The sequence below is a fragment of the Vombatus ursinus genome, unplaced genomic scaffold (genome assembly GCF_900497805.2).
Source record: "Vombatus ursinus unplaced genomic scaffold, bare-nosed wombat genome assembly UNPS02009205.1, whole genome shotgun sequence".
Classification (NCBI taxonomy): Eukaryota; Metazoa; Chordata; class Mammalia; order Diprotodontia; family Vombatidae; genus Vombatus; species Vombatus ursinus.
The window spans coordinates 35641851-35786029 of NW_020948983.1; the positions used below are offsets into that span (position 1 = coordinate 35641851).

The following is a 144179-nucleotide window of genomic DNA, read 5'->3' on the forward strand; positions in this document are numbered from 1 at the left end:
CGAGAAGACAAGACAGACACATGTAAAAGAGTGGAATTACAAAACAGAAATGGGAGAGGCAGCTCCATATAGTGGCATTAGCACTAACTTCCAAGTCAGAAGACTTGGGTTCAAATCCAGACCCTGCTGACTCATTACCTGCTCTCTGAACCTCAGTTTCCTCCTCTTTAAAATGAGGGCATTGGAGATGTTTCCCAAAGTCCCTTCTATTCTTCTAAAACCTAGATCTTCCTAAAGTACATATCTGAGTATGTCACACACACACACACACACACACACACCATTCAATTACCTCCAGTGGCTCCCTATCTCTAGAGAAATCCCTGTCTCCTTAGAAGTGATCTCTAGGATCAAATATAAAATGCTCTTTTTGCTGTTTAAAGCCCTTCATAACTTGATCCCTTCTTACCTTTCCAGTGTTTTAACGTTCTAGCTGTTCCTCTCACAAGAAACTCCATCCCCCATCTCCATGCATTCTCACTGGTTGTCTCCCATTCCTGGAATGTTCTCCTTCTCTGCCTCCTGACTTCTCTGGCTTCTTTCTGTTCTCAGCTGAAGTTCCCCCTTCTTCAAGAAGCTTTTCCTGATCCCCTTTGCTGCCAACGCCACTACTCTAAAATTAACTCCAACTTATCCTGGTCATATCTTGCTCGAACATAGCTATTTGCATCAGCCCTCATTAAACTGTGAGTTCCTTGAAAGCAGGGACTTTTAACTTGTTTGGTTGGGGTTTTGCCATTCTTTGCATGCCCAGCACTTATCATAAGTGCCTGGAACATAGAGGATATTTAATAAACATTTCCTGACTTGATTGTAATAATAACTGATATTTACATAGGGTTTTACAAACATGTTCTCAATTGTACCTCATGAAAGCTCTGGAAAATAGACACTACAGGTCTCCATTTTACAAATGAGGAAACTGAGGCTAAGAAAGGTTAAGGGATCTGCCTACTGTTACACAACTATAAAGAAGGTTTCAAAAGGTAAGAGTTGGATCCAGATCTTGTTAACTCCAAGTCTAGCCCCCCAAGTCTAGGCCCCAGAGTCGAGTGACTATGCCAAGCTGCTTGGACTAAGTACATGCTACAAATGTGTGCAATAGCAACGTAGAAAAAGGATTAGTCAACGTGGGTGTGTCACAGATAAGTTCAGCAATCTTTGTTCCCTTAGTTTGGCACAAGACTTAGAATCTGAGGAATATCATTGATTTTGACTCCTTACAAAGCTGGAAGATACAAGGTCTTTGAAAGTGATTATTTAATTAAACTACCAGATGGGGTAAGGAGACTAAGATTGTAAGGAGATATCTTACTAACCTTAATTCCAGCCCTGTTCCGCTTGTCAGTATAAGACTTTCTCTCTTGGTTCAAAGTTGTCTTTAATAAGAATTCAAACAATTAGAAAACCCATAGCAAATAATTCACATAAAAACCTCTTCCCCCTCTCCTGTTGTATTCATTCTTTAGGCTCATTTCATCTTTCATACTTTGCTGCATTATAAATCTCCCTAGATCTCTTACTGTTATTCCAAGAAACCTTTAGAGAAATTACCTGAGTCGTTTTTTTTCTTTTAGGCCAGTATACAATTTTGCTATTTACAAAGGTTCCAAATGGAATGCAGATCTGCTGGTTTACTTTTGCTTATCACCCTATCCTCATACCCATGATTCTGCTTTTAAAAAGTTGCATCTGTGAGCATATTCAATTTTAGTGTAAATTTCAAAAGAGAAGACTTCTCTGAATTACCCCAGGCAAAGACAAATAATAGACTATTAATCTATTCAGAATATGATATTCTACCTTTTTACATTTCCTCTCACAACTGTCTGTCTTTTATTAAGTGGAGGGGGGAAAACACCCAAGGCCTTTAAAATGTAGAAGGTATTTAACAGTCTAATGATTTGTATATTCACCAAGCTAGATACCATAGAGAATAGCATGCCTCCAATGAAGGAATAAGAATAATCATAGAGATACTCAGAAGTTCACAAAGGTACAAAATTAAAGCAAGAAAAAATAGTATAGTATAACATCAAATGTCTATAGATAAATGATGGAAATTAAAAAAAAAAACAAGCAAGATAAACTACAGGTCCTAACATAAAGAAACAAATATGGCCTTACATGTATCACTAAGATTAGTGGAATGAAATCCATGATTGGAGTATGATATTAGATGAATAAACCATATTTAAAAGGAACAGGATAGATGAAATATTTTCTTTTACTAAGAACATATACTCATGTAAGAATTTTCAAGAACCAGAGAGGTAAAGTATGATGGAGGCCACTTGGGTGAAAGTCAATGGAGGGAGAAAGAGAAGCAGTTTTGTCATTGTGGTTAACCTTAGACTGCCTGGACAGAAAAAGGAAATAGATAAGGTAATGACAATTTGATAATTTGCTTATCAAATTTATAGGGGACACAACATTGTGATGGATAGCTAACATACTGGAGGATAGAATCCACTCCAGAAGGCTCTTCACAGATTAGCCACTAGAGCATTGAACAGGATCTCATAAAATGAAATTCAGTAGGGATAAATGTCAGGTCTTAAAAATGGTTCAAAAATCAGCTTCATAAGTAGAATATGGGGAAGGAATGGCTAGATAGTGTTTTGTCTGAAAATAATCTAAGGGTTTTAGTGTGCTGCAAGCTCAATATAAGTCAACAGTATAATGGAGAAACATATACATATATATATATATGATTAAGAGATAAATAACTTCCAAGAATTTAAGAAATTGTATTTCCATTGTACTTTACCCAGATCATATCACATCTGGATTATTGTGTTCAATTCTGGGTATCCAAAATTTAACAAAGATATTGATAAACTGGAGAACATTCAGAGAAGGACAAGTAGGCTGTTCAAAGGCCTTGAGCCCATGTCATCTGCGTATCAACTGAAGGAATTAGGGATGTTTAGCCTGAAAAAGGAAAACCTCGGGGGGGGCATGATAGCTGTGTTCAAGCATTTTAAATAACTGTCATGTGGAAGACAGATTATACTTGCTCTCTTTAGCCCCAGTGGGCAAAACCAGAAACAATGCTTGGAAATTGTGGAGAGATTAATTTGGTCTTAATTTCAGGGGATCAAAAAAACAAACTTCTTAATAATTGAGCTACACAAAAGTAGAATGGGCTGCCTCAGGAGAAAATCCTCATTTAAGGTCTCCAAGCTAAGGCTGGATGACCAGATCTTGTTGATTTCCTTTAGGAGTATGAGTTGGAGTAGATGGCTGCTAAGGGCCCTTCCAACTTGAATATTCTATGATTAGATAGGTAATATGGGGGGGGGGGAAGGGAGGGGAGGGGGGAGTAGAGAAACAGACAGACAGAGACAGAGACAGAAACAGACAGACAGAGAGATAGATGAAAGAGAGACAGAGACAGAGAGACAAAGAGAGAGAGAGATGGATAGATAGATGAGAGATAGAGAGATAAATAGATAAATAGATAGATACAGACAGACAGACAGACCTATTAGGGGAGACAACTTGTACATAGATCAGTATATACAAAATAAATACATGGGAAATTGAGGGAGGAGGCATTAATGGCTGGGGGTCAGGGTGTGCTTCATGCTGAGAGTGTCCCTTGAGCAAAGCTTTGAAGGAAACAAGGCATTCTAAGAGGCAGTGATGAGGGAAAAAATACATTCAAGACATTAGGAACAGTGACAAGAGATAGTCTCAAGCATGAGGAATGACAAGAAGACCAGTTTGAGTGAACTATAAAGTTCAGGAAGAAGAGTAAAGCTGAAAAAGGTAGATTGGGGCCAGCTCATGAAGAACATTAAAAGATAAACAAAACTAAATAATTGATCAAAGAGGCAATAGGGAGTCACTGGAGTTTATTGAGGAGAGGAGTGAAGGGGTCAGTCTAGCACTTTAGAAAAATCTCCTTGGTAGCCCTATGGAAGATGGGCAGGAGAGGGAAGAGACCTAAGGCAGGAAGACCGATTAGAATACTCCTAATAGGGCAGGTGAGAGATGCAGAGGACTGGAAATAAGGTTGTGGTAAATAGAAAGAAAGATACAGACTCTGAAAAGATTTGGCAATTAGACAAGCAATTGGCTTATCTAAAATGGTCTAAATTTTGAGTGAGAAGATCTAGTTGAAAGCCTGAGTCTGCCTCTTACTCCCTGTGTCTCTGGGCAAATTACTTACCCTCTCTAGGCTCCTCCTATGTGAGTGAGGGAGTGTGTGAATGATTCAATAGCATTTTTATGAGAAAGAGGGAAGATTTTAGAAAACAAGAAGTTTTCCACTCCTTTCTCCCTTAGAGGAAGAACCAGGAAGTTAAAAAAAAAAAAACAAAACAGAGGATTCTAGTCCTGGCTCTGTCTCTAGCTAGCCATGAGACTTTGGAAAAGTCATTTCATTTATGTGACTAGTTTCCTTATTTTTAAGATAAGAGATTTGGAATAGGTAATTGCCAAGACCCCTCCAAACCCTAAAACCTTGTCGTTTGTTTCTGCATAAAATCTTAATTTCCAGTGTCCTATTCAATAAGCTCTCAGCTAGGCAAGGATGAATAGAAAGCTAATCTGATTAAAAAAATAATTTGACCTAACATACTAATGGATAATAGTAATTTTAATGTGCTGTATCTCTCAGATGTTTGTTGATGTTATGATTGTTTAATTTTAGCAAGATAATCATTGCCTTAACTCAAAGCAGCAGCCCCTTTGGATCATAGATTGGTGCAGCCAGGTAGAAGATGGTGAGAGGGAGAGAAGCTTTCAATTTGTCTCATTCCATTTATGAATCTGAGGTAGTACAAGCTTTTGTCCAGGATGACTACTATACCTAGAATTGAACCTATTGGAAATGGGTTTTACCAATCCTTCTACATTCTTTCTTCTCAGTCTCCCACTGTGGTGCAGTGGAAAGTGTGCTAGATTTTGAGTGAGAGCATATAGGTTCAAAGCTTCTGCCACTAATTACTTGTGTGACCTTGGGCAAGTCACTTAACCTCTCTAGGATTCTGTTTCCTCATCTGTAAACCGAGGGGTTGGACTAGATGGCCTTCTAGTCCTAAATCAAGAATCCACTTCTCCCAGGAATTAGAGGTGCAATCTGTGAATGTGGGACATAGTAATAATAACAATAATAATGAAAAGCACTTCTCATATATCATCTTCTTTCATTCTCCTAAAAAACCTGCTAAGGTAGATAGTCTTGTTATGCCCATTTTACAGATTTGGAAATTAAACCTCAAGAGTGGCTAAGTGACTTATTCAGGGTCACACAGCTTATAAAAATCAGAGACAGGATTTAAACCAAGAACTCTCCCAACTCTGAGTCCAGCACTCATTGAACTATACCATGCTGCTTTGTTGTGACAGTAACTGGCTCACAGGGCAGTAAAACCCACAAATTTAAATATATGAGACAAATGCAGCTTCTCACAAGCTCTCTCATCAAATAGAAGTTAAAACCACATTATAACCTTCTGGATTTTTTTCACACCAGATGGAGCATTGTAGCAGTGTTTTGTTGGTCTGAATACAATTTAGTTTCTATGAAGCAATGACATGAATCTTCACTAATGGCCAGACAGCTATAATGGTTACTTACCATCAACTACAGGGTAACACTCAAATCATGCAAAGCTCCCTCCGCTGGTCCCTGCCTCTGTGCTTTCCTGGGTGCTGCCTAGATTCAGTTCCTGATAGCGCATCCTCAAAGCTCCACGTGCTGGACTCAAGCTACATCTGAGGCACTCGCCCCATGGGCCACAGGGAGGGGTCGCCCCTTCTCCCTCCCTTCCCTTACTCTCTAATACAGTGGTTGCCAAAGTTTATTGAACACAAAACTCTCAATAAAAAAACTTTGAGCATGAACTCCTACTCTATGTATGTTTTCTTATTAATAAATTACATTGGGTATTTTCTATATTGTATATATACACATCTATGGGGTTGCTTTATTCTATATATTATGAGGAACCATGGCCCCAGGGGCTCTTGCTCTGGTGTCTGTGACATTTGATGATGTGATCATGTATTTCATGGAGCAAGTATGGAGGACTCTGGAGGAATGGCAGAAGGAACTTTACAAGGATAAAATGAATATCAATTACAAGACTTTGGTCTCACTGGGCTGTGCCATTCCCAAGCCAGACTTGAATATTCAGATTGAACAGGGGAAAGAGCCATTTTTCAGAGATCAGGGACACTTGGAGATAACAGACCTGGCCATCTGTTCCAGTGCTGATGAACACCTTGACTTGAAGAGCCCACTGGGGCAGCTGTTTTCTAGGAATTCCAGATCTTTAGGTTCTAGAGAGCAGGAAAACCATTTATTTCAAAACTAAAACTCATCTTGGCTCTTACCATTCTGCTGCAGTGAGTATAACAAGGGCTGCACCAGTCTCAAATAGCCAATGAAATCAAGGTGCACAGAGAGAAGAAACCCTTCTTCTGCACTGAGTGCAATGAGAACTATGGCCAGAATGACCAACTGCTCAGGCACCAGCACCTGCAAGTGGGGGAGATGCCCTTCCAGTGCCCCTAGTGTGACAAGATCTTCTGAGTGAAAGCCAGCTTGGAAGTCCATCAGCTTCTGCCCAGTGGGCAAAGGCCATTCTCCTGCAGTGAATGTGGCAAGGGCTTCACCAAACATTTTCATCTCACTGAGTACATCAGATTGTACAACAGGGAAGAGGCCCTTCCAGTGTCCAGAGCGTGACAAGACCTTTGGCCTAAAAGCAGACATGAAGGGTCACCTACAAATACACAGCAAAGCCAGGTCATTCCCCTGCAGCAAGTACAATAAGGCATTCCCCTAGCAGCCTAAGTTCACAGCCTACATTAAGGTGCACACAAAGAAACAGCACTACAAGGCCCTACTGTTCGTACTGATGGACCTTGATTGGAGTTGAGACAAAACCTATAGCACACAAGGGGTGATTATCAACACTCAGAGTCAGAGAGTTTCAATGAGAAGGGACTTCAGACGTTATCTAGTCCAAATTTTCTACATTCTTGACAAGTGGTCTTTCAATCTCTGCTGGAACCTAAATAACAGGAAATTTGCCACTTCATGAGGCAGGCTATATTCCATTCTGGAAAAGCTCTGATTGTTGGGAAGTTCTTACTTAGATTGCACTAGAATCAGACTCCCCATAACTTCCCCCCTTTTTTCACAGTTCTTTCTGGAGCCAGGGAGAAGTTTAGTACCTTTTCTCAAAGAGAGCCCTTTAACTATTCAGTGAAATCTGGCCAACAGAATTGGTGATTGGTGAGAGGGAGGAGGAGGAGGGAGAGACAGAGAGAAACAGAGACAGAGAGACAGAGACAGAGAAAGGAGGGAGAGAGGGGGAGAGAGAGAGAGAGAGAGAAAGCAACTTCTCCTCCTTAAATGGGCCTCCACCTTTCTCCTAAGAATTAACATAATCCTCTCCACTTAGAATACTACCCAATGTGTAAGGCCTCCAGTTGGGAAGAGCTTGAATTTTCTAGAAGTTCAAAAGCCTCTTCCTCTGTCTAGCAAATCAACTCTCTTCAGAAACTGTAATAATAATAAAAATAATAATATAGCAGTTATATGTTAATTTAAGGTTTGCAACACATATTTTATGTCATTTGATCCTCACAACAACCCTATGAGGTAGGTGCAATTATTAGACTCATTTTACAGATGAGGAAACTGAGGCTCAGAGAGATTAAGTAACTTCAGTCATTGCACTACCTAGTTATACAGCTGACGAAATAGCATTGTTCTAGATGGGGCTCCTGGTAGGGGCAAGATCTAAATATAGACCTTCATACCAAGATTTATGGCTCTTTACTAACTGGCTATCCCCTCTTTCAATTGCTGCCCCATTGCTCCACTGCTCCAGATCCTTGTCTCATGAGCCTTTCTCCTCCATTAGTGCCATGGTGCTCTGCTGTCTCTACCACGCATTCCCAAAAGATGCAGTTATCTTTCTCAGTATTGTCTTCAGTTTGGTCTTATTGCTCCATTTCAAGCTTGGTCTATTCACTCTTATTTACATTTTTGATATTTAAAATAATTAGATTAGCCTCCAAATCCTCAAAATATTTGTATATTCAAAGAGCTATTGAGATGCAACATGTAGCCTTGTAAGGTGAGTGTTCTTACATCTAAGCTAATGGTCTCTTGCTCAGTCCTCAGCTAAGATTTCTGTGCAACCTCCCTACACTCACAGGCTCAAAGAATTGGAGTCATCTAATCCAGTGGTGTCAAACAAACAGAAATGAATCCCTTCAGGTGCATATTGACTTAGAAAATGACAAATTAACTTTATCTATGTTGAATTATATTTTTCTTTATTTTGTTAAACATTTCCCAATTTCTTTTAATCTGATTCAGGCCTTACTCAGGGGTTTTGACAAGCACATTTGGGGCTCTGAATTTGACACCTCTGGCCTCTAATCCAACCTCTTTCTTTTAATTAAAAAGGAAACTTAGGTTCAAAGTGGTTTAGTGACTTTTCCAAGGTCATAAGGGTAGTAAGCAGCAGAGATGGGATATGAACTCAGGTCCTGTGATACTAAGTCCAGCACTCTTTCCAGTACTCTACACTGTCTCTCTAGTTTGCCTCTCTTCTCGAGAGGCAGAATTAGCTTTGAATTGGTTGGTTCTCATAACCATACATCACACAGGCTGATGACCTCTGGCTGAATACATTTGTTGGGCCATTCTAGAGCTAGGTTCTTCCCAGTGGCTCTGACATCATCGAGTTTGTCTTTTGAAACATTGAGTTTTACTCATTGCCTGACACACGGCTCATGTCATACTCGTGGAAGATTTTAACTGAGGCAATTCTGGCCAATCAGTAAAAACTCCAGTACTAAGCTGGGTTAATTTAAGTGGGGACATGCCTGGCTGGGACTCCCCCACTGGCCAAATTGAATATTTATGTGTTACAAACATAGCAACTACACAACATACTTCATAAGCAAGTTTATCTACTCAATACGTTCCACCCCTCGCTTATCATAAGCATCAAACATTATACATGATCAAGGACATTATAAAGCAAAATAATCAGACATTACATTATAAATTCAGAACTGCTAATCAATCTTAGATATTACCCACAACATAAACTTAACATTCTAACAGCACTTAATGATTGTGGGCACAGATAGCCTCCATATCCTCTCTTTTCTTTTCCACTGCTATATTTAGACATCTGAGGTGTCTGCAACGAGGCGTGGATGGTCTTCCTCTTCTTTTGCCTCTTCTTTTGTGTACTGTGTACACAATAGTGTACATAGTACATCACAATTATTTATAAAATACAACATCACCAACATCCCATAAATCTGTTGCATAGTCTAGGTATCCCAAACTCTAAGGTCTGCTTCTAATCCCTTTCTGTGCAAGAATGGGTAGCCAGGCATGTCAGAGGCATGAGTTAAGGAAATCAAGAAATTCTGAAGAATTCCTCAGTCTTTAATGATTCTGTTAGTTCTAGTTATTTGCTTTCTCTTCTCCACACCTTGATTCTCAGACCCATGTGACCCAAGGAAAGGAGAGACTAAGTCGTATAATGACTGCTGATTAAGGGCATAAACTATCACCTGCAAAATGCTTCCCTAGTCTTATAGGTCTTGGCCTCCTAAAAACCATTTTATTTCAGATTTTAACAGCCCATTCCAGCATTCTATAATGCCAGCTGCTTGAGGGTGATATGGTATGCATAAAGTCCAGTTTATTCCATGTACCTACTCTTGGACTTTGTTAGTGATAAATTGGAATCCTTGATGGGAGCCATAAAGTATGGGATCCTAGAGCAGTATATCAATCACTCTGTTAGCTCCCAGTGGTTGTTTCTGCCCAAATTCAGCATCTTGGGAATGCAAATCCAAATCCCAAGTGCCAAAAGTCAAAACAAATCTCTCCTCCCTCCATGACAAAAGAAACCTCACATAGTTAATCTGCCACCATAATATGTGGTATATTCTTTTCATCAGGAAATCTGCCACATCTGAACTTTAAAGCAAGGCATATTTGCCAGCAGCTGAAGCATTTGGCTGCCCCGCTGGCAAGATCAGACTTGGTTAACAGCATCTCGTGATTTCTAGCCAAAGCATACATTCTTTCCCTTCCTCGTACCCATTCCACTCTGGGGACCATCTTGTACAGTTCATGAAGTCCAGGAAGCATCTTATATTAACTTTTGTTATAGGTTGGGTGAGTCTGTCAACCTTATTACTGTGTTCTTCTCCAGTGGTGGAGCATTTCGAGTGGACATATACATTGGATATGTAAGTGTTTAAATAGGAACCCCATTCGATGAAATCCTCCCAAATAGTACCACCCTATACCTCATTCTAGTCTTCCAACCCTGTGCATGTCATGCCCCAGATCATTTGGATAAGCCTTCAGCTCTTAAACCAGTATATGTGCTATATACAGATGTGTACCACTTCCTAGGTCTTAACTTCCTCATGTCTTAGCAGAGTTCAAACCGCTCTGAGCTCAGATCACTGGGATGATCTACCTTCCCCTTCATCCTGCATCACCAAACAAGTACTTGGCTAGAAGGCGGCAGCTACTCATTTCCAAATAACTGTAGTGTTTTTAGTTATTGTTTTGTTTGGTTTTTTACTTTCTTTGGGAGGTGATATTGCTTTTTACTTACAATTTTTGAGGGTGATTGAAGCTCTTTTGGCTTCTACTTTGCCCAGCTAATCAAGGCCTAAGAGCCAATATGGGAGTTGTGCCAATTATTCAAAATATCTATTTCTTAAATAAATTCAGGAGCAGATGAATCTAGAATCCATTGACTCTATGGTGAAATAGACCCTTTCCCTCCCATAATTACTTCCTTAGGTACCTATGGTCCATCAGCTTACAATACAACAAGAGAGCCCTTGTAGCCAGAATCAGTGTTCCTTCCTAGCTAAGTTCTCGAAGCTCCTTAACCAAGCGATTATTTTATTTGCCCCAGTGCAGAGTAAAGCACCTAAGTGACCCATCCTGGGATGGTTCTTGCATCTCATTGCAGATGTAATTTGTCCCACCCTACTTTTGCCCTTGCTAGCCACTGGTCAGGATTCTGTGTTTGGACTTGGGTGATGAGACAGGTGGTCAATAGCAATTGATCATTAGAGTGTGAGTTGAAGGGCACAGGGGACTCATCTGGTCCCTCAAAATCCTCCTGGATGTTCCCATTACACATCTCAAGGTCCCCATCCTTCTCAATTTGGGCCTGTACTTTAATCATAGATATCTGACTTGGCTATGAGTTAAGTTTTATTTGCAGCGTTGCTACCCTTTGAGGCTGTTTTTCTGCTGCCTCAGTTTTCTCTGGCAGGTCTCCTTGGATTCTTATCAAGTTAACTTATGTGCATTTAGTTTTTACCACTTGGCATAGTACTGCTTCTATTCCCTCTAAGAGTGGTAAGCAATAGTCCCCTGACCTGGTAATTCCTGGCCTTTCACTTTCTGATTCCATTCAAGATGATGGGGGAAGGGAAGGGAGGGAAGCAGTCAATCAAGGAGAAAAAAAATGCCTCGATAGGATTTGTTTATTGGCTAGATTGAATATTTGAATGTTACAAACACAACAGCAGACTGTGTGCAGTAAGTGCTATGTTACCAATAATATTCCCTCTCCAATAAAAATTCCTCCTTGTGCTGTGAGAGGTTTTATTTGGAGTCAAAGGGCCTGCATTCCAATCCTAGTGCTGCTGTTTGTGTGACTTTGGAGAAATCAAAACATCTCAGAGTCTAAATATCTTCATCTGTATATAGGGAGACAAGGAAGTTTTAACCTGGTCAGAGCAAAACACAAAAGCCAGGAGGTTTTTTTGTGTTTTGGTTTGGTTTGGTTTAGCTGCTGACAAATATACATGATACAAAAAAGAATGTGGATTAGAAGGGTAGAGGATAATAACCTTTCTTCCTTCATTTAGCCTTTTTTTTTTTTTTGACTCACAAAATCAGAGGATCTGTGAATAAAGTGGGCTTTAATAGTCAGACTCCACACAGGCTTTCTTTGGTAGAATACACAAAAATGGATTTTGGGGACATGATCCCTTTAAGAAACTGAGCAGAAGTTACAAGAAATTTTTACTCCAATTGTCTGGCACAGTTGACTTCAATTCAGCACGAGATAGTTAAAAGACATCATCTCAGTGAGGGGCTATTCCACCTACCTTTTTTTCAACTACCCTTTAGCTGGTGTTATATAACTATATAACCTTTGTTATAACCATCAACCTGTCCTTATCAGGGGGAGGCTTGTTGGTCACTGTATCCTGGCAGACAGGAGTTGACATGGCCAGCAGATGACCCTACAGTTAGGTGATATAGTCAATGGAGAGAGCACTAGGCCTGGAGTCAGTGACTAAGGAGCATATTCATAGAAAACACATACATGGCCAGGAAAGATGTGTAATTCATGGGAGAGGATACCCACGTGGCCAGGATATGCACATAAGGGTAATATTTATAGGAGACATGAGTAGACAGGGCAGCTCATATCTGAAAATTTGAACTCAGGTTCAAATCCAGCTTCAGACATTTACTAGCTATATGGGTGAGTCACTTAACTTCTGTCTGAGTTTCCTCAAGTGAAAAATAGGGATAATAAGAACACCTTCTTCCCAAGGTTGCTATGATGATCAAATGATTGTAAAGCACTTACCAGAATGCCTGGCACATAGTAAGTCCTTAATAAATGCTTGTGTGCTTCCTTCCTTCCTTCCTTGACTTCAATTCAGCACGAGATAGTTAAAAGACATCATCTCAGTGAGGGGCTATTCCACCTACCTTTTTTTCAACTACCCTTTAGCTGGTGTTATATAACTATATAACCTTTGTTATAACTATCAACCTGTCCTTATCAGGGGGATGCTTGTTGATCACTGTATCCTGTGGTCCTGTATGTGCCTGGCACATAGTAAGTGCTTAATAAATGCTTGTGTGCTTCCTTCCTTCCTTGTTATCTTGAAAAGATGATGCTCAGAAGTGGATAGCAGCACAAGACCAGTAGAGTAGACCTCAGCAGAGACAATGCTCCCAGATGAGAGCAGTATTGAAATAAGAACTTTACCATTAGCAACCATGAATTGTCAGAGGTGTGAGAGGCCCAGTCCATTCATGCCTCTTATGTATATAGTCCTTACATGTGTACCCTGGCCACATATTCTGTCTCAGAGGCCATGCATCTTTCCTGACCATGTATGTGCTTTTTTATGCAGGTTCCCCAACCACACATCTGTGTGTGTATGCCTTCCACCACTGGTAATGTGAGTGCACACTGTGGGAAAATATGGAAAACATTTTCTTGGCATTTTATTGCTATGATGTTTTATTAAATGTCTTTTGTGTGGATTAATATGTCCTCTGGTATATCCTCCAATAAGACCTCTTGAACTATTTGAGTTTTGAGTGTCTTGAACCTGGATACCCTTTTAGGGGGCAGAATATGTGAGAGGGAATGCCCCAGAAGTTACATGTAAAATTAGAAATTTGGACTAGATAACTTCAAAGGCTCTATCTTTAAATCTATGATTCTATGATCCTCTTTCTCAGGAGATGGTACTAGCTATTTCAGAGGAATATCCAGACCCAGAATGCCTGGAGGCTAGTTAAAATGTTTGGTCTTTCATTCTGCTCAACAAAAGGTCTTTAGCCAAGTTAGGGAGAATTTGGTCCCATTCATTTCTTCCTTTTCCCTGCAGCCAGGTAGCACATTGCCCACTGAATCAATATCTCCCACTGAGGCTTTTTGGATCTTGGAAAGGCATTAACTCATGCCCCCTTTTCATTTCTCATCCTCAGCCTCAGGGGCTGATACAAGGCTGTGCAAATCCCACCCTCACCCCAGGATTTCTTTCAGCATTAGGAAATATGGAAGGGAGAGGTGGAGAACCAGTTACTCCCTGTGCAATCACCTATATAATACACAAGTGAAAGGAGGTGATCCTAATGTTACAGGTATGGTTCTAAAACCACCACTCTCTGCATTCAAGTTCAGTGTTGGGATATGACAAAGCACTCGCCAGGCAATGAAAGTTTAACAAAGGAGGAGATTTACTTTGCCCACACAGCAAGGATATGCAACAAGGATTCAGCAGCCCCCCTCATCTCCATCTGGAAATTTGTCTGGTCAGTTATCAGAGTAGTTTCTGGTTGGCCAGTCATCAGGATATAGCAAGTCGGACTTGAGTCGATTCAGGAACTTGCCAATTTGGAAAGGCCTGGAACCCTCACAGCTTGGGTTTTTACTGGCCCTAGGCCAGGAAGCTGTGTCAAAGAATTTGGGAGCAATAAGGTTTCATAAGGCCAGCAAGCTTTTTCAGGGAAGCTGGGGCTAAAGGAAGTCGTGTGGGTAGGGGTTGTGTGGAGCGAGAAAGCTGAGTCAGGGTTAGGAGAGCTGTATCAGGAAACTACTGTCCTACGACACCTAGCATGTTATTGAAGATTCCTGTCACACCATACTTACAAAGAACAATCCTGCACCAAAACAAGTTCTCAGGTAACTGTCCATGTAAAAATTATTTTCTATAATCAATCTACAAGGATTTATTAAGCACAAGATAGCACACTAGATGATAGATATAGGAACAAAAATGAAACAGACAATCTCTGCCCTCAAAGAGACTACATGCTACTATGGAGAAGTGAGCAACATATATAAACGTAAGCAGAGCAAGATGTGATGGGGGAAAGGGAAGGAGAAGGGAGGGAAAAGGAAGAAGCATTTATTGTGCTAAACACTTTTACAAACATCATTTTCATTTGATGAGGGCAGAGGAGAGGTCACAGAAAATGTTCTAGGGAAATTTGAGGAAATACCTTCAAGAAAGGTAAGGAATCTGAAAGATGGGAATAAACATTTATTAAGAGCCTACTATGCACCAAGCACCTGTGCTGAGCTCTGGAGATATGAAGACAGGCAAAGGACAGTCTTTTACTTCAATAAACTCACAATCCAATGAGGGAGATAACAAGCTGTATATAATGTGAAAATATGTTTAATAGGAATGTATGTGTATAGCCCATATCAGATTGTGAACCATCTTGGGGAGGGAGGTGGGAAGGGAAGGGGAGAAAAATTGGAAACTCAAAAACTTATGGAAGTGATTGTTGATAAATTAAAATAAATTAATTTAAAAAAGAAAAAAACAAGCTATACACAGGATAAATAAGAAATACCCAATTTAAAGAAGGATCTAGAATTAAAAGGGACTGGGAAAGGCTTCCTACAGAAGGTAGAATTTTAACTGGGACTTGAATAAAGCATTTATAAAGGGCTTATTATGTGCCAGGCACTGTGCTAAGCTGTATACAGAGAGAGACACTAAGTCAAATTTTGAAACAGCTAGTGGTACAGGTTGGTTGAAACATAGAATCTGTGGGAGGAATAATATAAAGAAAGAGTTGGAAGGGAAGCTAGAAGCAGTGTGTTGAGGAAAGAGAGCTAAGTTCTTAACAGTCTTTAAGAGGTGATCACCTCTCTTCTAACACCCAAATTCCCAAAGCAATCATCCAAATGTACTCAACATACAAAAAGAAACATTTTTCAGGAAGAGAAATGGGGTGGCAGTGATAGTGTGCCTGGTCTCTCATTTCCTTATTTAGTTCAGAGCACCTCTTCACTTGCTAATTCATTACTGGAAGGTTCTCTTTTATTTCTAGTTCCAGAAAACTGGGAATAAATTTTCATCAATGAGTTGTCATAAACAAATTCTACCGTAACAAAAAAAATGGGGTTCCTCCTGGAATTCCTTATAATGGGATTTCAATGATAATGTCTTGCCAAAAAAAATTGTAAAAAAAAAAAAGGAAAAAGAAAAGAAAAGAAAACCACCACACTCAAAAATTCCCCCCAACACTAATACACAGTACTCCCCTAACTCAGCCACTAACTTCCATGCATGCAGCATTATTGACATAGTTTCCCCAAGACAGGACTCAAGATTATGAGAATTCCTTATAACAAAAGAAAGCAGTTTCTTCTTAATTGGGTTTCCTAACCCTCCTCCCACACCTAACCAACATCTTTTTCATAACTACTCCACTAGCCCTGGAAACTATCTCTTCTATTATATAAGGTAGATTAGCACCTAGAAAATTTAAGTGTTTGGGAATATGATTTAGTGGGAAAACAAAGTACCTGGTCTTCTCCATTCTAACTACTTAAAGGTACCCTCCCTAAAAACTTAACCTCTTTCAGTGGATGTTCCAATAATATATGGATCACAAGAATACCATGTAGGTAACCCAGAAATCAGAGCAGTCCCACTACCCTTGAATTTTCCTGTTCAGGACTGGTTGACCTCAAAGGTCCCATTAAGCTCTAAATCTATGATCCTAAGATCTGGTTACTATTTCCAAAATAAGATTATGATTTTAAAATTACTATCCATATAGTTCCTTTCTCCCCATGATCAAACTTCAATAATCTTCACATAAATTGCATTATAATTGCTGTAAAGGTACTTTTTCTGGTTCTGATGAATTGTGCAATTAGCTCAGAAAATTTTTAAGCAATTTTCTAATTCCACTAAAACTTAATGGAGCCCTTCCAGCCCTAGGCGAATGGTTGGTGCAAAATTTAATTTGAGCTAATCTGTATAAGACTGGGGAAGCATAAAATATACAGCATGGGGGGTATTTACCCCTTGTGGGCACCCTTCTTTTCTACCATGCCTTTCCATCAAGATGAGACTAGGGGTAGGTATTGATTTTGCAATAAGTGGGGATGTGATACTAGAATTAAGTGTTCTGTCTTCAACATCACACACACACACACACACACACACACACACACACACACACCCCTTCAATGAATTATGGTGGTAAAAGAATATTGGCCAAGTAGTCAAGAGACGTAGGTTCTAGTCTTAGTTCTGCCAATGACTTGTTCTGTGACCTTAGGCGAACCTCTCAGATCCTCAGTTTCTTCACCAGTCAAGTAGGAACTTCCCACTCTAAAATCCCACATTCCTAGAGTATGACTACATCCTTGAAGTCGCTGACAGACACCTGCCCCACCGGCAGGTGTCAGTATCTCGGATGCAGGCGGACGGTTGCAAATATTTTCTCCTCCACCTTCCCACCAAATTAGGCAAATTAGGCTTGAACCTTTGTCAGCGTGGATCCGCCTTCTCCCAGGCTGGCGGCGGTCCCCAGGTGTGGGTCTTTGTGTCAGGAAAACTTTGAGAGAGCGAGAGCGAGGGAGCTGGACAAAGAGGGGGAAGCGACGGCGCTTCTCGGGGTCGGGGTTTGCCCGTGGCCCCCCTCCCTGTCTGGGTCAGGAAGGGCGGGAGAAGAGCTCGACGTCCCAGGGAGAGGAGCGACGGGGATGTGCCTGGCAAATTCCTAAGAGGCGATACCACCGAGGGGAGGGGAGGGGAGGAAAGGGGAGGGGGAGACAGAAGAGAACGGGCATCGACTGGAGCGAAGCTGTCAAACTGAGCGCGGAGAGGAGCCCGCGGCTGGGAGGGACGACGGGGCTGGGCTGGGCTGCACTGGGGGGACAATCGCAGAGCCTGTGCAACTCCCCGCCCGCTGCTGCTGCCGCCGCGGCGGCGGCCGCTTGTGCCCAAGCGGGGCTCCCCGGGGCTGGGGGGCGGCAGGCAGGTGGGAGAGGCGCTTTTTCTCGCTCTGCTCCTCGCCGGCTCCGTCGCCCGCTGGCCGGTCCGGTGGGAGGCAGGCGCCCGAGCCATGCAGCTGCAGTTCAAGAGCTGGATGTTGGCTCTGCTCACCCTGCTTGTCGTCTTTCTCATCTTCGCAGATATTTCGGAGGTCGAAGAAGAAATCGGGTAAATAAACCCTGCCCTCCCCCTCCCCCACCCCCGGGACCCCCAACCCTCTAACCTCCTCCACGCTCCCGCTTCCCTCTCCACTCCCCCTTTGCTCCTTCCCCGGGCTTTGTATGCGCCTCGTCCTTCCCCCTTGCTGTGGCTGCTCCTCCCCGAAGCTGGGGAGAGCGACTGGGGGGCGGGCTGGCGGGGGCCGGGACCAGGTCGGGGCTATGGCTAGAAGAAGGGGGGGGGGCCGGGGGGTTGGGGGGGGGGGGGGGGGGGAATGAGTCGCGGGGCAAGAGGGTCGGGACGGTTTGGGGGGCAGTGAGAGTTGGAAAGGGTAAGGAGACGCCACTGAATTGGGGCGTCGTTAACTAGGTATTGGCTAGTGTGCCAGCGGGCGACAGAGTGAGGGGGGAGATCGAAGGCACGGGAGTGTCTTTTATAGCGGATTTCCCAATCATCCCTACCCCTTTATCAATCGAGGTCCTAAGGAAGGGGGCTGGTGAGACAGCGGGGAGGGCGAGACGGCCAGACGGACGGGCTGCGGGAGGAGGGGAGTGTCTGGGGGCGGAGGGGGTACTGGAGAGGAAGGCAGGAGAGTTTCTTTGTCTTGGGCTCCACGGGTTTCTCGCCTTTACAAAGTGGGAAGGGAGCGCGCCTGCATCTCAGTGGAGAGGAAAGGCAGCCTCGGGGCTGGTGCCCAGCCCGGCTGAGTGGAGAGGGGTGGGCCGAGCCGAGTACCAGGGGCCCCGGCGCGGGGCCGTCCCGGGAGGGGCAGCTGCGCTCCTGCTCTTCCCCATGCGCCCCGCGCCGCGCCGCCCTCCCACCCACTGCTCCGGGCTGAGAAGCGGACGCTCCGCTCCGGAGGGGCTCTCCGGCACTGGGCGTCCCTCTCCATCCTCCGCCAGTCAACCTGGGGGGGACTTCGGTCTCCCTTTGTCCCTTCTTCTCCTGCTCCGGGTGCTGAAGGCGGGCGGGGGGAGAAGAGGGACGGCGGGAATGAGTCAATTTCTAGGAATACTTTATTCCTGCTGTCCTCGCTCCTGAGCTTCCAGGAATAGCTTTAGCGTTCGTTACTATTTATTGCTTTCATTCTTCCGATTGTTACTAGGAGGTGTGCAGGTTCATTTATCTGGCTACACATGCCCCCGCCCTGCGGCGAGTGGTATCTCCCCCCAACCTCAGATCTGGGTGGCTCTGGTCCCTTACTTTCAGGGGCGGAGGCGGGAGGGGCAGGAGCTGGGGTCGGGGAGGTTCCAGGGCTAGACAAAACTCGTGGGACCCGCTCGACCTGGGATCAGTCTGGTCCCGGTACAATAACCCAGCAGTGACTTCCCATCTTCACTGTTTCCACCCCGCCCCAAACCCTGACTATCCAGGTGAAATTAAAGGCAACAAAGAGGAGCTTGTGGGGGAAGAAGACTGAATTGGCTCTGGATGGGGGTCGGGGGAGCGCATACCAAGGGAAATATCCAGCAATTAGGGACAGTGAAGGGGAGGAGGGAGAGAATTTCTTGGAATTGAAAAAGGAATATCAGGTGACCCTGGAAGAGGTCAAAGGACCAGAGAGGGGGAGACAAGGAAATAGGATGGAATGCCAGTGCCTAGACTCAGGGCAGAAGATAACCACGGGGGGATCAGCTGGTACCACCCTCCTAGGACCTCAACCTGATACTGTCACTACATTGATACCAGGTTTCTGCAATGGCCAATGCTTTAAGCATTTCTAACCCAAGTCCTCATTCCCAGGTCAAGGTACTGGGAACTAAAGAAACCAAGTCATCAGATATTTTACTTCCTAACAGTATTTTTCCTTTCTCTTTCTTTTCACCAACTATCATTTCTGCCCTCTCTCTTCCTCTTGTTCTTTTCTCTGGCTTTCTCCTTTCCATACTCTCTACCTCCGGAATTTCTTTTCCACCTTCTGCCTCTGTCTCGGGAGTAAATGTTCATTTTCTCCAAGCCTCTCAGAAAACTTTGTAAAAGGAAAAACATACGGTATTCTATCTTTACACACCTCTACCAAGTTTCTGAGCCCACATGTTTTGGTTCAGAAACATTGGTAGGAGCCACAACTTCTTTATAAAGTTCTAGTCTGTCCAGTGACCCCAAAAAAAAAAAAAAAAAGCTGTTGTCAAAGGAGAGTTCCTCTATCTAATACAACTCTTTCATTAGGAAAGAGGAAACAAATCCAGATGTAAAGAGATTTGCCCAAGGTAGCAAGTATTAGATTCAAGATTTGAAACTGGATCCCTTCCTACAAAACCTAGGGCTTTTTCTACTGTATAATACACTGCTTTTGCTTTTGGATCCTAATTGGGTTTTCACAGATGTCAGTTCTGGCAGAGTGGAGATGTCAATTGCAGTTAAACTTTGCAGTTTAAGGCCCTAATCTATTTGTTATTATTTCTTTTTTATTATTATTATTACCCACAATACTGGCCAACATGGTGGACAATAAAAAAAAACTTCCATTTATTTCAGCTTTTAAAGTTACAGATCACTTTATGTACATTGTCATTTGCTTCTCACAATAACCCCATGCAGGTCAGTAATCATTTATTGAATGCCTGTTACATACCCAGCATAAGAAATAAGGAAGATATCATTGGCCCATTTGTTACAAAGGAGGAAACTGACATACAGAGAAGTTAAATGACCTAAGGTCACATAGCTAATATATAGTGGATCTCAAACCCAGTCCAGTGGCTTTTATACCTCTCAAACTAATAAGCTAGGAAAAAAGCAGAAAGGTCAAAGGTAGTCCCTGTCCACAAATACATTACAATCTCCTTGGCAATGTTTATCTCAGAATTGAAAGAGATCTCTGAGGTCATGGAATTCAACCTAAACTTAAGTGAGATTTCTGTCTACAACATAACTACCAAGTGGTCATCCAACCTTTGTCTGACAGCCTCTACTGAAGGCAAACCCAATACCTCCTGATGCAGCCTATTCCACTTTTGGACGCCTCTTTGTTTTAGGAAATTTTCCCCGAGAGCCATTCTAAATTTGTCCTCTTTGCAACTTCGACCCTTTATTCCTCACTGCCTTCTGTGGCCTATCAGAAGGATGCTAGTTTTTCCTCCAACAGCTGCCCTTCAAATACCTGAAGACATTTGGTCTACTCCAGCCTAAGCATCCCATTACCTCTCAACCCACCACCCTAGTACAGGCCTTCATCACCTCTGCCTGGAGTATTGTAATAACTTTCTAACTGGTCTCTGTTCCCAAGTCTTCTCCGCATCCCAACTTGTCTAAGCTGCCAAAGTGATTTTCTAGGATACAGGTGTTACTGTGTGTGTCATCCCCCTGCTCAGCAGAGGCTCTCAATTGTCTCCATGATCAAACAGAAAATCCTTTTGGATATTTAAAGCCCTTCACAACCCCGTCCCTGCCTACCTTCCCTCCATATACTCTACCACATGGCTACAATGATTCCTGACACTGTGTCTTTTGCACTGGCTGTCCTCCAGGGCTGGGATTCTTTCCTTCCTCACTTCTACCTCCTAATTTCCATGACTCTCTTTAGATTCTCGCTCTTACCCTCTGCAGAGAGTCTGGCTCCTCTTTCCTTCTCCCTACAAGTGTCTTCCCCATTCGATTAGACCGAATATAGCTTGTTTGTATGGTATTATTTGAATGTTGTCCACCACAGTAAAGCTCTTTGAGAGCAGGAACCGGTTTTTTGAGGACAGAGCCTTCCTGCCACATAGAAAGCAATTAATAAATACTTGGTGACTGACTGAACCAATCCTTATGTGATATTGACTCCATGTGCTTCTAACCATTTTTTGTTTACTCTTTGTTCTCCCACTAATTGATGTCTTTCCTAAAATGTGGGACCCAAACTGAATCTGATACCCCAAATGTGGTCTATTACTTCTCTAGTGATGAACACTATACTTCATATTTCCATGATCATATTCAATGTTTTGGGATTGCCATGTCACAGTGTTGACTTAAAGGAATTTTATGGTCCACTAAAACCCCAAGATCATCTTTTTTTTTTCAGATGAACTGCTATCTAGGTATACCTCCCCCACCTTGTATTTGTAAAGTTGATATATTAAACTTGAGTGTAAGATCATTTCTAGCCTGTTAAACTCATCTTTTTAGATTCATCCCAATGATCTTTCCTGTCAGAATTGTAGTACCATAGATTTAGAGCTGGCAGAAATCTTAGAAATCCAATCCTCTTTTTTAACAGATGAGAAAACTGTGGCCCAGAGAACTGAAGATGTTTTGCCTAAGGTAACACAGGTGGTACATAGCAGAACTGGGGATCTAAACACAGGTCCTCTGACTTCAAATATAGCATACTGATTCCTACAAAGATTTTTGGATCTACCGTCCAATATGTTAGCTATCTTCTCTCTCAGATTTATGTCACTTACAAATTTGATAAGATGCCACCTGTGCCATTATCCAAGGCACTGATAAAAATGTTAAACAGCACAGGACCAGTGACAGATACCTAGGGCACTCCGCTAGAGACCTTCTTCCAAGTTTAGCCGGAATCATTATGACTACACTAGGTGGCAATGAACCTTTGATTAGCCTTCTGTATAAGCTGAAATAAAAACAAACTTAATGCTCTTTTTTAAAAACACTATTTTTTCTTCAAGTGTTCTATTTTCAGGAGCAAATGACAAATAATAACTGACATTTACATAACATTTTAAGGCTTACAAAGCACTTCCCATAAATTATCTTATTTGATTATCACAGCAACCCAGTAAAGTAGTCTTCAGGGTCAGAAACAGAGACATTTGCCCATGGTCAAGTGAAAGAAATGAGACTGAAACTCTTTTCATTACTCTGTGACACTTCAATGAGGCCACTCTGTCCTAAGATTCTCTGAAAAGCACCAAAATGAAACTCTAAAAGTAAACAATAGAATTATTAACTTTTAAAATCCAGGGTTGTGTGAGGTTTGAAGTTTTTTTTTATTATTTAAAATAGTTTATATGATCACCTGAGTGATAGTCTCAAGTTTTATTATTTTAAACTCAAATGCTCATTAATAGCCTCCTGTACTTTAGTTGTGTCTAGATGGTAAGTTTCTTGAAGATAAGGACCACAACTTTTTTCACAGAGAGGTATTGTGACATGGTAATGTTCAAGACATGGAGTCAGCAAGACCTGAGTTCAAATGTTGCCTCTGATACTTCATACCATTATGATCTTGGGCAAGTCATTTCAGGTCTATGAGCCTCCAGTAACTCTAAGACTTGTCCTACAAGTTGTAGACTGGCAAAATCTATTCTGCCCGACAAAAATAGTTCTCACATCAGTGCAATGACATATCCTTAGTTATCTAATAGTTATCCAATATGCCTTATAGTACTGGTCACATAGTGTATAATAAATAAATACCTAGAATCACAACATTTAGGAGCCAGAAGGGACTTTAGAGATCATTGGATAGTAGCTTTAGAACTGGAAGAGACCTTAAAAGTCATCTTGTTGAGCCCTTTCATTCTATGGATGAGGAAATTGAGACCTAGAGAGATGAATAGATTTGTGAAAAGTCATATAGTGTAGTTAGTAGCAGAGCCAGAACTAGAACCCAAGCCTCCTGCTACCATCTACCATGCCCTTCTATCATTGCTGATTTATAGACTGATTTAGGCCCTTGATTTAAACTGAGCTCCAACTTGAAGTAGTCTTGGGTCTCTGAGAAAACCAAACAGCCAAAGGTCATGGTAGGGAGGACTTACTAGATTCCGTGTCAAAAGACCTGGTTTTAGATCCTGCTCTCATGCACTAATTAGCTGTGTGACCTTTGAGCAAGTCACTGTACCAACTCTGAGTCAGTCTCCTCTTCTGTGAAATAGGGATAATACTTTTTCTCCCTCACCGGGTTGTTTTGAAAATCAAAAGAAATAACATGGATAAAAGCCCTTTGTATAAACTGCATAGTAGTACTAGTAGGTCACAAGTTCAGAAGTGAGGTTTGGAAAAGAATCCTTTGTCTCAGAATTTTTATTTATTTCTACTACTAATTCTGGAACAATAGGAAAGGGAGAGTATAAGGTGCAGTTGGGTGGTGAAGTGGATAGAGTGCCAGGCCTGGAGTCAGGAAGAATTATCTTCCAGAATTCAAATCCAGCCTCCGACACTTACTAGCTGTTATGACCCTGGGCAAGTCACTTAGCCCTGTTTGCCTCAGTTCCTCATCTATACAATGAGCTAGAGAAGGAAATGGCAAGCCATTCCAGTATCTTTGCCAAGAAAACCCCAAATAGGGTCCCGAAGAGTGGGACATGACTGAAATAACTGAACGACAGCAATCCATTATATATTAACGTAAATAACGTATTATAAAAAAGCCACATTTTCATATATAGGTATGTATGATTGGCATTGTTTTTCTATATTTTTGCAAATCTCTTTAATGTCTGACTCAGTAGAAGACAGCTGGATTTTCATATCTGCTACTGTATTCATTCTAATTTAATTTGGTGTTTTAGTTGAAGTATATGAAGAAAATCCAAACTCATCCAGATATATAGTTACTGGCATATTTTAGTAGGCAAATGACATCTTTGTATTTTACTTACAACAGTTTTGGCCTCAGAAACCCCCTGAAACGGTCACTCTGGCTCCCCACCCACTTACCCAAGAGTCCATGAATCACACATTGAAAACTGCTTTTCTAAAACACAATCCTAATTCACACTTTAAAGTTGACAAAATGCATTCTTCACTTAAGAAATTACCATTCTTATTGTCCCCATTTTACAGATAGGGACAATAGGGCTTGAATGGTTAAGTGATTTTCTCAAGGGGCAATGCTAGATCTCACACCTAGATCCTTTGACTTCAAATCCAGTGCTTTCAGATCATTATATGAACCTCCTTGAGAAGATTCTGTATATTAAGATGATGCTTTGTGCATATTTGCTCCTTTGTTTCCAAAGCGTCTTCCAAGGAGTAGTCCAAATTTCTCCTCTGATCTACAGCTCTTTTAAGGCTGCCTTAGACTTTAGTGCTTTATTCCATGCTGATACAAGAAAAGGGGTCAAAGAAGAAATTGTTTTAGTTAGTCCTTTACCAGTTCAGCAGACTAGATCTTCTTGACCTTGTTGGTCAACGGCAGAGTTTTGTCTAGGTGAAAGATGAGTTTGGCCCTTGAAGGACCGTTTCTTGTTGCATCGCTCTATGCTATCCCTGGGTGTTTGGCATCCTTGTAACTCACAGGCCTCATTTTGAGGCTTCTGCTTATGGAGAGAAAAATAAAAAGAAGAAACTGCAAATCATTGCCTGATATAAATTAAGTGGGCTTCCTGGGCATCCCAAGCCTTCAACTATGATTTGAATTGGGCACCTCAGGGTCTGGAGATATGATTTCTGAGTAGGGAGCAACTATTATCATCAGATTTAAGCAGATCTAGAAGTAGGGGGCAGCTATTATCATCAGATCCAGGCTCCATTAAATACTAGGAAACTACACCCATTAAAAGGATACATCTATGTGAAAGGAAAAGGGAAAAAAGCACCTGGAGAGGACTTGGGGCAATGACTCAAAGGTATGTATGCATATGCTTGCCAAAGTTGCCTCAAATTGTCTGTGAAAAATGCCTTTCTATATGTGTTAGTATCATGGAATCCCAGAGTAGGACAAGACCTCAGAGGTCAATATGGTCCAATCCATTCCTGTGGGAATTCTCTTTATGCTATCTTTGATGAGTAGGTTCATCTAGCTTCCCCTTGCAAACCTCCAATTTAAGAAAATGCACTACCTCCAGAGGTAGCTCACTCTATTTTTTGCTCAAGTCTGGTTGTCAGGAAGTCTTTGCATATACTGGGTGAAAATTTGTCTCCCTCCACCTTCCACCACTGCTCACTGGCATACAATCTGGGGCGAAGTAGATTAAGTGTAATCCCGCTTTTACTCATCAGTCAATCAATGAGCATTTATCAAGCACCTATTATGTGCCAGGAACTATATTAAGCATTGGGGATAAAAGCACAAAGAATGAAATCATCTGTAATCTCAAGGAGCTTCCATTCTAATACATGGGGAAAGTACATATATAACATACATAAATAAATACATACAGCACAAATATAAGCATAAACATAATATATACAAATAGTTAAATATAAGGTAGTTAGGATACTAACAATTGGAGGATCAGATAAGGCTTCATTAAGAAAATGGTGAGAAATAAAGGGAGAAAGGAGCTCAGAGGCAGAGGTAAAGAGGAAGAGCATTTTAGGCTTGAGGGGCAGCCAGTTCAAATACTTGAAAACAATTATCATGCCCCTCCTAAATCTTTTCCTTACTTCCTTCAACAAATCCTAGGGTGGCATGGAAAAATCAGCTTCTCCCTAGTTTAGCTGCTAAGCCTCCATGGCATATATCTGATAGAAAAGGAGGAGGAATAAATGAACAGGAAGGAGGAACCATATTTAATTCACTTGTCCCTGGTAACTATTATCAGCTGCTCCGTGCACCTAACCCATAAGTGGATATTCATCTTGGGAACCCTTTCAGAGACATCTTTCTCACTTTCAAGGTTGGATTGTTAAATGCCAGAATTACTTAAGAATACTGTAACTTTCCTATTATCAATGTTTCTCAGAAGCAGTGAGCTCCTATAGACCTTAGGTCTAGGACACTGCAAGGGATGAACATTAATTCTTTCTAGTCTCAAGGGAACTATTTTAACGCTAATTGACTAAAGGGTACCCCTAGAGGCTCACAAACTTATGAACTGGCAGAATCTGGCCAACTCATTTATCTTCTCAATATGCCAATGTGATACGTAGTGGGAAAACAAAAGCCCCCTCTCATTTTCAAGAAAAGTAGAAACCTGAGGTCTATTTGTGTCCACTTAGTTCAGACAAGAACCAAAGGGACACATTTCTTGGGCCAGTGGATTATTCACTGGATGACTCTGTCTCCACCAAAGTCAGTGCTCTTATTGTATTTGTTTTCATGGGATTCTCCACCTGACTGGAGAGGAAGCTTCCCGGCAATCGTTCCAATATAGCCTTGTTAAGGGCTTCCACACTCTGTAGTGTTAAGAGCAAATGGGGAATTCACAGCAAGCTGTTTTACTCCAAGAGGTAGTAAACATAAAGACCAGAAGTTATTAGTTTAGAGCATTTGATGGAAATCTTATAAGTAAGCAATGAATCTAGTGCACTCCAGATGCATTTTAAGGTCAAGCATGTCTGTGCGTCAATTCAATTTTAAAACATATGTGTTATTGCTTTCATTTTTTTCCAAAATACTGTAAAATGAGGATGGTGATAATGGATATGGAAAGTCCATGCTGCTGTTGGCTAACGGAGTGATTCAGAAACCTTATATCCATCAGTTGCTTTCCATCAATAAATTAAAGAGAGGCAAGGCTAATCCAAAGAAAGAGGGAGCTTGCAAATTCAAAGGAAGGAGAAAGATACAGTGAAAAATGACCAGGTGGATGAGATCAACCCAGAAATCAACAAGTGAAGTAAATTACTAGAGTTTTGTTTTTTTTTTTCCTGTTGGCAGATCCTGACAGGTTCATTGCCCCACCTGACAGATAGGGAACGTCTAGAGGACAGTGTGTTTAAGGATTCCTTCTTCTAGCCACAGTTCTTGTAGTTTGCCTTTAAGGTTTCCAACTATCCACTCTCCTTCCTAGGTGGCAGATCAGATGATTTTAAACCCTCCACTGCAATACTCTGCTGCAATTCATCATTTAACTATGAAGTTGATTGGTAACCTGACAAGACCCGTTCTTTGCCTCACTATTTTCTCAGGTTGCAGTTGTCTCAGGTTTAGGTGCAAAATGATGGAAAATGGTCAGACTTGGAGAAATGAAGTTTCCATGACCCTTGTGTGTATGAAATAACACCAAGTGAGTTTTTCCATTTCCTTCAGCACTTCCATACATTTTCAGTAGTTCAGATTGCCAGAAGGCCTAGTCTTGTGTTCTTAAGCAAAGGATCAGAATTCAGTCTTCCTCTATTATATAGGTTTATGTTTGAGTCCTGAAAAATACACAGCTAAAACAAAGCTCTCTGTGTTGTCTAGCAGTACTCAAGTACTGAAGTCTTTTTTTCTTCCAGGAATATAATGACACCCACCTAAAATTCATGAGTCCTTTTTTTTTAATTGTCAGACCAGAAGTTTCTTCCTCTTCTGCCTCACAGCATCTTGAGGTTGAGATAAACTCTAGGTAGATTGAAGGGTCACTTTGATAAATTTCTCTTTTCCTCACATTGCTTCCTTCATGCCAAGGGTGTCACCAAGAGGAAACAAATTAAAATAAAAGGGGTCCTAAAAGTAAGGTGAGAAGATGAGGTTCAATTTGAAAAACATGCAAACTAATACCTCTGAAGGAATAAAAACTTGCAACAGAGTCAGTGGAAGGGAGAAACTTAGAAAACGGTGATACTGAAAGAGACCTTAGGGGACAGCAAATTAGATCCAAATTTGTAATGGAAAATGGCAGTTAAAAAAAAGGTAAATACAATTTGGAGTTGCTAATAGTAAAGTCGTGTCACAGATCAAAGAAAGGATAGCCCCAACATTTCTCATTCGAATGGCCTTGAAATACTGTATTTGTTTTGGGCACCTCATTACTATAGAGACAGAGAATAACTGGAAGAAGAGAAAAACAACACAAATGATTAAGGCCTGAAGGGATTTTCTTATGAGAAAAGATTAGACGAACTGAATATAGACAGCTTGGCCAAGCAAAGACTAAAGAAGGGGTGGGAGTCAGTTGCGGGGTGGGGGAGAGGAGAGCTGAGAGATACTATAGTGGAAAGGAATATCTAAAAATACAGAAAAGCTGTAAGCACCAAGGGAGGAAGGAGGCTTACATAGAAGTGGAATAAAATTAAGTGGGAGAGAGAGGACTGTAGGATGTCAAGGGATTCACTACTTCTTCCTAATGCAAAATACTAATTTAGGTGAGTTTCCCAAGAAAAAATGGTGGCTGTTGCTATCCTTTGAAAGTTTTCCAAATAAAGCCAGGTGAAGAAGCAAATGTGGCTAGAATCTGTCAAGGACATGAACACGTGTTCAGTTTTCTTAACTCTAATTTCAAAAAAAAGAGAATGTCCACTACACTCAGCAGCAATGATATCCAGGATTAATTAACACCTTCTTTCCCAGTAAATGTCACTGTAAGACTAAATAATTAGGAAAGAGTAAGATGTCCAGAGGAAAAAACATAATTTTGTAGGTAAATTGGTTAAAGTTACCTCTGTTCTACATACTCCAGCTTCAAGTATCTTATCAATCAGGCATACAGTTCTAAGGTTCTGATACTTCCAAGATGTGGGAAACTATCTAGTGAATATCATGGATAGTGTCTGTGTATCATTAAACTCATTAGACCCTTTACCTGCTTCCTAATTAATATGTCAGGGCAGCTAGGTGGCACAGTGGATAGAATGCCAGCCCAGGAGTCAGGAAGACCTGAATTCAAATCCAGCCTCAGACACTTACTAGTTAGGCAAGTCAGTGAACCCTGTTTGCCTCAGTTTCTCATCTGTAAAAATGAGCTTGAGAAGGAAATGGCAATCCATTCCAGTATCTTTGCAAGAAAACCCCAAATGGGGTCACAAAGATTCAGACACGACTGAATGACAACAAAGTGATATGTCCAAGCACCAGAAAAAAAAATTAAGAAGTAAACCAAAGAAAAATGTTCCAAAGTCCTCATTGTGTGTCTGTCCATACTGTCTGGTTTTCCTAGATGGGGTCCTGCCAGTCAAGCTGCCCATACACAGTAACAGTGAACTGGTATAGTCATTTCCTGGGCAATTTGGAGAGGTGCCAGCCAGAGTTTCTAATGACCCCTTCCTGGGACCTACAGTCATATCTTGAGGCTCCAATTCTATACCACTATGGTAGGCAAACTCATTCTGATGAGCAATACTCATCTTTGAGAAAAAATCCATAGGTGGGGGAGGGAAAGGAAGGGAATAAGTATTTATATAGCATCTACCGTGTGCCAGGCACTATGCTAAGTACTTTACAAATACCTCATTTGATCTCACAATATCCATTTTAGAGTTGAAATTGAGGCAGAAGTTGGGAGATTTGTCAAGGGTCATACAGCTATAAGTATGTAAGGACAAATTTGAACTCGGGTCTTCCTGACTCCAGGCCTAGAGCTCTATTCCCTACACCACCTAGCTTTCCCATTGCACTCTCTATGTCCAGCCCTTCAGGGGAAGCCTTTATCTAACAAAATGCCATTCCCTGAGAAAGGCTAAGCCCTTATTCATGTTTTTAGCACTTTGGCCATATCCTCTGGTGTTGGAGCACCCCAAGATATTTCGAGTATGCAATGAAATTCTCAACAAAATAAAACTAATGTGGGGGTGTCAAGAGGTGGAGGTGGGAAGAGAGAACATTCTACTCATGGAGATAGGAGATGTACTATCATGTAAGAAATGGCAAGTAGATCAAAATTGTTATATTGAAGAGTGAATAAAGGAGAATGGTGTGTAAGACAACCAGAAAAATAGAAAGCTGACAGATCGTGAAGAGTTTTAAATACCAAACAGAAGAGTTTAGATCCCAAACATGATAGGGAGTCATTGGGGTTTCATGAATCAGGAGAGCAGTAGGACAGGGAATGATGACAAAGAGGTCTTCGACTTACTGACTTCAGTTGTCTGACTTTGTCAGATGATTGAAATAGATTGGATTGGGAGAAATCTGAGGTGGGACAACCAACTACAAGGGTACAGGCATACTCTAAGCTGTGAAACATAGCAGAGATATAGAACCATAGCTTGACAAAATGGAAGAGCCAAGTAAAGGTTTATTCAGGATTCTGGGAGATCTTGGATGTCTGTTGGAGGTAGAAAAGGAGCCAGCACATAAAAAGGAATTGAAAATGAGAGGATAATAAGGAATGACCAAAGAGCAAACATCTAGAGAAGACAAAAGGAGATGGATTTACACACACACACATACACACACACAACACACACCTTGTGTGTCTTGGTCAGACATTTATTTGCATTAGACTGTGAGCTCCCTGAGAACAGAGACTCTATTTTGCTTTTTTTTTTTGTATCCCCAGTGCTTAGCCTAATGCAGAGGGACTCATACACAGTAGGCATTTAATAAGCGTTAATTGGGGCAGCTAGGTGGTACAGTGGATAGAGCACTGGCCCTGGAGTCAGGAGGACCTGACTTCAAATCCGGCCTCAGACTCATAACACTCTCTAGCTGTGTGACTCTGGGCAAGTCACTTAACCCCAATTGCCTCACATAAAAAAAAAAAGTGTTAATTGACTGACAAAAAACACAAGTGAAAAGATTAGCCTTGGCAAAAAGAAGGCTTACTGCTTTATTAGACACTGGAGAAAAGGAAGTAAAAATGGAGGATGATGAAGAGAGCTTTTGAGAAGTGGAATGTGGAAGAAGATGGAACTCAGCACAGAGGCCTCTATTTTCTGAGGAAAGTAGGAGGTGAAGTCCTCTACTGAGAGGACCAGGGTGGGTGGTGAAGGAGATCTGAGGAGAGTAAAAGGTTCTAAATAGCTGGTAAGGCAAGTATGATAGAAGGTCCATCAGTGAAGAATAAGAGTATTGCCATGCAGTAGTGAAAGCCCAGTTGAGATTATTTGTAGTAAATCCAGTAGCATGGTTGAATGACTTTCCAAGAGCATCCATGAGCATGTGAGAAGCACTTGGTAGGGGTAATCCAGGTTTTAGGTTTTGCAAGGCATGACTGATTGTAAATAAGGGGACAAAGGGTTTAAGGGCAGTTGATAATATTTCCTTGACATGATCAACCATAGGGTCCAAACATATTTTTATACACCAAGTTGCACATGCACATGTGCACACACATGTACACAGACACACACACACATGATTACTTAAACATGAACTCATTGAGGGCAGTGGCTGTTTTTCATTATTATACCCTAAGATTCCTACACATCAAGTATTGATTGTCAGAAAGCAGGATTATCTGCAAAATCATATCATCTGGTTACCCTTATCACACATCCTGAGTTAATCTTCATGAAGTAAACCTTATCCCAGAAGTATTTTTTTTCCTTTTGTACAGTAAATTCTCTCATGATTAGAGAAAATGAGTCCAGTTGTTGCTAACGAACAGCTTGTCTAATTTAGAATATTCTTTTGAGGCTCTTATGAAAGACTTAAAATGATCTGACATGACATCCATCTGAGAAAGAACAGTCCTGCTAGGAGGCAAGGGAATGGACTATATTATCATAGAGAATATTCCCATATCTAGCATTTTACGGTCAAGAATTAGATGTACACCCATGCAAATTGGAACCATTTCACATACCACTACAAGTAGATTTTCTCCAAATAATTATTAGAGCTAAAATACTATGAGGGTAAGATGCCTGTTTCATATATGATGCCCTCTTTCCATCTACCCAATTCCAGAAAAGAGGAAAGGGGGGGAGGAAGAAGGAAGGAAGGGGAGAAAGGGATGGAGGGAAAAGGGAACTTATGAGTGTTGCTAAATGTGTAAAGGGCAGCTAGGTGGCACAGTGGATACAGTGCCAGGCTTGGAGTCAGGAAGAGCTGAAATTAAATCTGGCCTCAGACATTTACTAACTGTGAGACCCTGGGCAAGTCACTTAACCCTGTTTGTCTCAGTTTCCTCATCTATAAAATGATCTGGAGAAAGAAATGGTGAACCACTCCAATATCTTTGCCAAGAAAATCCCAAATGGGGTCACAGAGAGTCAGACATGACTGAAACAACTGAACAACAACAAATATCTAAAGTCAAGTGTCATACTGACTACTTGACCAATAGAAAAACACTTAAACAAGAGTTAGTGGAATAAAATGGTATGGATGAAATTGGAAAGCAGGTGAGTTTCCTGAGATCAAACTGATAAAAACAAGATTAATAAGGGTCTACAACCTAACCAGTCATGTAGCCTTAAGGAGGGTTTTAAAATCGCTGCTTGTCTGACTGGCTTAATAGTACCTAATCTTGCCTTTTGAAGTTTGAAGACTTGGTGGTCTCAATCAATCAACTGAAATAAAATGAAATAAAATATGTTGACTTTTTTGATTATTATTCTTAATTAGTGACCATATATCTCCTTGCTAATTCGGGAAGAGAAGCAGCCCAAGAGGACTGGCCTGCCTATATGGTTTGTTGTTACTGTCACTCAGCTGCAAAAATCAGTCATCTTTAGTGCATGAGAAGTAGCAGATTCACAGGGACTTTGTCCATTAAAAAAAAGTGTCAACTCATCTGTCCTTGGAAAGAAAACAGTTGTCAATGTGGCATTTAGGTTGTGTAGCACTCTACCCTGCAGATAAAAAGAATGCAGAAGGGGAAATACAGTGAAGGGAGGAATCATGAATCTAAGTTCCTTTTTTTGTCCGGATGTGAAATTTCATTCATATAGGGAGTTCTACAGTTCATTGGCTCAGAGAGTTAGAACTGGAAGGGATTCTCAGAAGTCCAACACCCTGATTTTGCAGATGAGGAAACTGAGAGCTAGAGAGATGAAGTCACTTGGCCAAGGTCAAAGAGTGGCAGAGGAATTTAAATTCAGATCTTCTGATGCCAAATCCAGCTCTCTTACATCATGCTTTCAAATACACATTATGATACATTGTATTGTTGTGGGGGACACTAAGTATAAAGCATGAGCTCTACCCTTGAAGAAGAGAGTGATGAAAGTTGATCTTTAGATCCTCTTTATAAACCTTTTATTTCACAAGCTCCTATAAATGATCCCCACCTTCAAGGAGCTCTCCAGGTAAACAGAGTCAATTCTGTTGGAAAATAGCTAGGCATTTTAATTTCTTAAATGTCTTGTCCTTACATTTCAGAATGAAACAATGAGTAGTGGTAAAATGATGTTGGTGTGGTGGCTAAGGACGAAATGCATCTCCCAAAGACTAGGAAGAATATGCATTTAAAGGTGAAAATGGGGATAGGATAGAGAAAAATGCCTAAGTTAAATTAAACATGAAGAGCATCAGATTAGAAAGAAGGTTAACAGTCAAAGTGATCCCCAGTAATTCAAAGAACAATAACTAAGAGAGTTGGCAATGATACTTAATAGTCTCAGATATCTATGTAAAGACCAGAAACAAAGGGAACTTGGGATTTTAATAAAAATAAATACAGACTCACAGATAGTACCAAGCTTCATGATAGACTCATGATTCACAGATGGCGAAGGAATATATTTTGTTCAAAAGAAACCAATCTGATAGATGAGGAAATGAATTAGCACTGTAGGTCCAAAAGCTAGATATCTGTGTAGAAATCCATGAACCCAAGAGAGGAAGAAAGAGTACATAATATTTGTATATGGCTAAAAAGTAAACAGCAGTGATTATAAGAGTATATCACAGACCACACCGTCAAATGGAGGAAATAGATGATGAGTTATTGGTACAGATAACAAAAAGTGGTGCAGAAGCAAAATATGTAGGTCCATAAGATGATGTTTGTCTGCTTCAAAAGCTCAAGTGCTTTTTGGGGAAATTTGTGAATCTTGGGGGTTTTCTGACTTTGTATAAATTCTCTTTAAGCTAACCTAGTTGTCCTAATGTATGGTGACTTCAGGCATCCATTTGGAATGTTTTATGTGTTGCAGGGATTCACTTGAGAAATTTCAGATTTCTTCTTGCTACTGAGACCCATTGGAGAAATTTTTGTCTGGACTTCTGTTTAGAGTGCCCAGGGGTTTTGGAGGCATATGTTGGAGAGATTTATGAGTGGTCTATGGGTTGAAGAGACACATTAGGCAAATTTTCACCCAGGACAGTTTGTTTTCTAACCTGAAGGTGACAGGGTAACTTCTAGTAACTCTAGTTCCTCATATATTGTAAAGCTCATACAGAAATCAGATTTTTCTTTTGAAAGAAGAGCCTGTTTTATTTTTTCTTTTCTTTTCTCTCTTTTTCTTTTTGCTATTTTAATTTTTTGGGGTTTTTTTCCTAATTTCAAAACAAAAATAGCCTATGAGAATTTTGCAAAACATTGTTTTGGAATCTGAGTGACCATGAATTAGAAGTGAGTATAATATCCAGGCCCAATAACTATAATAGGTCTGGACTTTTCAAAAAACTGATAATTTGCAGATTTTCTAACAACTGTGCTAGACAGAATTGCTAAGACTCTTCTGTACAAAGAACCAACAAGGCACATGAAAGGACAAGGTATGAGCTTCCCGAAGTCACCAAAAACCAATCCAGAATAAGGGATACAGACAAATGTTCTAGGAGTACCCCATCTTATCTGGGGAGGACAGAAAGGATTTAACTGTATGAGAGGAGAATAAGAGAAAAGGATGGTAGAGGATAGATAGATCAGGGGAAGCTTCTGAGTAAATTGGGTAGCTTTCCTAAACAACCTAATAAGAATATTTTTTTTTTGGTGAGGCAATCAGGGCTAAGTGACTTACCCAGGGTCACACAGCTAGTAAGTGTCAAGTGTCTGGTCTGAGACAGGATTTGAACTCGGGTCCTCCTGACTTTGAGGACTCTATCCACTGTACCACCTAGCTATCCCATGAAATTTTCTAAAAAAAATAGCTATCGTAATGAAGCGTAGACTAATGGTAGTTGATAATCAAATCGAAGGTGATAGGATTCTATGAGGTTGATCATTGGATGAAAGCAACTGATGGGGCACAGGGAAATATTAACAATTGGCTAAGAGGATCAGCCACACCTGTTGAGGTCTAGAATAAAGAGCAAGCTAGCCTTGACTTAGCAGAATGTACTAGGTAGGGTAGGGGAAACAGATTTCTCTTCTCTTCTACCTTTCCCTTTGGCAATGGAGACATACAGCAGCCTGAGGAGGGCATTCATTCAAGGGCATTGCTTCCTGAATTCAAGTCTCTTATAGAAGATTCAAGAGAGGGTGCTTGCTGCCAGAAGCAGGCATTCATCTCCTCCAAAGACGGCAGACCTCACAGCTGCAACTGCAAGTGAGCAGACGTGGGGAGGCTTCCTACTGCTCCTGGGATAAGAGCTGTGGTTCTTTCTGAAACAACCTAGTGGTGCCCTTGGCAAAGAATTCAGTCTGGCTGGAAGCTGGAAGCAGCTGAGCCCACTGGCAACCTGCAGCTTAGTATGCCTAAAAGAGAACAACCCTAGCACACCAAGACCAACCAAAGCATCTTGCTCAAAGGCCCTGCGGCACTGAAGCTGTGGACTGCCCATCCACACCTGTTCCCCACATATGAACCCCTCTGGTGTGATCTCTCTACTGCTCACCCTACTGTAGACTACTGTCTAGGGTCACTTCAAGACTATCCCCACCTAAGGACAAGTTCATCTCCCTTTGTTGTTGTTGTCATTGTTGTTCAGTCTTGCCCAACTCTTTGTGGCCCCATTTGGCATTTTCTTGGCAAAGATACTGGAGTGGTTTGTCATTCTCCAGCTTATTTTTACAGATGAGGAAACTGAGGCAAACAGGGTTAAGTGACTTGCCTAGGGTCACACAGCTAGTAAGTGTCTGAAGCTGTATTTGGACTCAGGACTTCTTGACTCCAGTCCTACTACTCTATCCACTGTACCACCTGGCTACCCATTTTCTCCAGCAATTCTCAACTTTCCTGACCTTTCATGTGCACTGTCTCATGCCCCTTATATCCTGCAAATCCAGGTGCTTAGAGTCTGAAAGGGACTTTGCCCTACCTCCTTATATTGAAAAAAATGATGCATTTAGAGAGAATATACCTTTACAAGGAGCTCTCTGTGAGCTAAAATTATACAAGGCACATACAAAAGATAGCATACCGCCAAAGAAGAATCCTAAAGAATGGCACACACTGATAAGAATAGTGTCAGAAGACTGATGTCCAGAATGAGCTAGGGCTTGTAAAAAGAAAAATAAAGCAATAAACAAATAAACTTGCTAAAGACAAGGAAAAGGAAATTTTTAAAGCGTTGCCTGGAAAAGGGAAAGAATAAAGAAATCAGCTCCATGTTTTGGCCAAGTAGAATTATGTAAACAGATAAAAAGGGAGCAGAACTAAACTATTTTGCAGACATCTTCTGAATAACTGTTGCACTACCTACCTTCAAGGGTTTTTGTGACAAAACCACTTAAAGCACCATGTGAATGTGACCCATTATCATTGTGGTTTTGAAGAATGATTTTCTCATTGAAAGAGAGAGGCAGTGTGATATAGGGCAGTGGTGTCAAACTCACAGAGAAATGGTGGCTTACATAAGGCTCCTTGCTGGCCACAAATTGACTTAGAAAACCACATATTAGCCTTACCTATGTTTTAGTATTTTTTTTATTTTAAAAACTATTTCCAATTACATTTTGTTTTACACTTTTGGTTTAGAGAATAGGCCATCTGGGATCAAATCCTGCCTCAAACACCTATTAACTAGGTGACCTTTGGCAAGTCACTTAACTTCCCAAGAATTTTGTAAAATGAGGGATTGGACTCAATGATAGCTTCTTTAGGGTCCCTAAAGGAATAATACTTATTCCCTTCCCTTTCCCTCCTCTAGTCCTTCCAACTCTATGTCTGTGAACCAGTGATTCCTATGAGAGGAAAATGGTTTAAAGAGATTTTAAGTCCAAGATAGATGAGGAGATGGTAAGAGAAAACTGAAGAGCCTTAAATGAGTTCAGGTCTCCTGGCCAGGTCCAAATTTGCACATGGGGTATAGAACCAAAGTTGTAAATGTGATTGATCTCCGAATTGCTGTCAGCTGGTACTCTTCCTCCCACTTCTGGCCAGGTTGCAGCAATGGAGGCAGATCCAGAGATGTGAGACTACCAGAAATCTTTCTATATGACATCTTAGGGGCACAATGCTATGGGGTTAGAGTAGGAAAGGAAGGTCTGAAGCAAGAAAGACAATCAGAATTCCTGAAAGCCAGATGAGATCAAAAACCAGATGATCAAACACAGAATCTGGGGAATCTGGGAAGATTAGCAATGAAGAGATGTGCCTAAATAGCATAAAAAAGCACCTAGCAACCAAGAGTCAAGGGGATCTGAGAGAGCACGGAAAATCATTAGCCCAAGGCCAAAATGGCCATCCACTCAGGAAAAGGATCTGAGTGCAGACAGAGTTTTCACAATTTGTTTTGTTCAGTGAACAGGTTGTACCTGCAACTTTATTTCATAGTATATGAGACTAGCCTCCCCCATTTTTTTCAGATGAACCACAACTATGAACACCTTTCACTCACCTCCTCTGCCTTCTGAGTTGAAGACAGGCAATGTAAATAATTTTTGAGAAATTGTGAAGAGCAGAAGAGGTATTGAAAGACAGACAAATGATGCTATCCTGATTTTTAATGCCCTGAAACTATAGATAAGTGACCTTGATCTAGTGTGATTTCCCCATCAGAATTCTACAGCCTATTATTAAAGTGATGGCTTATGAACAATTGGAAATGAAAAGCAGTGATCACTAGGGACAAGCATGGGTTTGGTAAGGACAAGTCATGTGAGACTAACTTCATTTCCTTTATTGGCATAATTATTATGTTGGCAGATCAGGGGTTTAGTGAAGATAGATGGCAGCTAGATTCCATCAAGGCATTTGACAGTCTATGATATGCTCATGATAGTATTCTTACTATTTAAGAAGCTAGAGTACTAATTGATAAATCTAAAGAATATTGATTAAAATCTATATCAGCTGTTTTCCTAACGTATTTTGGTCACAATAAATTTTTAAAGTCTTATTTCCAAAGATAGGTAAATTAAACTATATCAGCCTAAAAAGTCTCTTGTGCTGAGCCACAGGTCTCTGTGCTCAGACCTGTTCTACTCGACATTTTTATAAGTGAATTGAATGATATACGTTTATCAAATTGCAGATGACAGAATGCTAAGAGAGATAGCTATTATATTGGGGGGGTAGAATTTTGATCCTAAAAAATGTCAACAATCTGGAAAATGGATACAAGGCTAGAACCTAAGGTTGATTTTGGTGGAGTTCAGCTTTGACTCATATTTCTCTTTTCTTATTTTTCTTATTAATTTTAGTTTTAAACAATCACTTCCATAAGCTTATGAGTTTTAAATTTTTCTCCCCCTCCCTCCCCAAGACAGTGTGCAATCTGATATGGGCTCTACATATACATTCCTATTAAACATATTTTCACTTTAGTCATGTTGTAAGGAAGAATTAGAGCCAATAGGAGGAACCACAAGAAAGAGGAAACAAAACAAAACAGAAGGAAAAAAAGAGCAAATAGTATACTTCAATCTGCATTCTAACTCCATAGTTCTTTCTCTGGATATGGATAGCATTTTCCATCATGAGACTTTTGGAGATGTCTTAGATACTTGCATTGCTGAGAAGGGTTAAGTCTATCAAAGTTATTCATCGCATAATATGGCTGTTACTGTGTACAACGTCCTCCTGGTTCTGCTCACTTCATTCAGCATCAGTCCATACAAGTCTTTCCAGGTTTTTCTGAAATCAGCCTGCTCATCATTTCTTATAGCACAATAGTATTCCATTACATTCATATGCCACAACTCGTTCAGCCATTCCTCTATTGATGGGCATCTCCTCAATGTCCAATTCTTTTCCACCACAAAAAGATCTGCTATAAATATTTTTGTATATGTGAGTCCTTTTCCCATTTTTATGATCTCTTTGGGATACAGCCCTAGATTGACTCCTATTTTTCAATACTAGTGGGATATTGTACGTAAAGCACTTCATGAGGAAGCCTTAAAGTGTTATGTACATGGAAGCTATTATTATTGTTTTTTATTGAAGATACAACTACAGGGGTTGGGGCAGGGGTGTGCTAGAGCCTACTCATGCCAACTCTCTAGTTAAATTTTCAGTAAGAGTATTTACACCTTAGAAATCAGCAAACGCTACAGTTTGGGGCTTGATTTATTATCTTGTTGACTGTCTAGTCTTAAAGGGATGGAAAAAATTTAAATAATGCAGATTAAACTAAAAAAGTGCATCCTGCATTTTCAGAGTGCCTGTTGTTAAACATTTAGCAGTACACCCCTGCAAGGGATCATTTGGGGGGGAAAAAAGTCAATTGAAAGCTCAACAATAGTGAGACAGTGGTGTGTCATAAGAATGACATGATCTTGGACTGCATTAATCCCAGTAAAGTGTCAAGATAAAGAGAAGTAATTGTCAGACTGCATTTATCAAAACTCAAATAACACCTGGAGAATTGTGTTTAGTTCTGGGAGCCCCATTTTGGATAGAATGTTAACAGGCTGGAGTACATTGATAGGAAGGTAACCAGGATGGGGGGAAGAAGGCATCACTGTGTAGTTACATACGGATTAGTTGAAGGAACAGGGGATAGTTAGTCTGATAAGAAAAAGCTTAGATGGGGTGTGACAGCTGTGTATAGTATTTGGAGAGCTGTCACGTAGAAAGAGCAGATTTCTATGTCATTCCAGAGGGCAGAATTAGGGCCCTTGAATGGAAGTGACTGGGAGGCATATATCATTATAACATATATATGAAAGAATCTGAAAATGGGCTGGGCACTCCAGTTTGCCATGAAGTAATAAGTTCCCCTCACTGAAGGTCTCCAGTAGACCATGTGGACAATTGGATTCATGTATCAGGTAGGGGTTCAGATTAAATGACTTCTAAGATTCTCTCCAGTTCTAAAATTCTATGATAACTCAATTCCCCTAATTTCCAGGCTGGAAATCATTCTTAGGTCTCACTAATACCCCCCTCTCACATGGTCACATAGTTAATATGTGTTAAAGGAAGGATTTGAACCCAGGACTCCCTGACTTAAAGGGCAGTCCTCTAATCACTAACCAATGCAAGTCTGACCATATCAACCCCACTCCGTTCAGTAGCTCCCTACTGCTTCCACAACAAAATGTAAAATCCTCTGTTTTGCTTCCCAAGCTCTTTATAAGTGGCCCCTTCCTATATTTCCAGTTTTCTTATGCTTTACTTCCCTCCAGGTACTCTGTGATAGAGTAACACTGGCCTCCTGCCTGTTCCTTGCACATGACACTCTATCTCCCGATGCCAGGCGTTTTCCCTGGCTATTCCCCATGCTTGGAATATTGTTTCTCCTCATCTCTTCCTCCTAGCTTCCATGGTTGCCTGGTTAAAGTCCCATCTTCTTCAAGAAGCCTTTCCCCATCCTCCTTAAACTTAATGTCCTCCTTCTGAGATCATCTCCAATTGATTCTGCCTGTATCTTGTTTGAACGTAGTTGTTAAACCATGAATTCCTTAAGAGTCCTTGATAGGGACTTTTTTTTTTTTTGGCCTTTCTTTGTATCCCCATCCCTTAGTACAATGTCTGGTCTCCTGAGGATTCTCAATTTTGGAGAAAGAGAAACTAATGACTCCTGGTTTATGTGATGGTGATTTTTATTCTGACCCTTCCAGAGGGCTATACATTGTACACAAAATACATTTACTCTGTCTCGAATAGCTTCCATTTTCAGGGTCAAGAGAACTGGTGCATAATTAGAAAGGGAGATGTAAGCAAGATTCTTCAAAAGATTGTTTGGTGCTTATTTTTGTTTTCCTGGAGAGACTAGAATGGAGATATTGAACAGAATATGTTAAAAAAAAAAAAGAACAATATTTAGATTAAGGTAAGAATAAGAAGTGATAACTATAAATGAGTGAACAAAGGTTAGATAAAAGTAAGCTTTTGATTGCAAAATTTATGGGACACCAGAATATGCTAAAAGAAGTCTCCTTTTAGGTGGTATACTGGATAGAATGCTGGGCCTAGAATCATAAAGACCTGAGTTCAAATCTAACCACGGACACTTGTTAACTATATGATACTGGGAAAGTCATTTAACCCTGTGTCTGCCTCACTTTCTTCAACAGTAAAATGAGGATAGTAATAGTACCTACTTCCTGTGGTTACTGTGAGGCTCAAATAAGATAATATTTGTAAATTATTTAGCACAGTGTCTAGCATGTAGTAGGTGCTTAATAAATTTTCGTTTCCTTCCTTCTCTGAAAATTTTGAATGAAAGGGCACACAGGTATCTTTAGAAGCAGTATGCTATAATGGAAAGAACTTAGAGTTTTTGCTCCCTCATTTACTAGCCATGTACCTCCAGGCAAGTCACTTAACTTCTCTGTGCCTCAGTGTTCTCATCTGTAAGAAGGGGATAATATCACTTGCGTTAGCAACCACAACCAGTTGTTCTAAGGAAAGTGCTTTGTAAACTTCAAAACACTCTATTGATTTGAGTGCTGATAACGAAAATGCTCATTTCAATACTTCAGTGGTGGCATGCTTTCATCAATGTAGGTATTCACTCCAATGGAACAGATTAAAACCCATCAATGCCTTCTCATCTGGAATGATTCTTATAGGACTATGTCCTACATAAAGGATCTATGAATTGCATTGGAAGCCTTCCTCTGAGTCTTTATCATTACATGCCAAGGCAGTGTCTCAGCCATCATTCTCTCATCCCTCACTCTTACTACATGACAAGTCCACCTTTTCCAATTATGTAATGATACATTTTATACCATTTACTGTATGCATGTCGCATCATTGGTAATATGCTGTCGCCTATTTATATATCCACTATGCATCTCTCCATTGCCCTCTGAGTCGTCTGCAATTTTGATTCTTTGGAGATTGTGGTATTCTGTGATTCACAGCCATATAGGATTATCAAAAGAGTATTAGATGGATTTCTATGTCTTTGAGGAGCCTGGGATACTTGAAAGTGCTACATAATTACTTCAATACAATCCAGCCTGTGTTCTCTCTTGTTCAATTATGGGCATCCGTAGTACCTGCCCAGAATGTATGTACTAATAAACTAATGGGTCCCCATCCAATTACACATCATTGTCTAGAAAAGGAGCATTATTAAACCACTTTTTTCCTGTGTGGATTGTTAGGCCAGTCTCTTTAGAGGAGTCAAGGACCTTGCAGAAGAGGCCCTATTGATCTTGATTCATTCACCACTATATTATTCATAAAAAAAGGAACATCTGAAGGACCTCACTATCTGTAGGGAATCATTCTTCCATTTCCAGAGGGTTCTTAACCTGGGGTCCTTAACCTTGGAGGGTTTTTTTGTTTTTTTAGTATTTTGATCATTATGTTTCAATGTAATTGGTTTCCTGTGTATTTTATTTATTTAATTTTATTTTATGCATCATTCTGAGAATGTGTCTACAGCCTTCACAAGAGTGCCCAGGGAGTCCATGACACAAAAACAGGTTAAGAACCCTTGATTTAGGACAGTACATGTTACTTGATTGATTATTTGGTTGATTTCACAGTCTTTGCCATTGTACCTAGACAAGCACCCTTGGAAAATCTAAGTCTCATTGTTTTATGTCTCATTTGAAATTGACAATCACAGGATCCTTGAGTAAAGATAGTTCTGAGGTTCTTTTGTCAAGGAATGAGAATGAGAAGTGTGAATATAGTATAAGAAGTTGTGAAGATAAAAATGACAAGTTTAGGCAACTTAATGGGTATATGGGGTGAGTCAGAGTGAGGAGTTAAAGAGGATACTAAGGTTTTGAACTTGTGAGATTTGGAGGGTGGTGATACCTTCTACACTAATAGGGAAGTTAAGCAGTGGGGAGAGTTGGAGAGGGAAGTTCTGTTTTTAAAATATTGGGTTTAGCAGCTAGGTGGTGCAGTGGATAGAGCTGCGGCCCTGGATTCAGGAGGACCTGAGTTCAAATCCAGCCTCAGACACATAACACGTACTAGGTGTGTGACCCTGGGCAAGTCACTTAACCCCATCGCCTAACCCAAAACAAAAAAATTGGGTTTAAAAAGAAAGAAAAAAAGATTAGATTTTGAGATACCCAAGAAAAATCCAGTTCAAAATGTCCAGTAGGCACTTGAAGATGCAGGATATGAGCTGAAAAGAGAGAGTAGGACTGGAAAGATCTGGGTATATGACAATTAAATTCATGGTTGTTAAATCACCAAGGGAGATTGTATTTCTAGAGCAAAGAGAAGAGTGCCCAGAAGAGAATGTTGGGGGACATCCACAGAGGGTTTGACAAGGATGAATATCCAGCAAAAGGAGAATGAAAAGAAGTGGTCAGTCAAGTAGGAGAACAACTAAGAAGGGGCGGTGTCATGAATACTCAGAGGAGGGAGTATCCAGTAGGAGAAAGTGATCAACAGTGTCAAATACTGCAGAAATATCAAGAATGATTAGGGCTGATAAAAGGCATTAGTCTGGGTGATTGAAAATCATTGGTGACTTCAGAGAGGGCAGTTTCAATTGAATTATGAGGTCAGAAGCCAGATTGTAATAGATTTAGAAGAGAGAAAAGAAGCAGTGGGATAAGTGGTCTATGAAATTTTTTCAAGGAGTTTAGCACAGAAGAGATATAGGGTGATAGCCAGGGGCCATGGTAGGATCAAGTGAAGGATTTTGAAGAAATGGGTGACAGACATATTTGTAAGCAGCAGAAAAGGAGCTAGCAAATAAGGAGAAATTGAATAGCAGAGGGAAAGCAGGGGTGACAATGAGAGCAATCTACTGGAGAAGGCAGAAGAGAATAAACTCCAGAGCAGAGGTAAAGAAGTTGCCCTTGGGGAAGATGACCACCTTGTCATCAGATATTGCAGTAAAGGAGAAGACAGAGAGGGATGGTATTAGAGGGATATAAGAGAAGAGAAGGGAAGAAGAGAGAGCTCTTGGAGGATGGGCTCAATATTTTGGTGAAATACATATCGAGTCCTCAGATGAGACAGCTGGGGGAGGGCAGCTGAAGATGTTTGAGGAAAGACAAGAAGATTGGGAAAAGTCTCTTCTGTAGTGAAGAGGATGGAAAATCAATTAGAGAGGAGTAGAAGCATTGCCTTGCTTCTATAAGGCCCCAGTTGAGATTTGATAATATAAATTTGTGGTGAACCCAAATTAGCGTGGTTTTGTGACTTCTACCAGCTCCATTAAGCAGCACATGAGTAAGAGTGAAGGAGGTGCAGTGATCCTGGTTTGGAGTTTGGCAAGGTATGATCAGGACAAGAGGACAAGAGATTCAAGAAGAGACCATAGTATAGAGTTTGAACCTGTTCACTAAGAGTTCAAGATTGGGAAGTCAGGAGAATGTATCACTGCAAGAGTCTTGGTCTGAGAAAGTATTGAGTGGTAAAGGGATTGAATGTCCAGGTGAAAAAAAAGTACGGGGTTAGCAATGATAAAAGATATTGGTAAGATAAAGGAATGTGGGAATTCATGAACATGGAAGTAAACATCTGTGATAGCAAAATTAAGGGCATGACTGTCTCTGTGTATAGCTGAGACAGAGTGGAGGTCAAGGGAAGTAAAGAACTAGGGAATCAGAATATTTGAAGGAGCATTAATATATTTGTTGAAGTCTTATAATATGAGGGGAAGGGTTGGGATAGAGGAAAATAATAGCTAGCTTTTATGTAGTGCTTTAATGTTTGCAAAATGCTTTATAACTATTATTTTATTTTGTCCTTGCAACAACCCTAGAAGGTTGGTGTTATTATTATCCCATATTCACAGATAGGGAAACTGAGGCAGACAGAGGTTAAGTAACTTTCCCAGGGTCATATAGTAAGCAAATTTCCGAGGTCAAATTTGAATGCATGTCTTCCTGACTCCAGGTCCAATGCTCTATCCACTAGCACTAACCTCATTAAGAGAGAGAATGACCATTATGTATGAACTGAGGGGTCCATAGGTAATGATTGCCTATTGAGTCATTCAAGGAAGCTACAAACATCCTCCACCCCCAAAGTGAAATGTATAAAACAAAAACCAGTGACTCTCCTTATTATTATTTCCTATAGAAATTCAACAGATACAACCCAAGTGCCATGATGAGATGACCCAAACAGCCAGCAAACATGTCATTTACTTGCAAAGTAGAGAAATATCTGTACAGTTTAGAATATAAACTCACTTGCAAATCATTGCAAAGGAGGATGGTAAAGCTTGAGTGGAGGGAGGAAGATTTGATTTGGGGCCCAACTAATAACAATTAATGATGATGATGATGATTATAGCATTTACATAGTACTTTACAGCTTACAAAGTACTTTACAAATATCTCATTTTTTTCCTCACAACAACCCTGGGAGAGATAGGTGTTATTAGTACCCCCATTTTACAAATGAAGAAACTGAGGCTGTGACTTGCCCAGGGTCACACAGCTGGTAAGTATCTGAGACCAGACTTTAATCAAAGTTTTTTTTGACACCAAATCCAACACTCTATCCACAGTACCATCATAAGAATAAAGTCCTGCCTCATCTCAATTCCTTCCAAGGCCAACATGCTCATTTCACTTCAGACTTCTGATGACTTCCATCCTATAGGACACAAAAACCTTAAAATAAACAAAAAGTTCTCCCAGCAGCAAAGAGCTGCCACAAAGTCCATGTACTTTATTCCACAGGAGTGGTAGAACCCCCTTCAGGCTTTTACCCAGACAATTAATTATGTGTAAAATTACAGCAGCAGGACACATTGACAGTAATGAGAATGACTTATAACAACAAAGGAAGGTGACAAAAGAACTACAAAAAAACCTATTAATTCTGTCCACATTTCGATTCTTTATAACAACAGTCCGAGGCCATTTTGTGAAGGAGTAAATAGCCCTCCTATTTACCATTTACCATTGACATATCTATGAAGGAAACTGTTCATTGTATTAGAGCACCTTAATTAATGTTTGTAGTGATGACCTCATGTCATCAAAGAAAACACAAATTCTGTTATTCTCACTTTTAAGCAAGGAAAACATACATGTGGGGAGTGGGGGGAAATATGCCAAGATAATTAAAACAAAAATAAAACTTTGACATTTAAAAAATAAACTTCACTTACCTGAAATAATTTATCTTTATGAAAAAGCTTTTGATTCTGGTCAGAATTTTAACACTTTTTTTTTTTTCTTTTTGGTGAGGCAATTGGGGTTAAGTGACTTGCCCAAGGTCACATAGCTAGTACGTGTCAAGTGTTTGGTCTGAAGCCGGATTTGAACTCAGGTCCTCCTGACTTCAGGGCCGATGCTCTATCCACTGCGCCACCGAGCTGTCCCCTTAACACTTATTTTTAAAGGGATGGTTAGTAAACCCCCTGAAAAAGAAGCATCAGCCACAAAGAGCCAACATGGCTTTATTAAGAACAAATTTGGCCAGACAGGATTACCAAACTGGTAAATCAGAGGACTGCTGTAGATACTGTTTTCCTAGTTTTGAGCAAAGCCTTTGATGAAGTCTCTCATGCTACCTTTGTATTAAAAGTATGGAGATGGAGAAATGGGGTCTGCATTATAGAACAATTAGATGAAACTCATTGATTGATCAGAACCAAAAATAGTCATTAAGGGTTCAATATCAGCTTGGAAGGAGGTCCCCAATGGAGTGCTGCAGGGTTCTGTGCTTGGCCTTATGCTGCTTATTATTATCATTATCATTATTATTATTTTATCAATGACTCAATGAATCATAGAACCTGTGAATTGGGTGGGAGGACTCAGTAGTCATCTATCCCAACCCATACAAAAAGAAAGTTTCCCTAAAACATATTCATCAAATAGTTGTTCAAGTCAAGAGGAGGTTTGGGGCTTTTTGCTCATTTTATTTTTTAAATATAGAGGAGAGCTGTAAGAAGCCTTTCCCAATCCCCCTAGTTATTGGTGTCTTTCCGCTGTAGACCACTTTCCATTTTTTCTGTACATGTCTTATATCTACCCAATTATTTACATATTGTCTCCCCTGTTAGAGGCAGGTAGGTGGCAAAGTAGATAGAGTACAGGGCCTGGAGTCAGACTTATCTTTGTGAGTTCAAATCTGGTCTCAGATACTTATTAATTGTGTATCCCTGGGTAAGTCACTTAATTAATCCTGTTGACCTCAGTTCCTCATCTGTAAAATGGGCTGAAAAAGGAAATGGCAAACCACTCCAGTATCTTTGCCCAGAAAATCCCCAAATCGGGTCACAAAGCGTCAGATACACCTTAAAAGACTGAACAACAACTCCCCTATTAGAATGTGAGTTCTGTAAGGACAGAAACTGGTTTTCCCTTTCTTTGTATCCCTGGCATTTAGCAGTACCTAACAAATAGTAGACACTTAGTAAATGATTGTTGGCTGATTAACTAGCAGATAGGGGGATACCGATGATTCAAGAGAAAAAGCACAATAAGTTGACAATAAACCAGGATGAAATGGGATCAAACAAGGACCCAGGTGTAGAGATTGGTGAATCTTAGAAAAGGGAGGGGGAGAGGACATATCTTCTCTATTACAGGAGAGTAGAAGATAGAATATAGAATCAGAAAATCATAAGATGCTAAACTTGAAAGACATTTTAGAAATTATATTATCTGAGGGGTATCATAATGAATGGTCCCTTCTGGTTTCATTTACCAAAGCTGGATTTATAGTAGAAGGCTTTGGGTTTAAGTCATAGCTCTGTTATTTACTTCCTGTATGACCTTGGACAAGTCATTTAAACTCTCTCAGTCTCAGTTTCTTTATCTGTAAAATGAAAGAATTAAACTAAATGACCTCTAAGGTCCCTTTCAGGTTTAAATCTTATTAAGAACAAAACTAAGATTCAGAGATGACATGACCCGGTCCCAGTCACCCCATGAGTTAGCAGATCCGGGACTAAATACAGCCCAAGTCAGAGTTAAGAGTACAGGTACAAAGATACTATGAGATCAGGGGTAAGGAAAACAAAATGCTCAGGCCTGAATGACCTTGATCTTTTCATTAAGAAGCAGCTGAGGAAATATCTCATTCTCATGAGAACATTGGATAAATTAATCATTTACTGAAATGCAAATAAAGATACTAGATCCACTGTGACAGTTAAAGGGGAATTTATTCCTTTCTTCTACCGATACCTTCAAAAAATAGTTGCCCAATTCTGACATCCAGGAAGGGATTTTATTCACATTAAATATTTCCTGAGAATGTGTATTGTCTGGAAAAGTCTAGGATTAATTAATCTATCCATTGTCCATGTTGGTCACCAAGGTTCAATTATTAAGATAATTAAGGTAAAAGAGTAAAAAATATTGGACATTTTTCATTGAAACAGCTAGAAAAGGGCGCCCTCCCTTTGTTCTAGTGGTCTAGGCCCAGTAATTAAATGTCTCTTCTTCCCTTTTTCTGAATTTTTCTTTGTATAATTTCATCTTCACGGTAGTATCATAGACAATTTCAATTCTCTAGAAATTCTCCTGTAAACCAAAAGCCTTAGCCATTAGTTTCCACCCCCTTCTCTACAATTCTTTCATCAGAAATGTTAACACAGGGGGCAGCTAGGTGGTGCAGTGGATAGAACTCCGGCCTTGAAGTCAGGAGAACCTGAGTTCAAATCTGGTCTCAGACACACAATACCTACTAGCTATGTGACCCTGGACAAGTCACTTAACCCCAATTGCCTAGTAAAAAGCAAAAAAAAAAAAGTTAACACATGCAAAACTTACTGATTTGAGTCTCTCTTTTCTGTGCCACTGACTGTCTGGTGTCCATATAAGTGCTTATAACCAAAGGGCAGAAGGGAATGAGAAGGAAAGTAAAGGGGCTGGATAAGCCATACACTTTTGATATCTATCCCTAAACAATGGAAATGCAGATATAATGGTCATTTAAGTCAATCACTTTGCCCCTTAATAGTGTAAAACAAAACTTAAGCCCTGAACTTCAAACACCTGTATTTCCTATGCCCTGAAACAGGAGCCTTGAGACATTTCCCATATATATGACTTGGAGAAGAGGTGAGAGAGAGTAGATGGAAGGTCAGCCTTGGAGTCAGGAAAACCTGAATTCAAGTGCTGCTTTTGACTGTATGACCATGAGTAAGTCATTTAATCTCTCAGTGGTCCCAGGCAAACCCTTCAAGGTAGTAAGTTATGAAAGAGTTACCAGTCTGTATCAAGGTAGGGAGTTCCCTCTTCTATACTGATGAAGTCACAGATCTGCACCAAAAAAATAAAGTGATTCTCTACCTGAGGCTGTCACCAAAGTTAGCATGTCAGATGGTCCCAGCTGGAAAACCCAAGAGAGAGAGGATTATTCCAATTCCTTCTGGATGGACTTAGTGCCTACAGCATTTATTGGAACCATGTGTCCTCAGATGGGAAGGACTGGAGGCTAAAACCCTGGGAGAAGGATGGCTGGTGATGAGGAAAATGTGCTCATTATGATTCCCAGTCAGAAAAGCAGGTTAGCTTTCCCTTGTGGTTATTTTTCTACCAGCTGCTTGGTCAACAGATCCTAGAAACAGCCCCTCACAAATGTCTCTGCGTATGTGTGCCCAGGTTTCATTTTCTGATGTTAGCCGTTTTCCAAATCCGGTGTGAAAAAGCACGTCCTTAGGTAGCTGCGCTCATCCTCTGACCCCGGCTTCGTGGTGTCATCGAATAAGCATCTTGTCAAGTTGATGCTGCTGTCACTGAGAAGCAACAAGGAAATAAAAACCCCATGTATATCTCAGAGCACTTCCAGAAACCTTTTGACTGTTTCACGCCTGCTGCTTCTGCTTAGAAAGTCAAGACCTCAATACCATGCCAGCCTTTGGGCTCGTGATCCACTGGTCATTCCTCCCTGACTTTCATTCAGTCTGACCTTGTTCTCCCTCAAGCATGATGAGAGCCTGGGCAGCCCTGCAGATAGACAGAGCACAAGGTCCCATCTGGCAGGAATCCAGAGAATCACAGATACCCATTATCTCAGTGCCCTGGGTAGACCCCTGGACAGTCTGGGCTTCCAGACACAATTAACCCCAACACCAATTCTAATTTCACTAGATCCTGACTGATAGAGGGGTTATGTCAGTGCCAGGAGGTGGGGGCTTAGGGGAAGAGAATATTTTAAATAAGAATAAGGAGCTGCAATGAAACAAGGAAAAGTTTAAATGAATTTTCAGGGAACATTTCCAAATCACGAGGGATATTACATTAGAAAACAGTCTCTAGTAGGATTAGGTTTTTGCCTTTTGTTCGTTTAAGTCTCTTTGATGGATCAAAATTTTGTTCATATTGACACCAGAAATGTGTAGTCTACAGCAGAGCCAACCTTAATGATGCTTTTGACCCCTGTCCCCCTTTGCTTTGTCAAGGTCACATCTAGAGTGCCTTTCCAGGACAATTGGACAGGATAGCATGGGTCATGTGCTAAATAAAGTGGCAGCAAGTAGGAACTCATCCATCCACTGCCTGCCTCAACTCTCATCACATCATACAGTCTCAAAATTAGAAGGGACCGCAGAGGTCATCCACCCCAATTCTGGCAAGATAAAGGCAGTGTGTAGTAAAAGTATGATCCCAGGGTTCAAATACTGACTCCAACACTTACTAGCTTTGTGACCATTTTGTCTTTCTTAGCCTCAGTTTCCTAATCAGTAAAATGGGGATTAAAAATACCTACACTATCTGCCCCACAGGGTAGTTGTGAGGAAAGTGTTTTGTAATCCTTACAGTATTATATGCATGTGAACTATTATTATTACCCAAATGACAAATCCTATATATAATATCCCAGAAAGTGGCCAGCCATTCACTTCTTAAACACCTCTTGGGACAGACAACTCGCTACCCTACTTTTAGCAGCCTTCTTGGGTTCTCAGTCACTGTCAGGCTCAACTCACCTAATCTCCCCAGGCTCTAAAGATGATCCAGAACTTGCTAATACCACCACTATACCCCTCTACTAGGTGTAGTAGTAGTAGTATTAGTAGTAGTAGTAGCAGCAGCAGTAATAGTACAAGAAGAAAAAGAAGTAGTAGTAACAATAACAATAGCATTTGTATAGAGTTTAAATATTTGCAAAGCACCTTCTAAATATCTCATTTTATTGTCACATTTTATCTGCACTAGCCCTGTGATGTAGGTGCATACCCTGCTCCCACCCCAGTGTTGACCAAAGCATGAAAAAAAAAACCCAAAATTTTCCCTCTTAGTTCAATTGGAAGTCAGCATTTTTCAAAAGAACTTTTTACTAGGCAACTAAAAAAAACCAAACAAACTTAAAACACACATGCAAACCATATATAAACCCAGGAGGTTGAAGGTTTCTATTCTAACCTTAAGTAAAGTTCATGCCTCAGATTAGATTGGCCGGCATAGTCTAATAGGGCACTCCAATCCCTGGTTCCTTTTCCTTGCCTGATTCTAGGATCTCACTCCCATCTGACTTGAGTGTTTAAACAAAGCTTCTAGTCAAAGGCAGACTAGAGTAGTTCCATTCCCAGTTCTCCCAGAAGCTGCTTATGCAAAAATATATTTCCTTGAATAGGTTCTGGATTTAAAGTTACAGCTATGAGTCCAGGGTACTTGGCTCAATAAATCAGTCAATCATGGAAAGTTAGAATTAGAAGGGAACTTAGAAGGGAACTGGTCTAACCCTGTCATTTTACAGTTGGGAAAACAGAGGCCCAGGGAGGGGAAGTTTTGCTCAAAGTAATACAAAAGTAAGAAGAAGATGGGGCAGCTAGGTGGCACAGTGAATAGAACACCGGCCCTGAAGTCAGGAGGACCTGAATTCAAATATAGCCTCAGACCAAACACTTGACACTTGCTAGCTGTGTGACCCTGGGCAAGTCACTTAACCCCAATTGCCTAAAAAAAAAAAAAAGTAAGAAGAAGAGCTGGGATTTGAACCTAGGTTCCCCTAACACCAAATCCTATTGCTTTTTCCAATACATTGTATGCTTTCTGGTCTATTATGCCCCATAATTGTCCCTCTCAATGAGGAAGTGACAGTATAAATGGAAAATAATTAAGACAGCAAGACACTGGGGAAGGGAAGGGAACACGTATTTACATAGCGACGGCTGTGTGCCAGCCACTGCGCCAAGCGCTTCACAAATATTATCTCATTTGGTATCACTAACATGGCCAGAGCTCACTTACAAATAAAACTAGTTGAAATTACCAGATTTATTTATTTTGATTCAATTCAGCAAACACTCAGTAAACACTGTGCAAGGTGCTGGGCCAGGCATTGAAGGTTCTAAGACAAAAAAGAAACAGCCTCTGCCCACAAGGAGCTTACATTCAATTTCTCAACAATGTTCTCTTGTGGATTCATCATTCTGTTATATCCAACTAAAAGAGAGAACATTTCCCAAGGTTTTCTAATTTTGTTCTTATAGAATATGGCATTTAAAAAATTGAACCTTGGGGCAGCTAGGTGGCGCAGTGGATAGAGCACCAGTCCTGAAGTCAGGAGGACCTGAGTTCAAATCTGGCCTCAGATCAAATACTTGACACTTACTAGCTGTGTGACCCTGGGCAAGTCACTTAACCCCAATTGTCTAAAAAGAAAAAAATTGAATCTTTAACACATAATTCTAAAGATGGTTTAATAGGAGGGTTGTTTTTACAGTTCAATGGAAGAATGGCTTACTGGGTCTTCTTGGAGAAGTAAGAAGTAATTGCAGTAGATTTTATCATGTGCTCAAAGATAACAAAAAAAAATCACTTCATGGGACACTTGGTCATTTTATATTGCATTTAAAAAAAGCCTATTTCAGAGGATGAAATTGTACAAATACCTTTATGATTCCCTTGAAATTAATTAATTCATTTATTCGCTCTCTCTCTCTCTTTCTCCATGTATACATATACATATACACATATATATATATACAATGTGATGATAAAATGAGATGTTTATAAGGTGTTTCGTGAACATTTGAGCTCTATGCAAATGCTATTATTGTTACTGCTACTTCTTCATAGATAGATAGATAGATAGATAGATAGACAGACAAATAAAGAGAGAGATGAATAACTTCAATGCAAAGGCAATCCATAGAGAACAGTGTGATATATACTAGAAAATATAACCTATGATTAAAAAACAAAAAATTAAAAGGCCTGCGGAATACACAGAAGGCTCCTAACTATAGTATACCAATAATGTATTCAAGAAAGTCAGCATGTGCTGGATATAATGAGCACTGAATAGCATCACAAAACATTAAATTGGCTATATCTTAAACAATAAGACATCACAGGATATTGATAGGAGTAATTTCTGAATCAGAAGACAGCATATGAGTCAGACTACTCATTAAAGTAATGATCACTATCAGTAACATCAGAAGAAGTAAATAAAAATGAGAAATTATGTTGTTTAATTGTGGCAATAGGAGCCTTTATTTAAATAACTTAGTGATACTGAAAATGGGAAAGAGATACAAGAACAAACATAGACATAAGCTATTAGACTATCACACTTTCTTAAGTAAGTTTAACTGATTTAAGTCAGCTGCTGCAAAGAGAACAAAAGAGCCTGGAAATTACCTTTGCTAGAAAGCACTTGATCATCTTTCTAAGAAGAAAGATATTACAACCTAAGGCAATAAAAGTTTAGAATATAAACTTATTTGCTAAATCATATGGAGGAGGATGGTGAAACATTATGAGCAGTTTTGCCTCATAAAATAATAAGAAGCAGGGGTAGAAAAAACAATTTTACAGCCTTGGTAATACATCCAATTAAGGCAGATTATCCTGAGATCATTCAAGCACGAAATTGAAAGAAGCACAACAAACAGACAAGAAATGGGAAAGATCTGTCAATATTTCTATAATAAACCTTTTTCTCCATCAATGATAGTGGAGCCACCACATTTAAAATCTAATATCATAGTCCTGGATATGCTGACAGAGGAAGTAGAAATGACACTTTAAAAGGATACAAAAAGAAGTTGGAATTGACCAAGTTTACATGGAAGAAATCTGTGCTGATGGTGACATACTTTTGAATGTGTTGGGTAAATCAGTTCTCAAGGAAGGAGGGGAAAATAATAAAAATGTGGGAAAAAATCTCCAACCTGACTGTTACTCAAATAAGACAACTGAAAAATCAGTTATTACTGACCCATATGCCTACTTTCCAATCTATAAAAAAAATTTAAATAATCCCCATACGTATCATGAGCATCTTTGATGAAGATATTAGAAGAAGCAAGCATTCACAAGTGAAATTCAACAATAGATCAGACCTTTATCATCATATAGTTGACTGTAAGATGTATAGAATATATAACATCCTGCTATACTTAATGCTTATTGACTATAAACAAACATATGATTCAATAGAGAAAAACAATGTTTTAAATGTCCTCCTCCAATAAAGTATCTCCCATTCATACACACCAGGGTTGTGGTGAGGATCAAATGAGAGGATATTTATAAAATGCTTAGAACAGTGGGCACTTAATAAATGCTTTTTTGCTTCCTTTCTTGAAAGATGTGACAACAGAGATATTTCTTTTGGTGACTCTGATTATCCATATGAACCAAGACATAAAACAGGAAGATGCAATATTGATAAAGATATTTATTGTCATAGAAAATGTTCAGTACTGAGTTCAAATGGAAGAGGGATTCTCTATAAATGGTGAGGTCCATCAATGCAAATGACATTATATTGATTGCATCATTCTAATCACCTCTTTAAAAAAAAATAAACAGTCCCACTGCCAAAAAAAAATCCCAGAAATATCTTATCAGGTTGAGAAGGTAATATCCCTCCAGACCCAAGACCAAAAAGGAACCTACTCTTGCTACTTCTGACAGCAACGAGCCCAAACGTGAGAGAACTGTTGTTTACCAATTGTAGCAATAGTCACCTAGTTAAACTGCCTCTTTCCAGTCTGTCCCTTCTCTAATCCATCCTCTGTAGAGCAGCCAAATTGATATTTCTAAAACCAAGATCTGACCATGTCATTACCCTACTAAAAAAATCTTCAGAATTTTCCCATTTCTTCTAAAATTAAAAAAATCCTTAATATGGCTTTAAAACCCTCCACAATATGCCTCCCAACTACCTTTCCAGGCTTATTTCATATTACTCCCTTTTACACAACCTCCAATTCAGTCAAACTGGTCTGTTCTCTGGGGTGTGCTAGTAAATATTTAACAATCAACTCTCAAAAAAAAAGTATGTTCAACACACTTTTAAGTTTAATCTGCATTATTAACATTTTCTCCATCACTTTCTTTAAGTCTAGACAATCAACAAAACAACAAACCAAGCCCTGATTTGTAATGTTTACCAATTTCTAAAGAGTAGGTGCCCACACTGAAAATTTAACAATTAGTTCTTGGGAGCTGGTATCTACTACCTCCAGCATATTCCTGCCAATCCTCCAGCCTTCACAATGTATCTACCTCTCCATGCCTTTGCACAAATGGTCCCAATTCTGGATCATGTCTAGAATTCTCGTCTCTTCCTCACTGAGTCCCTAGATTCTCTCCGAGCACAACTCAGGTGATACCTCCCACACAAGGCCTTTTCTGATCTCCCCAGTTATGGAATCCTTTCCAATAGACTGTAAGTAAGGGCACTGACTATTTCACTTTTTCCTCTTTCAAATCCCTGTAGATTAAAATAATGTCATGAAATATAATCCTAATTATAATAGCTAACATTTATCTAGTGCTTTTTATATTATATTTGTACATGTTATCTTATTTGATCATCACAATATTTCTGAGATATAGGTGCTATTATTATCCCTATTTTATCCAATAGGAATTCAGTACTTCCCTTTGACAAGGTAGAACAGGTTAAGTGATTTGCCCAGGATTACATAGCTAAGAGTACGAGGTCTTCCATACTCCAAGTCCGGTGCTCTTATTCATTATACATCCTAGCTGTCTCAATATATGTTTGCTGAATTTAATTATTTCCTCCATTAAAGAAGTATTTCCAAAATGAAATTTAGAGACTACTGGAAAAAAGAGTGGCTAGTGTCACTGCATGGTTGACAGAATACCTCAGATCTATCTGTTCGACACAAAAGAAACCTTTTGACATAATGGCTGGTAAAATCTAATAGACCATTTTTTTAGCCATTATCTTGGGCAAATCACTTTCTTTCCTGGGCCTCAGTTTCCTTACCTGTAAACTGAGGACATTGGACGAGATCAGAGATATCAAGCAAACCTCTTGAGTGTAGCCCAAACCACATTAAAAATCTGATTGAGAAATACTTAACAAAATAAATAAGAATAAAATACGACATAGGTAATGCTAATTTGTGGTTTTCTAAGTCAATGTGAAGTCAGCAAGGTTTCTATTTGAGTGTGACACCACTAGACTAGGTGATTTCTAATGTCCTTAGCTCTAAACTTCCAAGACTGGTTGACTTACTGAATCCAATGCCTCTCCTCCAACTGTTCTCTGAAGAGACCACAATGTTGATAATCAGCTTCTCTGAGGAGTAGAGATATTCCCAGAGAAAATTCAGTGTCCCCCAAGTTGCAGCTTTTCCTTCTATTCCCAAGGGTCAGAATGCCCTAAATTTTATCATTCTTCTTGGCACATATGAATAGTGTATCCTCCTTTTCAAAACATTTTCACCTCATTTAATCCTCAGAACAAATCTCTCTTAAACTTGGGAAAGGTAGAATAGTGCTATGCTGTAAGAAATTATGAGCAGGTTGATTTTAGAAAAAAACACAAAAAGACTTGCATGAAATAATAAAGAGTGAAATAAGCAGAACCAAAAGAATGTTGTATATAATAATAGTAATATTGTTTGAAGAATAACTGTGAACGACTAAGCTAATCTGTGTAGTAAATATTCAAATCAACTACAAAGGACCTATGAAGGAAGATGTTATCCATCTCTAGAGAAAGAACTGATAAATAGAAGTATTCATAGTATGATTTTGTGTGTGTGTGTGAGTGTGTGTGAAATAGTGGCTTTCTCTAGTGCAGGGTGGGGAGGGAAAGAGTGAGACAGATCAGAACTTAAAATGTAACAAAAAATGAAATGAAAAGAAAAATAAATAAATCTTCCAGCTAGAAGCTTTCACCATCAAAAAATAAATAAATAAGAGGTTAGGAAAACAAAGAGAAGGTTGTGAAGGCTGTGTCCTAAGTTAGTCAGCCAAAGTTAGAACAGAGACTAGAACCTAGGCTTCCAGTTGCCTGGCTCCTGATGTGTGTGTGTGTGTGTGTGTGTGTATAAATATATATATATACTCATATACATATGTAAACATACGTGTGTATACATATATACAGATAAATAGATGTAGAGATATATAAATACCATCCTGTGACTTAACTTTACAGACAAATGCTTTTTGATCAGTGGTTGTAATAGCCATGAAGGAACTCTTCATGTGGAAGTGAGGTCACTGCTTTTTCTTTTCTTTTTTTCTTTTCTTTCTTTCTTTTTTTTTTTTTTTTTTTTTTTTTAGGATAGCCTAGGCTTAGAAGGGGAAGATATCAAGAATTTGGAAGCAAAGTTACTTCAAAGTCTTCCCCAACTCTGATGCCCTCCAGGAATTTTATAATAAAAAGAATGTGATAGATTTTAATAGGTTATGCAGCCTTTCCCTTTTCTTCTCTTGTTGCTCTGATGGGGCCCATTAGAGCAGCAGCTATAGACCTAGCAGGGTTCGGGCTCCTCCCACTCCTTTACAAAAGGGCACTGCTTCTGTATTGAGTCCTATTAAGAAATGAATGAAACAGAAAAAAGTCAAATTTAATACAGAAATCTTTCAAATCCTATTTATGAAAGTTAAAGAAAAAAATACACTAGCCTTCTACATGTGCATTTGGTGGAGTTGGCATACATTGCCTGTTGAAGTCTTTAGAAGGCATATCTGTCCAGGATGAACTTTTGTGATACAAGAAGATGAAGGTTCCTTCTCTCCAGCATCTATATCCCTGTCTGCCCCCTTGATCGGGAGATAACCAATCAATTAATGAACATTTATTAAATACCTACTTCTTGGCAGGCAATGGGAAATAAAAAGACAAAATCAAAACAATTCCTGCTCCCCAAAAGTTTACATTTTGAGGTTTGAGACAACGTGTACATATATAAGTTTATACAGAATATGTACTCAAAACAAATCCAAGATAATTTTGGGCAGAAGGTGTAGACATCAGGAAAGATGATTATTTGTACCTTTTCTAAAAATGATGATGCTTTCCACAGAAAGGCTACCTTGAAGCCCCAAAGATGTCAGAGAATGCAGAATGTGGAAATTGATATTGATTTCCCTAGAAGTGAAGAAAAATTTCCCAAGGGCCAGAGGCATAACTAGCTTAAGGGAATCATGGTTTTTCCTCAGAGCACTGAAAAAGGGAACTGGAGCAGGGGGGAAGGGAGAGATATTGACAAAGATGAGAAAGAAACCATTTCCCTCCACAACTCACCTTATGGTTCCCCAAAGGATCACAATGGAATCATCCCCTTGCCTATCCATATCAAGGTCCCATCATCTTAGCACACCCCTCTCCACATTCTCAAAAAATGCAGTCGGGATTTTCTAGGGCATTGCTCACTTCTTACCTGACTGTACCTGGGGTTAGTGTCCTCTGAACCACTGATGTTAGAACACTTTATCTCACCCCAACCTAACCTGCTCAAGTGAATTTGCCCCAGGCTCGAAAATTCCTAATTAGAGCTCTACAGAGAGCTAGAGTGAGTTGATAACTGAGAGCCAAAGTTAGACAGTCCCTCGACAGGCTCACTCAGGGAAGTAAGGAACACCCACTCAGATGTTCAGTCTCCAGGCTATCTCTCCCTAGAGATCAGATCAGCCAAGTTAGCTTTTAATGGCATTCTTCCATTGCTATAACTCAGGGTGATCCCCAGAGCACACAGGCCTGTTCAGCAAATTTGGTTCAGAAATGCTGTGTTCAGCATCAGGCTGTAAAAACTACCTCCCAAAGCTCACATCACATCAACAAGTCTTTTGGATTTGACAATGAGAAAAGAATGACTGAGTCTAATCCAAAATAATAGGGTCTCTTTGGGTTAGTTTACTCAAGTTGATGCCACAGAGCATCTCAGAAGTTGCTTCCCCTTTGTCATTAAATTAATCTGTGAATTTCCTGCTCAATCTCAGGTTCTACTACTCTCAGATGAATCCGCCTATGCAGAATAGGAAAGGGACTCTTCACCTTCTTGAGAGATTGAATTCCCTCCTCGTAAGTATGAGAGTAGCCTCCAAAACTGGGCCTTTTCTGACACCAGTCTTCCAACAGTTCAATTCAATCCAACAACAAAAAAAAATTATTAATCACCTACAAAGGGTAAGGCACTGTCCTAGATGTTAGAGACACAGAGAAAAAGACTCAGTTCCAGCCCTCAGGGATCTTATAGTCTAATGGGCAGATATAACAAACATATAAGCAAAAAAAAAAATATGATATGAGGTACAATGTGACAAGAACAATTGGAAAATCAAAGTTTCCTGGAAATACATGAAGAGAAAAAGAAAGGGAGAATATTAGGCTGGGAAGATCAGTGAAGGTTTCTTTTAGGAGGTGGCAAATAACCAGGGCATTTAAGTAAGAAATTACACCATACAGGGATGAAGAGAAAATGTGTGCTAGTTATAAGGAGTAGCCTAAGCAAATTCAGGGAAGCAGAAGAGGGCAAGGTAAGATTGGGGAATGGCCAGTGGGGATAGTTTCTTTGACATATAGAGTACACAAAGGGGAATAATAGCATACAACAAGATAGCAAATGTGGGTTGGAGCTAGACTGAGGAGAGTCTTAAATGTTAGAGTTAGAAAGGGAACAATAGGGAGCCAGTGAAAGTTTTTTTTTTTCGTTTATTTGTTTTTGTTTTTGTTTTTAGCCAGGCATTGTTATTGGCAGACTTTTGCACAGAAATAGGAACTCAACTTATGATTTCATGGGTAAAGTGAAATTTTGGGAGAGGAAATTCCCTCTACCAAAGCTGGTCAGCACCGTTTTTACAACTTATGGTCTTAATGATTTGCTAGGGTAGTGAAAGGTTAAGTGATTTGTCCAAGGTCACATAGCCAGTATGTATCATTGCGAGGAGTATCTCAGTGAAGAATAATATATAGGAATGTGAGGGAAGGAGGCCTAGGATGAAAGGAAATGTGCTCACTATGGAATAAGAATTCCTTAGGGCACAATGGAAGGGGTGGGCATGGTTGTAGTGGGATATTGGGTAGATGGGAAGGGTGGGGAGAATAGAGTTGAAGAGAATGGGGATGGGAGAAAAGGAAGCTGGAATTAGGATAGATTTCTCCTATATGTCTGGTAAAAATGGAGCAGTTTTATAAGCAGCAGTGTGACCAGTGAATATAAATAACTTTCTAAAAGTTTGGGAATAAATGGGGAGGAGAGGTGCAGAATGATAACTTGAGGAGATGACAAGATAGAATGAAGGTGTATTTAAGCAATGGGCTGACCTATGCTGGTTTTATGAAAAAAAGAGAATGATCAATAGAGCAAAGTCCTGGAGCATATAGTCAAGGATGGAATGAAGGGCACAAATAGAGGAGTTAACCTTGCAAGGAGGAGGACTCACCCTTCATTTCTAAAATCACTAGAAAGGAGTTCAATTCCCAAACATCTTAGATCTAACCACCCAAATATGCTTATTTTTTAGACACCAGCTACGAATTTTGACTTTTTGTTTTCAGTGTCTGGGATGGGGACTATACTGAAATGGAGCAGCTTTACATGCAACAATGCCTTTGAAAGGTAGAAAATAATTTTTTCACTTATTGATTTTTGTCTCCTTACCAGAGGTCACCAGGGTAAAAAGGGTAAAGGTTCAGCAATGACTGGAATGTGAATTACAGAAAAATTTCCAGTAATTGTGTAGCTGCTTACATGCTGTTTGTTACTTTATTTAAAAGGGGGGAGAGATTTAGTGGCATGGGGCTGCAGGCAGAAACACAGATTAAATGAGACACAGTTCCTACCCTCATGCAACTTGCAATATAAGGGGATGTGGTACATACATTAATAACTATAATAAAAGTAATACAAGATAAGTGTGTGAGAGTGGCACAAAGTGCTTCATGAATATTGAGAAGAGAAGGATCTTGATAGACTGGGGGACATTAAGAAAGGCTTCCTGGAGGAAATGGCATTTAGTGGAGACTTTAAAAGAAGTATGGGGTTTCTACTATACTATAAGCTCCTTGAGGGCAAGGACTTTGAACCTCCTTCAATGCCCAGCTTTGTGTTCTACCAATAGGAGGTACTTCATAAAAGTTTGTTGAATTGAACTAAACTGAACTGAATTGAACAGGTGTAGAGGGAAGGCCCTTCCTGGCATAGAGAACATGAAGGAAGGTACAGAGGAAGGGAAAGTGTGAGACACCATTTGGGCAAGTGATTCAGATTCATTGGATCATGGAGGAAAGAGTGAGCAGTAGTATTCAGGCTGGAAAGGTAGGGTGAATCCAGATTGTGACTCCTAGCCAGGCTATAGAGTATGAACTTTATTTTCACTTGGCCACAAAGAACCAGTTAAAAAATGGAAGATTTCACACAGTTTATTATCTGTCCTTCAAAACCTGTTCCTCTATGACCAAAGTGCTATAAAAAATGTGCATAGTCTTTGACCCAGCAATAGCACTTCTAGGGCTGTATCCCAGAGAGATCATACAAATGCGAAAAGGACCCACATGTACAAAAATACTTAGAGCAGCTCTTTTTGTGGTGGCAAAGAATTGGAAATTGAGAGAATGCCCATCAATTGGGGAATGGCTGAACAAGTTGTGATATATGAATGTAATGGAATACTATTGTGCTATAAGAAATGATAAGCAGGCTGACTTCAGAAAAACCTGGAAAGACTTGTATGGTCTGATGCTGAGCAAAGTGAGCAGAACCAAGAGAATGCTGCACACAATAACAGCCACATTGTGCGATAACTAACCTTGATAAACTTAACCCTTCTCAGCAATACAAGGATTTAAGACATCTCCAAAGGCCTCATGATGGAAAATGCTATCCACATCCAAAGAAAGAACTATGGAGTTTGAATGCAGATCGAAGCATACTATTTGCTATTTGTTTTCCTTCTGTTATGTTTTGTTTCCTCTTTCTGGTGGTTCCTCCTATTGGTACTAATTCTAACTTACAACATCACTAATGTGAAAATATATTTAATAGGAAAAAAACCTGTTCCTTCTTCTAATTTCACTGTTTCAGTTAGTAACACTACTGTTTAACTAGTTTCCAGTGCTTAAAACCTAGGTATTATCTTTGACTGTCTCTTTTTCTTGACCTCTCAAATCCAATCAATTCTAAATTTTGTCAACTCTACTTACAAAATAGCACTGGAATTCATCTGCCATAGCCCTAAGGATAGGCCCTTTCCCACATGCCTATGGCATTGCACTAGCCTCCTACCACTCCTTTCACTCTCTTTCTTCTGCAGTTCTCACCTCCTGCTACCACAAGACTTCTCTTTCTCATGGATCTGATGCTCAATACTTTCCAGTGGGTTCCTTTTGCCCACTCAGCAGTTTCTAGTCTCTTTCAATCTGACATTTAATAATCTTCATAAACTCACACCTTATGCACAGCTTCTCAGCCCAAGTTTTGGCAAGAGATGAACATCAATGGAACAAGAGGGCAAAAGATTCAAGAACAAAGTATAGTGTAGAATTGGGTTGGCTAATGATAGGGTCATCATTAGAAAGGAAAAGAAATGAAGAGTAGGAGTACTAAGTACTAAGAAAGTACTGATACCACTTCCCTTCATACACTTTGTGATCCCACCAAACTGGATTACTTGCCATCCCTTGCACCCAATCCCATACTTGGCTATCTTTGCTTCTTCCCTCGCTTGGGTTTCTATGCCTGGAATGTGCTCTCTCCTCTCCTCCACCTCCTACTATTGAACTCCCATGCATTCTTCACAATCTCCCTTCTCAAAGGTCTCCTTGATCTCTAGTCCAGCGATGGGGAACCTGCAGCCTCAAGGCCACAGTGTAGACCTTTGACTGAATCCAAACTTCACAGAACAAATCTTTTTATTAAGGGATTCAGTCAAAGGGCCACACTTGTGAGGACCTAGAGGGCCACAGGTGGCCTGGAGGCCACAGGTTCCCCATCCCTGCAGTCAATAATGAATTTTTTTCTATTTGTATTTCAGAGTACTTTGTTTTGTGCCTCTCTTATATTTACTACAGAGTTTATAATATCCTTATTTTTTGTGAATATCACTGTGCATGATATGAGAGCATGAAAGCTACAAAGGACCTCCAATATCCAATCCAATCTCCTTAGATGAGAAAACTGAAGTCTATGGTTTTTTTTTTTCCTTAAATTTGAGAAACTGTAGTAACCAAGCCAGTTACATTGTTCAACTGGGACTTTGCTAATAAAAAACTCCATAGAGACTAGCCCCTGGTATTCATCTATATGGGCTTACACTCTGAAAAATACACACTCAGCTCTTGATTATCCACTTTAATGAAGCAGACAATGGTGCAGAGAACCTTAGACATCAAATAACTCTCAAGTCTTTTATGTTTGGCTTTCGATTACGTAGAATATACTCCATAATCATAAAATGATTTTGCAGAAGACTTACTCTCTCATTTACACTTTACTTAAAACATTATTAAAATAAGTTTAGAGTGCCTGAGCATGCACTGACTGAATGGTAGGCAGAAACTGACCTAGGATGAAAAATTAGCTATGACTAATCCAGAAAGTGGAGAAATCAAGGTTGAAAATAAAAAGAATTACAGAATATTTTCAAAAGAAATGTTTTATCACAAGTGTAGTGAGCACTAAAAACTATCCTAAGATACACTGTAAGTGGTTATTTATAAATAAAATGTGACTCAGTTGATGAAAATGTCCAATTCACAGTTAACTATAATTAAAGACTGCTAGTTACTAATGTCCAAAGATAGCAAGGGCAGGAGGAGAGTAAAAGAACAGTTAGCAAATTAATTGACTGCATTTCTGTTTAGTCCTCTGCTGCCAAGACTATTTGTTTTAAAAGGACTTCTATTTATTATAGCCCTCACTAAAATAAAGTGTATTTTGGATTTCAAAATTGTGTTTGAATTTTACTAGCCTTTCATTTCTTTAAATATTCATGTTGGTGAATGGATTTATGATCTCATTAATTTGGGAGTTCTCTCCAGCCATGCAGATCACAATTCTTCCCTGCCTACCCATCCAGAGTATTTCTTGCCCACGTCCTCCCAAAGGCTCACCACAGAGATCCACCTAAAAGTAGGAGAGGCCTTTGTTATGGACATATTTTGCCTGGCTCTTCTCTAGCAACACATCTGGAGGAATGAGGTCTGTGGGATGTTGGAAAAGATCCCTAGAAGTTGTAATTACTTGAGATCTAGGCATATAACTGGATCTCCAGAGGGGCAGGCTCCCTCTCTGACTTACTTAGTGTAGGCATCTGGTTCTTAGGTGGGAGGAGGCTATAGCAAGAAAAGGAAGGGAATGGAGAATCATACAAGAGGAGCACTCCGCACCTAGTACCCAAGTTATGCCAGATCTTGGCCAGTCTTCCCAGCTTGATGCACCTGAGTGGTCCCAGGCAACAGGAAACTCAATTCGTTGGAAGAGGGGACAGATATTTTAGAGGGAGGAAAAGGGCCTTGCTCAGGTGTGTCTGATTGATCTCCAGCCTTTGATGTCACAGCACTAATGAGCCAGATTGCATGGCAAATTCAAATTTTAAGTATGGGAGATTCCTGACAGATTGCAACCAAGGGGTGCTAAATAAGAAAAGATATAGGTAGCTATAAAAGTGACAGCCTATACCAAGAAAGGTGAGACCTGAAAAAACAGAGGGATTTTTTTGGACTATAGCACATGTCAATAGGAAGATTAGTTGAAAGAAATGGGAATGCTTAACCTGGGGAAGAGGAGAACAGGGGAAATACGGTAGTTAACATCAAATATTTGAAGGATAGTTATGTGAATGAAGAATGACTCTTATTTTTCTTGGATCCCAAAGGGAGGCAGATTCTTGCTAAATGAAAGGGAAAATATAACTACAAAAATGACCTAAAGAGAGTTAGATTGTTTCATAAGTTAGTAAATTCCCTAACACTGGAGGATTTCAAGTAGAAGCTGAATAGTCATTTGTCAGATTGTCATCAAAGGGATTCACTTCTTGAAGTGAATTCATCTTTCATTCTCTGTATTAGGCATAATTGCCAACTAAAGATCAACTAGATAGGAATCTAAAACATTTCTGAAATTAAGTAATTGGGAAAATCCAACCCAAATTTGGGTGGAAACCTTGTAGCGTATTGATGGAAGAGTATGGAGAAGAGCCACACAGGATACGTAGCCATGGACGAGTTGCAACCTGTATCACTGGAAGGAATACTTACATCAGAGAAGCAGTGTGGCATAGTGTGCTGGACTTTGAGGCAGTAGGACCTGGATTTTGATCCTGACACCAACACCTTCTAGCTTAGTGACCTTGGGCAAATCACTTAATATTTCTGAACCTCAGTTTCCTCATCTATAAAATGAGGGGATTTTACTAGGTGAACTCTAAGGAGCTGTTTGTCCTTAAACCTATAATGCTATGATCAGTAATGTCATAGAGATATTGAAGTATCATTGAAAAAAATGTCATTTCATTTGCAAAATATGATTTATACCCAACTTTTCAAGAACAAATCTATAAAAGAAAGAAAAAAGAAAGGAAAAAAAGAGGGTCATGGAAGCAATTTTTTAATGCACAGAAAAAGGCCAGAAGGTCAGATAAATAGGACAACTTTGAAAATTACATGCTGAATGTATATGTTTGTCCAAAGAAAAATGAGCTGTTTAGAGATCTGCAGTTTCATATACAATCCTTGTTTCCTCTTCTACTGTGACTATGAAAATGCTCATTTTATTTGGTGTTTCCAAAGTTCTGAATAAAAAAAATTAAAAACAAAATAAATAATATTGGGGATTATGAGGAAGAGAGAGAGAGAGAGAGAGAGAGAGAGAGAGAGAGAGAGAGAGAGAGATGGCTAGATATTGTATCTCCAGCACCTAGCACAGTGGTACCAGCACTGTAGTTAAGTGCTTAATAACATAAGCAAACACTTCTACCCTCAAGAAGCTTAACATTTAAATGGCAGAAGACAACACAATGGGGGTAAGACAGTAGGTGAGAAGAAGAATGAATCCAGAGAGAGGTTCTAGGTATAAGTTAGGTGAAACATGGCTAAGGTCCTACCTAAAATGATGGTCCCTGGGAGGAACACATCAATCTAGAAAAAGGTTTCTTTAGAGTGTCAAGGCAGCTGACAAAGAGAAATCTAGAGAAACAGTTGGAGGCATGAGTGAGGTAATCATAATTAAGAGCTAGAAGAGACCATAAAAGGGACTTACCCAGTCCAAAGCCCTCATTTTTTAAATGAGGAAGCTGAGGCCTAAATAGGTTAAGCAGATTGCCCAAGATCACACAGTTAATAAACAAGGGAACCAATACTTGAACCCAAATCCTCTCACTCCAAAATCAGCCCTTTTTTCCATGGCACTAATGGGACCTCTCAAAGTATCTAACATAACAGCTACAACCTGATTGCTCTTTTTGTGGTCATTCTCTTACAGACTTAGCATAGATGGGAGATGGTAATTTTGGTTTTTAATAGTCAATTTTCATTTGCTGACAACTAAGTTAAGACCAAGAGGCATCATGGTAGAAACCTGGTATTGAAACCAGGAAGACCTGGGTTCAAGTCCTGTCTGTCTCTGACTCATACTAGTACCGTAACCAAGGGTAAGTCATTTAACCTGTGTACCAAACAACTTCTAAGATTATAAATTGCAGGATGTCAGTCTGTATCCAGTGAGAGTTCCCTACATTGATGAAATCATAAGTCTTGACCAAAAATAAGCAACCCACCCCTGACTCCAACACTATTGCATTACTCTGACCTCCACAAAAGTCCTGCTCTCCTGCCTCACGGTGGTATGGTGGATACTCCAAGGCTCTGCCATTGGAGCACAAGGTTCTACCAAGTTGGAAAATCTTCACAGAAGTCTGGTAGTGGTTGTAGACTATATCAGTTGTCAGAGGACCACCCAAACTAAGTATGGAATAGTTCATCAAGAGAAGTCAGGTTACTAAGTAATGAATTATTTTGCCATGACGACTCATGAATATTATTGCTTCCACAAACAACAATAAGACCTTATATTTCGTATTTCATGGTTTTTTTAAGGTGCTTTCAGATCCATTATCTCCCTTGATACCAAGTACAAAAGAAAAGGAAGATGTATGGTCTGAAATTTGTGGAGAGAGCAGATACACACTTAAAGATGGCTTAAGGACAATAATGGAACAACATATAAACAAGTCTAAATTAATGTAGAAGAAAATTAAGTATGAAGTGCGGAGAGGGCATACAGTAACAGAGTTGTCAGGTGGTGTTAATGAGGTATGGCAAATCACAGGTGTGCTTACTCCACACCTTAAGACTGAGGCTAAGTGAAGCTTCCTGAAAATGGGACTCTTCAGAAGGAACAAAAAGGATACATCTTACTGTTAACTCATTCTGACTTACCATCATGAAAAATGACTCCCAAAGGTGGACCCTCTTGGCAAGTGGCAAGAATGAGAGTTGCTTCCTCCGTGAACAGCTCTCCAGACTGGGGGATCTCTTGACTGTTGAACAAAGCTTTGCAAAGAGGAACTGGGTTTATAAATAATGCATTTCCTTTGTCTTGCAGGAATTCTGGAGGCAGAGGTACAATCAGATCAGCTGTGAACAGCTTACATAGCAAATCTAATAGGTTTGTAAATTAGATTTTGTGTTCATTTGTTTTTGCTGTAAGGCAGCTATTAATCTGCTTCTCTTCTTTGCTGGCTGGTGCCCTTCTTACTTAGTGAACAGATCTGTTTTGTTTCATTTCTGCTTTCCATTTCCCTAATCACTTTTTTTGGGGGGTGGGAGATGGGGAGAACTGTCAATGTAAGATCACTTACAAATGACCCAAGGTCTGCATATGCCAAAGATGGGAAATATGGGAAGGCAGCAGTTATGTTGAGGAGATAAAAATCAGAATCATATTAGACAGCTTTGGATATCATGGATCAAAACTTGAATTTGCATATTTACTATGAAACTTGAATCCTACAAAATTCCAGTATAGGTCACAATATAAACTCTTCAGCAAAATTGACAATCTGTTGGAGAAAAACACAATCACTCTCTGGTAAGGAGTTCGAACAAAGAGTTCAAGATGTTAGCTGAAACTACTTAAAACGTTTGGGTATACAGAAAGCAATTAGTCTGAAGGAACATTGATCATTTAATATGTATTCAATATTCCAATAGGGCTTTTCCTCACTTGGCCATAGTGGAATATTTGACCATATTAAGAGCTGCATGTGGACTAATCCTGAGAAATGTGGGAGATTTCTGACAAAGTAATTTCTCCTGCAGAATCTCGTAGATCCACCCAAGATTAACTAATACTTCCTTTAAAAAAAAATAATCCTCCTTTTACAAATTGTAAAGATGCCATTGTTTCTGACTTGTTTTGGTCATGTAGCAATTCCAAGGTCATTTATTTTATTACAATGATGTTGACCAAAGAAGATACAGAAAAAAAAGAGAGCCCTCTGAAACTTTTTGTATCTGAAGTCATTGTGCCAGCTCAGAAATTTGAAAAGTCTGGTTCATAAAACTGAGATTATCCAAGTAACCATCACAAATGGCCCTCGTAGTTCCTTCCTAATGCTTCTAACCAACCAGGCTTCTAAGCCTAAAGTATTTAAGGAATTGGGGCTGGCTTTTTGAAGGTTCTTATTACTTCTCTCTTATAACAAGGTCATTGTGCCATGCTAGCATAGCAACCAAATTTGGAGCTACAGACCTGGGTTCTAATACGTGTCCTTATACAAGAAAACAGTCCCCGACACACCTCCATTCTAAAGAAGATCACCTTCATCGGGGTTCTTAACTTTTTCTGTACCATGGACCCCTTTGGCAGTCTAGTGAAGTCAACAGACCCATTCTCAGAATGATATTTTTTAATATATAAAGTAAAATACATAGGATTATAAGGAAATACAATTATATTGAAATAAAGATATAACTTCCTAAAACCTATCTACAGACCCTTTGGAGGAGGTGGGGTTCTAGGTACCCTAGGTTAATTAAGAACCATTGCCTTAAGACCTCTTACATGCCATAGCACCACCCAAATTTATCCACCCATCTAATCAAACAGTAGCAAAAAATGTCCATTCCTGTTGTGCCTTGGATAGAGTGGGGTGTAGGCATCCTTCCTGTTGAGGCAACCCAAAACATCCTCTGTGTATGTGTCAAGCATTTTCTAAGGCATAAAGGCATTAGGGCTATTCACATGGATTCTGATACCTGATGATAATGTCAGTCATTCTGTGTGGTCATCAGGCCTATCGTAATAAAATATTGAAATGCTGCCATTTTTTATGCCACTTGATGTAAGCTGCAGTGAAACATGGGCATTACAACTGTGGTCTCGTGATATTGCTGGCGCCCTGGGCCTACTGCCAATAAATGGGGTCCTACCCAATTCTCATAGGTATTTCTGTCAATAGAGTACATAGGGTACTTCCAAACCCCAGGAAAGTTCCAAAAGGAGAGGCCCAAATTTTAGTCACCACTCTCCACATCAACTTTGGAAGACCTACATGACGGTGAAGTCAAGACAACGAGCCAGGGCCATCGAGGGAAGAAGTAAAAGCTGGTACCAATAAAAACACAAAAGTGAATTTCTACTCAGCCCATCTGCAGAAAGCTAAGGAAAAGAACAGGGCTTAAACCTTGTGGGGGGAAAAAAAGAATTTCATGTTTTTGAACTTGGCTTGAAGCCTCAGAGTAAAGAGTTCTTTGATTTGGACTCTTGAAAGGCCAAGAATTTGGCTTCTCAAATCTGCTTAAAATTCTACCTATCCTCACCCCAGACAAAGGAACAGTTCTCTCCCGTGACCCAGATGCTCTCTACGTGCATCCTGTAGTATCTAGGTTGAATATTATATCCTGTATATAAATACAACTATAACCTAGTTTCTCAGAAACCCACTGGCATAGATCACAAGCGTATGAAGTTAAGAGAGTGCAGTAATACCTGGTGTTTGAGGAAGGAAGAAAAAAGAAGCATTTAATGTACACATAACCATGTATCACCCTGTGGAAACAATTGACCCCACTGTTGCCCCAAGGTCTGAAATCTATTACCTTTGGCTATAATTCCAAAGCAATACAAGCTTTGGTGTACATTTTCATTGTCATTTGTTTTGTTTTGTTTTGTTTTTTGTTGTTGTTTTTAAACCATCCTATCAAGGTGAGTTAGCGTCATGTGGTGGAAAGAGTGTTAGATTAAGAGTGAGAAGAACTGGGTGTCAATGTGAGACTCTGCCACTTACTATCTGTAAGACCTTGGGTAAATCATGTCACCTCTGTTCCTCAATTTTTTCCTCTGTAAAATGAGAGGGTTGGACCTCTAAGGTCTCTTCCAGTTCTAAATATATGGCACTGTGCTTCATTAAGAATTAAAGTATCTGGCATATGTATTTTTCTTCCTCCAATTTGAACCACAGAGGCACCCAGCTCCACTAGTGACTGCTAAATTTCACAGAGGGTAAGGGAGTAGGGGGTAAGGGGAACCCCTCTGTGGCCAACTCATTGCCCACCGATAGAAAGGGCAGCTTTACCAACAAGGAATGTGCTTGGTTTGTACCTGAGGGAAAGTAAAGGGAGTGGGAGTAGGGGAGAGATAATGTGTACATCGTAAAAGACCCATAAGCTTCCATACCTCTAGGTAATCATAGCAATTTTGCCTTTCTGAAGTTTACATTCATGCCAGAGCAAAAACAAAACTATTAGAGATGTCATCGGCATGCTAACAGATCCTGTCTCTCTTTTTCTGGTTTGTGGTGTGTTGTTTTTTTTTCCTCCCCAGAGTCGAAGTTGTAATAAATGGCTCTTCGTCTCCAGCTGTTGCTGACAGAAGTAATGAAAGTGCAAAGCACAACATTAAGCCAGCCCCAACCACATGGAGACACAACCAGACCCTGTCTTTGAAGATCAGGTATTGGTAATTACTTATAGGACAAGAGACAGATTTGGCCCTCTTCAGCACAAGCTGGCAAATTGCCTCTCTTTATCATCGAAAGAAGTCAAGATAGAAATAAAATGTTTACCTCCTGCTGAGGCAGGCTTCATCTGGAAGTGATCAGTCAGAAATATGAATCTCTGTAGCCTAGCAGCCCAGCAGGTGTATGGTATCATAGTAGAACTAGGAGCCAAAAGAGGAGAATGGGCTGTGAGAAAGGTTCAAGGTTCCACAGAAGTGAGTTATAGGGGGCAACATGGGAGGGGGAAGGAGAAAGGGTGTCCACTTAGCTTGAGCTGTTGCCCTCTGGTTGAGGACACCAGGCAGGAGTGACTCCCAAGTTAGGCCAATCGAGGGGCAGGTCCATTTGGCCAGCCTGCTACCTTCTTCAGTATATCCATATTGGCATTGTGCTAAATTTCTGGTGTATAATGTTTTCGTGGTTTTTAAGAAATCAAGAAGATTCACCAAATTTGGGGCTGAGGTGTGAATCACAGCTGTAGAAAATCTGCCATGGTTTAAACATAAATGTCTTTAAAAAGGCAAAGTCCCCATCTTAAACTCATCCTAGTCCATCATTGGATTACTCTGGATCTATCTATCTATCCTTACCCATAGATGAAGAAGGCATTGCCTCTGTGATACGTATACAGGATCACTGGACAAGCCTTGTACCTGCCTTTGAGTTCTCAATGAGAATCATAGGCCCTCCCCAAATCCTCCCTCTCCTACTGGCTGTTGCCTGAAATTCTACTCTTTAATGCTGGAGGTAAGTAGATAGCGCAGCAGACAAAGTGCTGGCCTTGGAGTCAGGAGGACTTGAGTTCAGATCTGATCTCAAGATGCTGTCTGTGTGACCCTGGGTAAGTCACTTAACAATTTCCTCATATGTAAAATAGGGATAATAATAGCACCTAACTTTGAGGGTTGTTGAAAGGACAAAATGAGCTATAAAAAAAGTAAAGTGTCATATAAATGTTAGCTATTCTTATCATTATTATTATTATTATTATCCTTTAAGACTTTGCTCACTATTATGATACCCCTTAGAGAGCGGCTTTATGTCTTTAGCAGTCATTTACTTGTTCATAGGAATAAAGAATCTAATTACAGGTTTTCAGGAGAAAGAAGGGTATGTAGACAATGAGATCAAGCCTAGCATTATTCAGTTATAAGCCCTTTGAGAGCTGGGTCAATGTAGTATCTACCTTCATATTCCCAATACCTAGTATGGTACCTTGCATGTAATAGATACTTAATAATTTATTTAATTGAATTGGTGCTACAGAAAGTAGAAGAGAGTAGCAAACATGGAATCTGGGGACAGCATAAAAAACTTTACCTAGGTCACAATTTTGTCTAGCAAGGACCTGGAGTATGGCCTTTGAATTAGAGTTGAAATAGAAAATGAGATTGTAGGAAGGTATGAGGGAAAAGTAGCAGTCCTACCATCCAGGCCTTGGATTTCAGGTTTTTGGGATAAAGAGATCTTGGATAGAATGAGAAGAGCAAATTCTAGAAATACATGATCTCCAGAGGATATGTAGAACGGGAGCAGAAGCAGAAATGAGCAGCCAAAAAAATCATCTGAAGAAGTAAATTTCTCTCTCTACCACCTACCTTTCCTTTCAACAATTCTTCCTGCAAGGTCCCTGGTTCTGCACTCCCCAGCTCCAGCTTCCTGACAGCTGCAGGCCCATATTACTGATCCCTTTAATAAGAGGCACTGTGTTGTCATTAAGACCAACTGTGAGTGAAATTGTACCTCCTCTTGCCAGCTCAGCCTCATCTGGGTTTCCTCCTTTTATTCCCCTTTATCAACTGCCAAAAAAAATCTGATCATTCCACTGAAGGCACAAAGCAGAGAAGGTACTCTGGCTTAAGGACCTGAGATTGGGGTACGTGGGCCTGAGAAGGGAATCACACCCTAGGGAACTGTGATGAATTAGTTGTCAAGGAGCTTGGCCCTTCCCATCTTAGGGCTCTTAACTGTGAGCCCAGAGGATCCCTCAGTATGAACAATTTGCCTTCACCCAAGGGGAGGGACAAATCCTTTCAAATCCAGGCAATTAGTCATTGAAATTATTCATAAGAAAAGATTGTTCAAGTCATTTGAAATAATGTTTAATAATTGATAGTAATTTCTGGTAATTAATTAGAAATTAATTCACTCATGAAGGTCTTTATTTGTGGGCTTTCTGGGGGTTCTCTATGCTTTTAAATACTTTGGGGGTGGTAATTGCAAGGTTCTTAGCCATTTCCCAAACAAATTAGTGCTTAGTTGAGTTACATAATCCTTGGTAAGCACCAGTAAATAACAACAATGCTTCCATTTTCCATCGAGTACAAATTATTAAGTGCAAGATTTCTCTGTGTGTTAGAGAAAATTCTCCTTCATTAATTAAGAAATAGAATCAATGGAAGAGGAGAGGGGGTGGTATCCCTTCCAGGCTTCCCTTGCCCTACTAAATATCAGGGCTCCCATTGGCCTGGCCTGCAAGAATCCAGGGTCAACTGAAAGCTTTATGCCTCTCAGGCATCGTTTTTCCTATCTGCACAGCAGAGATCATAGGATCACAGATTTAGAACTGGAAGGGACTCATAGGCCATTTAGCCTAAGTCCCTAATTTTACATATGAGAAAACTGAGTCGAATAGAGGTTAAGTGATTTGCCCAAAGTCACAAAACTGGTAAGTTACAGAGGCAAGATTTCAATCTAAGTCCTCTGTCTCCTGGCCAAGTCTTCATTCTGCAGTCCTAACTCTGATGCATCCTTGGGACATGGAGGTGACCCAGGTTTCTCGAGGACGATGGCATCAGCACATGAATTCTGGCAGATCCTACCAAGCTGGCAAGGTGTCAAGCTTGAGTCCAGTGATAGAATGTACATCTGTCATCTAAGGGTCAGGCCAGCTAGGCTTGGAAAGGCTCATCACCAGAAGGTTGGCCACCAGGTGATAAATGTTCTCAACCGTAGTAATTCATGAACTCTTCTACTGAGGGATTACAGCCTTCATTAGTAGAGGAAGAATTGCCACAAATAAATTCATTGATTCTTGAAAAATCAAAGTAAAATTTTTTTAAAAAAATAAAGTAAAAAAATCTGGCTGATGATATTGAGTAGTTGTTCATATCCACAAGGTGCTTAGAGATCTTATAATGAAATGAGCTCTATAACAATGAAATCTCTCTCTCTCTCTCTTTTTTTTTTTTTTGTTTATTTCATTCAAAGGTATTCAGCTTCTCCTGAGTTAACAACAGTTAACATTTATGTCCAACTATTATGTTTCAGGCACTTTGCTAAGCACTTTAAAAACATTATTTCATTTGATCCTCACAACAACCCTGGGAAATAAGTGCTACTATCATTCCCATTTTACACATGAGAAAACTGAGGCAAAAATAATTTGCAAACAGCTAGGAAGTATCTGAGGCAGGATTTAAACTCAGGTCTTCCTAGCTTCAGACTGTATTTACTGTGCCACCTAGCTGCTCCTATATGAACTTAGGCCATTTCATGTAGCCATCTCTAATACAAACAATTCCTCTCTGCTCATACTCTATTATATTGTAAAGGTGTCTTTGTTGAATCCTTTAAGGTGAAGTCTTAAAAATATGATCTCATGATCCTAAGAGAAACCAACCAGATAGCAGGTTCTATCTTTTCCCAAAAGCTATGGGTCATATTACTTTCTAGCCAGACTGGCCAACTTTCTGTTTCCAGACTCAGCGTGCTATCTCCCACCCCCAGCTTTTGCATAGCATGTCACCTGTGCCTAGAATGCATTCCTTCCTTACCTATACTTAGAATCCTAAGCTTCCTTCAAGGTTCAACCTGGGTGACATCTCCGACAGGAAGCCTTCCCTAATCCTCCTAATTATTAGTGTTTTCTCCATCCTCAAATCGTCTTCTACGTGTTGTATCCCCCTAATAAATATAATCTTGAGGGCGACCACCGTTTTTCATTCTGTCTTTCTATCCCCAGTACCTACCATGTTACCTTCTGCATAGTAGGTGCCTAAAAAATTGTTTTTGAATGGAATAGAATTGAAGACAACCCCAAACCTAGTTAATAGTCATTGGATCATTTGTTGAATCTCATGGACTACAGATCTGGAAGAGACCTAGAGGTCATCTCCTATGGGTACGACCCACAGTTTAAGAAGCACTGAAGGGGTCATGAGTGGAAAAAGTTTAAGAAACCCTGAAATCCAACCCCTTCATTGAAGCCTAGAAAAAAAAAAGTAGGAGGATTGCTCCAAACAATAAAAACAACACCTAGACCTTTTCGACCATGAACCAAAACATATTTATTTGTAAAAACCACTGAAATATTATAGAATAGAGAGGCGCATCAAGTAACCTCTAAAAGTTGACTGTGCAGTTTCTTTTGATGGCAAGTCCTTGAAATTTTCAAAAAAGTACAAGGTGCCTCCACAGGCCATTGTGCAAGTTGACCAGTTGACATCTGAGGTAGATACAAGAATTTAGCAGCACACTTTCCTCCCCAATCTGGAGAAGAAGCTGTCCAGTCAATGTTCCCTTCCAATTTACCACAGAAGGGATTGGGATAAAACAAAAGATACATGCTAATTAGAAGGCAAAGAAGAATTGAACTCTGACTTCCTAGTCTTATAATCAGGACCCTACCCAGTGTCACTCCTTGTCAAAGATGCCCGAGCATAGGATAACTCAAGGATCTGCCTTCTTTTTTTAAGAGTAGTGTGCCAAGGTTCCAACCTAATCAATTCTAGTGAGCTAGAGGGGCACACTGACTTGGCAGCTTCCTCTCTAGATTGGAGAAGGAAATTTGAGTCTCCAGCTCTTAAAACAAGTGGCAGCTGTCACATCTGCCATAGGTGTCAGAGTAAGGGCCCAACTGTGGCAGACAGCCCACCTGCCAAAGAAAATTGGTCCTTGGGTCATCTTTAGCACACCTGCTGTAGGTAGTCAACCTCTGCCCCAAACCCATTAGCCAAGATTACCTCCAAGGGGTTAGCATGCAGCTGCCTACCTTGTTTGCTGAAGAATGGCTGGTTATCAGACAAAAAAGGGGTAGGTACATAATGGGGAGGGGGGAGAGGGTGGGAAGGAAGAGAAAATGCAGCACTGAGAGAACAGTCAGCAAGAGAGGGCTACATTAGGGAGATGGGATGAAAGAAGGAGACCCTTTTCTGTCACTTACATATGTGGCTTTGTTTTTCCAGGAAGCAAATCTTGAAGTTCCTAGATGCCGAAAAAGACATATCAGTGCTCAAGGGGACCCTGAAGCCTGGAGACATCATCCACTATATCTTTGACCGAGCTAGCACCATGAATGTGTCTCAGAACTTGTATGAACTCCTGCCCAGAACTTCTCCCCTGAAGAACAAACACTTCAGGACCTGTGCCATCGTGGGCAACTCCGGGATTCTGCTGAACAGTGGCTGTGGGCGGGAGATAGACACTCACAGCTTTGTTATAAGGTAATTCCCCGAAGGGTAAGTCACACTTGAAGCTGGCCTGGCAGATAGACCAAGAGTTGTCAGATGAGTAGAGTAGAAATAGAACTGATAACTCTTGGTTTAATCAGTCCATCTGTCCGTCTGTCAATATTTATTAAGCACTTTTTATGTGCCAGGCATTGTACTGAGCACTGGGAATATGAAAGGAAGGCTAAATTGTGATGTCCCTGCCCTCAAGGAAATCCTATTCTAATAGGGGAGCCAACATCTATGAACATACAAGATAAATAGAGAATAGATCATGGGCTCATAGAGTTAGATTTAAAGGAAATGTAGAGACCAGCAAGCCGAACCTCATTTTACAGATGAGAAAACTGAGGCTGTCCTCCTGTGGAGCAATGTACATAAGGATTTCAAAGCATTGGAATGATATAAAATGCAGTGCACTCTATATTACTTGCAGAAGTTACATTTGTGCCAGAATCTGTGATTTCTTAGGTATAGAGAGTTCATGGCATGAAAATCCCTCTGCTAGTGACAATTTAGTTGTAACTAATAGTCTAAGAGAGTTACATAGAGAACTGAGATGTTAAATAACTTATCCACGGTCACACAGCCTGGGGTCCATTCAAAGACAGGTCTTCAACCCAGTTTCTCTTGACTTTTAGGCTGGTCCTTTCTCTTCTGCCTAAGATCGTAGGACTGTAGATTTAGAACTAGAATGAGACATGGAGTCAACTAGTTCAACCCCTTCATTTTACAGATGAAGAAATTAAGGCACAGTGAATCTAAGTGACAGCTAAGGTCACACATTAAGTGGTAGAGCCGGGATTCACACTCAGGTCCTGTAGCTCCAAGTCGTAAGAGTTTTTTCCATGTAATATGTTATCTCTCAGTTTACCTATTTGAGCAAAATTGAGTATGAGGATTTTGACCCTGCAACCAGTCAATAAATATTTACTAAGTATCTTCTATGTGCCAGGTACCGTACAATGCTCTGAGGATACAAAAAGAGGCAAAAGACAGTTTTTACCCTCAAGGAGCTCACAATCTAATGGCGGAGACAATGAGTAAGCAAATACTATACTCGGGATAAATAAGAAATAATTAAGAGAGACAAGACACTGGGGAACGGAAAGGAATAAGCATCTATGTAGCACTTACTGTGTGCCAGGCACTGTGCTAAGTGCTTTACAAATATTGCCTCATTTGATCCTCACAGCAATCCTTCAAGGAAGGTGCTATTGTTTTTTCACTCTTACAGTGGAGAAAACTGATGTAAATAGAGGTTAAGTGACTTGCTTAGGGTCACACAGCTAGTAACTATCTGAGGTCAAATTTGAACTCGGGTCTTCTGACTCCAGGCCCAGTACTCTATCCACTATGCCACCTTGATGCCCAGAATTCTAGGCACCAAAATTAAGAGAGGTTGGAAAAAGCTTCCTGTAGAAGACGGGATTTTAGTTGGGACTTAAAGGAAGCCAGGGAAGGCAATAGGCAGAAATCCTACATCCTTTCCCCTCAACCCCTTCCTCCCATATTTCACCAGCATGGGCATTTGAAAATAGTCATCTCACTCAAAATAGAACATCCGTCCTGGTGCCTTAGAGACACTGTAGGGACAGGTGTCCATGTTATTCCCCAGATGGAACAAGGTCATGGAAATTCTGGATGTTTCATTCTGCACAAGTCACCTCCCATGGAAAATTTCCTTGGGGCCATCTCAGATTTCCTAGGCCTAGAGAGTCCCCATTCCTGTCTCAATACTGCCATATTGAGATTTCAATTTCGGGATATGGAAAGAAAAAAAATTGTCTTTCAAGGGTTTGATGAGTTTGGGGAAATATTGAGCCTGAATCATATTTATATAATATGATTATATAATTATATAGCCTATATAATTTCCGATGAAATTTTTAAAAAGCGTTTATTAAGTTCCCATTATGGGCCAGACACAGTGCTAAGCACTTTACAAATATTATCTCGTTTGCTCCTCACAGCAACCCTGGGAGGTAAGTGCTATTATCATCCCCATTTTTACAGATGGGAGAACTGAAAGAGACAGGATCTTTCCCAGAGTCACACAACTAGTCTGAGATTAGATTTGAACTCAAGTCTTCTGACTCCAGATCCAGTGTTCTATCTACTATGTCACCTGGCTGCTTACAAGCATTTATTAAGAGCCTGTGCCAGGTACTAGAGAGATATAAACAAAACTCAAAACAAAGTCACTGAACTCTAAGAGCTTGCATTTTATGACGATTAAAATCAATGTTCTCTTGATCATGACTTGATATATCTTGCAGAGTGCCCAGCAGAAAATGGCAGAAAGCTAGGAGAATAAAAGGGGGGATTTAAGATTTCTAATAAATCAAGTTATGTCAATTCCACATAGCTGCCATAGTGATTTTCCTAAAATTTATGTCAATCCCCTGCTCTATAAATTCCACTGGACCCCCGTTTGACTCTAGGAGCAAATATAAACTCCTCTCCTTGCCATTTAAAGCCTTTCAAAATGACCCGATACCATCCTACCTCTCTAGACTTCCTTTATAATATGCCCTTCCCAGTCCAGTCAAATTGACCTTTTTGCTGCTCCTCACGTCCCCATCTCCATACCTTTGCACTGTCTGTCCTTCACTCTTGGAATGTACACCCTTCTCCCCACCCCACCCCCACTTCTTAGAATCTCTTGTTCTCTTTAAAACTCAGCTCAAAGCATCACCTTCTACCCAGCACCTTTCCTGATCCCCCCCAACCCTTGGATTCCTCCCTCCCAAAATTATCTGAATTTATTTTGCATAGATTTTTACATGTTTATTTGTACATCCATCTCCCCCAACAGAGAAGAGGGGCTATTTCATTTTCAGCGCTGTATGTCCAGTGTCTGGCACAGCAAAGGCACAGAGTAGGCGCTTAATAAATACTTATTAATTGATTGATTTAGCTAAATTAAAATGGAGGGAAACAGCTGGAACAGGAATTAGCATTGAAATAGCAGGTAAGCCAAGGACAATGTAACAGGAGCAACGCTGGTCTGAGAGTTAGAGTTACCCTAGTTTGAATGCTCGATCCACCGTTTCCTGCTAGTCATGTTATATTAGATGAGTCGCCGGGCTTCTCTAGACCTCATTTTTCTCAGTATAAAATAAGGGGGCTGGACTAGATGACTTTTAAGGCCCCTTCTAGTTCCAGAGCTGTGATGCCGCCAACAATAATAGTTATTACTTTGGTGTCGCACGTGTAGATTTACAGAGTGCAGGTATTATAATCCTTGTTTTTCAGCTGAGGAAACTGAGGTTGAGAAAGGAGAATTGACTCACTAGTAATTGGCAGGACTCAAACCCATGCCTTTGGATAGTTGTCCGGTGTTCCTTGTAGTATTCAATACCTCACCCAATACAGTCAGATGTGACAAAGAACCATCCAGCAACAGTTCCCATGGAACACAGAGGCTGCAGTACCTGTGTAGACACCATAGTTCCACTTCACACACACACATAATTTCATTTTAATAATTCATAAGTATTAACAAAGCTTGCACCCAAATTGCAAACCCTGGTCGAGACTAGTCCCCTTTCCAGGTCACCCATGGTCTCACCGTTCTTCATCCACATGCATGCGCATGAAAGGCAGTGTGGTCTAGTGATAAGAACCCTGGAAAGTCAGGAAACCTAAAGTCTAATGAAAAGCTATCACTAACTTTGATACACAGAGACTGCGGTACATGTATACATGCTATATTTCTACTTCACACATTCAAACATAATTTCTTTTTAATATCTATTGATTATTAACATTGTATAGTGTTCATACAATGAGGATATACAGGAGAGACAATATGACAGAGGGATTGGGGGGTAGAGGAGACAGCTTCTAAACACACTACAATACAAATATGTTCTTAGGGGATAATGTGTGTGTGTAAGAGGGGGTGTGTGTGAGTGTGTGTGTGTGTGTGTATGTATGAGAGGTGTGTATGTGTGTATGTATGAAAGGTGTGTGTATGTGTGTGTGTGTATGAGAGGTGTATATGTGGGTAGGTTGTGGGTGTGGGTGAGGGAGTGTGTGTGTAAGTACTTAGACAGGAAAGGACTCCAGATCCCAGTGTACTGCTCAAAGAGAAAGCCAATCTTTTATCTTTAAAGTCCATGCCTAGCAGGTGCACATGGATTTGTGTGCATCCAGGGCTGATTTATGTGTGTGCTCAGAGGTCTGCAAGTCTATTATGGAGACATCCCAGCCATTGTAAGAGACACAAGGATGACAACTGTATGACTTCTGCCCTTGGATTAAAAAAAGGCTAAACCGATCTCCCAACCAACAAGGTGAGGTCGATCATTTTGCATTGCTTCATTCCCCTCATTCCTTTGCCACCTGACTAGAGGCACTTAATAGATCAAAATCCCACACTAATAGAGAAGCAGAAATAAATGATCCTAATAGCAGCTCTTGTTTACTTAGCAACTCACCATTTACAAAGCAATTACCTCCCAACAACTCTGTGAGATTGTAAAGAGGGTACTGGTATCCCCATTTTACAGATGAGGAAACTGAGGTTCAGAAGTATGAAATAGTTTGGCTAGAGTCACACAGTCGGCTGAATTTTTGTTAGGCCCTTGCTGTTCCTATAGGACTATTCTGATCCATCCAAATTCCAGTACCACTGAAGAGTCCTTACTGGGAGGAGAGATTTTTCAGGGATAAAAGTTCGCCTTTGAGCTCTTTGGCCCACTATGGCAAGAATGGCACCACCACATAGGAGCCCACAAGTGGGTGATTTTCTCCCTACTTGCTATTTATTAAGCACATACTATGGGCAAAATACTGTGCTAAGTATTAATATTGTTCTCAACTAGTTCTTGTTGGCCTTTCCTTAATCTCATGTCCATATTATGTTCAATCAATAATCATTTATTAAGTACCTTCTATGTGCCAAGCACTGTGCTAAGCTCTGGGGATACAAAATGAGGCAAAAGACAGTCCCTACCCTGAAGGAACCTATTATCAAATTAGGGAGACAACATACTAATAAATATATACAAAGCAAGCTATATACAGGATAAATTAACAAAGGAAATTAACAAAGGAAAGGCACTGGCATTAATAGGGGTTAGGGAAGGCTTCCTGTAGAAGGTGAGATTTTAGTTGGGACTTAAAGCCAGGGACGTCAGTAGTGGGAGTAGTTCTATTCAGGATATGGGGCAACTATAATAGGTGGGTAAAATAAAGGTAAAAACAAAATCAAGAAATGTCAGAGGGTCTTTCAGAATCCAGGTCCAGTGCTCTATCCATTGTGCCACCTGGCTATTTAAAATATTTATGAGAAACTGTGTGGCATAGGGCAGTGAAAGTGAGTCTAGATTTAAGACTTGCCTCTCAGATATAATGGCTATTATCCTGGGCAAATTATTTAAAGTTTCAGTCCCACCACCCCTCCGACTTCTTCCCCCACCCCTACTCCCCCCATCCCACCACAGCAACTCTCTAGGACTCTAAGTTTGCCCTATTTATTGCAAATTATGTGCTAACCTGCATTAGTAGAGAGAATCTCCTATACCAGTGAAATCATAGTGTAGTCCCATCTCATTCATTCATAAGTCATCTCCAGATTTGAGCATTCTTTAAGTGTTGAATATTCTTTTTAAAAATATTTTATTAATGAATATTTATTTTTATACCAATTTCATTTCCTATAAATATCACCCATATTTTCTACTCTTATAATTTTTTTTAAAAAGGAAACAAACCTATTGATAAAGCAGCTGATGGACAGATGTATAACATTTCACACCTCTGATTCATTGCCTTTCTACTGAAAGTGAGTTTATTCTTATTTCGGTCTCCAGGACCAAAATGGATCATTGCATTTGAACTATGTTCTGTTATCTTTTGGTTTTGTCTTCATTATTATTAGTGTAGTCATAACTTATCTTCTGGTTCTGATTGTTTCACTGTGCATCAATTCATATAAGTCTTCCCATATTTCTCTTAGTTCCTCAAATTTGTCATTCCTTTTGGTGCAATTCTAATTCTGTACATTACACTATATTTTATTCTGCCTTCCCCAATCAGTGTGAAAGGCCTCTGTTTCCAGATTATTACCAGTGCAAAAAGTGAGACTATAATTATTTAGGTATGTGTGGGACCTTTCTGTCATTGACTTCATTGGCATACATGCTCAATGATACATATAACACCCATGTTCAACAGGTTGATCTTGTTGTGATAACAATCCATGTTCATAGGATCAAAGGATTTAGCTGGAAGAGATCTTGGATAGCATCTAGTTCAGCCCCCTTGTTTTATTGTTAAGACCCTGAGACCCAAGGAGGTTGAGTGACTTGCACAACATCACTCAACTAGTTAGTTGCACAAGTGGGCCTGGAACACAGTTTTTCTACTCCAGTTCTCTTTCTACTAGACCATAACGCCTCCACAATCTGACCCTATAGCAACTGCATGTGAATGAAGCCTTCTGGTATCAATGGAGCTACTACCACCACCTCTTCTGCCTCTCCTAACTTCCATTTTCCCTTCCCTAAAGGGCAAGAGAAGGCAAGGTCAAAGCCAGTGGTCCTGAAACCTCAGGCTTCTTGTAACTGATGTCCAATCTCTGCCTTTCTCTCTACTCTCCTTCTGCAATTCTGGAGAGCAGGAGCATCTTCAGACTCTAAAGCATGCCCTTTGGACATTGGGAATATGGACATATTTCCTTCCAAAAAAAACCACACAGTTCCCCTGCTCAGTTTTCAGTTCAGAGAAACACCTATTCTTCTGAGAGAAAGATTGTGGTAGTCACAGTAAAGAGAGGCCAGTGGCTAATATCAGAAGCCATATGTAAGAGATGATTCCTTAACTGTATATATTTGACTGAACCTGAAAATAAAACCCTTGGATGTTTGAGAAGGCCAGTGGCTCCAAGCAAGCTCAAAGCACAAACCCCATATAAATTGATGTCTACACTCCTTTTCCTCCTTCAGCTCAATTGAATTCAATTCAACAAACAATTATTAAATGCTTACTGTATAACAATAGTTACTAGCTAGGTGAAATAAAATAAGGTCCCTACCCTAATGGAGCTTACCAAACTAGTAGGAGGATATTTGTTGTTTAGTCATTTTCACTTATGTCTAACTCTTCATGACCCCATTTGAGGTTTTCTTGGCAAAGACACTGAAGTGGTTTGTCATTTCCTTCTCTAGTTCATTTTACAAATAGGGAAACTGAGGCAAAAAGGGTTAAGTGACTTTCCCAGGGTCACACAGCTAGGAAGTATCTAAGGCCAAATTTGAGCTCAGGTCTTCCTGACTCCTGGCTTGCCCTCTAAACACTGCAACACCTAGCTTCCCCAGTAGGGGGGATATGACATGTAAAAATCGACAATGTACAAAAGCAGTCATTGGCATAAGAGAGGTACAAAAAATTGAGATAATAATTAGAACGCATTTAGCACAGTGCCTGGCATATAGTAGGTCCTATGAAAATATTAGCTATTACATCATCATTATTGGTGCCTTCTCTCTGAGGTTACCTCCCATTTACAGGGTATTATCATGTATGTGTATGTATGTGTATGCGTATGTATGTATTTCCATTTACTTCCAGTCCTACAGTAGACTATAAGCCCCAGGGAGGGTAGGTATATATTTTTTTAGTTTATCTCAAATGAAATATTTATAAAATATTTTATAAGCCCTATATAAATACTAGCTATTATTATTGTTATTATTATTTTTTTTATCTAAGCTTTGTATGCCACCAATCCCTAGCTCAGTAGGCATATCTGTTGAATTGGATTCCATTAAATTAGACCATGTGGTTTAGGGGAGAAAGCGCTAGATTTGGAATCAAAAGATCTGGATTCCAATCTAGGCTTTGCCACTTTTTGTGTGACCTTGGCCAAGTTATTTAAACCTTCTGGCTCTCAATTTCTCCATCTGTAAAATTGAGGGGGGCAGTGAGGGTGGACTTGATGACTGCTAAAACCCCTTTCAGCTCTAAAGCTATGATCCTGTAAACCTATAAATGGAATAGGCAGGGGTAGGAGTGTGTGTGTGTGTGTTGAGGGTGTTCCAAGTCATGAGTAAAAATAAAACCAAAGGGACAGAGGCAGGAAAGCACATAATATACATGGGGAACAGCAAGAAGTCGAAGATGGTTTTCTGCTGAATCGCAGAGGGTAGCAATACAAGAACAGGCTGGAATGGGAGGAAGTGGAAGGCCTTGAATGCCAGCCAGAAGAGTTTGAGCTTTACTTGGTAAACAGTAGGGAGTATTGAAGAGTTTTGAGCAAAGAAGTAACATGGTTAAATATGTGATTAAGGAAGTGAGTATGTGAAGGGAAGATTGGAGGGAAGAGTATAAGTGAGAAGAGCCAGTAAGAGGCTGTTGGCAGTAGTTCAAGTAGGTGGTAGGAGAGACCGGACTAGAAAATGGCAGTGGGAATTGAGAAGAGGAAGAAGATGAGAGACATTTTGATAACAAAAATCAACAAAATTTGGTAACTGGATACGAGAAGTAAGAAAAAGAGGAGAATCGAATATAACACCAGGATTTTGAATGTGAGTCTGGGTAGGTGGTTGCACCACTGACAAAAAGTGTCAGGGAGAAATGTCCTGGAGACAGTTGATAATACAAGTCTGAACCTCAGGAGAGAGACCAGAACTGAAAACACAAATCTCGAAGCTAGTTATCTTATCCTCTTGTCACCTTGGATGTGATGAGTGAGGGAATGATGTTACTGTATCCAAAGTATGAAATGAGACAAAAAAAAAATCCCTCTCATTCCATGGAGGTAAGTGGCTATCCTTTCACCATTCTGAATAACAAAGAATGACAATGTTCTCACATTCATGGTGTGTACCCTTTCTAATTATAATTCTTTTTGGAATTATGATAAGCATTAAGCTTTATAGAGATACAATTTCTGAATTATCAGAAATCAAAGTTTCAATGCAGACACACATACACATAATTACTATAGAACTACTGACTTCTTTCCAATATAAAGGACTCACTGGGCAAATTCCCCCTCACCAGAGGCAAATCCAACCTAGGGTTTACAAATACTTATGTAAGCTGTGACCTACCCCACCCCCAATTCCCACCCCCACGCTTTTGACTTAAATGGACTAGTTTCATTCTTAGAGAAAGACTCAAAATAAGCACTCTTTTGCTCATATAACCCCACCCAGAGTTTAAGACGAGAAATTCTTCAAACATAACTCGTTTCTAGGGCTCCACCAGAAAGTCCTCCAATTCCCATACAAGCACTCAAGGTAACAATGCATATATCAAGTACAGGACAGACTTTATTCCACATAATAGAAAATGCAAGAAACACATAAAAGACCCATAGTAGCCCATTTGAAAAATCAATACAATCATCTTTTCTCTACAGTGAGTCAAACCATTCCCCAAGGCTCCTCAATTTTTCAGACTCATAGCACCACCCTGTGGTTTAGATTCTCCTCAGGAGGGAAATGAACTTGGGGTTCCTGGGGAAACAATTCCCCCAACATTCTGGTGAATCCCTCTTTATCCCAGGGGCCTATACAGGAATCTAGCCTTATGGTACTATCCTGGAGGCTTAGATTGCCCCAGAAGGAAATGAACTTGAGGGTGCTACAGCAGTTAATCCAATCCCCATTGCACCTACACTGTCTGAATAACTCACAGTATTAGCAAAGGACAAAATTCAAGTGTTTTTTCAAAGGTCTTCATCTATGTCATGGCTTTGGTCCCTTGCTGATCTTCCATCTTCCAGGGTGTAGCCATATGCTTACTTCCCAGGAACTCCCACCCCTTCTTTTGTTAGAAGGCTGACTTTGGGGATTGAGTTGCCTAAGAATTCAACATTGCCCGTTTTATCCCCTCCACTTTTATCCAAGAGGCAAGGGTTCAGGGACTGCCCTCTCAGGTCACATGGAGAAGGGCACATACAACTTCCACTGGGGTAATTTCCATTTGCAGTTTCTAAGCTGAAGAGATCTCCTTCAGAGCCCGTGTCTTCTGTTAGTTCTGATGGGCTCTTGTTTCTTCCAAAAAAGGAAAAGGCAATAAGAAAAAAAAAAGGCTATTTGCAATGAAGATTTTCCTTTTAAAGCCAATACAGAATGGCTCCTCCCACAAAAGTCCACCTTAAAAAAGTTCATGCCAACCAATTATTCCCTCAATAGGTCCATAATGAGTCAAGAATGGATCAAAATGGGCAGGTTCACTCCTTCCATAGGAAAATGCAATAAAAGTTCTAAAGACTTATACCCTACAAGCTTATTCTTAACATATGTAAATATACTCCTAGTTATCTCAACACCCTTCTTCTCTCCTCTCCATGTTATGTATGTCTTGGTTACACACACACACATGCATGCACACATACACACACACACTCGAGAACACATATGTTCTTTTCATGAAGATCCTAGACAGCTTCATCTCCAACAAATAAGGAAGGCCAAGGGCCAAGTTTAAAAAAAAAAGGGGGGGAGGGGGGCATTTCTCCCAAGAAACAGGCTGGCATAGTGACTCAAAAGACATGGATGCAAATCTTGCCTCTGACACAAGTGTGATTCTGGGCGGCTAACTTAACCTCAGTGTCTCTTCAGCAACTCCCTAGAGCTCCCTATCTACTAACTAAGGTTAGGGATCTGCACAGGTGAAAGAAGTTCCCCAAGCAAAATTACGGATCCTTCTTGTATTCCTATGACCATCGGGAATCCTCATGGGAGTCCTAGCTTGATACTGATGAGGAAGAAGCCTAGATCAAATGTACTCTTTTTTGTCTCCCCAACTCACCAAGGGATTAAAGTTTTTGATAAATTGGATTGTCCTCAGAGTCTGACAAGTGCAGGATCTCCCCCATCATCAGCACCCCAAAAGAGACCTAAAATCTAGTCACAGTGGACAATGAGAAAGCTTACACTGGATTAGGACCCTAGAAAGTGTCCCTGAAGTGCACTCATGCTCTTAGGGAAGATTTAGGGGTCCTAGGATTAGCCCCATGCTTAAGAGTTTATAGGAGGCACTTGGAAGCCCCATATGTCTTATATGTACACATTCACTAAACCAGTGACACCGAGAGCCCCTCCTAGATCCAACAAGAATTCTTGGTGTCACGGAATGAGCACTCTAACACTTTAGAATACTTAGAATTTGACTTTAAAAGCCCTTCACAACCTTGTCTCCCCCTGCCTTTCCATTCTTTTTACTTTACTTCTTTCCTCATACTCTATGACCTAGCAACACTGGCCTCCTTGCTGTTCTTTGTACAAGATGCTCCATGTCTAGATTCCTGCTTTTTCATTAGCTGTCTCTCATGCCTAGAATGCTGTCCCTCCTCTGCTCTGCCTACTCATTTCCCTAGCTTCCCACCTTAAATCCTACCTTCTGCAGGAGGTCCTTCATGGTTTCTCCGACTGTTGATTCCTTCCCTCTGAAAATACCTCCAATTTTCCCTGTATATATCTTATTTGTACATAGTTGTTTGCATGTCACTTCCCCCATTAGAATGTTAGCTCCTTAAGGGCAAGGAACATGTCTTCACCTTTCTTTTTATCTCCAGCACTTCACACAGTGCCTGACACATAAGCATTTAATAAATGCCCATTGACTGATTGATTTTAGTCCCTATTATCTAATAGATGTGAAGTCCTAAGAAAGAGACCAGAGAAAAAAATTGTCTTATAATTGCCCTTCAATTATGTTAGTCATTTGGGAGGAGGGGGAGAAGAGAAGATTTTTTCTATTTAAAAAAATAGCTTTTCACATCTCTAATCACTAAATACATATTCTGATTTCCCTAAAAGTTTTCTTTTTCCAGAAGAACTTTTCCATTGACAACTATAAAGCTCTAATGCCAATTGAGAATGGTAAACAATACCCCTCAGCTGAGGCTACCCACTAATCAGATACTTGTTGCATAATAACCCCTTCCTGATTGATAGGAACCTGGCTAAAAGGGGAGAAATAAGGGAGAGGAATAAATGTGAATAGCTAGGCACAAACCTATAGTACAACAGGTTGGTGGATATCCCTATAGGGTACTTACTAGGCCCACAGCCTGGGGTGGGCAGTCCTAGAAAGTTGACCTGTACTATGGTGAAACATCCTCCAAATACTAACCTCATTGCTACTGAGTAGGGTGCCAGTCTGGCACAGAGAAAGTCCTTGGTAAGTAGCTTTTGAATTAAATTGTGAGAATGGGATAGAAGTATCATTTGATTGGTGCTGGAAATGATTTCTTCCTCCTATATTCTCATAGTGCTGTATACTCCTCTTGTGCTCTTGTATTCTAGTTTGCATATTTATCTATGTACCTATCATCTTCCTCTAGAGTGAAAGCTTGAGGTCAAGGACCTCATTTAGCTTCACGAATATTCTTGCACCTAGTACCATACACACAGTAGGCACTTAATAAATGTTGTTGCATGGATGAATGTTGAATAGAGAGAATGAATGAATAAATAAAGGAAAAAGCAATTATTGAGTGTTTGCTATGTAACAGGCACTAAAATAAGTAGGGAGGAAGAAAGGAGAAAATTATAGAGATCCTACTACTTTCCAGAAGGTGTTATACACATTTTTCTTCTTTCAGGTGCAACCTGGCACCTGTCCAGGAGTATGCCCAGGATGTGGGGGTCAAAACAGACCTGGTAACCATGAACCCCTCTGTCATCCAGAGGGCCTTCGAGGACTTGGTCAATGAGACCTGGAGGGAAAAACTTCTTCAACGCCTGCACAGCCTCAATGGCAGCATCCTGTGGATTCCAGCTTTCATGGCCAAGGGTGGCAAGGAGAGGGTAGAGTGGGTGAATGAGCTCATCCTGAAGCACCATGTCAATGTGCGCACAGCCTACCCTTCATTGCGCCTGCTACATGCTGTCCGAGGGTAAGAGTGCCTCTCCCTGAGGCTAGGAGATGATGTAGTTGACAAAGATGTAGGCTGGGCATATGGCCTTTTTATCACCATATGGAGCCTCTTGCAAGTTGGGCGACTCGTAATCAAACTGAGTCTTCTTGCCTGCAAGGTGTCATCTCTGAAAAGATGGATGGGAAATTCTTTAATTACAATTAGATTAAGTCATTAGTGATGATGTCTTCCTTTTGGGGACTGTCTCTCTTCCTGGGAAAGTGAGTTGAATTGAGAAAATGAATTGAGAAAAGGATGTAGGGGGTAACCAGAAGCTCTGTAGTGCTTCCCTGACCCTCATCCTTTCTGAGCCAGTGGTAATAATAAATCACCACCATCTGTTGGTTCTTCACCAGCCCTAGCCAAATAAGTTGACATTCACACAGCATTCACATCACAGTCTGCTGATTCTCTCCACCCCTTAACATAATATGGCATCCATCAGCCTGGCACTTATACTGGCATATCACGCCATCTAGGGCAGTGTCGATGGAGAAACCCAGAATTAAATAGTGAATATTCCACATTCCCCAACTTCACAGCATGTGCTCAGTTCCTGGGCCCTGTTGCCCTTGTGACAAACGGGATGCCGAGAACCCTAGGAGGCCTACAAAGAAAGACCAGGTGGTCCATTGTGGCCCCCAGGCTTACCCAAAAGTATTATAAAGCCCTTCATATGGATCCAAAATGAAAAGGAATTTACATACCTAGTCAAAGGGAAGCTCTCAGATTCCTTCAGTTTTCTCATGATGGTGAGTTATAGAATACCACCCATGTCCCAGGCCTATGAACAGCACCCTTCATTGCAGGAGCTAGTGAACCTGAAGCATCCATCCTGCAAGAAATAATGACAACGGCTCACATTTATGTAATACTTTAAGATTCTAAAAGGGAACTACATAAAGTATTTCATTTGATCCTCACAATAATCCTGTGAGGTAGAAGCTATTATTTTTTTTTCCCATTTTATGGGTAAGGAAACAGAGGCTGAACAAGGTTAACTGACTTAGCCAGGGTCACACAGCTAGTAAATATCTGAGGCAGAATTTTCACCCAGGTCTTCCTGATTCTAAGTCTGGTATTCTGTCCACTTCATCCCATTGCTTTTCTGTGTAGGATAAGTAAATAAATTCAAGAAAGGTTTCAATCATGACAGATATCTAATAAGTTATTAAGAGTAAGTAAGGAAGTCTAAGGTACATCCCTAAATATTTGATGTTAATATCAAAGAGGACAACAATGCCCTCTTTCAAATCCTTCATTGTGCTGCTATCAAGGACAGAACAGTTAGTTTGGTAAGTCAGACCCAAAAGGATAGTTCTTAAGCTTCATGTATTTTATAATAATCCTTCCCCTGGGAGGCAACTTAACTTAAATGTCTTGTTATGGGTCAGAAAGGATTAATGAGAAAGAAGAGTAGCCTGCAGGTAAAGAGGAAAAACACTCTTGAAAGGGAACCAGGCAGGGGGCAAAGGACCACAGGAAGGCAGAGTTATTTCTAGCTGTAATTGACTTCCTTTCATCTGTCAAAATTGCTCTAAACTCCTGGAATAAGCCCTTTAAACAAATAGGCTGCTAATCCTGAGATTGTGGCATCTTTCTATGCTAGAAATTCCCAGAAGGGTGAACTAATTGAGAACCTAGCTGTATCAGGCTACAATGAAATGCAAGCATTTATTAAGTACCTACTATATGCTAGGCAATGTGCTAGGTGCTGGGGATACAGAGACAATAACAAAACAATCTTTTCTCTCAGGGAGCTTACATTCCACTTGGAAGAAAATAGGTCCCAGCTTTGAACAAAGAGAGGAGAAGGAATTCTGGGGCCTAACTAGTGAACATAGTTTTTCTCTTAGTTGAGCCATAAGATTTGTGGATGGTATAATGGGGCAACAGCAGAATGTCAGTGAGTGGCATGATTCTATACCATATCTGTAGAGATGGACAGAATTCACTCATAACCCCTTCATACACTGGGGCTCAAAAACTCAATTTCCCAAGTACAAAATAGTGGAGTCATAGATAAGGAGCAATTCAGCTGGGGGAAAAAAAAAACTAAGGGTTTTAGTGAACTGAAAGCTGAGCATAAATCAGTAATGTGGAAGCGGGAAAGTACATACTTTAAAGAGTAGGAAGGAGATCATTCCACTGTATGCTGTCCTGCTTAGACCACATCTGGAGTCACATGTTTATTTCTGGATGCCATAGACTAGGAAAGACATTCAGAAGCTGGAGAGTACCCCAGCTCAAAGTAACCAGAATGGTCAAAGGCCTTGAGTTCAATTAGTAAGGATTAGTTGAAGGAATTCAGGATGTTTCAACTGGAAAAAAGAAGAGTTATAGAAGATATGGTATCTGTATTCAAGTATTTGAAGGGCTACCATATGGAAGATGAATTGAATATGTTTTACTTGGCCCCACAGAGCAGAACTAGGAACAGTGGGTAGTAGTTGCGAAGAGCAGATTTAGATTTGTAAAAGAGGGGGAAAAATTCTTAGCAATCAAAGCTATCCCAAAGCAGAACAGCCTGCCTTCTCAAAAGGGAATAGTTTCCCTCTCTTTAAAAGTCTTCAAGCAAAAGCTAGATGGTCACATGTCAGGTCCATTACAGAAGGGATTCTAGTTCAGGTAGACATTGGATCTTGTGGTCATGAGGATATCTTCCAGCTCTGATGTTCCATGACCCTATGTTTGAGAAGTTCATCATCATCATTTAGATTTTGAAACCAAACAGGCACTATGGGGATGTGGTAAAGCTCCTGAGATAATGACTGTGAGAGCCTTTCTTTGGATGAGAGCTATCCATATCATAAGCTAAGAGCCTTCAGCAAACCGGAAGGGAGAGAGGAAGATGAGGCTAGTTGGAAGTAGTTGCAGTTGTCTCAAAGACAGAAGAGCATTCCTGATGGGAAAAAGTATTCAACAAATGCTTGAAATTGATTAGCCTTGTGTTTCTCTTGGTGACATCTGATCTATTGACAGACATTTGTGTGGCTTCCAAGAGTGATAGCTAGGCTCCCATCTTTATGTTCAGAGAATCACATTGATACATGTCATTTTGTCATCATGCCCGCTCTAGTCATGGGCATCTAAGGTGATTAGTCAAGTACTACCTTAAAGGGAGAATTGAGAGTTTGAAGAAAGAGCCCGAACTGACAGCCTTACACATGAATCCCCAAACAAGGAGCTGGCAGGAGCTAAGGCCTACCCATGGCAGAGGCCAGGGAGCTGCCAGGCAGATTGGACTGGCTTCCTCCATGTGGACTTAGGTAACCTGGGAGAGCAGCTGGCTTGCCCTCCCTGCCGAGTGTTAGAATGCAGAGGGCCAGGCTTTTGGCAAGTGAGGTGAGAAACAGGGGGGGAAGAGTTCCACAAATGAGTCACAGAGGTAATTGGCTATGGCAGTGAGAAGTGGGAAACAAGAGAGTCAGCAGCTGGTACCGAATAGATCTAATTCAATTACGGCCATGGAGAAGGTTGTAACCCACAGAGAGAATAGCCCCCTTAGCCAGAAAAGCTACACGCTGACCTGTTCAGCCCCTCTAGTTCTCTTGCTTCCCACCCACTAGAGTGAAAGAACTGCTGTAAATCGATGCCTAATTAATGGCTCCCGGATGCCTCGCTGATTTCTTTAAGACCCTGTCCCCTTTGCACAGACATATCCTCAGCCAGGGCAGAAGAGATACTAAATAAAGTATTTAAGAAAAGGTGTTCCCGATGAGTCCCTGTGGCTTATCAGCCTAGTGCAGAAATCACCTGGCCAGCAGCCAGGTCCATGAGCTCCTGCTAAGGTCAAGGTACAGAAAGAAAGAAAGAAAGAGAGAGAGAAAGAGATCACAGATCAGGTTGGTGGTGCGTACTCTTCGAGGTATTTCTATATCTTTTAACTAACTACTTGACTTCTTATCCTAGTGCTATCTCTCAAAATCAGAGAACTGTGTAAGGACGCTTTTGTATTGAGACTCTTAGGGAAATGTTAGATCTGGAATCTAAGTGATTTGCTCTAGTCTGAGTATCTCTGGGACCTAATTGTGCTTCGTAGTTTCTCTACAGGGAGTTCAGTAATTGTTAAAATGTTTTTTAAAGGAACGGGACATAGCTATGGTGCTTACTTCCCTCCCTGAGATGTTCCTGGAGTCAGTTTCCTTGAAGAACGAATATTTTCTTGTTCCTCATGAATTTTGAATTATATTTAACAATTGCCCAAGAGGCCCCCGATTGGATTCTATGGAGAAGATAATGATAAAGGTGGATACTGTCCCAATCTAGAAGACTTACAATCCAGTACTGACAATAGTCTTCGGCTAAATTAGATAAATACAGCCATTGACTCACCATAGCAATAATGCAGAGAACCTCCTTAGAGCTGAACTATTCTGACTTCTTCCTTTTTATAGCTGGGCTCACTGAAGCTCACAAAGATTGAGTGACTTGCCCAGGGTTTCACCGGTAAACCCTTACCTCCTAGCTCTTAGTTTAGTGGTTTCTACACTATACCACACTGAAAAGGTACAGGTATGTTTATAATACCTGGGATCCTTCAAGTAAAGGAAAGCAGCAGTTAAGATTGTGGCCAGCAATTCACAAAAGACCACTCAACCCTCTTTCAACAGTTTGGTGATAATTTAGTTAATTCATATATACATATGTGTCTCCTCCAAATCTAGACAAGAATATTTACAGGAGTTAATCCAGGTAAAATTAATTAATAGCATAAATTTTCTTGTTGAAATATAGTTTTACAATCTGATATTTGAATGACATTGCTAACGTGTCATTCCTTGGCTCCAAAATCAATTTCACCAAACTTGGAACTTCAGGAGCCCAAAAGTAAATGATAGCTCTAGTATAGACCTGCTCTAAACTTTCTATTTCTTTGATAAACTGGCTTGTGACTGGTGGGGTGGAGGAAGGGAAAGGGGAAAGGGGGAAAAAGGAGTGGGAGGAGGTAAGTGAAATTTAGGTCCCAACGCTGATTTAAACATTCTGTTACAGTATCACCAAAATTCCATGTTGCCTTCAAATTAATAGAAGCATGTCAAATTTTGTGACAGCATTTACTCTGGTGGGGAATCCAACTGACTTGTTTCTTATTTTTCTGATTGAATGGGTTGGTGATCTGAGTTTATTCTTGAAAACTCTTCCCATCACAGGGACCTCCAACCTTCTTACTTCTCTTGCCCTGCCCCCCCCACGGTGTTTTCTAACCATTATCCTGTGAACTCTCTAGTAAGGAATATGAAAGGAGGTTTTCTTATAGTCCCATAGCTGTTTGCCTCTCTCTACTGCCATTTAAACTCTTTTAGGAAGTGCCTTTGAAAATCTACATGTTTGCAAGTAGCCTATAAACTCCTTCAGTCAAATGTTAGCTCCCTGAGGGCAGGGTGTAGTGAAAAGCTCCCTGGCATTTGAATCAGAGGACCTGGGTTAAAAATGTAGCTCTGCCGCTGATTAGCTAAGGTAAATCGCTTCAGGCCTTAAAAAAATGAGACTGGACTAGAAGGAAAAATCTATGATCCTATATTTTTTTTAAAAAATCACTTCTTTTACCACCTCTTGCAAACTGAAGGATGATTCAAAAGGAAAGTCTGGCAGCTGAACTAGATGATCTCTAGAGCCCTTTAAAATGCCTAGGGTCACACAGCTAGTGTCTGAGGCCAGATTTGAACTCTGATTTTCCTATGCTTCAACTGCACCACCTGGCTGCCTTTAATAACAGCCACTGAAGTCAGGGACTGTTTCTTTTTTTTACTTTTGTCTCCTGTGCCTAACACAATGCCTCCAGGTTGTGGGTACTTAATAAATGATTGTTGAGTGATATAATGAATTGAAAGTTCGAGAAGTACTTTTCTCATAAGAATCCTATGAAGTAGATGGTTAAGTTACTACAAACTCCATTTTGCAATGAGGAAACTGAATCTCAGAGATTTTAAGTAACTTGTCCAAGGAAACTGCTAATATTTTGGCATTGTCAAGATTCAAACCCAGGGCCCCTGACTCTAAAAGTAGTGCTCTTAAATTAGATAATACTTGTAAAGCGCTTAGCGTAGTGCCTGGCACATTTGCTATTCAGTCACTTTCAGTTGTGTCCATGATCCCTTTTGGGATTTTCTTGGCAAACATACTGGAGTGATTTCCCACTTTCTTCTCCAATTCATTTTACAGAAGAAGAAACTGAGGCAAGCAGAATGAAGTGACTTGTCCAGGGATACCCAGCTAGTGAGTGAGATTGGATTTGAACTCAGGAAGATGTCCTCCTAACTCCAGGCCCATCACTGCACTATGTAACTGCTTTAAATGAAATATTTGTAAAGCATTTAGCACAGTGCCTGGCACCTACATAGTACATGCTTAATAAATGCTTATTCCCTTCTCTTCCTTCTTTCCACTACATCAAATTACCAGAGATTCAGAGCTTTTCTCTGTCAATAATGAAAAAAAAAAGTGATCTCAATATAGCACTTTAAAGTTTGCAAAACTCTTTACTTTTTACAGTTTAGAACCCCAGGCTTACAATTGGCCCGTGCTTTCACTGTCTTAGTAGAGAGTCAACCCTACTTATGTAAGCCATAGGGTTCCTTTTTTCCATGGCATCCTGGTAAAAGCAGTGAATGTGAAGTCAAAAGACCTGAGTTTGAGCTCCAGCTTTGATCCTTACTGACTGAAAGGCATCATGTAAATAGAGGCAAATGAACTTCTCTGAGCCTCAATTTCTTTATCTGTAAAATTAAGATAATAATACTTATACCACCTCCCATACAGAGTTTGACAAAAATTTCTTTATGACCATAAGGTGCCCTAGAAATGTGAGTTATTATTATTCATAGACTCCCAAAACAGGCAAGAGTACACCAGAGTGTTAGTGAAACTGTTTTTAGGAACTGAGCTTTAGAGTAAGCCCTTTGTAAATGTTCCTTGACAGTTCTGGAATTTAAACTTTGATCACTGCCCAGAGAATCACTTTTGTTTGTTTCTGCTACGTGCCACCACGGGAAGACTCGGCACCATGCCCCAGAAGTGATAGATTTCTGGTTTTGTTTTCAGACAGATAGAGCCAGATCCTGAGAGGGAGGAAGAGCTTAAGCAGGTCACAAAAGCATCCACCTGATGCTAAGGGAGGGACTGGGACCTATGGAGAAAGGAAGGAAAGATGTTGATATCCACAGCAGCACCCACCTGTTTTATAATTACCTCTTCTGAAGTGATGCTGAACCAGGGAGCAACCTCAGTTTAAGACTCAGTGCCTAAAGTTGAATGAATGCATGAATGAATGAATGAATGAATGGACGAATGAACAATTACTCCCAATGAGGAGTATTAAATGAAGTCAGTAGGCTTTTTTTTTCTACCTCTCTAACAAATATAACCCCTGTAATATAACACCTGGACCCTCGCAAAGTTTTAAAGAACAACCAGCTAGTGGTATAAATTTAATTCTAGAATGCAAGTCAATTCTGATAATCCACTATCTCCCCTCAAACAGCCTCCCCCTCCACTTACAGGCCATTTGGGTAAGAACTGTGCCACTCCCTGTTTTCAGGGTAATACCTTAAAGAGAACAATATCCTTCCTAATAAACACAAACATCAGGAGCTCCCTCAGCTGATTTATACAAATATCCTATTCTACAAATATTTTATTTTGGCAGCTTACTAGCTGGTACCCTGTTAACCTGTCCATTCAGACTGAAAAACCCCAGGAATGAGTCTAGGCTTCTGATACTTCCCAACTAACAAGCCAGCTGGCCTCCCCTCCCAGCCTTGAGTACTCCATCATTAACAAGCTATGGACCCCACTTGCAGGCATGAAATAATGCCATCCTTCCCAAGCCAAAGCCATCTGGTTCTGTAGCCAGACTGCAAGGGTGAATCACTTCACCCTAGGAAATATCCATGATACCAGAGCTTCCAAAGAAAGAGTATCAATGGATCAAGAGGTTTCCCAGGGCCACTTTGGATTTTGTACCTATGCCAAGGCAAGCCCTATTCATTCTAGCTAGTCTATACTCTGGTTGGCTGGAGAATCTCAAACACCAGCCAATCAGCTGAAGAGCAACATGGAATGATGGGTAGAACAAAGATAATTGGAATCCGGGAATTCTGTTCCCGACTTTTCTTGTGACTGTCCTCAGCAAGCAAGACTTAATATGTCATCTGGCCCAGTTCAGCAATATAAAAATAGAAATGCTTCTCCCTGGGGGTTGAAGTGACTCTAAGACATACTCCACATAACCACATCACGTTGTGAGCATTCTGGAGAGACGTGCTATACAATTATAATAATTGACAAGCATTTATTGAACACTTACTGCATACCAGTCACTGTGCTAAGCAAAGACAGGCCCTGCCTTCAAGGGACTTAAATTCTAACGCTCTGAAGTTCTTTTTGTCACTTATTTAGACTGTGGAGTAACCATAGCCTCAGCATGCAGGGAGAGGAACTTGGGACATCCGAAGAGAAGGAAGGATGCACGTTACAGAAACAAATTCTGCTCTTTTCATTTATTGCTATCTATGTTTGTGAAACATCTAGCTTAATAGTTATTGCGATTGGTGCAGCTAATTTGAAAAATAATTACTGCCGTCTTGGAGATTTCCTTGCCTTCTAATTAAAGTCTTAGACCTGGAATATTAAAGGTGCATCATCAACCCAGCATCCAGGATGTACCCAGCTAGCCTCATTTGAGGAAGAAAAATTAATTGGTTTTTGTTTCGAATCCCAGCTGTTATCCTAAGGAAAGGAACAGTATGCATGTTGACCACACAGACATGATCTGAATTGGCCAGAGCAACTGAAGAGATAAGAAAAGCCTTGTTGATATAGGTAAAATGTTTTTGGAATTAGAACTTTCTGCCCAGAAAATAAGAAAGTCTTGTCCCAGATTGTCACTGGGACAGGTGATTCTGCGTAAGTTTTCCCCCCTAATCAACTGAGAAACAACAGATTCCTAGGATCTCAGTGTTTGTACAAAACTGGCCTTATGTGCCTAAATTAGGGCTCATCATTCTTGCATTAAGGGAGAAATGATGGACTTATTTGTGAGCACGAGACCAGTAGGTATCATGAGACAGAATTCTAACCCAGGGCTCCTGATTCCAATATTCTTTCTACTCCACCAGGCTGCTTTTTCACTCTTCTCAGGAAAGTAAGTCAACAAAGCAGCCAGATTTGCTTATATGGTTACTTGATCCCTGGTTCTTTTTCTGTCACTTTTCTAACTATAGCTCCACCAGCCTTAAGTGGGTGGGGACCTCTAAAGTGAATGAGCAACCATACCAGCTGATGGAGAAACCAATTCTCCATGACAATCTGGGAAATATATGCAGAGCCAGGGTAATCCAAGCCAAATCACAGCTGGGGCCTCAATGGGAAATTCCATCTGCTGGCTGAGATAGCAGCTGAGAACAAGGAGTATCCCCACCCCCCTCCCAGAGCTTTTCCTCTTAGGCCGGCACTCATCCCAACAGAGGATGCCCTCTGCTCAATGGGCCGTAGTGCCAGCAAATGCAGGAAGCAGGGAAGTTCCATTTTTACCGTACATACAAGCACACTTGTGAGCACACACACAACTCTCTTCTGGGAAGCTTCATTCCTTTCTCAAAATGACTACATCATAAAGACAATACTTTGTAGCTTACTGTTGTACCAATTACTTCAGCCACTGGTTCTCTCCATCTAATTACTTAATTGGGGAAACAAGTAGGTGATAAAATCCCAAGCAGGACTTTTAAAAGCCTTGTATTTCAACTACCAGAATACAACAGTGCTCAAGAGGACCCCAAGGTGATTTTCAACAGTGTTCATGTTTACCATATGGCAATATCTATAGTTTTGTTTGTGGAATGCATTAATTATTTACTTTTTTTTTTAAGACAGGTCACCTCATTGGTGTTACATCAAATGCAGAGTATTAGTCATAGGATTGAAGATCTAGAAGGAACCCCAGAGAAAAATCCCCTCATTTTACTGATGAGGAAACTGAGGCCCAGAGATGGTTAATTATTTGTCCAAATCCATTTAGGTAGTAGTCAGATTTTGAATTCAGATCCTCTTGTTCTAAAGCCAGTGCTCTTTCCACTGTACTATTTAGTTTTATTTTTTATGATAAGAGTTGTTTTGATTTTCTTAAAGTGGCAAATGGGAGGAAGTAAGCTAGGGATTCCACAGAAAGGATCTTTAGACAGAACTCACAGTATGAGGCATTTCTTCCCTATGCCATTGAATCGACTGTATGTAAGGGAGTAATTCTTAGATTCATTCACTCAGAAATGATTTGTTAAGATTATTCTTGTTAATTTGTTGACAAGTATTGTTTGTTTAAGATTAATGATTTATTAAGTGCCAAGCACTGTATTAGCTCCAAAGATACAAAGACAAAATAGTAAGTCTCTGCCCTCAAGGAGTTTCTATTCTACTGGAGGAAAACAAATAAATATAAAATTCAAACAAAGTGAACACAAAGTAATATTTGGGAGAAGATGCTAATAACTGAGGAAATAAGGAATGGTCTTGTGGAATACAGCATGACATCTAAATACTGATCTTTGGAGGAACCGATCCTGTGATGCAGAGGGGAAAGAGGCATTCAAAGAATGGAATGCTTGAAATCATGTTTGAAGCTTTAAGTATAGCTGGCTAATAAAGACAAAGGGAGCTAGTCCTTATGAGTCATAAAGACAGGAGAAAGAGGGATGATGGCTCAAAGAACTGAACTCATAACATTCTGTATTTACAAAGTTCTATCTCTGGAGAAGCAGAAAATACCTCATGGATGATCATGGCTATAAGGGGTCTTGGAGATTAGCTAGCCTAACCCCCTCATGTTACAAATGAGGAAACTGAGGCCCAGAGATGTTTAAGTCACATATTCAAGGTCACTCAACTAATTAGTAGACTCACAGACACATAAATCTCAAGCTGGGAAGGGACTTCAGATGCCTTGTAGTCTAACCTCGTTTTATAGATAAGAAAATTGAGGCCCAGGGAAATGAAGTGGCCTGTCCAATGTCATAGAGCTATTAAGTGTTAGAAGTGGAATATGAACCCAGGTAGGGACAGAATCAGGATAAAAACTGTATACTGGAAAGAACACTGACTCTGGAGTCAGAGGACCTGTGTTCAGATCCTGCTTCTGACCTTTTTAAGTATCACTGATCTCCATTTCACAGTTGGGAACAATGAAAAAGTCAGAGATCACCAGAAGACACATAGCATTAGGGGCAGTTGTCCCTTGGAGGCTATCTTTGACCCAAAATGCTGGCTACCCTCTAGAGCATGTGTCTTACTCTGTTCCTCCATCCCTCCCTACCTCCACTGTGGGAATACCTGGAATAAAATCCAGCAGCCCTGTCAGCCAGAGCATAGGTTCATGAACTAGAAGGGACATTAAAAAACCATCTATTCTAAATCCTCCGTTTTACCGATTGGTAAACCAAAGCCCCAAAAGGTGAAGTGATTTGTCCAAGGGGACCCAAGGAATGAACAGCAGAGTTAGGACTAAACTTGGGCCCTTTGACAGAAAAATAAAGACAATCAGAAGCTTGCCTAAAGCAAATAAATCCCAACAGAAATCAAGCCATTGGGCCTCATTTTCCTCAACCATAAAATGAGAGACTTGGATTAAATGATCTCTGAGATTCCTTCCAGCTCTTAACATTGAATTTTTCTAATCATTGAAGAGCAAGAAACAATCATATGGGGCTAGAAGGGATAATTCCACGACTGATGATTTTTACACTTTGTTTCTAAACTGGGACTAGTGGGTCAGAGGGTTCTTGGCAGGGGCATGCTTATAAATGTTTAACAACCAGCTCTTGGGGGTAGGGGGAATGTACTTACAACATACTTTTAAGTTTAATCTGTATTATTAACATTTTTTCCATCACTTTCTTAAAGACCATCAACAAAACAATAAACCAAGCCCTAATTTGCCAATTTCCAAGGTACAAATGCTTACACCAGAAACTTAACTGTATGAGCTAGATCCAGCACACTGCCAGTTCTAGGGTGTGACAAAGTGCTTTTTCTCAGGAAACAGTGAGTTATGAAACTTGTGGGCTTTTTTTTTTTTACTCTTCTTTTCAGGTATTGGCTGACAAACAAAGTACACATCAAAAGACCCACCACAGGACTGCTGATGTATACTCTGGCCACACGCTTTTGCAACACCATCTACCTCTATGGCTTTTGGCCCTTTCCACGAGATCAGAATCAGAACCCTGTCAAGTATCACTATTATGACAGCCTTAAATATGGCTATACATCCCAGGCCAGCCCCCATACCATGCCCTTGGAGTTTAAAGCCCTAAAGACCTTGCACCAACAGGGGGCTTTGAAACTGACCGTCGGTGAGTGTGATGGAGCCACGTAAAATGGCTGCCAAAGAAGATTCCGTGGCTCACGTTTCCTGCAGGCTACACCACGGGCAGATGGGGGTCGGGAGGCAAAAACAATAGGATGAGCAGAGGCTAGTGGTTTTCTTTGTTAAAGTGTAAAACAGTGACAAGAATATATATACTTGCATATATATATTGACCTGAGTATTATAACTATGTGGTGTTCATCCAGAGTATAGCAGACAAGTTACAGGAAGAAGGTGCTGAGGACTTACCTGATCTGGAGACACTGTCTTTGGGAGTGAGAGGATTGGACTCAAAAGGAAATTGATTCCAGCACTGGATACATCATAGTGTCCTGGGTTGAAGGATTCTGGGGGCTGATGGATGAATGCTAAGGCTAATTTATTTTCAGCTGCTCTGTGTCTCTGAGAGAAGTGGATTCTGGGTGATCCAGAACCTAGAGGTTGGCAACTGGGTTTAGTTTTAAAAATGATACTGTTCAAGAAAAGGGAGGAAGGGATGGGAGCTCAACAGAAAAGAGGGGCAAGAAACCGAGAAGCACAGGTTGGGGCATGTTAGTGGATGGCCTTGGTTTATTTACTCTAGGTGAATTGTCTAGGAGACAAGCTCATGGCCCATCACTGTGTTCCAGATGGGACACTGCTTCAGTTCATAAAACAAACTGGAAAAATCAGCAATGAACTCTGGCTTTCTAGCTTACAAAATCATGATGCCAGCATGAACACCACTGCTGGCTGAAGCAGAGAAAGAAAGATGACCCTGAAAGTACTCTGATCATTCAAACCAGATCAATTCTTGTAGACAAAAAACAAAAACAAAAACAAAAAAATCTGAGGTGGTCAGAGCCACACTTGGGGCAAAAACAAAAGAGTGTCAAACAATGCTTAGCCTTTTCTAAATGTTCTCTGGAGTGGCAAAGAGAGAAAAGCCCTGAGATTTAGGAGAAGTGGAGGAAGAGAAGGAATCACAGACCTAAAGGTGGTATTGAGGGTAAGAGAAAGGATATTATAATCTGACCTCATACCAATCAAAGTCACCTTTTAAGTCTCTTTCTTGCTCCCCACGGGTTAACTCACCTTCCTTCCTGCTAAAATATAAGGTCAGGGATTGGACTGAAAGCTACCGCAGCAATGAAATCCAAAGCCAAGGCTTGAAAGGGCACTGTCAAGATAAATGTCATCGTGGTAAAATATATAAGATTGCCTTCCCTCATTTCACACAAAGCCCCAGAGTGTGAAACCTGAAAGAATTTTAGACATCCAGTTTCATTTCTCAGCACCAGCACCGTTTGTGTTCTGCATCTCACTCTGTGTGGTCAAAGCAACCAGACTGCTCAGTTTCAACGTCACTTTCTTGTCAGTTTCTTGTCCTGATTGTCAGGTAGTGTGGCTTGGCTCTCTTGTTTAGCTTTCCGACTCTGCAAGGAGAGGTTTAAATCCTCCCTTCTCTCCTATCCCCCCACAACTGATGCAATTATTTTGGGATTTTGTGAAATTTGACTTGTTCCTACTAAGGTTTGTATAATCTTTCCCTTTTGTAAAGCCGACTATAGGGTGCAAACCACTGGACATCCTGGGGAAACATGGGCTGAGAACCAGTCACTTAAGAGTTGGAATCCTGGGTCACAGTTAGAGATGGATACTGCATATGGGGCATGGGTTGTCTTGATTTCATTGCTGTATTAACTCTCTGTTTAATAATCATGTTTTAAGACATATTTTGAAGTTAAGTGAAAAACCATTACCTTGAAGGGAGTTGAGAAAAACAATCAAGATCTGCTTCTAAACATATGAGATTGGACATAATTAATCAATAGCAATTCAAGACAGGATATTTGCTTCAGATTAATGGCTGGTGAGATAGTAGCTAGAAGCTAACAGAAGGCTGCCCCTAAGCCATTAACCCAGGACAAAATACTCCCCAGGATAAGGCAGTGATTGCTGCTATAACTTGTTTTGTTCTTTGTAGTATTGTTCTAGAGTTTAGATTTTTAGTTTTCATCATGAAATGAAAATTTTAAAAGCAACAGCCGATAGCTTCAGTGAGAACTGGATGATATAGATTCCTTAGAGGAAGCAGAAATAATTGCCATCATATTTTACACTTCTCTAGAGCCTTTCATCTTGAAGATCTCAAAGGGTTTTAGGAACATTTCATTTTCAAGGCTCACAGAGCCCAAGAGGGAGCAGGTAAGTGACATTGCCAGCATATTCTAGTTGGATTAACTCAGACACAAAGGACTCTGGTGGTTAACCCCAAAACTAATAAAGCAAGTCAGCAGCAAGTCAGGAAAAGGACCCAGGAGTCCAGAATTCCAGCCTTATGTTCTAGCCAGCAGACACTATTCCCAATGGAGAGGATTCTTGAAGAAGTCCGAATTGTTTACCTGATTTTTTTTTCTGGCCTGGCTCCTTAAACTGACATTAGTGGTAGTTGTATGCAGAAATAACTTGCGCCACTGATTTTTGCTTTTCATCCCCATGTTAGACTGGCCTCTTCCTGAGGGTCTGCTTTGGTGAACTGTACTTTTAGAGAAGTAGGAAGTGATTGAAAACCTTCCTTCATCTATTTCTTGAAAAGAGTTAGAAATATAAGGTTAATTTTGTTGATTCTTGTACTAGCAAAATGCTTTGTGCAGCAGCAATGACTCCATTGGCTTTTCCTTCCTGTCCTTTTCCATCTGACCACCAAGACTTAAAGGAAGCAGACAATAAGTTCTTACCTAATTGGCTTATTTGATTAGATCATAATACTAATGAAGCCTGGGGTCATGGCTTCTATCCCTGTATAGACAGGTTAGCTTTGGTATATGGTGTGGGGGAGGTTGGGGTGGGAGTGTAACAATAACAATAGCTCACATTTTTATAGCACTTTACAATCACAAAGCACTTTACCCTATAATCTCATCTGTTTCTTACAAGAGCCCTGTGAGATAGGTAAATCATGTGAGCACTGAAGATCTTTGATTCCTAGCCCTGTCTATGGCCTTGGTTAAGTGATAACCTCTCTGAGCCTCAGTTTCCTTTTTTGCAAAATGGGGATCATACTTTCAAGCCCTATCTTATGGGAATTTTTTGAGGAAAATATTTTGTAACCTGTGAATCACTATACCAATGTGAACCATTTTTACCATCCTTTTAAGACAGATGAGGAATTGGAGATTCAGATAGGTCACTTTGCCCAAGGTCACACCATTAATATAAGTATCAGACCTAAGGGCTAGCATTCAAGTCTTCTGATTCCAGACCCAGTATTTTTTCTACTACTACATTATGTTGCCTCCATAGACTTACCTTGGCCAACTGTATTGCAAGCATGTTGGTGACAGGGGACTCATCCAGTGAAAGTAAGAAATGGCAATGGTCATAACATTTTCTTAGCACTTTATAATTTATTAATATAGTACATTCATCGATAGATTGTCACTAAGCTTCGCTCCATTTCTAAAATTCCATGACTCCATGATTCTAGCTAAGTTTTATTTGATCTTCACAACAACCCTGGAAGGCCAGAATTAGTCCACCTGTTTTAGAGATGAAGAAATCTAAGCTCAGAATGATTTGTCCAAAGTCACCCAGCAAGCACATGGCGGAGTTGGGCCTAGAAGTTAAGGTCCTCTGACTCCTACTCCTGCCCTCTTTCCACTATAATGTAGAGACTAATCAATACAAAATATTCCTAATACCATAAAAAAATTTACTTCAAGCATATGCTTTATTGGCAGTAATTCAGTATCACCCTTGTCATATTCAAAGAACATGAGTGCAAAGAACTCTCCGTCCATCTGCATAATGAGAGAGAGAGAATATGCTCATGGTAGAGTATGTGTTACCATGAACCTAGAGATGTATGCTTGTCTGCGTAAGTGAAATCTCCTGTTGGTTTGGTGGAGATGAAAGCTGTTTGCATTTTACCAGGCAGGGGTTGTTGGAGCTACAGGTCTTAATAAATCTTCTCTGCTGATTTTCCAATCGGGATAAGAAACCATCAGACCAGATGGTACAGAGACCAACCTGCTCCAGGAGGCTGCTGTTTGATAAATCTCTTCATGCCTAATTAAGGCTCTTCTTCCAAAATGAATAATACTGAAAAGTATATTGACGTTGATCAGATGGGAATCCAGACGTGTACGTTGCTGTGTGAGCATCCTTAATAGCATCCCCAACGACACCAGCAGCACAGCCTGCCCAATCTGCTCCTGTTCTTCGTTTTATCCCATCCCAAATCGAGCCTCCAATTCCAGCCTCAGCATCTCACCTTCTGTCTGCATTGCTCTTTCTATTCAGAGAGAGCAGAGGAAGCCCAGGCAGGAGGAGTGGGCATCTTGCCATCTCTGAAGATCCTATGATTCTGGGATGCCACTTCCTGTCAGAGTCCTGACCTAAGGTAACTACTGTGAAATGCTTAGGTGGAGGTTGGTCTCTAGTCCGTTCCGTCTTTGGATCCCCCATCTTTGGATCCCCCCATCTTTGGACCCCCTACAAATCACAAAACAAAGGTAATGAGAAATGTGTACCATTTTGGTGATTGAGCCAGCTGCCAAAGAAGGGGGAATGTCCATAAGAACTAAACTGAGACCATTTTTCAGTTTTCCTTGGATTTTATGGGAGTAGAAACTGAATTTTGATCAGTAGCAGCCATGATGGTTACGCCTGATTTGACCAAATGATCTGGAGGCAAGGTATACTACTTTGAAATTTCAGAGTCCAAACCACACTGTTTAACTATCTAACTAATCCCACTAACTAATCTACGTTAAGCTAAATAACCACACAATCAAACTAATCTTCACCCTTTATCGGTGGGCAATCCTCCAAATTACCAAAGTAACAAAAATAGGAGTCCTTCTTGATCTTTCTTCATCTTCCACTTGTTTATATTTTCTAGCAAAGTCAGATTGGGGGAGGTTCAGCAAAAGTTGTGAGTAGCCATTTCTTCCATATTTCAATAGATCTGTGATCTTATCAATTTGGGTGCTCCCTCCAGGGGAGCAGATTGTTCCCCATCTCCACCTTCTTGTTCTGTACAATTCTAGATCATATCCTCCTATAAATCCTCTACAGGTTATCCATCTAAGATGCCCAGGACCTTCCTCTAACCTTCTTGACATTATGTGGATCAGAGAGAGGAGTGGAGGAAGGAAAGGGCACTGACTATGTGTCAGGTACTCTGCTAAGTGCTTTACAAATATGTCATTTGATCCTCACAATAACCCTGTGAAATAGGTAATATTGTCCCCATTTTAAGGCTGAGAAAACTGAGACAGATATGTTAAGTGACTTGCCCAGAATCACACAGTTAAGAAGTATATGAGGCTGGATTTGAACTCAGGTATTCCTGACTCCAGGTGCAGTGATCCACTGTGCCACCAGCTGCCTCCTAGGCATAGTATAGCAGCAGACCACATGAGATATCCATTGTTTGTCTCTTGTACTTGCTAATGACTGGACTGTCTCCTTTTCCAAACATATATCTCTCTGCTGACATCCTTTTCCCTTCTGCCATGCATTTATTTGTTGATCTAAGCCTCTCTATTTCCCTTTGGAGGACTTAGCACCTTAATTCCCTAAAGACTATGGTATACTGCATCTTGCAGTCACAATCATCAGAAAAATATTGATATCAAAAGATGGGCTTTTATTTTCAGGAAACAAGCTTGGTGTCACTATAAAGATGGTGCAAATTCTCAAATTTCTGCCCATTGCTTCTACTCAGGTTTAGATCTAGTTCATTATCCAACCCCAGATCCTGTTTTAGAAAAATGGAATGTCTCCATGCCATTTCTAAATATTAAAGAGATGTCAGCAGATACTAAACAAAGGCAACATTAAGTGAACTATATGGAAGATATTACTGTATCTGGCTGATAGGGTAAGTTAAATTTACCTTTGGAAGAGCTCTGAAGTCCCACCCTTTAACTTAGGTGGAATCATGTCATGAACTTTTGCTCTAAAATAAGATACAAAAGTTGAGATTGTTGGATAGAACCGTTTGTACAGAAGAGTAGATCATTCAAGATGATAATATTAAAGGGAAGCTGGATGTTACAGAGGATGCAACAACTAGACAATTTTCTCAAGTTATTATGCTTGAGAAAATATCTTGAGAAAACCGAAGACTATTTTTTTTTTCATATTGCAGTGGAAGTGGCAGGATGACTGGTGAGAAATTAACCTATTCTGATAACAACTCTGGGATTAGTTCTTTGATTGCTACAAGAAGGGAAGCACTGTGTAATTTTGGAGAAAGAATACTAGACTGGGAATGGAATACCTACCTGGTTTCTAAATGAGCACTGAGACCCTTTCCAACTTTAAAATTCTATTTTTTATGACCTAGGTAGGATTACATCTCTAACAAACCACTGGTCCACTTTGTGCCCGTTTTCTCATCTACAGAAGGGGGCTAATGATACCATGCCTACTACATTGGGTTATTGGAAGGATTTATAAAATAAAATTGGTGTAAAAGTACTCTGAAAAATACAGAAATAATGCTATCCAAAAGTGAATCTGGTACTACCTGTGGGAGCTGGAGGGGATCTTCATAGAATTTTGTGGTTTGGATTTCTTTTTTTATCTCTAAGGCAAGGAAATAATGCACACTTCGGGACAGGGACAGGATTAAAAGGAGAACCCCAGAAAAAGAAAGATAACATGCAGAGAGGAGGGAGGTAGCAGGATTTCTCCACTTGGCCATGCTGCTGCTCCATGGGGGGCCGAGGAGGATAGAGATTCCTTTTAATGTGCTTTCCTTTTGGTCATGTTTCCTTGCCTTGGGAAATGAGAGGGGAAAAAATCACCTCCAAATCCGAGAAGTCTACGTAGAAACAATTATTACCTGTTCTAGTAGAGGCATTACACGAGGTATTATCATAATAATTATTGTTATTTGACAGCAAAGTAAACTACATGAAATAGTGGAAAATAGTCTGTTATACAAAAAAAGGGGGGGTCCATGGCCCCTATTGTGAAGAGAAAAGAATCTGCTCAGAAAGTAAGTTCTGCTATAAAGCATTGCTAACCCCATCTGAGGACGGGGTTATTAACATTTTTTAAATGACTTATTGAAGTGTAGAAGATAACAACTCCTTGGAACCACTTTGCCTGTAACATAGTCTGGGAAACTATATTTCCTACTATGCTTTTCCTCCATGTCATCAGATCCTCTAAGAAACGGAATCAACATACTAGTGTTAGGTAAACTGAGTTAGCCTATGTCTTGGAGGTGGGACAAAAGATAATAAAAGTCCAGGGAGGAGAGGGAGAACAGTGAGAGTAGGACAGATGACCAGTGAGGGGAAAACTTTCATCAGCAAGTCATATGAGGCCATGGTACACACAGGAGTAGTAAGCCTAGAGAAGAGAGAACTCTTTGGATTTGACTTTTCTTACCCTAGCACTGAGCAACCCAATCCACCTACCAGGTACTGGATACCATTACTAGGATGGTCTTAAGTAGGTGGTAATTTTTCACTAGTGGCAGCTGGAACAAGAAAAGCCACAACCACCATGTCATTGGGAGATAGAACCTGGTGATACTGTAGCAACAGCTACATCACATTCTGGATATTAGGATGGCAACTTTTTGCATGGGACTGGAATTGAACAGCCTTAATAATATAAGTTGGGGAAATTCCTATGATGCTGTCACAACGCAGAGTTTCCAAGGAAGGCAGACCAATGCTTCTTCCTCCATAACCTATGAAATGGTGCTAAAGCCTTTGGTAACCTCACAGACAACTGGGAAAATGTCCAGTTAGCCTCTGAAGCAGTGCCTACTCTTCATGGAACCAAGATGACAAAATGACTACGTGAATACACAGAGCAGGCAACTCCAGTGGTGAGAAAAGAGAGTAGAAGAGTTTAAAAAAAAAAGGCAATTAAATATTCATTGTGAATAATAGAGTGGTGGTAAGGAAGCTCACACCTAGGGTTGAGAACCTTTGTGGGTGAGCTGGGGAGTGTTCAGAGGAGGGTAACCAAGAGCCTTGAATACATGACATCTGAGTAATAACTGAAGGAATTGGAGATGTTTAGACTGGAGAAGACAAGACTCATGATAGCTTTGGCTAACTTATTCATGTGGTGATGAATTTGTAAACATGTATTGCTACTGTTGGTGAATAGTCAAGCGGAGGGATCAAGTGACTGATTTGAGTCCCTCCCAGGCTTAGAATTCTTTGAATCATTCGTCCTATGTTTTGCTCATTTTTCCTATTTGTCCCTTTTTTGACTATAGTTATTTCCTATAAAGTTCTATTTGGACCACTGGGCTGTTCTCTGGTTTTTCTGAAACTTTGTTGCTTTGATTGACAAATAGGAAGCACTAGCAGATTCTGAATTATTGGAACTATAACCAAGTTGACCTCACATACAATGAAGCTTCCTGTAGCCTCAGTTTCTTCATCTGAAAAAAATGGGAATATTTTATACCCACTTTCATATTTCAACAAAGTTGTTAAGTTCAATAGAGTGAGTAATGTTGGAAAGAGGCTTAAAGCTACTGGGAGAAAAGACAGATCATTGCTGTACATTACATCAGTTTCCCATTATCCAACAACATGGAGCTCTCAGCTCCCTCACCCTAATCCTTTCCATTTGGACTTTGCCGTTGTGTTCATTGAACTATTTCCTTACTTCTAAAAGAATCAGAAACATGAAATAAACTTCTGTTATCTGGCTCGGGTTCTCTGGCAAATATCTCTCCTTTTCTATATAGACACATAACCCCCCCAAAAAAGGACAAATTAGGGTTAAAATATGGTTTGTTGGAGAAATATGGAACCCAAGATGATGACAGCCTGCTTGACAGTTCTGAAACTGCCTATATGCATCCTCATTCACCCTCTTATTAAACATTGATACTTCAGTGTACTTGTGATTTCAAATATAAGAGTATTTTAGGGGGCAGTTAGGTGGGGCACAGTGAAAAGAGCACCAGCACTGGAGTCAGGAGGACCTGAGTTCAAATGTGAACTCAGGCACTTACTAGCTGTGTGACCCTGGGCAAGTCACTTAACTTCTATTGCCTTAAAAAAAAAAAATTGTTACAAGTCATCCACATCTTCTCTCTCTCTCACTTAAATCCAACTCATTAGAAAGTCATGGCGTCACCTTCCTGATGTCATGGCCCTCTTCGAGATGAAGGACAAACAACAACCTGTGAGTAATATGAGCTGCCCCACTGGGGACCCAACTGTCCAATTCCAGTTGGGCAACACAGCTCCTTTCCTACCTTCTTCCTCTCCTCTCTTCCTTCTTCTGTCCACATAGGCTATAATACCCTTACCTGTGAGTGCTCTGCCCAAAGAAATATAAATTTTGATGGCTGAAACCTCAAAAGATATCTTGGGGGTTACCTGCTAGATTTCCTTCTTAAGGATGGTGTCTTAAACCCAAATCACTCTGGCTCTGGTTAATTGGCCAAAAATAGGTCCAGGTCCAAGCCCCACCTGGTCATTGTTTCATACCTGATGTCTCAAAGTGAATGTAAATAGCAACTGTTTCTGTTTTGGCCAGAAACCCTGAGGGTCTTCCCCTTCCAGATTGATTTTTTTTTTTTTTGACTAGGTAAAAGGCCATTCTTTGCCGTATTTCTAACCTAGCTTTAATCACTGAATGGGTGTTGCCTCAGTGGAACTGAGACCTGGGAAAGACCTTAGCTTAAAAAGGCCAAGGTCTCCTACTGCATCCAGGACCATCTCCAGTCATGTTGATCTATATCTTGCCACTGGATGCAGATGGCTTCAGAGGAGAAAGTGAGGCTAGTGACTTTGCACAGCCCTCACTCACTGAAATCCAATTCACTTGCAAGTCATGACAAACAACAACAACAACTCCTCATCCTACGCAACTCTTGTCCATGTTCTCCTTTAAATCCTCCATTAGGACCCCTTCAATAAGCTTGGAGATTTTGGCTAGATCTCTTATATTGTATGGATATCACTGGAGAATTAGGTCTATCCATCAGTTATCCCTTGATCTTGCTACATAGCATATTGCCAACAAATAATTATGTAGGTAAAGCAGTTCAAGGAAATCATTGAAAGACAACTGGTAAAGGAGATGGGCCAGTCATGTAGCACAAATTCTTTAAAGTGATTATGGATCACATTTGAGATGTCCTCTAATATTCCAGTATTTGCTGAAATCACCTCAATGTCATATGCAAATAAGAGCATCTGAAGGACCATTTACACTGTATGGTGGCAAACACCTCTGATGAGCACTGGTCTCCTTGTTGTAAGCCTTTATTTGATAATAATGGAGAGTCTTTGCACAAAGTTATTTCCATTGTTACATCTGTCAAGGCAATGTATATTATTTCGACATACATGGATTCACGGAGGAGATCCTACAAGGTGAAATTTTGCTCTACCAAATCAAATGTGGTTTATAAAACAGTGAACAGAGAAGCACAGCAGGATCTTGAATTCCCTTCCCCTTTCAATCAATTGCTTCTCTGTAAAGAGGCATTCTAGAATTTCATCTGAGAAAGCCTGCCTGTCTGACCCACCTTGAGCAGCTGTTCTGTCTCCATCAGACAGATCCTTCTCTATTTCAATCAATCAATAAAAACTTATTACGCACCTTCTATGTGTCAAACACCATACTAAGTGCTGAGGATATGAAAGGAAGCAAAAAAAACAGTCCCTGCCTTCGGGGAGCTCACAATCTAACTATTTTCTATCCCTTGTCCAATCTGGGAAAAATTAACCCTTTATAATTGTCATCTCCTTGGTAGATTCAACAATCTACATCTTCTCTTTCTCCTGAACTCCCACTACCCAATTTGAATTTGGTTTTCTCAGTCTTCATACTTGTTCTATACTTTTTCAAATAAAATGGTCCTTAAAGTTAATAGCACTTCTGTTCCAATGGACTTCAATCTCAATAGCCTTGTCTCTTGAATTTTTGTTGTTCCCTCTTCCTAAGATAGAGGGCATTTTATCCTTTCTGAACATTTTATTTCTATGTTTTTTGCCTCATACCTAGCCTATTCAAAACTAACACTTTACTCCAAATCACAGATCTCTAGGGCAATGACAATTACAAATTTCTCTAAAGTCAAGGGGCTCCTAATTAATGGGACACTCCTTTGGGAGAAACCTTATAGATTCATCATTTGCCCAATGACATTCTTTCATGACAATGTCCTGAAACTGACAATATATATTCTCTATTAGCTTTGCAGACTCCCAATATGCCTGACCCTCATCAATGATAGACAGACATCTTTCATGTCCGTGCTCACCTTCAGATGGTTATTGTCTTGTTCAGGTAAAAGATCAACACCCAGGGGCAGCTAGTTGGCGCAGTGGATAGAGCACTGGCCCTGAAGTCAGGAGGACCTGAGTTCAAATCCGGCCTCAGACCAAACACTTGACACTTACTAGCTGTGTGACCCTGGGCAAGTCACTTAACCCCAATTGCCTTAAAAAAAAAAATCAACACCCAAATGATTCCCATGCCATGAGTGAAGAAGAGTCAATTCATTCTAATTTCCATATGCCATTTCAGAAGATCTTGTAGCAATAACTACAGACAGGTTATCAGTAGTTTTTTACCATTCCATTTTTTTTGAGAAAGACCTTTAAGTAATGATGTAAGTTTTACAGGGCATTATAGAAAGTCCTTCCTCAAAATTATTTTTCCTAGTCTCCAGGGTAAAGCTGGAAATTGTTTTTCTACCTCTGACACTGGGAAAGGTAGTGACAGGGTTGTTTAAAAAAAAAAAAAAAGAAACTGTTCCCCATATAATTATGCTAATCAATAGGACTTTGAATTTATTCCAGACTGTAAGTAAATGATCTTTTTGATGTGAAAAGTAAAGTTTGTAGGTTTCCCATAATGGTCCTATAATGGTCATTGAAAGCAGGACATAATAGCCATCCCCTAAAATTCCTGCTACTGGGAGCCTAAGGCTAGTGAATCAAATAAGAGTATTTGAAGGACCACACCATCTCCCATTTGGACTCTGAACTGGACATTCTCTAAGATGGTGGCAAGTACCACTGAGCTTGGCAGTTCTGAGCTAAAGTAGGGGTAAAGCTGATGAGGTCCACATTAAGTCTGTAGTCACATTAAGTGAGCCTTTGGGAGAAAGGAAGATGTTACCAGGCTACTAAAGGTAGGGAAAAGTGAATCTGGTCAGAAATGGAACAGGTCAAAGTTTCTGCACCAATCAATAGTATGACTACTGAGTTTCTAGAATAGATGAGATAGGGAGACTCAGTTTTAAGAAAGAATAACAACAATATTTTGAAGGCTCTCAAGGAATTCTCCTGGGGTGACCAGTTGCAAAATATCACAGCTTCACTCCATGTTATTCACCCTTGAAAAGGGAATAGGCTTTAAACACCCAATCTATAAACATGGAGGGCTAAAATCAGAACTACCTAAAGCAGGAAAGAACAGAAATGGGGCCATTCTACCCATACTTTATAGTGACTTCCATACCCATCAGACCCAGAAGCCTAGACATCTATACAAAAGTGAAACTAAAATCACAAAAAAATGTTCAAAATAGAGCCAGTCTTGAGATATAAGGCAATGTTCCCTGGGACCCAGTAGCCCTACTCTTTCCAGCTGAGAGGATGTATTTGGATTAACTGTGATATCCATTCCCTTTGAAATTTGTGAGATTCCCTAAGGAAATACTATCTCATAGGATAGAATCAAACTAGTAATTATCCTTCTGTATATGCCAGAGGAAGAAGGCTGGACTAAATGACTTCTAGAGATCATTTCCAGTGCTATGATTCTAGTTTATGGCCCTACAAACCTTAATTAGTGAGACTTAGCAGCTGCCACTGGGGCTTCATTCAGAAAAGTCTAATTCCCCAGGGTGGGTTGGAAGATGTCTTCTTTTGTATCCCCTTCTCCCCATGGAATCTAATTTGGTGCTTTGCCCGCAGTAAATACAAAATGCATTCTTATTGGTTAAGTCCTAATGAAAAAGAAACACCAGAGTTTGGAGTCCAAGTCTTTGTCCAAGCCAAATTGCATTTGTCCTCTATTTAGAGATATTTATCAGAAAATAAGAAAATAACCTATTTCTACCAGGGATAAAATAGGCCCATTCCTAGCAGCAACCTCTACATGCAATTCAATTCAATATAATAAATGTGTAATTATTAAGACTTTACTATAGGCCAGGCATTGTGGTAAGCACTGAGAATACAAAGATAAAACAAAACAAAGACAGCCCCTTCCCTCAAGGGGTTAACCTTACCATGTATGCCACCTTACACATATAAGTCAATACAAAGTCTCTGTGGAGCCATGGGAAGTAATGTCTACAGGAAGAGATGGGTTGGAGAGTGCAAAGAGAGGTAGAAGAGATACCTTAGCAGACTCTGGATCCCAATCCCTACAGCCCACTCTTATGATCTCCCTTCCTTGCCCTCTTAATAATCTTCTAGGAGAAATAGCTGAAGGATGACTTATTTCTAAAAATTGAACCTTTTGAGATCTACCTATAGAGGATTCAAAAATAGGTTTTCTCCAAACTTTTGCTAAAAAAAATCAACTGGTTTATAATTTCATTAACATAGGGAGCTCCTTGCAGAGGATCAGAACCTGTCTAGGACTGAATTGAAATCCTAGAGAGTTTCCTGAGGCATCTAAAGTTTAAGTAAATTGTCCAGGGTCACACGCAAGTGTCAGAGGTAGGATTTGAACACAGATCTCCTTAGCTCCTCACCTGGAACTGTATAGGCCATACTGCCTCTATAAAATTAGGATACCTCAAAAAAAATTTAACTGCAAAACCTAAAATTGTACTTCTTATTTACGTTCAGGATTAATTTTCTTGAATGGGAACTAAAGACAGAAAGACTTTAGACCTTGCTAGCACAATATGTCAGTGAATTTTTTCACCTGAAGTGGGGGACAAAAAACTGCCTTTCCACCTTCAGCAACTTTCAACCACACAAAGGCTCTTAGAATAAAGCATGTTCTCATCACTTGCAATGACCTCCTTGGGATGTGCACGCTTGGTATGTAAACATCCCTTATGTACTGTACAAGTGACTGCCTGGGGAAAGGACTCTTTTCTCGATGCTGCCTTCTCACCACCAAGTCAAAATATGTTCGCTCCTTCTACCTGTTGTTTGAGTAAGATACAGAGAGGTACCCCATCTTGCTGCAGCGGGGAGGGTATGGCTTCTCAATATTCTGAGTTACAAACTAATCTGGAACACATTTTTCCATAGAAACAATGTCCTAACAGGCTTTTAGGTTATATAGTACTACTATTGCCTAATTCAAATGGGCTTTTATAGTCTATTCTAAGACCCTAACCACTATTTATAACACTGTCTCTATGGGGAAATGTGTTTTAAGTTCCAAAATCTTTACTTAAAAACATACTTTTGGCATAGATCCAATTGGTAAATTGGGAACTGCTTGTACTCAATAGTTTACCCCATGTGTGGGATTATAATATTAGGATTCTTGGTTGGTGATTTATGTAAGTTCAGAAAAAGTTATCTGTTTATAGCACACACAAAAAAAATTTTTTTATCCCACTTCTTGAGGGCAGAGCACAACTTACAAATAAAAGATGTGAAATGTTGTCTGCCCTCTTCCTCTGTTTATACATTGTTCCTTCTGAACCTGAATTTCAGAAAAATGGATTGTGTATCATAATAGATTCTGTATTTGTTTAATTTGTTAAATGGAAAGGGGAAAAAAAGCTTTTTCCATCAACCATCATTTTCTATCAGCCATTTTCTCTGGCTATATTGCCCCAATAACTAGACCTCCAGAGCAATGAACCAATACACAGCTTTGATGCTAGAGTTCTACTTAAAGAGTGATTTGGAAGTAGAAGCAAACTTCTTCAGCCAATTTAGAAGCTACTGAAGTTATCTCCCGTAACCTCCTCGGGGTCATTGAGAGCTGTTCTACCTGCTGATTAATTCAATCAATTCAATGAGCATTTATTAACTATCCACTATGATTGAGGTACAGGGATGATGGGGCTAGGCACTAGGATAATGAAAAGAAGACTGCCTGTGGTTGATTTCATATATCTATATGGACATTTCATATCTCTCCCAAGAACCAAATCAACAAGCATTTATTAAGCATTTATTATGTGCTGGGCACTGTATTAAGCATTGGACATATAGAGAAAGGCAAAAACAGTCCATGCCTACAAGGAACTCAGAGTCTAATGGGGGAGACAATATAGAAATAACAATGTACAAACAGGACAAATATTGGATAAATAAGAGATAATCACAGAGGGAAGACATGACTGGAAAAAGCATCATGCAGAAGGTAGGATTTTGGCCGAAACTTCAAGTAGAGACATACTTTCTCCTCTATTCTTCCAAGCCTTGATAATGTTATGTTCATATTCATTCATATAAATGAACCAATTTGAACCAGTTGTTCACCCTTAATAAGATTAGAGAAAGGGTGGTTGGAAGAAACTGGAACTACTTTTTTTTTTTCACATAAGTCTACCAATTTGGTTCTTTTCTGAGCTACAATGTACCTAGTTATTCTTGTCCTGAGGTCCTCCAAAGGAACATCAAAATGAGCTCAATCACCCATGGGCTGATTACCTTATTTCCTAAAAAACTGACCAGAACCACTCAATCCATTGTTTTTAACTTGAGACTCTCTGCCCCTAGTAAAAAACTAGACATCATGTTATTGACCTGAAAGATCTAATAAAGAACCCCCCACACCCCAAAATAAAATAAAAATAGAAACCTTCCAAGCACAACAATGTGGATCCCCTGAACTCCAGACATTCTTGGAACAATTATACTTTGGGACACAAGTGAAAAAAGAACCAGAGAAAACAGAAATCATATGTTAGGACTTTTAGACTTCAGCATCTTGCTATGTGTTTTCCAGATGAACTCACTTAACTCTGCTCATGCTGAATAAATCTTTGGAGTTAGAGGTGACCAGGAAAGCAAAGGAATAGCACATTCTATTCCTGGATTGCATATTACTGTTCCATATGGGTGCTGAGCCAAAGCATATGGAGTTCCATCTGCAAGATGGGGCTGGCTGGGCCCCATGGATGCTTTTTAATGTAAGTCAATGCAGCCAGATTTGGTCAGCATCCAAACAGAAAAGAAAGCCAATGATTCAAATATTGTGTAAAACCATTGAAATTAATGGCACAAAACAACACTCATTTGTATCCAGTTTAATTTTAAAGATGTCTGCTTGATGTACAATAATGAATTAGCTATGGGGGTGTTTGGGCTGTGTGTTCAACAGTCTTCTTGAATGAATAAAACATTCTTTGTGGGGGGGGGGTTTCCATCCATTCAGGCCACTCTTTGTCAAATTATTTTGTGCTATTATTCCCTAGGAAATACACTAATCCCTTCAGTTTCAATAATGAACCATTTACACTCCATCTGAAACTGAATTTCAAGAGACTCTCAGCATCCCATTAGGCAAGACCAATCACAACTCCTCAAGTTTAGACAGGGAACGAGAGTTCAATAAAATGTCCTTAAAAACCTCCCTGACTCAGCAGGCCTGGTAAGGAAAGACAGACATAAATGTTACCCAAGATTCTGGCATAAAATCCCAAGAGAATATCCTCTAGGACCACCTACTTTAGCTAGTAGGCTGCACGTATGCCTAGACTGAGTGCAATAGAAAACAGCTGCCCTATTCCTAAATACAGAGAGAGGCAACCAGGCAACTCTGAATGATTAAACCCTGCTTCTATCACAAAGACAAATAGAAGGGCCACACAGAACCCATATTCTCCCCAAACCCAAATAGAAATTGTTTACAACTATAATACCACTTAGCTCAGCTCCTGCTACTTTCTAGGTCAGTAAATAACATTTTGTCCATCCCTAGGACTATCACAGCACCACAGACACTCTGAGTTGGAAGAGATCTCGGTGATCATGCAGTCCAACCCATACCTGAATAGGAATTCTCACTAAAATATCTCCAACAATTGGTTATCTAGCCTATGCTTGAAGACCTCCAGGAAAGAGCTAACAACATTTTGAGAAAAACCATTTTGTTTCTGGACATCTCATTATCGGGAAGTTTTTCATTACATTGAAGTCTATCTCTTTGCAGCTTTCTCCCCTTTGTTCTACCTAACCCTCAGGACAAAGAGGACCATGCCTAATTCCTCTTCCATGTGACAACTTTTCAAATATTTAGAGATGAAGATTATGTTCCCTCCTTTCCATTACCTGGAAGTCTTTTCTTCTGGCTCAATATCACCAGTTCCTTCAATGGATTATCATAGGGTTTGGTCTCCCATTTCCATATTATCCTCCTATCTTCCCTCTTTTAGACATACTGCAATTTGTCAAGGTCATTCATAAATGTGGTACCTAGAACTGAACACATTGTTCTCGATATATCCTGACCTAGACAGAATACCGTAGGACTATCATTACAAGCATTATAGCACTGCAAGTCCCATTAACACTTTTGGTTGCTATGTTATGATATTGATTCGTATTTAATTAGCAGTCTACTAAAATCCCCAGATCCTTTTCAGATAAACTGTTGTCTATTCCATTCTATACTTATAAGATGATTAATTATTGTAACTATTCATTGTATTCCTCTTCCATCCTGTTTTTATGCAAAACCTAAGCATAGGACTTTACATTTCTGTGCTTAAAACTTCTTGCTCAGTCATTTCAGTCATGTCCAACTCTTCATGACCCCATTTGTGGTTTTCTTAGCAAAGATATTGGAGTGATTTTCCATTTCCTTCTCCAATTCACTTTACAGATGAGAAAACTGAGGCAAACAAGATTAAGTATCTTGCCCAGGGTCACACAGCTAGTGAGTGAGGTCAGATTTAAACTCAGGAAGATGAGTCTTCCTGACTCATGGCCCAGCACTCTCACTGCACCACCTACCTGCCCAATTGTACTTACAATTACATAAATATAAAAAGAATCCCAATATAAACTATTCTCCCTGTCTCTCTCTGTTTCTGCCCCTCTGTCTCTCTCACTCTCTATCTCCATCTCTATGTGTGTTTCTGTGTCTGTGTGTTCTCTTTCTCTGTGAATTTGTCAGTCTCTCTCTCTCTTTCTTTCTGTCTCTCTCTCTCTCTCCCCTCTTGTCATTATTCCACACTTCCTCTCCACTCCAATTTCAGTACCTTCATGTATAGCTTAGATAACTAGACTCAAAGACCAGCAACCCCCTTCATCATTTACTGTAAATCTTCAAATCCATAGGGTTTGATTCCAAATTTACCTAGAGCCTTAGACCTCTTTTAGAATTTCCTTTTTGGTACAATTAGTCACATTTGAACCTAGGAAGACTCCTGGCAAGAATGAAGCACTGGACAAAACTGGGTAGGCAGAAAAGGAGGACTTCTTGCTAAGAAGCAGTATTGTTGTAAAAAGCCATGTGGCTTATTTTTAGCAAGTCGTTCTCATAATTGCATGCATTAAATGAACTATTATCATCTTAGATGAACACATAAAGTGCAGTTCTAGGGAGCTCAGCCCTGAATGGCTTCCAAGAAAAGAGATTTATTAGAACATTTTTGTCCCTCTCTAGCCCTTCCATTGTCATGGCCTGCACATGTGGGCCAGTTTTTATGATTTGGGGTATAAGGAGGTCAGAAAAGTAGCTGCATTTGCCTGTTTTGTGTATCCTGGGCCTCTCAAGATCGTGATTAGAAATGTAATAAAAAGAAAATAAAACAAAATGTTAACCATTCATTGTCCTTTTGTAAGCAAAAAGCAAAAGGAAATGGATTATTTAGAGAAGATTTTCTAGTGCTTTCTTCCCTGAGAAAAACTTGTGGAGATCTATGTGTTTGTCTCCTACATTTAAACACTCAGCATCTGAAATGTATCACATTTAACTTTGGGTTTGGGTAGCTCAAGGCACAAAGATCACAGCTCTTAATGTATGTAAAGTATTGGCATCAAACACCTCTACAAAACAGCTCAAATCACACCCAGAAATGAATGGAATAAGGATGGAATCATTGGATCTCACCAAGAACAATCCTCTGTATACAATAAACTAAATGACTATTGAATGAATGCATTACTACTAAAAATGAGTGTTTGAGCGTGCATATATATATATATATATATATATATATGAAGTGGAGGGATTACAAAGAATCACAAGGACACAGATAAACACATGCCTCTAGGATTGGATGCCTCTATCCTATTTTTCTCTCATCCATCTCAGGGTGCTACCACTACCAGGAGCAACTGTAATTTAGCATGGAACTTTTGAAGGCAGGAAAACCTTCAAAATACAAAAGAGCTAACCTCTCTACTGGGAAAATTTCAGGCATTAGGACAGGAAGTATTTCAAATAGGGACTTTACTCCCTGGTACCCCTCAAACGACATTACATAAGTGGCCTCTGCTATGCTTAAGGTTGATTCTACTTCAGTCACATAGGTGAACAGACAACTTTGAGCTAACCTCACAGAGAAGGGGAGGAGGAGAAAAGGGAAGGAGAACAAGAATTTATTGGGCATCATCAAAAGAACCCCGAGCTTGTTGTCAGAAGTCCTGAGCGTGAATCCTGGCTCTTCCACTTACTAACACATAACTGTAGACAGATAACTTCATAGGATTATGAACTATTGAGAATTATAGGATGATGGAGCTTGAGATGGAAGAACCCTTATCCACCCCCTTACTTACAATCAAATCAATTGTGGCACATAAGTAAGATTGTTTACACCATGACATGTGAACTTCTTCAATGGGGTCAAGAAGGAAAATCTTGATTAGCTAAACAAATAAGCTAACAGTATTCCTGGAAGCTTTGAATAGTGAGGAAGTTTATCAACTGGTTCAGTTCAACAGCTGGCCTTCAAGTGGGATGCTAGTCCCTGTGTCTGTACTAAAGAATAGCAAGAAGGGTGGGGTGGACAGGAAGTATGCTCAGTGCGAATACAGTTATTCCTTCCACATGTGACTTTCCCCATCACAGTTTCAATAAATATATCTCAGGGTCCTCATAAGAAATTAAATGGGAATTTTGAGGGATTTTTGCAGAAGCCACAGATGACACAGAAAAAGTTTAGAAACTCAGAAATGCATAATATATATATATATATATAGTATTTATAATATCAACATATTTTATTTTTTAATACTATAAACATTCCATGAAAGAAAAAGAAAAAATTCAGGCTTCTTCTTTGGTACGAAGGGCAGGCCAAAAAATTTTATGTGGATTTTCCAGATCGAGGGGGCATAATGCCCCTAAATACCCATGTGGAAGAGGTAACTGTATAACACTTTTCTCTCACTCACCCACCTCCACCCTAACAATGCTATTAGAGACAATGATTGGACCAATAGTAGACAACCTGTATAAATGAGAGCAAAAAGGGACACACTTTGGAACACCTATGGACAAACATGGACAATCAGATAAAGAAAGATAGTAACCCAAGAGAGGAAGCAACTTCAAGGAGTGACCCCTTGCATCATAGAAGAATATTAGCTATGGACAAAGTAAAAAGTTCCTGTAACGAGGAGCTGTGAATTTACTCTTTGGACATGTGTTCTCTATAATTAGAACCCAACTCCTCCATAACTCTGTGTGTACTTGTGAGAGTGTTCCACTAATCTTCGAGGAAGGTATTTTGTACCAACTGTCTGTACTATAATACTTTAGCAAATCCCCTTCTCCAAAAGTTAATTGGAGTCTTCACTGGAAACATGTCAGTGGAGAATCATAATTTAACAGTACTAGAAACTCAACCTCTGAGGGTTACCCTCAGAACTCTGAAGGGAAGACTCGGGAGGGGGACCCAAACCTGGATTGTGACTATGAATTCTGCAAGTGAACCCAGAGGGGGCATTATACACAGATAAGGAAAAGAGTCCAGAGAGATAATGATTTACCCAAGGACTCACAGATAGGGAGTCACAGAGCTGAGTTTTGAATCCACATTCTGGGATTCCAAATACAGAATTCTAGGTTTAACCTCTGTTTGACTCTATGTCTAGTTCACTATGGGTACCTATAAGGTTCTTAATCTTTTTTGCCAATTTCTTTGGCATTCTGGAAAAGCCTATGAACCCCTTCTCAGAATAATATAAATAATATAATATAATATAATATAACATACATTATATTTAAATATTATATTCAATTTTCATATATATAATATAATAACTATAATATTTAAATGTAGAAAATAAAAAATTAGACTACAAACAAAGTCAAAGATCAGTGAAAATAATCATAATTTTTTCCCATTCAATGTAATGGAATACTATTGTTCCATAAGAAATGATGAACAGGTGGATTTCAGAAACACCTGGAAAGACTTAAATGAATTGATGCTAAATGAAATGAGCAGAACCAGGAGAAAGTTGTACACAGTAACAGCAACATTCTACAATGATCAACCTGATAGACTTAGCTCTTCTCAGCAATATAAGGATCTAAGACAATTCCAAAAGACCCATGATGGAAAATGCTATCCACATCCAGAGAAAAAACTATGGAGTCTGAATACAGATCTAAGCATACTATTTTCTTTTCTTGTTTCTTTCTCATAGTTTTTCCCTTTTGTTCTCATTCTTCTTTCACAACATGACTAATGTGAAAATACATCTAATATGAGTGTACATTCTTAGCCTATATCAGATTGCATGCCGTCTTGAGGAGCAAAGAGGGGAAGCAGGGAGAAAAAAAAAGTTGGAACTCAAAATCTTATAAAAGTAAATGTTGAAAACTATCTTTACACGTAATTAGAAAAAATAAAATACTATTAAGTGGGAGGGGAAATAAATTTTTCCCATTCAAGCTCATGGACTTACTGAAATTGATCCACCCGCCAGGTTAAATTGGAGTATTATTTCAAAAGGCAACACACAAGACTCATTCATTTATTTTGTCTAAAAGAGTCACTGTTGTGTATTTTAAAAGCCACATGCAGCTCCCTATCTCCAGGTTATGACCCTTACTCTGTGCCATCAGAGAGTCCCTCAAAGAGAAGTTCCCAAACATATCCTTTTACCATTCCATATTCTGAAGCTGTTCTCCAGGTGGCTTCCCAAGGGTTCCTGTTACTCTGCTTATTTTGTACACTTTGGTAACAGTGTCGAACCTCAGCTTGGATTCTGGGAGCTCAGATGTCTATTCTAACAGAGAGATCACAGTTTTGTGTGTCTTAGGGGCAGACATGGCCTATCTGTTCCGGTGACTGTAACAGTCCCACCCTGCTATTTCTAAGAAGGTAGCTTTATCTTTTGTGATCTCTAAACATCCTTTGCCAAAGTGGCTGTTGCTAAAACTTTGAAACCCTGCTGCATTCTTCTACAGACACTGTGCACCTGAGATGCTTTCCCCCTCTCTGCCCCCTCCCTTTCTCTCACCACCAGGCGAATACAAAATACCCTCTTGAAAATCACCATCAGCAACTGTACATCCCTGCAGCTCCTGAAGAGTGAGATTCACCTTAGCATCTAGATTAAAAGAAGATGATTTCATCAGATTTAATGAGATTCACTATAAAAAAAAACCACAATCCCCAGAAAAAAAAACAAAACAACAACAACAGCAAAAGGCAGCCTATAATAAAAATAAGTAAATAATCCATTGACTACCTACCCAATTAAGGCTTCCAACAAATTCTCATTACTTATCTGCTTGTGACATTTGCCAGTGTAGCTTCCATTGGAGCTGTAAAAATATCTCTTAAAAGGCAGATTGACATTTTGGCTTATTTCTGCCCACCCCCATCCCTATCTCCCTTGAAGTTTATGCATTTACCTTGGCAGCGGAGATTGGAGGAAGGGGAGAGGAGGAGCTCTAGGACTCAAGAAAGACAAAGGAGTGTTAGAGGAAGGGGAAAAATACAGACTCAAATTGCTACATGTGAGTGACCCCTGGGTCCCAAAATACAGTGTTATTTCCTTTTTAGGGAACATTTAATAAGATACAGAAGCCAGATTTGGTTGCCCAGAATACAGGATCGCCATAGCAACCTTTCTTTGGAGGTTATCCAAGTCAGGTAGTGACAGCAAAGATGAGTTAAAGGTCACCCCTGCAGAGAACGATGGGCATTGATGAAGTATTTTAACAAGACCCAGGGAACTAATATTTGAAAACTACCATAAAGGGCTCAACCAGACACTAGGAACAGGAGGCACAGGGAACAGGGCAGACTAACGGGATGTTGCCAGGGCCCCGTGTTGATTTGTTGCTATGAACACCATGTCCTAGAAACAGAAGGCCGCAATCCTTATTGAGGAGACAGGGATGAGTCACTTGATAACAATACCATAGCGGATCTGACAATCATTTTATAAATGCTTGTAACCTAAGCAAAAAGACAGTACGAGTGTATTCTCAAAATGTGTGTGAATTGAATTGTTGAAAATTGAATGACATTTCCTATTGGATTATATTACAATTACAGATGTTTTATTCTGATTTCTGAATGATGCCCATGAAACGTGTTGGAGGACGTGAGACCTGGAAGACGATGGAGCCCACAAGAGACTGTTACAGTGGTCTGTAGATGGGCCACCTTAAGAAAATCTCATCCAAGAGAATGGCGATAGTATTATTCCATTCATTCAGGCTTGAAAGCCCTGGATTTGCCCCCTCGTCTATCCAAAAAATGATACATTCCAAACCAATCCCTCCAGGAATCCTTTCTACATCATACCAGAGAGATGGCATGCAGCCCTGGTTTGAACACTTCAAATGATGGAGGTAGGAAGGTGAAGGCAGGGGAATCACTGAATGGCAAGACTGCCTATTCCAATTGTTAGGTAGCTCTAATTCTTCAAAAGTTCTCACTTTCATTGAACCTGAATTTGTCCCCTGTGATGTGTACTCTTGATCCTAGTTCTACCCAATTAAACAACATAAAATAAGAATACAATGGCACACTTATTTAAAGATAGTCATTTTGTCTCACTTAGTCCATGTAATATGTTCACCTCATCCCACCATCCTAGCACCTCTCTGAGCACACTCTCTATGTCAGTGCCCTCTCTATATGTTAATGCCCTATGAAAATGAAAAGCAATGGTATCAGCTCAGGAATTGTAAGAGATGGTATCATACATATAAGTATGCCAAAGGTAGCCTCAGATACAAACCACCAGTTTGTAGTTCTGTTATCACTAGGATTTAAGGAAAAATTGCAAGGAAAACAGAGATGGTCTTTGGCCCTTCCCATCCTCTTTTCTGAATGTATCTCCCCTGCTATTCTTTCTTACCCCTACACTGCAAGAACTCAGTGGTCTCTGAGTTTTATTCTACCCTCTGACTGCCCAAAAATGTCCTGCCCCACCCAATGTCCTGCTCCCAATCCAAACCTGCCCTTTGTTCCTCCTACCCAAATCAGAGCTTCCTCTACCTGAAGTCAGGTCTGCTAGACAGTGATTAAAATAATTCACACTAAAGTGTCAGTCAGTAAATAAGCATTTATTAAGTGCCTACTATGTTCCAGGTACTGTAATAAGTGCTAGGAATACAACAGAAGGCAAAAGACAGTCCCTGCCTTCAAAGAGCTCATAAATTAATGGAAAGACAAGCAAATATGTTCATGCAAGCTATGTATAGCATAAATAGGAAATAATAGGGACAGCTAGGTGGCACAGTAAATAGAGCACTGGCCCTGAAGTCAGGAGGACCCGAGTTCAAATCTAACCTCAGACCAAACACTTGACACTCACTAGCTATGTGACCCTGGGCAAGTCACTTAACCCCCATTGCCTTAAAAAAAAAATAGGAAATAATTAATGGAGGGAAGGTACTATAAGAGGGGTTGGGAAAGGCTTCCTATAGAAAAGGTGGTTTTAGTTTGAATTTAAAGGAAGCCAGGGAAACCAGTAGGTAGAGAGGAGGAGAGAGAGCATTCCAGGCATGGCAAACAGCAAAGAACATGCTTGGAGTCAAGAGAAGGAGTGTCTTGTTCATGGAACAGCCAGGAGGCCAGTGTCATTGGATCAAAGGTTATGAGGAAGGGTAGAAGGTATAAACCAATTGTCTTAATCTTCCAAGGCATGTTTGACTTATGATACACAGGTTTTCTGACACAAAGAAATTTCTAATTCATTGGTTCCCCAAATTCTTATAATGAGAGAGCTCTTCACTTAAAAAAAAAAAGTTCCAGGGAATCTTTGATATAAAACTTTAAAAAGTCTATGACAATAGCGCCAAATAACAAAAAACTGTTTAAAAAATCTTATATCTTTAGTTATATCTTTAGACTAAGTTTAGTTATATCTTTAGACTAAATTTATTCCACATGTAACAATACTATAAATAATTTACTTAAGAGTAAGGGTGTAAGGGTGTGATTGCTTGCTGTCAAAAAGCATTATATAATTGTGAAAAATCAGGAGTGTAAGTAGGACATTTTGCACCTGAAGCAAACTCCACAAACCTTGTCTAGGGCAAGCCTAGAGTAGAGCTGGGGTAGAGAGGCACGGCTGAGGGAGGCACTGAGATAGCCCAGGTTAACATCCCCTCAATTCCCTGATAGTGTCTCCCACCCTATCACCAGTCACAACCCTAGGAACAATCAATATTGGTTGTGACAGCACCATCTTCCAAGGTGCTTCAGAATAATTTCCACTTTTTCCTTAACTCACATAAGCTAGCATTTAGGAAAATTCCTTCAACTCACATTTTTCCTTTGAAAAATAATTTTCAAAGGGTTTTGGTTTTAAATTTGTTGTGTTTTGTTACAGTTCTATTCCATTTCTACCAACCATGAGCAAGGCGCTGTACTTGTTCGTAAATATCTTTGAAATTTCTCAGATTCTTGGAACTATTCTTTAAAATATTGCCAATGTAACAAATGTTGCACATCAGGATTACTATTCTAAACTCAAACTATAACTAGCTATCATCAGATCTGCATTTTTTTTTCTATATTTGGGTTTGGTGTTCAAACTGGTCATTTATTACTTTATTGTCTCTATAATTTTTGCAATTTCTCCCAGTTATCTATGATGGACATTGTTCTAAAAATACTAGCAACAACAAAGTAAACTAAGAATATAAATTGGCTTATTATTCATTTGCATAATGCTAAGACAGACCAACAATCAACTTATCATATAGTCTGTCTTTTGAGATACATTCAAAGATTGATTCTAACCTAGAAAGAAAACAAGTTCCTAGTCAAATGATTGATCTTGACCAATCTCCAGTGACTTGCTTCAACAATAGACAGCACACCCTATGATGTCTGATACAGAGAACAAAAGAGTCAGGGTTGCTGTGTGGTTTTATTGCTGTTCAGTGACTTTTCAGTTGTATCCTACTCCTTATGACCCCATTTGGGGTTTTCTTTGGCAAAGATATTGGAGCAGTTTTCCATTTCCTTCTCCAACTCATTTTACAGATGAAGAAACTGAGGCAAACAGGGTTAGGTGACTTGCGCCATATCACACAATTACTACGGGTCTGATGCCAGATTTTAACTCATGAAGATGAGCCCTCCTGGCTCCAAGCCTGGCGCTCTATCCGCTGCACCACCTAGCTGCCCATTGCTATGTGTACCCATCCTCTATCATAACTCTTTTCACCAAGGAGCCCCTTACAATGCATAAGACAAACCCAGGCTTCTGTGGAATGATGTTGGAGAAATGTCACTCTTGTTGGGTAGAATGGGGTGGAGACTAGGATAGGAAGGAGCTGTTTTCCCTCTTAACTGATCCACTGAGAAGCAAAATATGTCAAATCACCATTGAAGCCACCCTGGGATCTGATTTGGAAACAGAGGAGCTGGGTTTTGAATCTTGGTTCTTCAACATACTTCCCACACGACCTTGGGCAAATTATTTAACCTCTCAGTGTCTCAGTTTCCTGACCTGCCAAAGGAGGGAGCTAGTTTAGGCAACTTATAAGGACCCTTCCAATTCTGGATCTATAATCCACCTCTACTCCTCCACCATCCACCACCCTCTCCCCTTTCACTGGGCTCCGCCACCTACTGGGCTCCACAAAACAAAGAATCTGGGGCAAGAGTGAATCGGCCTAGAAAAGAGCAAATATTCAAAACAGAATGAGAAATTAGGACAGCCTCTTGTGATTCCTGTAAGTTTTGATAGACAAAAGGTTTGGGAGATTCTTCTTCCTTTACTTGCACTGCTGATTTCTGTAGAGTGGGACTATTATAACAATGATTCTCAAACTCCTTTTGTCCTGGATGCAGTATTATTCTTTGCTGTGAGGAACCCCAGTGCTGTGAACATTTAAGTTGGCAACAACACAGGAGACTCACATGTGTTTGCAGGTGTAAGTTCTATAAAATCAGGGACACATCTATTACATTCTTTGAAAATCACTGTGCTGTAGAATGAATCGAAATTTATGTCTGCTACTCCTATATCCCTGCCATCTTGAAATCCCATCTGACTTTCCAGCCCTCCTTCAAAGACTATTGGTAGAGAGCTGAGCAATCAATTTCTAGAAGAGTTAAGTAGACACATTTGAGGTTTCCTCCCATCCCCAAAGCCCAGAGGAATTTATATTGAGAATACAAAGTGTGGTGCTTTTAAGATAGGTCTTGTAGGTGAGAGAACTTCCACTACCAATCCACATCACTGATTTCAATTCTTTAACTTAGTAGATAAATTATAGAGAGTTTCCTGAATCTCAGAAGTTAAGTGACTTGACCATGTTCATGAGCAACTTATGACCCCAGGTCACCCTGGGACTACCTTCAATACTCAATCCACTCCTCCATACTGTCTCTTGCTTTTAAGATATAGAAACAAGAGAAGGATCTGTGACTTTGCCAGCATAAGGAACTCTTGGTATAGAACTTTCTTAACTAATAGCAGAGCTCCACTACCATTCAGACAGCAATCCATTTATGACTACATAGATAAATCCAAGGGATTTGCCTGAGGCACATAGAGACAAAGGGATTTGGCTATGGTCACAACAATGTCGGTAGATGTCAGAGGTGAGATTTGTTTGGCCAAGTAACTTAAACTCTCTAGATTTTTGTTTTCTGTAATAGAAGCAGATTAGACTAGAGTATCTCTCAGATTCCTCCAACTCCAATAACTTACTTTGATACTTTAAAAGATCTGTGATCACAACTCACCTAGATTATTTCAACAGCCTCCTAATTGGCCTCCCTGCCTCACTCCAACCCATCTTATATGATGCTCTTAGAGGTTGTAGGGGGTGGGAGGAAAAAAGAAGGGGAGAGCAGTATAAAGGGGAAGAGATTAAGCCAGCACAAATTACCAGGGCCTGATGGTCTAGAAAGGAACCCAGGGCCCAGTTATGTCACATGATTTTTGTCTTTGTTGGTGCTATCGTTATTTGCCAATTGTTTTTGACATTCATTATCATTGAATCAGACTTCCTTTTACTTATTAGAATATGGTAGCAATATATTTAGTCTCAGTCATATACTAATTCCCACATCCTGATGTTATAATAGCACAGATCACTGAAACTGGGCAATGTGAACATAAGGAAAAAGCTGAGGTGTGATTTAGGCCTTGCTCCATGTTTCTGAGGCAAAGGTAAGTGGGTGGTAGAGTGAGCATCTGGAATGGATTACCAATTTTTTATACCACTTCTTTCTTCTGTACAGACTTCCCTCCAGCAGGGAAGTTTCTGCCAGCAAACCAAGACAGATGGAATTTTCCACCATGGGTGTAGCCAGAGACTCACACAGCCCCCTGAACACAAAGGAAAAAGATGCTTTCATATAAGGTGGAATGGTGTGGCAGAAAGAACAATCAAGTTCTAGTTGGACTTCTTACTAGCTGTGTAGCTGTGAACAGGTAAACGCTCTGAATCTTAGTTTCCTAAAGTCTAAAATGGGGATAATAATATTTGTACTATCTACCTCATTGGTCTGTTGTGAGGATAGTGCTTTGCTAGCCATATAAATGTGATCAGTTAAGTATTGCTCCCATACTAAAATCCTAATCTGATGCTGTATCATGGCATGGAGGTAATTCTGGGTTCTGCAAGGCTATGTGAGTGGAACATGATGAGTCCTACTAAGCTGGAAAAGCTTCAAGTGCAGGCCCAGCGATAAACTGTATAAGAAGTAATTGAGGGGGGCATCTAGGTGCTGCAGTGGATAGAGCTCCAGCCTTGAAGTCAAGAGGGCCTGAGTTCAAATCTGACCTCAGACACTTGACACTAGCTGTGTGACCCTAGGTAAGTCATTTAACCCCAATTGCCTAACCAAAAAAAAAAAAAAAAACAGAGAGAGAGAGAAGTAATCAAAACAAATTTGGAGAGATTCACTACTATTCAATCAACAAGCATTTATTAATTGCATACTATGTTCTAAAGATTGTGGTAAGAGTGAAGGACAATAGTATGAAGATCAATGTTTTAGTTAGCTCTCTGAAAAACCACGTACATGCAACACACTTTTAAGTTTAATAAGCACTATTAAGATGTTCTCCATTACTTTCTCAGGTCTAGACAATCAACGAAAGAACAAATCAAGTCCAAATTTGTAGCATTTGCAGATTTCTGAGGTGTAAATGTTTACACTGAAAATTTAACAACTGGCTCTCAAGCTAGCATGAGCTGGCATTAGCTCAGCCTTGACTAGGATTCAAAGTTTTTTTAAGATAGTCCCTTCCCTTACAGAGTTTATTTTCTAATAGAGGAAAAAATATGTGTGTCATTGTCCATATCTATGTTTTGTTGCCCATTTAAATTATATGTATCTACATGGATATGTCTAGCAGCGGCTCACAGGTAGGTCTGAAGAGATATTTCTGGAATCTTCTCTGACCACCCTTCTCCAAGGGAGATTTTGATTCCTTGCCCCAACTCTGTGCCAGGTACTGCACTTGACACGGGAATACAAATACAAAAAAAAAGATACAATCTCTCCTCTCAATCTAGGAAGACAACATGTATATCCATAAGTATTTAAAAATAATATGAAGAAAATAAATTAAAAGGAGTTAAATACAAGATATTTTAAGAGGAAGGGCATTAGCATTTGGGGGGTTCAGGAAAGACTTCATACAGTAGGTGATACTGGAGCTGTATCTTGAAAGAAGAGATGGATCCTATGAAATAGGTAAGGAGGGAGTGCATTCTGGGCATGGAGGTCAGATAATGCAAAGGCAGGCCAGTTGGAGTTGGAGTGCCATGTGTGAGGAGCAGAGAGGCCAGAATACAAGCAATAAGTGATGAATGACTGATCTAGATGATAATTTTATGAGTAGAGAGAAGAGGTCAAATGCAAGAGATGTCATGAAGATAGAAATGGCAAGATTTGATTAGATATATGATGTTAGGGAGTGTAAGGAGTTGAAGATAACACCAAGATTACGAGTCTGGGGGAAATGAAAAGTGATGGAACCCTTAAGAGAAAAAGGAAAGTTTAGAAGAGGGGTGAATTTGGACAGAACTACAGTGAACTCTGTTTCGCATGTGTTGAGCTTGAGACATCTGCAGGACAACCTGTTGGTGATGTGGGAATTCAAATTCAGGAGAGAAACTAAGACTGGGTACATAGACCTTGAAATCATCTGTCTAAAGATTATACTTAAGCCCATGAGAGGTGATGAGATCACCAAGAGAGAGTTAGAGAAAGCAGAGAAGAAGGCCCAGGAGAGAGCTTTGGTGAATACCCACAATTAAGGGGCATAATATAAATAATGAGCCAGCAAACCATCAAGATCAGAGAGATAGAAGAAGATCCATGAAAGAAGAGTGTCATGAAGAAAGGGTGATCAACAAGTATCAAATATACTTGTCAAGAGAGATCAAGAAGGATTAAGGGCTAAGAAAAAAAATCCCCCTTGGATTATTAAATCATAATTTTGGAGAGAGTAATTTCTGTTGATTGATGAGGTCAGAAACCAGATTTTTAAAAATTTAATTTGTTTTATTTTTAATTTATAAAATCAAACAAGCATTTCCATAACATGATAGAATTTTTTTAGAAAGATGATTGTACATGAAACTGTGAATCTATAATGATAATTTGCTATTCTTTTTAAAAATATAATAGTTATCCTGTAAATTTCTTCTTTTTTCTTTTTTTCTTTCCTCTCCCCCACCCTACAGATGGCTACCATTAAACACAAATATGTATATGAATATATGTAAAAATATGTAAAATCATTCTATAAATTCTTCTATTTATCAGTTCTTTCTCTAGATGCATATGGTATCTCCCTTCATCCTTTGTAGTTAATTTGGGTATTTATAATAGTAAAAATGACTTTCTCATTCCTAAAACAATATTGTTGTTACTGTATACAACATTCTCTTGGTTCTGCTCATTTTGCTCTTCATTATTTCATGCAATTCTATCTATGCTTTTTCTAAAATCAATGAGCTCTTCATTTCTTATAGCACAGTAGTATTCCATCACAATCATATACCACAACTTGCTCAGCCATTCCCCAATTGACAGGCATTTCTGCAATTTCCAGTTCTTTGCCACTACAAAAAGAACTGCTATAAACATTTTAGAACATATAAGTTCTTTTCCTGTTGCTCTAATCACCTTTGGAAACAGACCTAGTAGTGGTATTGCTGGGTCAAAGGGCATAGGCAGTTTAATGACTCTTTGGGCATAATTCCAGATTGCTCTCCAAAAAGAAACCAAATTGCAAAAGGTTGGACGAGTGAATGAGAGACGATAAATTGGAGGCAACAAGTGTAAATAGCTTTTTCTAAGAGTTTGGTCGAGAAAAAAGATAAGAGGAGATAATAGAATGCTAGTTTGAAGGGTTCATAGGTTCTAGCAAAGGTTTTTTAAGAATGGGAGAGACTTGGGCATATCTGAAGTCAGTAGGAAAGGAGTCAGTAGATAGGGAAGAGTTGAAGATTAAGAAAGGGGATAATTGCAGATGCAATCTGCTGGAGTAGACAGGAGGGAATAGTATCAAAGGTACATGATGATGGGTTGGTCTTAGCAAGGAGAAGGGCCACCTCTTTATCAGATTGCAGAATGTGGAAAGAGATATGTGAAGGGGAATTTAGATGATGAAAAAAGAAAAGGAAGTTACAGCAAATGACCTCAATTTTCTCAGCAAAATAAGAAGTAGGGTCCTCAGCTGAGAGAGTGGGGGAAAGGGAATGTGTGGGAGACTTTAGGAGAAAAGAAAAGATCTAGAATAGCTTTTATGGAGATAGGAAATAATTATATAAAGAGACTGCATTATTGTTTTGAGGCACTAATTGAGGTTGGATAACCTGAATTTGTAATGTACCCAGTCAGCATAGTTGTGAGATTTCCTCTAGTTCTAGTTGATGGGGATGGGATCTGAACCCCTAAAAGGAAAAGACCATGTCTTTGGGATCTGGACCCCAAAAGGGAAAAGCCCTGGACTTTCCCCTGAAGCTATAATTCTAACAACTGGCCTTTCATTATCACCTATACCCAATCTCTCAATTCTCTCTTACCCTTAACCTAACCTAGCCCTCCATTGTTTTACCTCCCTGTGGCCCACAGCACTTCCCACCTTCAATCTTATCCAGGTTCCATTCTCCCTTGGTCCAAGGGACCTCACAGTCATTCCAGCTTACTGGCTACTCCCATCCAGATCCTCCTTAGACCCCTCCTCCAGTCACCCCAGACTGCTGGCCACTCCTAGATTCCTCCCTCAATCTTTCTGTACATAAGTTCCATCTGGCCCCCATTAAGATTCTTAAGATCTGGCTGGCTTGTATTAGCAATACAAATGCTTAGATTCCTTAATAGTCTGGCCAACATGGCAAATTCCTAAAACCTCACCCACCCTCGATCTATGTTCTAATTAACTTTGTCTTTGACTGAAAGAAGGCTTGGATGGAATTCCTTCGGGCAGAACCCATGTGTTGTGATTTTGGGGTCCTAGCACCCCTAAACCTCTAAACCTCAATATAGTCACTAGCTAAGAGTTAAGATCAGAAGAGGTTGATTTTAGGAGTAATACAAAACTGGGATATGGCCACAGGATTGAATAAGAAGGATAAAGGAAAAGGAGGTGAGAGAGTTGAGAATTAATTACAAGGTAGATTTGAATTGGTTAATAATTGGGCTACAACCTTGAAGGGAAGAAAGTGAAGTCAGATCAGGGGTAATGGCCTGAGTAGGTTGGAAGGATTACAGGTTAAGATGAAGACAAAGAATCATTGTAGGCAGGCATAAGGCATAAGGAAAGGTGGAATGCTAGGAGATTATGGTCATAAAGGAGAATATCAGCATTTTTATTAAGGAAATAGAACCCGCAAGGATAATGGAGAGATCCAGCTGGTGTTTGAGGTATGATAACATAGTAAATAGGAGATGGGATTTAAGAAGATGGAGGAACTGGAAGATTAGGGAATTTGAAGAAACATCAGCATGAAATCCCTAGTATAAAGGCAAGAGCTGTTACTGTTGTTGTTTGTCCTTCAAAGAGCTAGAATGGACACAAAGATAATGAGCCAAGTGATGAAGTCCTTGAGAAAGAAGGGAGAATGACTCTGGGGTGGGGAATTAGTTTTACCACCACTACCTGACTTGATTTAAATAGGTAGAACATGTTAATCCAGAGAACTTCAAAGCAGCAGAATTTTAGTAATGAAGGGAATATTGGGTGAGGGGAGAGGTCCAGGAAGTAGCAGTAGGGAACAAGAACCCATTCCCCATTCAGAATGGAAGAAGGCGACTTGGGAGCTGGCAGAGGGCAATGGGCGAGGCCTGGACCTGATGAGATCTAGAGGGTAGGGGTCCGGGAGTCCCAAAATCATGACATGTGGGTCCTGCCCAAAAGAATTCAACCCGAACCTTCTTGCAGCCAAAAACAAGTTTATTGAAGATTCGCCAAATTAGCTAGACTCTTAAGGAATCTGAGTATCTATGGACTATTGGCTAGATTCTAAGAATGGAGACAAAATGGACCTTATATACAGAAAGATTGTTGGAGGGATCTAGGAGTGTCCAAGTAGTCCATGAGGTAATAGAATTACCAAGGGTGGGAAGTGGCCTGGGGCCATAGGGAGGCAAGACTATGGAGCGGAGATTGGGTGTAGCCACAGTGAAAGGACAATTGAAGGGATTATAGCATCAGGCTACACCAGAAATTTGGCCATGTGGGAAAGTCCAGGGTTTTTCCTTTCTCGGGCCCAGATCCCAACCCCATCAGACCTAGGTCACTCTTGCCTGCTATTCCTGCTTGCTTTGGGCTGGCTAGTGAGGATAAGAGTATTGAAGTTACCCCCCAAAAAGGAAGACTTCATGGGAAAGACCTGGGCCTGTGCTCTCCCAGCGTCAGACCTTGGATGCTAGGCTACGGGTTGTGTGTTTCCAGGTTTACTGCCTGCTCCTTGTTCTGGAGAATAAGGAGTAGCCTGCTAGGTATGATACACAACTTGGTTTAGGACTAAAATTTACCCTTACAGGTTAATACCTTTAACTTGAGTTTAGATCCCTATTAAAATGCAAAATCCTCTGGGAGGAATTACACTAGCCCTTTATCAGTCATTTTCACATTAGTGAAGGATCTGAAAATGGATTTGACTAGGGTGGGGTGGAGGGGTCCTGAGGCCTTCTTAAAAAAAAGGATACAGAACAGGAGGCCAGAATTATAAAGACAAACTTTGATTGCCTCAGTTTTACTTAAAGCCTGAGGAATAAATCAACTGCCACCATCCTAAGAACTTCACCCCTTGTGGGGGCTCACTCAGAAACAGAATAGAAAAAGGGAAAAAAAGACAGATATTGGGATTTTCTTAAGGATAAGAAAGGCCTTAGAGGATGGTCCTTTACTTCTCTAACAAGTCATAAAAATCCTGCTGTTGGAGAAATAGAAATGAATTCAAGAAATTAAGAGCATTATTTGTTGAAGCAAGGGAGAAAATGGAATAAATGGTCGTCGGCACTAAACCCCACTCCTCAAAGAACTAGTAGACTGCTGTTTTCTGTTACAGTACAGAGAGTGCAAGAGTCAGGAAAACCCAGAATCTAGGGGTAAAGGGTGGAAGGGGAGCAATTACTGTAGGCTTAAACATGATTCTATTTTAGCTTCTCTTAGATGAAATTAAGTTGTATTTTACCTTGACTAAGTGTTAACCTTACCACAGATAATAAATACAATATAATGCAGCAAACAATCACAAGTGTTAATTAAACACGATTTGATACATGGGCAACTAGATGGCACCATGGATAGAGTGCTAGGCCTGGAGTCAGGAAGACCAGAGTTCAAATCTATCCTCAGACACTTACTAGCTGTGTGACCCTGGGCAAGTGACTTAACCCTCTTTGCCTCAGTTTCTCATGTGTAAAATGAGCTGGAAAAGGAAATGGCAAATCACTCCAGTATCTTTGCCAAGAAAATCCCAAATGGAATCATGAAGAGTCAGACACAACTGAAACAACTGAACAACAGATTCGATAGGTACCATGCTAAGCACTGAGATACAAAGACAAAAGTAAAACATTCCCTACCCTCAACGAGCTTTTATTCTAATGAGGAAAGTAATATATACATATATAAATAGTACAGATTGAATAAGGATAGAAACTAAAAGAATGATTCCATTGGAATAGGGAATTCTTTAACCAATGCAAACTAACACCTTCTTGGGGGCAGCTAGTTGGCACAGTGGATAGAGCACTGGCCCTAGAGTCAGGAGGGCCTGAGTTCAAAACTTGCCTTAGACACATAATACTCACTAGTTGTGTGACTCTGGGCAAGTCACTTAACCCCTTTGCCTAGCCAAAACAAAACAAAACAAAACAAACACCTTCTCTTCTGTTTAAGGTCTTAGTTGCCTAAGGCACAAAGAAAGAGATTAAGTGACCTATATAGGGTCAAACAGCCAGGACTTGTGAGAGGGCAACACTTGAACCCATGGCCAGGTCTCTGTCTACCACTCCATGCTACAAAATGAATATGAAGTTGTTTTGAGAAGAGTATAATAGCAGCTAGGGGGATCAAGAAAGTTCTGATGTAGAAGGTGGTGCTTGAGTTTGGTCTTGGAAAAAACAAGGCATTCAAAGAGGTTGTGGTGAGGAAGAGTGCATTCTAGGAATGGCGAATTGGCCAGTGCAAAGTCATGTATATCAGTAAGATAGCCAACAAGGCTGAACACAGAGTGAATGGAGGGGAGTAGTATATAGGAAGGTCAGAAGGGTAGGAAGGAGCCAGGTTGTGGAGAGCTTTAAATACCAAACCAAGAAGTGTATATTGATTCTAGAAGCAGTAGGAAGCCTTTGGAGCTTATTGAGTACAGAAGTGACACAGTAAGACTTGTGCTTTAGGAAAATCACTTTGGCATCTGTGTAGAGGTTAGATTGGAAAGGGATAAGACTTGAGGCAGAAAGATGACCAATTTGGAAACTATTGCTGTAGCCCAAAAGAGAGGTGATGAGAACCTGAACTGCAAGAGTGGGGAGGAGGGGGCATATGAGAAAGATATTGTGAAGATAGAAAAGACAAAGAAAGGCTTGGCAACTGATTGAATATGTGGCGTGAGTGAGAATGAGGAGCAGAAAAAATAAATAAGGTTACTGGAAGGATGGTGGTGCCTTTGACAGTAATCAGGAAATCTGGAAAAGCAGTGGGTTTGAGGAGAAAGATGATGAGTTCTATTTTGGAAATGTTGAGTTTGAACAGCCAATTCAAAATGTCTAGTATACAGTTTACAATGTGTGACTGGAATTCAAGAGAAAGAATGGCTGGATAGATACAGCAGATATGGGAGTCCTTGGCAATGAGATGGTAATTGAACCCAGAGGAGCTGAAAAGTCAGCCAGTAAGAGAATGTAGAGAGAAAAGCAGAAAGGATCCAGGACAGAGCCTTTGGGTATGTGACGTGGATGATTAATGAATATCACAAAAACCCGAGAAGATCCTAGATTGAGAGCTAGAGTGGGACAGTGAATGCATTGGGTCCAGCCTCTTCATTTTGCAGATGAGGAGACTGAGGTTCACATCATTTTGCCTAGGGTCACATAATTAAGGTGTCTAAGTGTCTAAGACAGAATATGAACTCAGGTCATCCTGACTCCAAGTACAGCACTCTACCCACTGCAAGAAAAGGGTAGTCAAAAGGGTCAAATACTGCAGAATGGGAGATCAAGAAGGATAAGGACTGAGAAGACAGCAGATTTGGCAGTTGAGAGATCATTGATAACTTTTAGGAAGAGCAGTTTCAGTTGAGTTCGATGAAGTCAAAATCCATTTTGCAGAGGGTTTGAAAGAGAATGGAAACAAAGTTAGTGGAGGCACTGAGGGAGATGAAAAGTTCCATAAGACATAGTTTCTGACCTCATGGAGCTTACTGTCTAGTAGGGGGTAAGAAATAAACACACACAAATGTATAGTGGCAAAGGAAAAGCATGAGGAAAAAGCACAGAAGTGAGAAGATCCCTAGTGCTTAATTCTTAGAACATAAAGATCAATTTTGTTAAAGTGTGGAGTGCTTGGTTGTTAGTAATAAGAAACAAAGTTGGAAAGGTAAATTGTAACTAGATTATGAAAAGCATTAAATGGCAAGCAAAATGGTTTGACCTTTACTGGATAAGCAAGAGAAAGCCACTTCTGGAGCAGGTGAATATGATGTGATCGGATCTATGTGCAAGCAGAGAAAAAATTAAATCCTTCTGGAAACATTATGAAGGACCAATTCAAGTGGGGAGTGGATGGAGGAAGGAAGACCTGTTAGGAGAAATAGTACGAGTGAATAGGTGACAATAGGAATAGAGAGAGAGGAAGAGACAGATGTGGGTCCAGACATTGTTTTCATTGGTGTAAAGCAATGATGTCAAATTCAAATAGAAACAAGGGGGACACTAAACTGCAGCTTATCCCTTAGATAAGAATTCTTGCAGGCCGTATATTGACTTTAAAATTATTATTATTATTATTATTATTATTAATTATATAGAACAATATATTTATATAAAATAAATATAATAAATAATTATATTTTATATATAACATATAATTAATATTATCATTAACATTGTCTATATTCTATTGTATCTTTGTGTATTTTGTTAAATGTTTTCTAGTTCTATTTTAAGGTGATATAATGTGAGTGTTTATGTTTAATGTGAGTGTTGGCAGAGTGTTTAACACTTCTGGTGTAGAGAATTCCCAGGGAGGAAATTTCTTACATGTGAGAGATGTTACAGAAGTGTAAATCAACAGAATTTGATAATTGGTTGGCTACAAATGAGGGATGAGAAAGTGTCAAAGAGAATCCCAAAGTTACGAACACAAGAGACTGGGTAAATGATGTATGAAGTCAAAAAGAAAAGTAGGCTTAAGGGGAAAGACAGTGAACTTGATTATCAACATGTGTCTGGCACAGAGTTGGTGCTTAATAAATATTGATTGATTGATGTTGAATTTAAGAGGGTGGTAGGATATCTTGACACAAGTGTTAAAGAACCAGATGAAGACATGTCTGGAACTAGGAGCACATATAAAGATTAGAGAGAGGGATTTGAGAGTCATCTGTGAAAGGTAGTAGTTGAAGCCTTGGGAGTAGATAAAAACGCCAAGGGAGAGAATAAAGGGAAGAAAAGCACACCAAGATTTAGGAATCAGGTAGACGATGAAAATAAAGAGAAGTTACAAAGAAAAGATTTGATCAACAAATGAATACTGTGAATACTTTTGCTTTTGTATCCCCTGCACGCAGTTGACACTTGATAAACGCCACTGGACAGACTGACTGTGACTAAGATTGCAAGGGCCATGCTTAACCTAATTCAGACAGACCTATTAGTCTGAATTATTGAAGAGTTTCTGCCATTAGCACCATATTAGATACAAGAGTCATGGCCTGTGTTCTTCTTCCCATTAAGAGGAACCCAAGGTAGAATATCCTTTAAAGTAAAAACAATATCCCTCAAGTGGTCATTGTTTTCCCATTAATAATTGGGGCTTTATTCCATTATGCACTGGAACCTTAATCTATGTTGCATTCTTGAGGTCCATGCTAAGGAACTGGGTTGTAGATAAAATTGTTAAAATAAAGTCCTTTCAAAAATCCCAATAATAAAAGTCCAGATCAAGTTGCAAAATAGATCTACCTGAATCAATTATTCAATCATTTATTGAATATTGATTATAATTATAGGATTTTATGCGTAGAACATATTATCATGAGGAGTCAGTGTTGTAGAAGAATACTATGAAGAAGGCGAAGATTGTCTTTGGTACTTTCCCATCTCTCCTTCCAGATGCCCTTGCTTCACTTGGCCCAAGGACCTATTCCATGTTTCACTCTTGCTGGCTCTCAGCTAAGGATCACGAATGCCTTTCTCCACATCCTAATTTAGAAAGACTCTTGAAGCCTGGAAAGCTTTAAGGATACAAAGGAATGGATTGCTAATAGTAATAGTTTCAAGCACTGGGACAGATGACAAATACTTTGGGGCAAGGGCCCTGGCTGGTGCCCCTCAATTCATACTATGTAAATGACCTCTCATTCCTCTTATTTATAGCCCTGCCCATGTGCATCTTGTTGATTTGGACTAAAAAAATATGAGTGATCATGTGCCTAAATCAACAAATCAAGTATCCACATATATAAACATAAGTCTTAGTTGCCTGAGGCTCAGAGAGGGTTAAATGACTTACCCATGACCATACAGCTAGTGTCAGAGGAAAGATTTGAACCTACATCTCCCTGACTCCAGGTTCAATATTCTACATGCCATACCTTTCATGTCTAAATATCATTTACTATTTCTTACTAATATAAAAAAGAAAGAGAGAAAGCTCAGATATCTCTTTTTCCCAAGTAATAGAATTTCTTCCTCTTTACAAGTTAGACCACCGGATCCTGTGTCTTCCCAAGATGCTTGGGGATGAAGGTCAATTTCATCTTTGGAATTGTCCCTTTTGATTGCAAGAAAAATTTAAATGAGTATTCTGGCCTCTCATTGATAGGTCTCTCTACCAGAGAGTATGGATACCAAGCTTAATTTATCAGGTTAATTAGTATTAGAACAATTGATACTTTGGGGAAAGCTGTGAAATACATTTTTCAGTATTAAAAATTATAATAGAATTCATCTATGTTAGACTGCCTTTAATTTTTAAATGATTAAAGGGAGACAAATGTTAAATACTGTTGCCTAGAGATGCAGATGTCCAAAGTGAAACAATAAAGCAATCTGACTGACATTCTCATGTAGTTCTGAAATTGGTTTTGAAGGTAATTCTGAAAGAGGTATTCCAAAAATACTTTAGACAAAGATTCAAGAAAGTGTAGAATTTCCCAATAAATTCTGGTATATATAGTGTGTCCCAAAAAATCTTAGTGTAGTTTTGAGCTAATAAAGCTAAATTATTTATTTTTATGTTGAATTTTTAATATTAAAGCTATAAGAGCCATAATAGCTTAAAACTGAACTAAGACTTTTGGAGATACCTTATATTTATATTTTATTGATAGTTCTGTTTAGATACAGCAGACACTTGCCAATACACACTTCTGACATTTATTACAACTTACCTGAGTAATCTTGGGCAAATCACTTTTCTTATCTGGACTTCAGTTTCCTCATCTGTAAAACTAGGGCGATGAACTAAATATCCTCTCAGATTCCTTCCACATCTGGATTTTGATCCTATGAACTCCCAAGTCAAGCCCACTAATAAAGTACATTCCACAAAAAAATGTTTCTTAGGGCAGCTAGGTGGCACAGTGGATAGAGCACCGGCCCTGGAGTCAGGAGGGCCTGAGTTCAAATCTGACCTCAGACACTTAACACTTACTAGCTGTGTGACCTTGGTTAGGTCACTTAAACCCATTGTCTGGCCAAAAAAAGTTTCTCAATTAATTACAGAATGGAGTGTTGTTCCCTTTAACTTTGATGGTATAGAAATAAATAAAATAGATTGTTGCAACTGATCGGTGTTTTGCTGTCCTTAAATGTTCATTTTAGTTATTTTTCTTTATTTAAGACTGGGTCTACCCATCTTGCCTAGTCTGGAAGTGTAGAGGTTATTCTTAGGACAATCCTATTACTGATCATCACCAAAGCTTTAATCTGCTCTGTTTTTCTAACCTGGGCAGGTTATCTCTTCCTTAGGCAGCGTGGTGGTCCTCTGCTCCTAGGAGCTCACCCTATTGGAGCCAGATTTATGGCACCCAAATAGCTTTAGTCCTACTGCAGCTCAGAATTCTCGAATTTAAGCAATCTACAATTCTCAGCCACCTCAGCAGCAGAGACTTCAGGTGTGGGCTGCCACATCTGACTCAACGTTGTTTTTACATATATTGTCATGGGTAGTTCATTTTGGCTGTGCTTTCTTCCCTATGCATTGCTTCATAAATGTTTTCCCATGCTTCTATGACTTTTTCATATTTATCATTCTTTACGGCACAGTAATAGCCATGACATTCATAGATCACAGTTTGTTCAACACTTCCCAGTGGTTTAGCATATATTTGGTTTCTGTTTTAATACAAATAACATTACTTAAAACATTTTTTTAATATATGTCTTTCTTTTCTGTCTATGACATCCCTGGCATCTAATATCAGAAATGGAATCTCTGGGCCAAATGGTGTGAGTAATTTAGTAACTTTTCTTAAGTAATCACAAGTTGTTTTCCAAAGCAGTTGTACCAATTCATAGCTCCACGAGCAGAGAATTTCTACAGTCTTTCCACAGTCTTTTTAACAATGAGTTTTCCCATCTTTGTTAACCTGATGGATATAGGGTGACATATGAAGATTGTTTAATTTGTACTACTCTGATTATTAGTATTTACGAACATTTTCAGGTGGCTTGTATTTCTTCTTATGAAAACTGTTCATATCCATTGAGTACTTGCTTACTGGAAAATAGCTCAGACTTGTGAAAGATATAACTTCCCATTGTCTCTTTTTTTTGAATGGTATGACTTTCTTTATTTAGATACTTTATCCATTTGGAATTTATTGTGGTAAATGGCATAAGTAGCTGATCCAAAAGTATTTTACATCCAACTTATTTCTAGTTATTCTAACAGTTCTTGTCAGAGCACCTTCCC

General features: G+C 39.9%; 1 protein-coding gene and 1 long non-coding RNA gene across 2 annotated transcripts in view; one reads left to right on the top strand and one right to left on the bottom strand.

Moving 5' to 3' along the window:
- The window catches only part of LOC114035707, an 83544-nt gene extending 83026 nt beyond the window's left edge, over positions 1 to 518 (bottom strand). The window contains exon 1 of the long non-coding RNA XR_003568246.1: positions 410 to 518. This is a non-coding gene — a long non-coding RNA (uncharacterized LOC114035707). The remainder of the gene's footprint in view (positions 1 to 409) is intronic.
- A 17115-nt stretch (positions 519 to 17633) lies between these two features.
- Positions 17634 to 107440, top strand: ST8SIA2 (ST8 alpha-N-acetyl-neuraminide alpha-2,8-sialyltransferase 2). The gene is made up of 6 exons (XM_027851389.1): positions 17634 to 17769; positions 68150 to 68212; positions 71372 to 71500; positions 76733 to 76990; positions 89568 to 89861; positions 101967 to 107440. The coding sequence occupies exons 1-6, from the start codon at positions 17672 to 17674 to the stop codon at positions 102250 to 102252; spliced, it is 1128 nt and encodes a 375-aa protein (XP_027707190.1). The 5' UTR covers positions 17634 to 17671; the 3' UTR covers positions 102253 to 107440.
- The last annotated feature ends 36739 nt before the right edge of the window (positions 107441 to 144179 follow it).

Coding starts and splice junctions, on each gene's coding strand:
- ST8SIA2 (XM_027851389.1), top strand. CDS start 17,672: ATGCAGCTGCAGTTCAAGAGCTGGATGTTGGCTCTGCTCACCCTGCTT. Junction 17,770..68,149: donor GAGGTCGAAGAAGAAATCGG/GTAAATAAACCC, acceptor TTTGTCTTGCAG/GAATTCTGGAGGCAGAGGTA. Junction 68,213..71,371: donor TTACATAGCAAATCTAATAG/GTTTGTAAATTA, acceptor TTTCCTCCCCAG/AGTCGAAGTTGTAATAAATG.